The 130,154-nt window shown below is 40.1% G+C and overlaps 2 protein-coding genes, 1 long non-coding RNA gene and 1 pseudogene across 5 annotated transcripts; 2 read left to right on the plus strand and 2 right to left on the minus strand.

Moving 5' to 3' along the window:
* Positions 1-1,734: 1,734 nt before the first annotated feature.
* LOC119820952 (sulfotransferase 2A1-like) lies at positions 1,735-64,189 on the minus strand. 2 transcript variants are annotated; one of them, XM_038339694.1, is made up of 6 exons: positions 60,965-61,229; positions 59,702-59,910; positions 58,201-58,327; positions 34,767-34,861; positions 19,433-19,610; positions 1,735-2,358 (listed from the first exon to the last, which is right to left on the minus strand). In XM_038339694.1, exons 1-6 carry the CDS (start codon positions 61,095-61,097, stop codon positions 2,246-2,248), a joined length of 855 nt encoding a protein of 284 aa, XP_038195622.1. In that variant the 5' UTR covers positions 61,098-61,229; the 3' UTR covers positions 1,735-2,245. The 2 variants fall into 2 exon arrangements, with proteins under 2 accessions (XP_038195622.1, XP_038195623.1); XM_038339695.1 differs by lacking the exons at positions 19,433-19,610; positions 34,767-34,861 and adding an exon at positions 64,175-64,189 and having other exon boundaries at positions 60,965-61,152.
* On the minus strand, positions 63,611-65,527 carry LOC119821822 (annotated as a pseudogene).
* Positions 65,528-78,186: 12,659 nt separating this feature from the next.
* LOC119820500 lies at positions 78,187-89,331 on the plus strand. Of its 2 annotated transcripts, XR_005286511.1 has the most exons (3): positions 78,187-78,239; positions 80,213-80,403; positions 88,916-89,331. It is a non-coding gene; the product is annotated as an uncharacterized LOC119820500 (long non-coding RNA). The 2 variants fall into 2 exon arrangements; XR_005286510.1 differs by lacking the exons at positions 78,187-78,239; positions 80,213-80,403 and adding an exon at positions 81,012-81,068.
* Positions 89,332-108,448: 19,117 nt separating this feature from the next.
* Positions 108,449-112,891, plus strand: LOC119820495. The gene is made up of 3 exons (XM_038338883.1): positions 108,449-108,674; positions 110,359-110,735; positions 111,199-112,891. Exons 1-3 carry the CDS (start codon positions 108,563-108,565, stop codon positions 112,468-112,470), a joined length of 1,761 nt encoding a protein of 586 aa, XP_038194811.1. The 5' UTR covers positions 108,449-108,562; the 3' UTR covers positions 112,471-112,891.
* Positions 112,892-130,154: the final 17,263 nt, after the last annotated feature.

A 130,154-nucleotide genomic window follows, 5' to 3' on the forward strand; every position in this document is an offset into this window, starting at 1 on the left:
GTTTGTCAACTCCATTTCTTTATGGCAGTTTTTTACCTCCTGTTTAAGGTCCTCTATTATTTTCATAAAGTACTGTTTAAGGTCCGATTCTTCTATATCTTCTGGGGTAGGGTGTTCAATTCTTGTTGTTTCAGGATGTCTGGATTGTGGTGATGTCATGTTGCCTTTCATGTTGTTGGAGGAGCTCCTGCATTGGCGCCTGCCCATCTCTTCCTTCAAAAGGAGCCCGGAGGCGTTTGGTGTCCTAGACCAATCTTTGCTGTGACTGAAACTGGTTGGATCTCCCCTGTGTCAGAGGAGGACCTATTCCTTGCGTCACAATCTGAAGAAGCCCGCACTCCCTTGCAGGAATCCCCAGACCTGCCTGGAGGCCAGAGTCTGATTCCTCTGGGTGGATGGCCTTAGAACAGGAGCAGGACACCAGTTCAGGTGGAACTGAACTGGTGGAATACCACACAGCGAACCTGGCAGCACAATCTGAAGGAGCCCGCACCCCTCCGCAGAAATCCTCAGACCTGCCTGGAGGCCAGAGCCTGACCTCTTTGGGTGGATGGCCTTAGAACTGGAGCAGGACACCTGAGAACACTAGGGAAAGCTTGGGAGACACAGGGATGGGAGAAACAGACACAAGCCTGCAGAGGGAAGTGGGGGTAGGGGGTCTGTGCTCTCTTCCAGGGCAGGTTGCCCCAGGGTCCGCATTCACTCACCAGTTCAGATGGAATGTCAGTGCACAGGATCAGGGATTCCAGGCAGCCCAGGGTCGCCGCCCAGACAAAAGGGCCAAGGTGGGGGCAGGGCGGGATGGAATACCACACAGTGAACCTGGCAGCACAATCTGAAGGAGTCCGCACCCCTCCGCAGGAATCCTCAGACCTGCCTGGAGGCCAGAGTCTGACCCCTTTGGGTGGATGGCCTTAGAACTAGAGCAGGACACCTGAGAACAACTAAGAAAATATCACTGGTGCTACTGTGTTGAGAGGTCAGCGAGGTATGAAAGTGCATCTCCAGAAGTCGTCATCAGGACTGCAGTGTCCCAAAGAATGATGGATCCTCTGGCAGACTGTCAGGTCCCCTTGCAGGCCAAGCAGCTCTCAGACAAAGGCCTACCTTGCCCCGGGCAGTCAAATGAAGGAGGGGACCTCCCACGGGCCTGGGTGCACTCAATTCCAGGTCCCCAGAGCCCAAACAGGCTGAGCTATGGGATTTTGTGGCTCCAAAGACGGGAGGATGAGGCAGGGGGAGGGGGGGAGGATTCTGGGTGCAAGCTGGGAAGGGATAGGAAGAGAGAGGCAGTATCCGGGGAGAATAACCCCTGCAGGAAGAGCAGGAAGTGTGCTGGTGGCAGGGGGAGTTTGGGGGTGAAGTGGGACTTTAGATAACAGTTTTGATGAGTGGGGAGGAGAGGCTTGCCTGCAGGAGACTTGCTGCTGATGGGCTAATGAGGCTGAGATGAGTGTGTGTGGGGGGGAGCCCAGGATTTTGCCTTGGGGCCTAGTGCCTAGAGACTGGGCTGTCCAGCTAGGGTGCTGGTCACTCACCCTTTGGTCCAGTCTGTGCAGTCACTGTGTCTCAGGGAGCTGCTTAGGTCGTGGGAATAAGTGGGTTTGGAGGCAGAGTGGGACTTATAGATTAAAGGATCTGATCAGTGGTGGAGGAGTAGCCTTCCTATAGGAGGCTTGCTTCTGACCATCTAGTGTAGCCATTTTTGCCCAAATGTCATATAGTAAAAAAAAATACATTTTCCTATACTTTTATTTATTTTTAAAATTTAACAAAGATTGCTTTTAATCTGGAGTTCCATGACAATGTATTAACAAACAGGTAACTAAAAAAGCACATATTTGATGACTCAAGAGTCTAAGATTTGGAACTAGACGTTAAGAACACTGTACTGCAAATGTAGATGATTTGCATTCACTTCCTAGGACCCAAACCAAGCATATTACAGGAACTGCAGTTCACTGCAGGGAATTGATTCACTTTTTTGGCCTTCGAAGAAACTATACACAAAAATGTGTACACACCACTAACACCGCCACAAACACCTCTACCATCACCGCCACCAATGCTGCCATCACCACCACCATTACTACTATTACTACTACTGTATTTTAAAAAATTATCCACAATTAAATAACAGGTACTTATTCTATGACCACACCCAGTCATTCACATGTATAATGTCAGAAAAATAAACATATCCATATAAAATTCAGTATAGATGTAGGATTCTAGTGTTTAGAGTTTATTTCCATGGGAACAACTCTGGAGGAAATCCAGCCATGTTTTCCTGGAATGCTTTGTCAAAGGTTTCAGCTTGTGCTACTGTAAAGTGATTCTTCCAGTCCCCAGTTGTGCCTGTAAAATGTGAAGCAGACACATAGATGGGTTAATAATGATCTTAATACCACTCACTTCTTCCTTCACAAGCTCTTACCATCTGTATGATGAAGAACATAAATTTAATAAAGTGGAACTACCAGTGACACCCTAGTGAACCATTCAGATAACTTGAAATCATGCACATACATACTTTCTACTTCTGTGGAAATCATGTCCTACCTTCTATTCCCCAAACTATCAGCTATACAATCTAGTATCGGCAACAGACTCTACATTTTTATATTTTATATTTATATTTTATATTTTATATATACATTTTTATATATATACATTTTATACAGATTATTCCTGCCTCCCACCACACCTGTTTTCATCGAACTATTCAACTGAACTGTGTTTTTCAGCTCAATGATCAAGACATATTTTAACTGTTCTTTCTCCTTTTCAGTGCTCAGTTATAGAAGTTTTTCATAATATGCAAACACCTTTAAAAGCATTTAAAAATTTTAATTATGTGTGTGTAGGTACACATGAACACAGGTGAATGCAGAGTTTGGAGGCATCAGATTCCCTGGAGGAGAAAATACATACAGTTGTGAGCTGCATGACAGCCATATTGATACTTCCATCAGTTACAGAAAATCCAGCTACTTGTTGGTGAGAACGTCCCAGAACTTCTCTTTTCATTCAACCATGGTGTTTGTTGATTGATGATCTTTATTATTTTATTCCCTGTGCTCTGTAGCATTTCCTTTTTTATCCATACGCTGGTTCATATTAATCAATTCTAGTAGTTGTTTAGTTTTGGAATTAGAAACATAAGGTTGTTCAAAATTTCCCACTGGATTGTGTGTTCCTTCAATATGGAGAACTGATGTCTTCCACATAATTACATCTTGTCTTTTTGTGTCCCTATTTATGCCACCGTAACTACCTCTTCCTATTTTCCATTCACTTAGAATGCTGGAGACCCTACCTTTGTCTATGTTTTACTTCATAGCTCTGGCACTTTGATATGCTCCATGAATTTCATTTTTGTAGATATGCATGGAATATGTATATAATATATTTGAAAGGTAAAATGCTTCTTTTTATTTGTTTTTGAGACAGAATTTTTCTGTGTAACAGTCCTAGCTATCCTGTAAGTAGTTTTTGTAGACCAGGCGGGCCTTGAACTCACAGAAATCTGCCTGCTTCTACCTCCTGAGTGCTGGGTTTAAAGGCATGCATCACCACCACACATTTTCAAATGTTTCTTAAATTGCTAAAACTTCAAAGCATGTCAGACATATATATCATACTGAGTATGATATTTGAGTGAACTCACAAATGAGTGAGGAAGGTCCTGGTGATGTTTTCACTTTTCTGATGAGAAAAAATTAATCCTTGAGATATTACTCAGCATGACAGTGACAGATGTATATTTGTAGTAAAAAAGATTTACAATTGATTTCATGTTTTTTCTTATCACTACTTTCTTTATATATCACATTAGTTAATTTAAATTATCTAGGGGGAACCCTTCTATCCCCATGTGACCTCAAAGGAACTCTGAAACACAAGCTGCAACTATACAGAGAGGACCAAGAGGTGGGTAACCACCCAAACAGTGAGGCACCCCACTCTTTTGGCCCTCCAAACCAGGGAAAAACCATAGACCTCTTTCCCACCTGCCCAAGCTTCTCTAGTCAGCCAGCTAGCAGAGAAGCTTCCTGCAAGTAGGTTGCTCCAACACCACCACCCCATCTGTTGAACACTGCAAACTACAAGTTCCACTCAACCCCCAAACCCTACTACCCTCCGGGAACTCAGAGGAACTCTGAAACAGAGACTGCAACTACACAGAGAGAACCAAGAGAGAGGACCAAGAAAGGAACTCTGAAGCACAGTCTGTGAGTGCACATAGTGGACCAAGAGAGCAAATGAAGAGAGTAGACCAAGACAGTGGACCAAGAGAGCAGGCCAAAGGAGATCTCAGTGGCTTCCTGAGACACAGACAGTGACAGTATAGAGCAGACCAAGAACAGTTCCCAATGACACAGAGAGCAAGGATTGGACCAAGAGGTAAAAATGTTGCTGGCACCAATTGGAGGAAGAGCTGGGTAGGCACCAATGCAAGAATTCATTCAACAATCTAAAAAGCAACATGTATGACTAGAACCAGTGGTCATACAACAGGAAAACTTGATCATCCCAACCCAGAAGAAGCAGAAAAAAAATTTAAATATAACTTTATGAAGTTGATGGAGAAGTTTAAAGAGGAAACAAATTCCCTTAAAGAAATGGAAGAAAAGACAAACAAAAAATTGACAGATTCTGGCTATTACAAATAGTGCTGCTATGAACTTAGTTGAACAAATACTTTTGTAGTATGATTGGGCATCTCTTGGGTATATTCCCAAGAGTGGGATTGCTGGGTCCTGTGGTAGGTTGACTCCCAGTTTCCTGAGAAACCACTACGCTGATTTCCAAAGTGGTTGCACAAATTTGCATTCCCACCAACAATGGGTGAGTGTTCCCCTTACTCCACATCCTCTCCAGCATAGGCTATCATTGGTGTTTTTGATTTTAGTCATTCTGACAGGTATCTTAGGTAAGATGGTATCTTAGAGTTGTTTTGATTTGCATTTCCCTAATCACTAAGGAGGTTGAGCATGACCTTAAGTGTATTTTGGCCATTCGAACTTCTTCTGTTGAGAATTCTCTGTTCAATTCAATGTCCCATTTTTTTAATTGGGTTAATTAGCATTTTAAAGTCTAGTTTCTTGAGTTCTTTATATATTTTGGAGATCAAACCTTTGTCTGATGTGGGGTTGGTGAAGATCTTCTCCCAGTCAGTAGGTTGCTTTTTTGTCTTAATGATAGTGTCCTTTGCTTTACAGAAGCTTCTCAGTTTCAGGAGGTCCCATTTATTCATTGTTGCTCTTATTGTCTGTGCTATTCAGGTTCTATGTAGGAACTGGTCTCCTGTGCCCATGTGTTGTAGACTACTTCCCACTTTCCCTTCTATCAGATTCAGTGTAGGTGTGGCACATATACACTTTAGAGTACTACTCAGTGGTAAAAAAAACAATGGCATCTTGAATTTTGCATGCAAATGGATGGAAATAGAAAACACCATCCTGAGTGAGGTAACCCAGACCCAAAAAGATGAACATGGGATGTACTGACTCATAATTGGATTCTAGCCATAAATAAAGGACATAGAGCCTATAATTCGTGATCCTAGAGAAGCTAAATAAGAAGGTGAACCCAAAGAAATACATATTGTCATTATCCTGGATATTGGAAATTGACAAAACTGCCAGGCAGGGATTGGGAGCACAGGGGGGGTTAGGTGCGGATAAGGAGAGATGAGGGGAGAGAAGGGAGAAAGAGAGGATGGGGAGAGCTTGAGGGAATGGGATGGTTGGGATGGAAGAGGGGGATATGGGATCAGGGAAGTATATATCTTAATTATGGGAGCCATTGTAGGGTTGGCAAGAAACTTGACTCTAGAGGGTTCCCAGGTGTCCAAGAAGATGTTCTTAGCTTGTTCCTTGGATAGCAGAGGAAAGGGTGCCTGAACTGGCCTTGTCCTATAGCCGTACTGATGATTATCTTGCATATCACCATAGAAACTTCATCTGGTGATGGATGGAGATAGAGAAAGAGACCCACATTGGAGCACTAAACTGAGGTCCCAAGGTCCTTATGAGGAGCAGAAGGAGGGAGAACATGAGCAAGGAAGTCAGTACCATGAGGGGTGCATTCACCCATTGAGATGGTAGGACAGACCTAATGGGAGGTCACCAAGGACAGATGGAATGGGACTGTTGGAACATGTGATAAAACTGGACTCTTTGAATGTGGCTGACGGTGGAGGCTGACTGAGAAGCCAAGGATAATGGCGCTGGACTTTGATTCTACTGTATGGACAGGCTCTGTGGGAGTCTTGTCAGTTTGGATGCTCACCTTCTTGGACATGGGGGAAACTGGGAGGACCTTGGACTTCCCATAGTGTAGGGAACCCTGACTGTTCTTTGGCCTGGAGAGGGAGGGAGTGGGGATATGGGTGGAGGACAGAGGAGGGAAGTGGGAGGAGGGTAGGAGATGGAAATTTTTAATAATAATAATAATAATAATAAATGAACTCAAAAAATTGGAAGAAATCAATAAATCTCTTCAAGAAACTCAAGAAGAGACAAACAGGTAAAGCAAATAGTTAAAACAGCTCAAGACTTGAAGACTAAAATAGGGGCAATAAAAACAAAACAAACTTAGGGAATTCTGGAAATAAGAAAATTTGGGAAAATGAGCAGGAACTACAGAGGCAAGCATAACCAACAGAATACAAGAGATGAAAGAGTGAACCTCAGGTGTTGAAGATATTGTAGAGGAAATAGGATCAACAGTCAAAGAAAACATAAAATCCAACAAATTCTTAACACAAAACATCCAGGAAATCTGGGACACCATGAAAAGACCAAACCTAAAAATAATAGGTTTAGAAGAACTCCAATTCAAAGGTACAGAAAATATATTCAACAAAATCATAGAAGAAAACTTTCCCAACCTTAAGAAGGATATCCCTATGAAGGTACAGAAACTTACAAAACACCAAACAGACTGCACCAAAAATGTTCCCTAGCCATATAATGATCAAAATGCAAAACACACAGAATAAAGAAAAAATATTAAGAACTGCAAAGGATAAAGGCCAAGTAACATAATAAGGCAGACCTATCAGAATTATACCCAACTTTCATGGAAACCATGAAAGCCAGAAGGTCCTAGACAGATTGATGCAGATACTAAGAGACCATGGATGCAAGCCCAGACTACTATACCCAACAAAACTTTCATTCATCATTAATGGAGAAAACAAGATATTTCATGACAAAACAAGATTTAAACAATACCCATCCACAAATCCAGTCCTACAGGAATTATTAGAAGGAAAACTGCAACCCAAGGAAGCTAATTACACCCACAAAAACACAGGCAACAGATAACACTAGCAAACCCAAAAGAAGGGAAACACATAAATACTACCACTGAAAAAAATAACAAGAATTAACAAATACTGTTCATTGATACATAAGGAGATCAAGGGGATTCAAATTAGAAAGAAAGAAGTTAAACTTTGCTATTTGCAGATGATATAATAGTATATGTAAGTGACCCCAAAATCTCTTCCAGGGAACTCCTACAGCTGAAAAATACCTTCAGTAATGTGACAGGATACAGAATCAATGCAAAAAGTTCATATCCCTTCTATACACAAACGATAAAGAAGCTGAAAAAGAAATCAGAGAAACATCACCTTTCACAATAGCCACAAATAACAAAATATCTAGGAATATCACTAACCAAAGAAATGAAAGACCTGTTTGACAAGAACTTTAAGTCTTTGAAGAAAGAAATTGAGGAAGATACCAGAAAATGGAAAAATTTCCCATGCTTTTGGATAGGTAGGATCAAGTAATAAAAATAGTAATCCTACAAATACAATATACAGGTTCAGTGCAATTCCCACCAAAATCCTAACACAATTCTTCATAGTCCTTAAAAGAACAAAATTCAACTTCATATGGAAAAACAAAAAAAAACCCAGGATAGCCAAAACAATCCTGTACAATAAAGGAGCTGCTGGAGGCATCACCATCCCTGACATCATGCTCTACTATAGAGCTTCAGTAATGAAAACAGCTTAGTAGTGGCATAAAAAAGACAGGTTGGCCAATGGAATTAAATCAAAGACCTGGAAATTAATCCACAGACCTATGAACATCTGATTTTTGACACAGAAGCTAAAATTATTCAATGGAAAAATGAGAACATCTTCAACAAATTGTGCTGGCATAACTGGATGTCAACATGCAGAAGAAAGCAAATAGAGCCAGATCTGTCCCAATGCACAAAAAGCAAGTCCAAATGGATTAAAGATAGCAATATAAATCTGACCACACTGAACCTGATAGAAGAGAAAGTGGGAAGTAGCCTTCAATGCATGGTCACAGGAGACCATTTCCTAAATACAACACCAGTAACACAGACATTGAGAGCAAAAATAAATAAGTGAAACCTGAGAAGCTTCTGCAAAGGAAAAGACACAGCCAATAAGACAAAAAGGCAGTCTACTGAATAGGAAAACATCTTCATCAATCCCACATCAGACAAAGGACCGATCTCCAAAATATATAAGAACTCAATAAATTAGAGATCAAATTCCAAATAATTCAATTTAAAATTGGGTACAGATCTAAATGGAGAATTCTTAATAGAAGCATCTCAAATGGCCAAAAGACATTCAAGGAAGTGTTCAACATCCTTAGCCATCAGGGAAATATAAATCAAAACTACTCTGAGATACCATCTTACACCAATCAGAATAGCTTAGATCAAAACCACCAATGATATCTTATGCTGGAGAGGATTCAGAGTAAGGGAAACACTCTTCAATTGCTGGTGGGAATGCAAACTTGTACAATCACTGTGGAAATCAATACGACAGTATCTCAGAAAATTGGGAATCAACCAACCTCAGGACCCAGCAATACCACTCTTGTACATATACCCAAAGGATGCTTAATCATACTACAAGGACATTTGTTCAACTACGTTCAGAGCAGAATTTCTTTGTAATATCAAGAACCTGGAAACAACCTGTATACCCCTCAATGGAAGAATAAATAAAGAAAATGTGGTACATAATGGAGCACTACTCAGTGGTAAAAAAGAATGACATCTTAAAATCTGTGTGCAAATGGATTTAGAAAAAAATCCTGAGTGAGGTAATCCAGACCCAGAAAGCTGAGCATGGTGTGTACTCACTCATAAGTGGATAATAGCTGTAAAGCAAAGGGTAATGAGCCCATAGTCCCTGACGCTAAAGAAGCTAAGTAATAAGGTGAACCATAAGAGAAACATATATAGATCCCCCTGGAAATGGGAAATAGACAAAATCTCCTGACAAAATTGAGTGTGGGGGTGAGGGGAGAAGGGGGATAGGAGGGGAGAAGAAAGGAATAGAAAGGAGAATTTGAGGGTACTGGATAGTCAAGATGGGGGAAGGACAGAGAAGGAGAGCCAGGAATTACATATCTTGTTTGAATGACCCATTATGTTCAGAGCTAGCAAGAAACCTAGCACTAGAGAAATTCCCAGGAATCCAAAGGATGACCCAGCTACCACCCTAAGCAATAGTGGAGACAGTACCTGAACTGGCCTTGCCCTGTAGTCAGATTGATAAATATCTTAAAGGTTATCATAAAGCCTTCATTCAGCAACTGATGGAAGCAGATGCAGAGACCCACAGTGGAGCACTGGGATGAGCTCCCAAAGTCCAGTTGAATAGTGTGAAGAGTGAGAATATGAGCAAAGAAGTCAAGATCATGATGGGGACACCCACTAAAACATCTTACCTGAGATAATGGGAGCTCACCAACTCTAGTTTGACAGGGATGGAACCAACATAACAACAAGCTTTACCCTCTGAATGTGGGTGACCATTGTATGGCTGGGACAGACTGTGGGGCCACTGGCAGTGGCACCAGGATTTGTTTCTGGTGCTTGTGTTGGCCTTTTGGAACCTATTCTCTTTGGATGAATACCTTGCTCTCCTTGGATATTGCAAGTAATGGGCCTTGCCTTTTTTGGGGGAGTGGATGGTGGTAGTGTGAGGGGGAAGGTGGAGGGAATGGGTGGAGGGGAGGGAGTGGGAACTGGAATTGGTATGTAAAATTTAAAAAAAATAGTTTGTTTTCTTTTTAAAAAAATAAAATATTCTCCAATGGGATGTATTAAAGAAAATAAAAAGAATTAAAAAATAAATTTATCTTTCTTATACCATGTTCAAATAATATACCATTTATATTTATGAATAGTATCATCTATTAAAATGGATATCTATCATTATCAATTTCTACTCTCAGCTTTGTTATTATCTTTATTATTTAAATAAGTTTATTTTTTGTTTTCCACAGCATGCCTGGCTCCTGATAAGTCAGATCAGATGCTGCACTGCCCAGCATTCTTAGCAAATTCAATATGGCTGCACGCTGGAAATAGTCCCAATGAGAGAAGCATATCTTTACAGGTATGCATATGAATATCTAATTCCAACTATTTCAAAATCCTATGCTCCTTACAAGCATGCATTTCTTTTCATTTCTTCTTTCTAAAAATCTCCTCAAACTCTGGTGAGTCAGGTGAGAGGCTAACTCTAACAAGTGGTGACTTAACTGCAAAGGAATGCTGTCATAGTTCTGAAGGCTGCAGGTCTTACACCAGGGTGTTGTTCGTGTGTTTCCTGGCTTTTCTTTTCTGGCCTGCAGATGGCAGGCTTCTTCCTTTGTTCTAAGGTCACTTTCTCTGATTAATGTCTACTGAGGACATTAATGAAAATGATAAACAGCCTAAGCACTGTCATGAAAACATTCACTGTGAAGCAATTAGGCCTAGGACTTCTGAACTTTGTCATAATTCATTTCTTCCCACATGTTTTGATTGTGACAGCATCTTTACAAAAGTCCTGTTACCTTAGCTGTGGCTGAATTACGATGAACATTCTAGTCTCCATTTCTTACACTGTCTAAATATGGAATCATAATGACTACAATTATATGTAAACAGTTACTGCTTGGAGATTAAAACCAGATCCTTTTCACCAAGATGTGTGATTGGGTCTTCTAGGCTAAGCTGAAAATTAGCTCTCCAGAGGTAAAAGTTACTTTGTCTTATGAGAAGAAAAACAATTAAATATTAGGGAAAATAGGCCTAGCAAATTACTCCAGGCTAAGGCCTGTCTGACTCTTCACATAGCTTTTCAGTATGTTTTGATTTATGGAATTAAGTATCTAATGATAAGTAATGGAATTTTAGAATTAATCTTTGGTCTGCTTATATCTTCTAGATTTAAAAGGGTACTGATGTGATGTAGGAATTGTGAAGAGACATTATGATTATGGCAACTCTTATAAAGGAAAACATTAAATTGGGGATAGTTTATAGTTCAGAGGTTTGTCTTATTGTTATCATTACTCGAAACATAGCAACAGGATGGAAACGTTGCTGGAGAGGTAGGTGAGAGTTCTACATCCATACTGGTAGAGAGCAGGAAGTGAATGACACTGCCCTGGCTTAAGCATCTGAACTTCAAAATATGCCCATTGTGACACACTTCCTCCAAGAAGACCACACCTCCAACAAGGCCATGACTCATAAGACTATGGGGACTATTTTCATTCAAATCACTACAATACTATCCTTATGCAGTTTTTCAAAAGTGTTCCCAGATATGTCCATTTCATTTCCATTTCAACATCTTCTATACTGACATAGTAAAACAAGTGGATTATGAAGTTTGTCTCCTCTACTCATTGAACTGGTTTTCAATGGTACTTATGGCGTATTCACTGTGTATCATGCTAGTACAAGACAAATAATGCCCAAGAATAAACATATCTTTCAAATGCAAAAATGAATGCCATATATAATCACTAGGATAACCAAGTTACAAAAGACTTATGAAGTCAGTACAAGTTTTTTGACAGAGTACATTATAATTACTATTTCTACCATCACACACATGCATTCACATGTACACACACACACACAGGTATGTATGTATTCAAGTATGTATGTATGTGTGTAAGTATGTATGCATTCATTATGTAATCTATGCTACATGGCAAAAATTATGTATATTTGGGAGATTAAATCCAAGTGTAGTCTCATCCTAGAAGAATAGTCCTGGAATAGAAGAAATGCCAGTTGTCCTTATGAATTTGTCTTAAATTCTATTGCATATGCTCTGGTATGTCTCTGCCTAACTTTTATTTGTCAGTTTCCATAGCCCTTCTGTATTATGAAAGCCACTTCATTCTTCAGGTTCCCTTTTATGTTCATATACTGTTAAACTCTGCCAAATTTTGATTTATTATAGGAAATACAAGAATGGGCAATTTCTCTTAGATGAGACCTTCAGATCCATGACAGACAATTCTATCTCCACATAGTCTGAAGGTCAGTAGTCTGAGATCAGCAGCAGTGGATTCTCTTAGAGGCCTTGATCCTTAGTGTATAGCTAACCATACTCTGTGGTAAGTGGTGATATGCTATTATCCTCAAATATGAGTCCAAACTTCTTGTGATGACACTGGGGGTATTAAAGTACATGAAATCTTGCTACTATTTTAAATTAATTATCTCTTTAAACTTTTGATGTCCTTACATTTTTAGTACCTGAAACTCACACTTGGGACACAGGAGAAATGAAAGCTAGGGCTGAAGCATTTGAAGTATGGTCAAAATTAACTCATAACTCTCTACTTCCTTCATCTATATCCATGATTTTACTGGTCCTCATATACTTGACATCTGGTCCAATCCTTCTTGAACTTAGACCCATCTCAACTATTATTGCCTAAATAGATCTTGGTGAGATTCAAGGTATGATTCATTCTGGAAAAGTAACTCCTCAATTGCACAGCTATAAAACCACACCTACAATTTTCTCCCAGCAAAGAGGTGGCACACACACAGAGAGGATGGAAATACCCAGGAGAGAAAATTCAGAATGAAGAGAGTGACCATGAACCTGTAACAATCCAAATGAAGGTTAGCAAATAACATCAGACTTTAACACTGGAGAATAATTTGCTTAGTCCTCATGGGGTCTATACTTGGCCTGCAATGGAGTTGCAATCTTCTCTTGCTCACCATCTTTTCCAGAACTTAATGGAAGTCATTTTTCTCATTGTCATCTCAGATATACATTGTGGAATATTCATTTAGGATGTGCTACACTCAGTTATGCTGTGAAATATGTTTAATGATGCAAAGATGTGTTACATTCTTTTAATCTTGTAAAACTGTTACTTTGTTGGCCAAAACACTTGTTTGGTCTGATAAAGAACTGGATGGTCATTGACTGGGCATGGGGCTAGAATCCAGAAAGAACAAATAGGAGGAAAAATCTAGGCTCAAAATCAGAGGGAGGAGCAATGAGCAATAAAAGAAGGAGAAGAGGACACCAAAGGACCAGTCACCTAGCCATGGAGTAAGAAGGATAAAAAGATATTTAGAATAAAGAAAGGTAAAAAGTCTAGAGACAAAATACAGTTAAAGAGAAATAGGACAATTTAAGTTAGAAAAGCTGGTATTGAAGAAACTCCATGTAGCATATGCTTTCAATTTGTCAAGGCCAGCCTTTTGGGCAAGAAACTGCTCTTGCTTTGACTGCTGACTGTATGCTATACAGACTGGACTATCAGGACACAGGAAAAATATTGTTGAATGTTATTAAGAAAGGTAGGATAGTCCGTTGAGATTCCTGATTCAGAGAAGAGTCTGCTAGATATTCTGCAGGACACAGAGGGAAGTGACTGATGAACTTTGCCAATACAAGGTGCAACAGTCCTTCAAATTTTCTGTTTAACTGAAAAGTATGCCAAATGTTCTAAGCATGTGAACCAAAGATAGATGCTCCAACACTATAGAGGTACTTTGGGTGACTGTCGAGGGAGCCAGATATGTCTGCTATAAGGTAATATTACATCCTTCTGGGGTTATAGGTGGAGATAAAGATAAAATAGTAATAGTTAAAGTTGTCCTTAGTTATGATAGAAAGTAAATTAGGTATAAAACATTGGAATCACCAAGATAAGTTAGATAGTAAAGTATTTTCTTTAAACTTGCTAAATACAAATAGATTCAACATTGTAAATGCAATTCTTATTTGATAACTGTGGTAATATTTGTTTGTACTATAACAAATAAAGCTTTCCTGAGGATCAGATTGTGAAGCAAGCCATTAGTTAGACATAAATGCCAGGGAGTGGTGGCACACACATTAAATCCTAGCACTTGGGAGGCAGAGACAGACAGAGACTATGTTAGATTGATCCAGTTTCAAAGAATAACAGAGCCACGTGGCTACACACACTTTTTTGGGGGGGGGGGGTGGAGAAATGGCTCAGTAGTTAAGAGCACTGTCTTGGAAGTCATATGCCTTTAATACCAGCACTAGGAAAATGGAAACAGGAAATGATAAAACTGAGCAGAGAGGGGAATATTAAAAGGGAGGAGACAGAAGCTCATGGTCTGAGGACTTGTATAGACAGGATACTCCATTCTGTCTGAGGTTTTTGGTAGAGCTAAAAAAGTCTCTCTAGTGACTGGCTCCTTTACTTCTCTGATCTTTTAGCATTTCCCCTTATAGATTAATTTGGGTTTTAATTATTAAGACCATTTAGAATTCACACTACAGATATCTATCAGAATTACACCTGACTTCTTATTGGAGACAATGAATGCCAGAAGGTCATGGTCAAGCATTATACAGACATTAAGAGACCACAGATGCCAGCCCAGCCTACTATACCCAGAAAAACCTTCAGTCACCATAGATATTCCACGGCAAAACTAGATTTCACCAATACCTAGCCACAAACCCAGCCCTACACAAAATACTAGAAGGAAAACTCCAATCCAAGGAAGTTGGCTACACCAACAAAAAAACCAGATAGTTGTTGATCTCATAGCAGCAAATCCCAAAGAAGGGAAAACGCACAAATTAACATCACCAACAATGAAAACTAAATTAACAGGAGATAGCAATCACTGGTCATTAATATCCCTTAATGTAAATGGACTCAACTCACCTATAAAAGGGCACAGGCTGACAGACTAGTTATGAAAACAGAATTCATCCTTCTTCTGCATATAATAAACACATTTCAACCTCAAGGACAGAAATCATCTGAGAGTAAAGTGTTGGAAAAAATACACCAATCAAATGGACATAAGACACAAGTGGGTGTAGCTATCCTAATATCTAACAAAATAGACCTCAAGCTAAAATCAGTCAAAAAAGACAAAGAAGGTCATTTTATATTAGTTACAGGAAAAATCCACCAAGAGGAAATCTCAATACTAAACATTTATGCCCCCAATACCCTCATCTGTAAAAAAAAATACTTCTAAAGCTTAAATCATATATTAAACACCACACACTAATAGTGGGAGACTTCAACACTCCCCTCTCACTACTGGACAGGTCAGACAGACACAAAATGAACAGAGAAATAAGAGAACTAACATATGTTATGACTCAAATGGACTTAGCAGAATCTATAGAATATTCCATTCAAACGGAAAAGAATATACCTTCTTCTTAGCACCCCATGGAAACTTCTCAAAAATTGGCCACACACTCAGTAACCAAACCTCAACAAATAAAAAAATTGGAATAACACAATGTACCTTATCAGATCAACATGGTTTAAAACTAGAAGTCAACATACTAATTCCAGAAAGTTAACAAACACATAGAAATTAAACAATGCTCACCTCAATCATCAATGGGTCAAGGAAGAAATAAAGGGAGAAATTAAAGACATCCTAAAATTCAATGAAAATGATAACACAACATACCTGAATTTGTGGGACACAATGAAAGCTGTGTTAAGAGGAAAGTTCATAGCACTAAATGCCTACATAAAGAAGCTGGAAAAATCCCACACTAGTGAGTTAACAGAATGTTTGAAAATTCTAGGCCAAAAAGAAGAAAACTCACCTAGGAGAACTAGACAGCAGGAAATGGTAAAATTAAGAGCTGAAATCAACAAAATAGAGACAAAGAAAATAATACAAAGAATCAATGATACAAAGAATTGGTTCTTCGAGAAAATCAACAAAATAGACAAACCTTCATCCAAACTAACCAAAAGGCAGAGAGAGAATATCCAAATTAACAAAATCAGGAATAAAAAAGGGGACATAATAACAGACAAAGAAGAAATCCAGAGAATCATCAGGTCATATTTTGAAAACCTGTACTCCACAAAATTGGAAAACTTAAAGGAAATGGACAACTTTCTGAATAAATATCACTTACCAAAATTAAATCAAGACCAGATAAGCAAATTAAACAGACCTATAACTGCTGAAGAAATAGAAACAGTCATGAAAAGTCTCCCAATCAAAAAAAAAAAAAAAAAAAAAAAAAAAAAAAAAAAAAAAAAAAAAGACCAGGACCAGATGGTTTCAGCTCAGAATTCTACAAGATTTTTAAAGAACTAATACAAATACTCCTCAAATTATTCCACACAATAGAAACAGAAGGAACATTGCCAAACTCTTTTTATGAGGCTACAATCACTCTATACCCAAACCACAGACAGACGTTACTAAGAAAGAGAATTTCAGACCAATCTCACTCTTGATCATTGATGCAAAAATACTAAATAAAACACTGGCATATCAAATCTAAGAACACATCAGAACTATCATCCACCATGATCAAATCAGCTTCATCCCAGAGATGAAGAGATGGTTCAACATACAAAAATCTGTCAACATAATTCACCATATAAACACACTGAAAAATAAAAACCACATGATCATCTCATTAGATGACAAGAAAGCTTTTGACAAAATACAACATCTCTTCATGATAAAGGTCTTGGAGAGAGCAGGGATACAAGGAACATACCTAAACATAATAGAGGCAACACACAGCATGCCAACAGCCAACATCAAACTAAATGGAGAGAAACTCCTAGTGATTATACTGAAATCAGGAATAAGACAAGGTTGTCCACTCTCTCCATAGCTATTCAATATAGTTTTTGAGGTCCTAACTAAAGCAATAAGATACCAAAAGTATATCAAGGGGATACAAATTGGAAAAGAAGAAGTCATACTCTCACTGTTTGCTGATGATATGATAGTTTACATAATTGACCCCAAAAATTCTACCAAGGAACTTCTATGTGTTTATAAACACTTTCAGTCATGTAGCAGGATACAAGATTAGCTAAAAAAAATCAGTAGCCCTTCTGTACACAGATGATAAAAGGGCTGGGGAAGAAATCAGAGAAACAACACCCTTTACAATAGCCACAAATAGCATAAAATATCTTGGAGTAACTATAGCCAAACAAGTGGAAGACTTCTATGAGAAGAACTTTAAATCTTTGAAGAAAGAAATTGAAGAAGACAACAGAAAGTGGAAAGATCTCCCCTGTTCTTGGGTGGAAAGAATTAACATAGTAAAAATGACAATCTTGCCAAAAGCAAGCTACAGATTCAATGCAGTGCCCATCAAAATCCCATCAAAATTCTTCACAGACCTCAAAAGAACATTACTCAATTTCATATGGAAAAGCAAACAACAACAACAACAAACAAACAAAAAACTAAATAACCCAGGATAGCCAAAACAATCCTGTACAATAAACGAACTTCTGGAAGCATCACAATCCCTGACTTCAAACTCGACTACAGAGCTACAGTACTGAAAACATCCTGGTATTGGCATAAGAACAGACAGGAGAACCAATGGAACCAAATAGAAGACCTGGATATTAATCCATATGTAGAAGGAATGGCGGGCTGCATCCCGCCACCCAGCTAGCTTTACCCCAAATAATTACACGGAAACTGTATTCTTTTAAACACTGCCTGGCCCATTATCTGTAGCCTCTTATTGGTTGATTCTCATATCTTGATTTAACCCATATTTTGTAATTTATATAGCACCACGAGGGGTGGCTTACCAGGAGATATTTTAACCTGCGTCCATCTCAGAAAGGAGAAGCATGGTGATTGCATATGGCGACTGCCTGAAGTGTTTCCCCACTACCTGCTACCCAGCATTCTGTTCTGTCTACTCCGCCTACCTAATTTTCTGTTCTCTTAAAGGGCCAAGGCAGTTTTTTTATTAATAAAAGTAACACATAGACACTCCTCCATCGTCCATACACCTTTGAACACCTGATTTTTGACAAAGAAGCAAAAATTATCAAAGGGAAAAAGAAAACATATTTAACAAATGGTGCTGGCATTACTGGATATCAACAAGTAGAAGAATGAAAATAGATCTATATCTATAACCATGCACAAAACTCAAGTCCAAATGGATCCAAAACCTCAACAGAAAGACAGTCACACTGAACCTTATAGAAAAGCAAGTGGGAAGTACATTTGAATACATTGGCACAGGGAACCATTTCCTAAATATAACCCCAGCAGCACAGTCACTGAGAGGGACAATTAATAAATAGGACCTCCTGAAACTGATAAGTTTCTGTAAAGCAAAGAACGTAGTCAAAGAGACAAAATGACACAGCCTACAGAATGATAAAAGATCTTCAATAACCCCACATCAGACAGAGTTTTTATCTCCAAAATATACTAAGAACTCAAGAAATTGGTCATCAAAAGATCACATAATCCAATAAAAAAATGGAGTACAGACCTAAACAGAAAACCCTCAACAGAGGAATCTAAGTTGGTAGAAAGACACTTAAGGAAATGTTCAAAATCTTTAGTTGTTAGAGAAATGCAAATCAAAACAACCGAGATTCCATCTTACACCTGTAAGAATGGCCAAGATCAAAAACACTGATGACAACTTATGCTGGAGAGGTTGTGAGGAAAAGGGAACACTTCTGCACTGCTGGTGGGAATGCAAGCTGGTACAGCCCCTCTGGATGTCAGTGTGGCGATTTCTCAGAAAATTAGGAAACAACCTTCCTCAAGACCCAGTAATACCACTTTTGTGTGTATATGCAAAGGATGCTCAATCATGCCACAAAGACATGTGCCCAACTATGTTAATAGCAGCATTGTTTGTCATAACCAGAACCTGGAAGAAACCTAAATGCCCCTCAACCAAAGAATGGATAAGGAAAATGTGGTATATTTATACCATGGAGTACTATACAGCAGAAAAAAATAACTTCTTGAATTTTGCAGGAAAATGGATGGAGCTAGAAAACATCATTTTGCGTGAGGAAACTCAGACACAGAAAGACAATTATCACATGTACTCACTCGTAGGCAGCTTTTAAACATAGAGCAAAGAAAACTAGTCCACAAACTACAATCCCAGAGAACTTAGATGACAATGAGGACACTAAGAGAGACTTACATAGATCCAGTCTACATAGGAAGTAGAAAAAGACAAGATCTCCTAAGTAAATTGGAAGCATGAGGAACTTGGGAGAGTATTGAAGGGGGAAGGGGAGAGGCAAGGAGGTGAGAAGAGATAAAACATAGAGCTTAATAAAAACCAATTAAAAAAAGAAAATTTCTTCACCTTTTCTCATGAGCACCAAGCTATTCGTAACCAAATCTTTAGTTATGAGACTATAATTGCACATGTTATTTTCTTTCATGGCTTGGAAGGAGCTATTCTTGAGGACCAGATCCAGCTCATCTGGCTCTAATTTCTTTCCTAGGAAGTCACAGATCTTCTCTATGGTTCCCCTTGTGTCCTAAAAGAAGAAGAAACAAAAATGAATATAATAAAATGAGATTTCTGAGAGAAAATATGCAGATAAAGAAACTGTGGAAGGATGATGAGAAAATGGGCACAAAGAAAGAAGTGGCACCATCAAATGAGAAAGTATGAATAGGGTTTAGGAAGGAAACAGTCCTCTGAGAGAGGGCAGGAGTAACACACAGAATTTATAAATTGAGTTGAGTGGGCTTGTCATGTGGCTGATATCTGGTTTCTAAAAGATATTGCTTGTTTTGTTGTGGAATAATATTTTTCTACACTGTGAAGGTTTGCATTTGCCAAGGTACCTTCTGCTTGGCTTAATAAAGAGCTAAATGGTCACTATCTAGGCAGAGGTATAAGTGGGACTTGCAGGCAAAAAGAGAACTCAGAGCAGAAAAGAGAAGCCATTCAGACACAAAATGAGTCAGACGTACAGAATGTGGTAGAGGTAAAATCCACATGGTAAAACATAGATTAATAAAAAATGTGTAAATTTAAGTTATAAGAGCTATTTGAGACAAGCCTAACCTAAATGCCTAGCTTTCATAATTAATAATAAGTCTCCATACAGTTTTGTTTTGGAGCCAACTGGTAGGCCAGAAAATGTCTCATTACATATGGCATTCAATGTGGGGCTCAAATATCTAAGCATTGAGCATTAGAATACTATAGACAAAAGTTTTTGTCCTGTCCAGTCTTGCAGCTGTTCAGTCCCAACAAAACACACAGAAGCTTATAATAATTATAAACTGGTTGGCCTGTTAGCTCAGGCTTAATATTAACTAGCTCTTAAATGTAAATTAACCCATAATTTTTCTCTATGTTAGCCACCTGGATTGATAACTTTTTGTGTTTGTTTGTTTGTTTTTTTATTTTCAGTATGATATGTTTATTCTCAAGAATGGAGTATTAAAGTTTGCTTTTTTAATTTTGATTTTTATTGAGCTCTACATTTTTCTCTGCTCCCCTCCTTGCCTCTCCCCTCCCCTTCAACCTTCCCCCAAGACCCTCATGCTCCCAATTTACTCAGGAGATCTTGTCTTTTTCTATTTCCCATGTAGATTAGATCTACATATGTCTCTCTTAGGGTCCTCATTGTTGTCCATATTCTCTGGGATTGTGATTTATGGGCTGTTTTACTTTGCTTTAAGTTTAAAACTCAATTATGAGTGAGTACATGTGATAATTGTCTTTCTGTGTCTGGATTACCTCACTCAAAATGATGTTTTCTAGCTCCATCCATTTTCCTGCAAAATTCAAGATGTCATTATTTTTTTCTGCTGTGTAGTACTCCATTGTGTAAATGCATCACATTTTCTTTATCCATTCTTCAGTTGAGGGGCATTTAGGTTGTTTCCAGGTTCTGGCTATGATAAACAATGTTGCTATGAACATAGTCAAGCACAGAACCAGGTCAAAGTGGGTGATCTAGGCTAGAGCAGGCCTGAGACAGCAAATTCCAAGGGATTGGGGAAAAGCTCAGGAGTGCTGAGTGACCTCCAGGAACAAGGAGTGACCAAAGGGGTAACTAGAACTGTGGCACTGACTATACCATGAGGAACAGCCATCTGAGCCTTGGATTTACTGGCACCTAGAAGATTAATCAACAGAATCACAGAGTGCCCCAACCATACTATTAGAGGAAAAGATGAGTAGAAAAGGTAAAAACATATGCAACACCACAAAGAGCAACATGATGCCAGTAAAACCTAAAGATCCTACAACATCGGGACTTGAACAACCAAATATAGATGAAGCAGAAGATAATGATCTAAAAATTAACTTCCGGCTTGATACCTTTTATCAGTGAGGCATTTTTATCTTGTTTTCTTTGTATCTGGCTTGCGATTGTAGACTGAGTCTTTTATCTTCCCAGAATTCTCCTAGTCTGGTCACCCTGCCTATACTCCCTGCTGGGCTACTGGTCAATCAGTGTTTTGTTGAATCAATACAATTGACAAATCCTTACAGGGTACAAAAGCATTATCCTACAGCAGTAAGAGAATTTCTGGACAGGGGTCTTATGTTGCTTCCTAGTTATGCAATCTCACAGATGGGCTGGTGTTCATTGGTCTGTAGAGGCCTAACTATCAGGTGCTGTCTGTGGGCTGGAACCAACCACCATCATAATCTGCCAGTTCCAGGTGCCAGTGTCATGAGCTAATCTGAGCCACAAGACTGCTGACATGGTTGTTTAAGATTTGTCTTATGTGGTCAGAGAATGCTTCAGGTGCTCAGTTAAGATAGATCCAGATAAAAATAATGTCTAAATAGGTCACAGTGTGTTTAAAAAATGTGCAGAGGATTAAGAAAGAGAAGAAAATTGGTGCAGACAATCATAGAAAAATAAATAATTTATAAATAATAAAGTCATTAAAGAGAGAATAAAATAATAAAAGAAGGATAAGCCACATAATGATAAAAATGCACAGTCTGGATTATGTATGGTGTTGTGTTAACTTTTAATTTTTTTGAATGCTGATGAGTGAACAACTGCTTTTTAGAGAAATGGAATTGAAAGAGTGACTGTTGAATTAAACCTGTCTAGATACTTTAGAAATGCCTTACCTTTAAAATTAAATTCATAAAATGTATTGCATTAGAATAGAGGTTATGCTTTTGTTTTATAGGAAAGGAAAGGCTATGGATTCATTACAGATTAAAGAGGATCAGGTTTGATCAGAGGAGAACTCCTGAAAAATTTTGAGTATAGATATAAAGAAATCAACTTAGAAAAACTTCAAGACAGGTAACGCATATTTTCCTTTCTCAAACATAAAAAATTATCTTTGATTGGCTCATGTAAAATGCACAGTCCATACTTGTGTGAATGCAGATATTTATGTTGCCTTTGAAAGTTTTGTTGTTTTCAGAGTAAGGAAACCAGATACCAATGAAAGCAGGTAACCCAGGTAATCCAGCCTCTCAGAGTGCCTCTGTTATAGTTTCCTCAGAGTTCTACTTCCTGAACAGCTTCACAGCTTCTGACTGAGATGTTCCAGTCTTACAGACTATTGTGGCCAGGATTGCAGATAAGCATTGCACAGAAACTGGACACCAAATGACCATTATCTTAGTTTTCTCAGGTTTCCTAAAGATTCCATCATCCAAGACAACAGAAAGCAATCTAGAATACAAAATGTTCACATTCCAAGAAGTGGGTGGTTGGTTTTTGGTCATTTGGTGAGTTATAGATGTTTGTCATTTGGGGGGGGGGGTGGCTACAAATTGTTACTGGTTATGGTCATGGAGAATCCTAAACAAAGGAGATTAGATTCAGGAGGATATAGAATAGAAATGATGGGATAAAAGCATGGATTGTTGAGTCTGCTTTTGAACAACCACTAGTCTCAAATATTTTACACTGATGAATTTTTGTACATTGACACAAATTTAAGTTTATTTTTGTTATGCTGTATGTATATTTCTATTCTGTTCAAGGAACTATACCCAAACTTCTCATTTAAAAAGTAATGTAAAGTTCTTGAAAGCTATTTAGAATAATAAAGAAATACAGGCTAGCAATTAGTCATCTATAACAATTGAAATTGAAATCATGTTCGGTATATAATCTAGATTAATCTCAGACATGTTTTAAATAGATGAACTTTAAACACTTCAACAACCTAGAGAATATGGAATTTCAATTGTTTTAATAATATGAGGCTTTTCATGACAATGAGACACGTCTGTTCTTGCAAGCATCAATTTGCTTCAAAAGAGGATGATGGGCATAAAAGAACCTCCATACGGAGTTTGCATTAATTTGTGGCAAGGTTAGCCATTTCAAAAAGAAACTGTTCTTGGCTCAACTGTTGACAGAATGCTTCATAAATTAGACAAGCAGGACACAAAAGAAGACAACTGCCAAACTTTGCCAAGACAAGATGGGAAAGTCCTTCAAAATTCCTGATATACAGAAAAGTCTGTCAGATATTTTAGGCCCATACAACAAAGATGGATGCTTGTATGTTACAGAGAAACTTTTGATAACCATGCAGACAGCCATTTGTTTATGTCATTTCTATAGTTTTGGAAGTTGTTTGCTCTAAACTTTCTGTTTACTCAGGTAATATATCCTTCTTGGGTCTCTGATGGAGTTGAAGATTAGATAGTTATAATTAAAGTTTTCCTTATTAATAAGTTCAGAAAAGAAACTCACAAGAGGGTATAAAGTGTATAAGGTTGAGAGACATAAAAGCTTAAATTGTTTATCTAAAAATATTTTAAGGTCTAAAAAGGTAGTTTGGGTTACTAATACTAGCTAGGACAGAAAGTGAATTAGGTAGAAAACTTTGGACTCACCATAATGGATAGATAATGGAGTATTTTTATATGAATTTGATAAATGCAAATAGACTGCACATTGTGAATGTAATTCCTATCTGATACCTGCTCTTATTGTATATAGATTTATTGTGTTAGAGTTAAACCCCTTCCTTTCTACTTAGACAAAAGGTGGAAATATTGTGGAATAATCTTTGCTTACATGGTGAAGGTGTGTCTTTGCTATGATACCGTCTGATTCATTTAATGAAGACCTAAAGGGTCAATAGCTAGACAGGACATATAGGCAAGACATATAGCACAAAGAGGACTCTAGGAAGGATAGAGGCTGAGAATCCAGCCAGATTCAGAATGAGTTGGATATACAGAATTGGGTAGAGGTAAAAACCAAGTCATAAACATTGATTAACAAAAATATGGGTTAATTTAAGAGCTAATTGAGACAATCTTAAGATAAAGGAAAATGTTTATAATTAGTAATAAGTCTTCACATTATTTTTTGGAAAGCCTGCTCATGGGACAGAACAAGACCCCTTACAAAATTTCTTTTAGGGAGGCAGGATAGAAATTACTTTGGAGACCAGACTGACCTTGAGATAACAGAGAACAGAAATCTATCTATCTGTCTTTACCTCCAAAGTGTTTACATTGACAGTGTGTAAAATCATACTCAACTTGTCCTGAGATGTTTAAAGAAACTTATACAAATACCTCTAGACAATGATCAAGGTCTATAATGGAGGCTTGTGCACAAAGAACTTGACAAAGATTAATGTTGATGGAAATGGAATCAATTCAGAGACCCAAACTGAAGGAACTCTTATGCTAACTGACCATAATACACTTTTACAACAATTCATAGAAATGTTCTCATTAATTATTACCTGGGTATTTCTGAGAGGTTTTGTTTTGTCCTGAGCTAGGATCTCATGCTATAGGTCAGATGGGCATCAAATTCACAATCTTCCTACTTCAGATCCCAAATTGCTGGAATTTCATCTGTGTACTGCCACCATCATGTTAAAGCTAGAATTTAGTCATAACAAGTCAAAATCTTGGAACACCAAAGATTTTGCTTTGAATCTTACACCTTCCCCCGATGCCATGAAGTTTTATGGTACAAAACATTTATTACATATTTTATCACAGCCATGTGAAGGTAATCAACTGTGACATTAAAAATGTATTGAATGATTTGAAAGGAGACTTACAGGTATATGTACTAGTTTACAGCAGAGACAGATATTTAATGAAAATTCCTGGAGAAAATTAGATGAGAAAATAAAAACGTGTGATGTAGTTGATGTTTCTTACATGTAAGCTTTCTGTTTCTTGGAAGATAACGTTAAGAGGACAAACTAATTTGAGTGATCTCATCTTCCTGTTTCTGTTTCATTCCTATTTAACTTTTTTCATTAAATACTACTTTTCTGAATCTCTTCAATCAAATGGTACTCTGACATCAGACCTTCAACTTTCCCTCTGCTACTCCTGATTCCACACCCCAGTTTCTCTTCCAGCCATGCAGGAGTACCCCCCCCCCATCTCTAGTTGATTAAAAGATCTTCCCCTCCTAAAGTTACTCTCTCAACTAGTTGAATCATTCCAGCCTTAGAGTCCATCATATTCTTGGACCCACAAACCATTATTGCCAGAGAAGCAGGGTTGGGTCACTTCAGCTCTTCACCTCTCCCAACATGTCTCAAAGTCTAATCACTTAGTCTTATAGTCAACTGTGCAGAAGAACCCCTACTGCAGACCCGTCCTCCTTGTCCCCATTCAGTGGATCACACAGATCTTACCTCTTCTACTCCTTCACTGTCCCAGTCCCCAGTTCCAGCATACACTCCTTGAGAATTCACAGGCCATTCTGACCAGAGAAGAAAGTAGGCTAAATATTTAGACCTTCACTTCTCACTCTATTCCTCAAAGATCAATTACTTATCCTATGTCCAACTTTTTAGAAAGCCTTCTGCTGTGGCCTCTTCTTACTTTATGGCCCCATACCTACCCAGGAGACTAACTGAGCAATTCCTGGTGGAATACCCTGCTTTTCTCCTTCTTGTGAAATGTCTCTATTGATGCCAGGCTAGTCCTTCCTCATTCCTATGTCTCAGTTACCAAAACCCAGGGAAATATTTCATCTGATATCCCAAGGCAGTTACTATAAGTTCCACAGAGCCAACAAATTCTCCTAAGAACCAGAAAGGCAATATAAGCCAAGTAACAAAACCCCACCTACAAAGACAAGACCAGGTATCAGTACTTAGAATTATAATCTTCCCAAAGCAATATGTCTAAAAGGCATTTCAAAAACACAGTCAATAGACTTTCTAGTCTTCTGGCTGGGGCTAGTCTCACTAGCTACTGCCTCCATCTTCTGACCCCACCCAGCTTGCACCCAGAAAAACCGTCCCTTCTACCTCCCCTCTTCAGGTTCATAACATCTCCAGCTCAGCCCAAGCAGGGTGCTGGGACTGCCTAGGAAGTGCAACCGGCGGGCGGGAGCTTCTTTGTTTCATTAGCCTGCCTGCAGCAAGGTAGGCCCTCTTCGGAACTCCCTGGCCAGCAAAGACACTGGATATTAGGACCAGAAAACACATCTGGGAGGACCAAAAGACATATCTAGGCGGACCAGAAGACACATCTGGGAGCAAAAGACAACCGGATACTAGCGCCAGAAGAAATCATCTGGAGGCAAAGACAACCGGATATTCATACCAGAAGACCATCTGGGAGCAAAGACACCAGATCTTAAAAACAGGAAGACACCCTGGGAGGAGTCCCTCAGCTACAAGGAATCCCTGATTTAGTGCTGTGGAGTCCCATCTGGACGGCCTTCCCTAGTGTATTCAAGTGTCCTGACCCTGTACCAAGGCCACCTAACCAGAGGGGGGAGAGGCTGCCCTCCAGGCAGGTCTGAGGAACCCAGCAAGGGAGTGCGGGCTCCTTCAGATTGTGCTGCAAGGAATAGCTCCTGCCCTGGCACTGAGGAAATCCACCCAGATTCAGTCAGAGCAAGGATTGGAACAAGTCACCAAGTCTCTCTTAGCTCCATTTGAAGGAAGAGATGGGCAGGCGCCAATGCAAGAACTCCTCCAACAACCTGAAAGGCAGCATGACATCACCAGAATCCAGTCATCCTGAAACAACAAGAATTGCACACCCGACTCCAGAAGAAATAGAAGAAATTGACCTTAAACAGTACTTAATGAAAATAATAGAGGACCTTAAACAGGAGGTAAAAGACTGTCATAAAGAAATGAAGATGACAAACAAAAAAGTAGGTGAAATAAATAAATCTCTCAAAGATACCCAAGAAAAACAAGAAAAACAAGAAAAAGCAATCAAATATGTAAGGAAAACAGTACAATACCTGAAAAATGAAATGGAGGTAATGAAGAAAACACAATCCGAGGGAAGACTGGAAATGGAAATTCTGAGTAAACAAACAGAAACTTCAGAGACAAGTATTTCCAACCAAATACAAGAGATGGAAGAAAGAATCTCAGACTCTGAAGATACTATAGAGGAAATAAACTCACAGATTAAAGAACAAAACAAATCCAACAAATTCTTAACACAAAACATCCAGGAAATCTGGGACACCATGAAAAAACCAAACTTAAGAATAATTGGGGTAGAAGAAGGAGAAGAATTACAACTCAAAGGCCCAGAAAATATATTCAACCAAATTATAGAAGAAAATTTCCCCAACCTAAAGAAGGATATTCCTATGAAGGTAGAAGAAGCCTACAGAACACCAAATAGACTGGATCAAAAGAAAGCATCCCCTCGCCATATGATAATCAAAACACAAAACATACAGAATAAAGAACAGATATTAAGAGCTGCAAAAGAAAAAGAGCTACAGTATTGAAAACAGCTTGGTATTGGCATAAAAACAGAGAAGTCGACCAATGGAATCATATAGAAGACCCGGATCTTAAACCACAAACCTATGAACACCTGATTTTTGACAAAGGAGCCAAAAGTACACAATGGAAGAAAGAGGGCATCTTCAACAAATGGTGCAGGCATAACTGGATGCCAACCTGTAGAAGAATGAAAGTAGATCCATACCTATCACCATGCACAAAACTCAAGTCCAAAAGGATTAAAGACCTCAATATTAATCTGAACACACTGAGCTTGATAGAGGAGAAAGTGGGAAGTACTCTACAACAAATGGGCACAGGAGACCGTTTCCTACATATAACCCCAGCAGCACAGATATTAAGGACATCATTGAATAAATGGGACCTCCTGAAGCTGAGCAGCTTCTGTAAAGCAAAGGACACTGTCACTAAGACACAAAGGCAGCCTACAGACTGGGAATAGATCTTCACCAACCTTGCAATTGACAAAGGTCCGATCTCTAAAATATATAAGGAACTCAAGAGACTAGACTTTAAAATGCTAATTAACCCAATTAAAAATGGGGCACTGAACTGAACAGAGAATTCTTAACAGAAAAAGTTCAAATGGACAAAAGACACATAAGGTCATGTGCAACCTCCTTAGCTATCAGGGAAATGCAAATTAAAACAACTTTGAGATACCATTTTACACCTGTCAAATTCGCTAAAATCCAAAACACCAATGATAACCTTTGCTGGTGAGGTTGTGGGGTAAGGGGTACACTCATCCATTGCTGGTGGGAATGCACACTTGTGCAACCACTTTGGAAAGCAGTGTGGCGGTCTCTCAGGAAATTCGTGATCAACCTACTCCAGGATCCAGTAATTCCACTCTTGGGAATTTACCCAAGAGATGCCCAATCATACTACAAAAGCATTTGTTCAACTATATTCATAGCAGCATTATTTGTAATAGCCAGATCCTGGAAAAAACCTAGATGCCCTTCAGTGGAAGAATGGATGAAGAAACTGTGGAATATATACATGTTAGAATACTACTCAGTGTTAAAAAACAATGACATCTTGAATTTTGCATGCAAATAGATGCAGATAGAAAACACTATTTTGAGTGAGGTAACCCAGACCCAAAAAGATGAACATGGGATGTACTCACTCATAATCGGTTTCTAGCCATAATTAAAGGACATCGAGCCTATAATTTGGGATCCTTGAGAAGAAAATAAGAAGGTGAATCCAAAGAAAAACATATAGTAATCCTCCTGGATATTGGAAGTAGACACGATCGCCGGGCAAAAATTGGGAACTTGAGGGTGGGGCGAGATGGGACCAAGGGAAGATGGGGAGAGAAAAGTGTGAAGGGGAGAATGGGGGGAGCTCAGAGGAATGGATGCTTGGGATACAGGAAGGGTGGATATGGGAGCAGGGAAGCATATATCTTAATTAAGGGAGCCATCTGAGGGTTGTCAAGACACTTGACTCTAGAGGGGTTCCCGGGCTTCCAGGGAGATGCCCCCAGCTATTCCTTGACAGCTGAGGAGAGGGAGCCCGAAAAGGCCAGTTCCTATAGCCATACTGATGAATTTCTTGCATATCACCATAGAACCTCCACCTGGTGATATATGAAGAAAATGACTGAGCCCCACATTGGAGCACCGGACTGAGCTCCCAAGTACCTGATGAGGAGCAGAAGAAGGGAGAACATGAGAAAGAAAGTCAGGACCATGAGGGGTGCCTTTACCCATGGAGACGGTGGGACAGAACTAACGGGAGATCACCAACTCCAGTTGGAATGGGACTGATGGAACATGCGACCAAACTGGACTCTCTGAATGTGGCTGACAGTGGAAGCTGACTGAGAAGCCAAAGACAATGGCGCTGGGCTTTGATTCTTCTGCATGGATGGGCTCTGTGGGAACCTTCTCAGCTTGGTTGATCACCTTCCTGGACCTGGGGGGAGTTGGGAGGACCTTGGTCTTAACATAGAGTAGGGAACCCTGATGGCTTCTTGGCCTGGAGAGGGGAGGGAAGGGGGATATGGGTGGAGGGGGGGGGGAGGGAAGGGGGAGGAGGAGGGGAGGAGATGGAAATTTTTAAATATAAAAAAACAAACCATGAAAAAAACACAGTCAATAATACCTCTACTAGAGCCCAGGAATCAATCACAGTAGGCCCTGAATATTTCAATATAGCTGAATCAGAGGAATAAAGTCCTTAAAACAGCTTGTATGTGTATGATAGAGGCCCTTTAAAAGAGAATATATGCCTTAAAGAAATTTATAAAATTTCGGTCAGTCAAAAGAAATGAATAAAACCCATATTCACATAAATGTGGGAATAGAATCAATGCAGAGACCCAAAATTGAAGGAAATCTAGGTATTAAAATTTTCAGAACTCAAACTTCACCAACAATTGCAATAAATGGAAGAGAGACTCTTAGGCATTGAAGACGTGATAGACTAAATACACTGGTCAAAGAAAATTTAAAAATTTAAAAATCCTGATGCAAAATATCCATGAAGTCTGGTCACTATGAAAAGACCAAATCTAAGAATAATTGGAGTAGAGGAAGAAGAAACTCGGGTAAAGCCACAGAAGCAGAAAGGTCACATGGACTGGGGAAAGAGGCAAATATTAGGGGGAGAGGATGAGGAGGAACATGCAGATGTGGATGGCCTGAATACTGATGCTTGGGGATAGTCTGCTGCTGAGGCCCATGTTGTGGTCAATGGCTGTGACACAGTAGCAAGAGTCTGTGTTGAGGTGTCTGGCTCCTAATACCCTAAAGGTCCTTAGGGTGCCTGGAATATGCGTCTGTGTTGGTGTCCATGACTCGTTTTACCACTGAAAGGCAATTAGATGCCCAGGGTCTGGACTTCCACCTGGGGACATGTTGGCATTTGGAGCTTAGCTATCACTGGTGCCATGCTGATCTGGGTGATCTGAGATTCCAGTTAAGGCCACAATGACATCTGGGTTTGGACTGCTGCCAAAGATCTTGTCTGGCTCCATGGTCCTTTTGGATCTGGAGTCTGGGTTGATGTCCACAGCCTGTGTTGCCACCAAAGGTGCTAAGGTTGCCCAGGATCTGGACTGCCACCTCTGGCCATGTAGGTGTTTGAGGATTGTGGCACTGCCTGGCCCTTACACACCTGAGTGACAAGCACTTCCATCTGGGGGCATGGCATCATGCATGACTGAGTTGTGGTTAGGGCCATACAGATGGGAACATGGCCCTGTCCCAGGCAGAATCTGCATGTTGTCCAAGGTACCTGTTGACATACAGGTCTGTGTGGATGCTCAGGATCTGTTTTGTCATTTGGGATCAAGTTGGCATTTGAGGGGCATGGTGCCACTGGGCCCAGGTTGATCTGAGTGACCTGCTCTGCCAACCAGGGCCATGGTAATCCAGGCCCGGTCTGCTGCCAAAGGCTCTGTCTGGGTCTGTAGCTCAACCATAGCCAGGGCCTATGATGACAGTCTTGGCCCATGTTGTCACCAAAGGCAATGTGTACATCCGGGGTCTAGGCTGCCACCTAGGCCATGATAGTGTCTGAGTGCTATTCCTCTGCCAGGGCCATGTAGATCTGGCTGGCCTGCACTGCCACTCGGGGCCATGGTGCCATCCAGACCTGTTGTAAAGGGCGATGTCTGCATCCATTGCCCTTATGTAGCTGTAGTTTGTGTTGAAATCCATGGTTTCTGGTACCACTGAGAGCTGTGAAGATTAGGGCAGACCAGAGTGTTGGCGCTGCCTCTCAGTAGATGTAGCACTTGGGAGAGTGGGTCTTGTACCACACTTGGGCAGCACAATAGAACTGGCCCCATTGACAGGGTTGTAGGTGAGCCATCCCCGAAAGCCAGAGAGTGGGAGAGCTCAGCTTCCTGTTTGTCCCATGGTGGGTGTGGGTGATGGAGAGATAGCCACCTACCCTCTCACCCCATGCCACCTACTGAAGGTGGCAAAAGCTGGTCCATGGGACCTGAGTGTTGGAGGGCTTATCCTCCTCTTCCCAATGCAGGCCGCGAACTTCACCCACCCAAGCAGCATATTAGAGCTAATGCACCTTGATGGGGGTGCAGGGGAGCCCGGGAAAGTGTGTAGGAGGTCTGGTCCCACCTCTCATCTGCCATACGGTAGAGTGAGGGGGGGGTAGGCTTACCACCTCCCCCCATTCCTTGCTACCTGCGCGTGGTGGGGAGAGCTGGTCATGAGGGTCATGAGTGTGGGAGAGCAGGTTATGAACCTCATCCAGGCAGCACAGTAGAGATGACCATGTTGGAGGGGTTTCAAGTGAGTGGCACTGAGGGTTTGAGCACAAAAGCTGATCCCACCCCCCACTGCCATGTGGTGGCATGGTCGACAGGAAGATGCCCTTATCCCCTACCCCCTTGAAACCTGCAGCAGCAGGAGAGAAGGCCCTGGGTTCCTGAGAATTGGAGACTCATCCTGCCCCTAAAAAGACTGCAACACTTGGGAGATTGGTCCCAATAACATTCCTTGGCAGCTCCACTAAAGGCTGACCCTGCTGGCAGTGATGTAGGTGAGCCAGCCCTAAGGGCATAAGAGCAGAAAGCTGGCCCTAACCCCCTATAGCAATCAAGAGAGGCAAGCCCTGCTATGTCACCTGAGCAAAATGGTAGAGTTGATCCTGGTGATATGAATGCAGAGGAGCCAGACTCAAGGATTGATCAAGATCAGAACTGGCCCCTCTCTTTGCTGCCTGCTGCATTGGGTGAGCTATCCAGGGTAGTACTGGAGAGCTTGCTTAGGCTGCTGCTGATAAGCAAAAAATGCTGGGTTCCTGTCCGACTTATTTGGTCCCATCTGTACTTGGAGGAGGATTAAATAAAAAATAGGACAAGAGACAACAGATAGAATTGGGGAAGATGACTAGTGAATACTGTGATCTGCCCTAAGTTTATTACTCAAAGTTCTTATATACTCAAATCCAAAAGAGCAGGGAAGGCAAAAGACTTCTTTACCATAATAAGAATAACAAACAAAATAATTTTCCTCATATTGCCAAACATCAAGTAATCATACCTAGAACAAAATATCCTTTTGTCAAGGAATATCCTGTAACCACACCTTAGGTCAAAACATCCTGTCCTATAACCTTGAAAGATCAAGACTAGGTCTGAACTCTCTGACTTTTAGTCAAAGTGGAATGGATTCATTTCTGTGGGGTCCTACAGGAAAGCTGGCCTGCTGACCATTCCTGCTACCATCCAGTCCCAGAACCAGGGTTATGAGATAGCACATCTACCATGTACCTCATCTATGAACTGTAGAAGCATGTGAAAGGGCCAGACCTACAAAACTACAGGATGTCCATGACACAGGATAGTATAAGGATTTCCAAGAGGAGTCCCGGTGAGGACCCATTATTGATAATGTAGTAGGATCCAGAGGCCTTGAAACAGACCAGTGACTCATAGTAATGAACACTTATAAGTAAAGATATATAGACTAAAGGCACACTACGTCACTCACTGGGCCACACTATAGTTTCCATACAGAGACTTCCAAGTATGTGTTATTTTGGGGGGGAGGTTGCTTGTTCTTTTATTTTGTTTTATTTGGGGAGAGGATATAAGAGTAGAGGACAGATGCCAGTGAATGTAGAGATGAGTGGGATCAGGATGCATTATGTAAAATCCATAAAGAATCAATAAATAGCATAAAAAAGAAATGCAAAAAGGAAAATCTAAATAATACTGCTTTAAAAAGCAAAATAGTGATAAATGACTCATTGATATTCTGGTATATGCATAGAGCAATGCCTTATTTAGCAATCATCAGAGAAGCTTCCCTGTGCAGTAAATGGGGACAAATGTAGAGACCCACAGACAGCTATTATGCAGAGACTGAGACACTTTGGGGCACCCAGTCCTAAATGAGATGTCTTCATCAAACCCCTTCCCCAAGAGCTCAGAGAAACTCTGCAGAAGAGGTTGGAAAGAATTGTAAAGCAAGAGGAAATTGAGAACAGGAAAACAAAGCTGTGTAAAAACAACTGAACAGCATTCATATGAACTCACAGAGACTTAAGCAGGGTATACAGGGCCTGCATGGGCCTGCGCCAGGTACTCTGTGTCTATATTATGGCAACCGGCATAATGTTTTCATGAGATTCATGAGTGAATGAATGATTGGGTCTCTGATTCTTCTGCTTTCAATTGGTCTCTTTTCTTTTGTTGGTTTGTCTTGTCCAACTTCCATGGATAGTTTTTGTTTTATTACATGTCTTAGGATTTCATTTGCAGCTATGAAACATCATGACCAAAGCAACTTTGGGAAGACAGGGTTTGTTTGGCTTACCCTTACACAGCAGTGCTCATCACTGAAGGAAGTCAGGGAAAAAACTCAAACTGCAGGAGCCTGGAGGAAGGAGCTGATGGGAAGGCTATGGAGGGGGACTGCTTACTGGTTTCTTCATCACGGCCTGTTCAGCCTGCTTTCTTGTAGAACCTAGGACTGCCAGGTCAGGGATGGCAACACTCACAAGGGGCTGGCCTCTCCCCCATCGTTTACAGATTAAGAAAGTACCTTACAGGTTCACCCAGAGCCAATCTTATGGAGGCATTTTCTTAATTGAGGTTCCCTCCTCTCAGATGACTCTAGCCTGTGGCAAGTTGACAGAGAACTATTTTGCCTATCATCATTTTATAATGCATTTTATTATATTTTCTTTTCTTGATTCAGGGAATTTTGTTGTTTTTTGAGATGAAACTTACAGTAGGGTGGGTTAGGAGTGTGGAGGACCCTTAAGGCCTTGGGGAGGAGATGAATATGATCAAAATATGTTCAAAATAATAAAATATAATGAAAAGAAAACATCAAAATGAAAACAAACAAAAAAATCACAACTCAGTAACCTTCTTCACCATCAGTGTCTACACCTGTAAGGTAGACAGTGGCTGAAGGACTGTATCTTCTAGTCCTTGCCTGTGTGGTGCCTGTAAGAACGATGCCTACCTTTTTTATGTCTTCATAGCTTAACATCAGAAAATTGCTCCGTTTTCTCATGGACAGCCAGCCACGGGTGTGCTCAAACCATGATCCATATAAGACTTTGTGTGGAAAAGAGGAAAGTGTCAATTACAAAACATGAAAATGTGGTCTGCTTGATACTCCTTACCTTTCTGCAAATAGTAGACAGCTTTATTTAAAAAATTAAGCTAGTTCACATTTACAGCATTCAACATGATGTTTGACACACATACAAATAGTGTGAATTGACAAAATCAAGTTCATTAAGGGAGGGTGAGGGAGGAGGGTGAGTGGGGGAGCTGGAGGAAAATGGGAGGAGGGGAGGAAGTGTAAATTTTTGAATGGAAGGCTGATCCTGTGCACTGACATCCCATCTGAACTGGTGAGTGAATGTGGACCCTGGGGCAACCTGCCCTGGAAGAGAGCACAGACCCCCATCCCCCAGCTCCCTCTGCAGGCTTGTCTCTGTTTCTCCCTGCCCTGTCTCTCCCAAGCTTTCCCTAGTGTTCTCAGGTGTCCTGCTCCTGTTCTAAGGCCATCCACCCAAAGGGGTCAGACTCTGGCCTCCAGGCAGGTCTGAGGATTCCTGCGGAGGGGTGCGGGCTCCTTCAGATTGTGCTGCCAGGTTCGCTGTGTGATATTCCATCCTGCCCTGCCCCCACCTTGGCCCTTTTGTCTGGGCGGTGACCCTGGGCTGCCTGGAATCCCTGATCCTGTGCACTGACATTCCATCTGAACTGGACACCAAGCGCCTCCGGGCTCCTTTTGAACGAACAGATGGGCAGGCGCCAATGCAGGAGCTCCTCCAACACCATGAAAGGCAACATGACATCACCACAATCCAGACATCCTGAAACAACAAGAATTGAACACCCTACCCCAGAAGATATAGAAGAAACCGACCTTAAACAGCACTTTATGAAAATAATAGAGGACCTTAACAGGAGGTAAAGAAAACTGCCATAAAGAAATGGAGGATGACAAACAAAAAGGTAGACGAAATAAATAAATCTCTCAAAGATACCCAAGAAAAACAAGAAAAAGCAATCAAACAGGTAAGGGAAACAGTACAAGACCTGATAAATGAAATGGAGGTATTGAAAGAAAACACAATTTGAGGATGACTGGAAATGGAAACTCTGAGTAAACGAACAGAAACTTCAGAGAACAAGTATTTCCAACCGAATACAAGAGATGGAAGAAAGAATCTCAGACTCTGAAGATACTATAGAGGAATAAATTCACAGATTAAAGAACTAAACAAATCTAACAAATTCTTTACACAAACATTCAGGAAATCTGGGACACCATGAAAAGACCAAACCTAAGAATAATTGGGGTAGAAGAAGGAGAAGAATTACAACTCCAAGGCCCAGAAAACATATTCAACAAAATTATAGAAGAAAACTTCCCCAACCTAAAGAAGGATGTTCCTATGAAGGTACAAGAAGCCTACAGAACACCAAATAGGACTGGATCAAAAGAAAGCATCCCCACGCCATATAATAATCAAAACACAAAACATACAGAATAAAGAACAGATATTAGAGCTGCAAAGGAAAAAGGTCAAGTAACATATAAAGGGAAACCTATCAGAATTACACCTGATTTTCTCAATGGAACCATGAAAGCCAGAAGAGCTGGATAGATGTGCTACAGACACTAAGGGAAACATGGATGCAAGCCTAGAACTACTATACCCAAGCAAAGCTTGCATTCACCATTGATGGAGGAAAAAAGATATTCCAGGACAAAAACAGATTTAAACAATACGTAGCCACAAATCCAGCCTTGCAGAAAGGAATAGAAGGAAAATCACAAACCAAGGAGTCCAACAACGCCCACAATAACTCAGGCATCTAGCGACCCTTCACCAGCACAACTAGAAGAAGGGAAACACACAACTCTACTACAAAAAATGACCGAAGTTAAACAACCACTGGTCAGTTAATATCACTTAATATCAATGGACACAATTCCCCTATAAAAAGGCACAGGCTAAGAGACTGGATAAGAAAACAGGATCCAACATTTTGCTGTTTACAAGAAACACACCTCAACCACAAAGACAGACACCTACTCAGAGTAAAGGTTGGGAAAAGGTTTATCAAGCAAATGGACCTAAGAAACAAGCGGGTGTGGCCATACTAATTTCTAACAAAGTTGACTTCAAACTAAAATCAATCAGAAGAGATGGAAAGGGACACTTTATACTCATAACAGGAACAATCCATCAGAATGAAGTCTCAATCCTGAATATCTATGCCCCTAATATAAAAGCTCCACTTATGTAAAAGAAAACACTTCTAGAACTCAAGGCAGCCATCAAACACACACACTAATAGCTGGAGACTTCAAACACTCCTCTCTCACCAATGAAAGGTCAATCAGACAGAAACCTAACAGAGAATTGAAAGACCCTTAATGGAGGTAATGAACCAAATGGACTTAACAGACATCTATAGAACATTCCACCCAAATAGGAAAGAATATACCTTCTTCTCTGAGGCTCATGGAACCTTTTCGAAAATTGACCATATACTTGGTAACAAAGCAAACTTCCACAGTTACAAAAAAATATTAGTAACCACCTGTGTCTTATCGGATCACCATGGATTAAAATTAGAATTCAAGAACAATTGCTACCCCCAGAAAGCCCACAAACTCATGGAAACTGAACATTCAACTACTGACCCACACCTGGTCAAGGAAGAAATAAAGAAGAAATTAAAGTCTTTCTTGAATTTAATGAAAAACAAAGACACAACATACTCAAACCTATTGGGACAATGAAAGCAGTGCTAAGGAGGAAAGTTCATAGCACTAAGTGCCCACTTAAGAAACGGAGAAAGCGCTCATTGGTGACTTAACAGAACACCTGAAAGCTCTGGAAAAAAAAGAAGCAGACTCACTTGGAGAAGTAGAAGACTGGAAATAATCAAATTGAGGGCAGAAATCAACAAATAGAAACACAGAAAACAATCCAAGAATCAATGAAACAAAAAGCTGGTTCTTGGAGAAAATCACAAGATTGACAAACCCTTAGCCAAACTAATCAAACGGCAGAGGAGAGAACACACAAATTAATAAGATCAGAAATGAAAAGGGGGACATAACCACAGACACAGAGGAATCAGGAGATCATTAGATCTTACACAAAAGCATGTATGCCACAAAAATTGGAAAGTTGTAAAAGAAATGGACACTTTTAGATAAATACCATATACCAAAGTTAAACCAGGACCAGGTCAATGCTACTAAATCGTCCTGTTTAGTCGTGAAGAATTAGAACTGTTATCAGAAACCTCCCTACCAAAAAGAGCCCAGGACCAGATGGTTTCAATGCGGAATTCTACCAGAACTTCCAAGAAACTAATACCTATACTCCTTATGGTATTTCATAATATAGAAACACAAGAGTCACTGCCAAATTCCTTCTATGAAACTACAGTTACCCTGATACCTAAACCACACAAAGACTTAACCAAGAAAGAGAATTACAGGCCAATCTCACTCATGAACATTGACGCAAAAATTCTCAATAAAATACTGGCAATACCGAATCCAAGAACACATTAGAGAACTTATCCACTATGATCAAGTAGGCTTCATCCCAGAGATGCAGGGCTGGTTCAACCATACGAAAATCTATCAAGTAATCCATCATATAAATAAACTGAAGGAAAAAAACCATATGGTCATCTCATTAGATGCTGATGAAAGCATTTGACAAAATTCAGCACTCTTTTATGATAAAGGTCTGAGAGATTAGGGATCAAGGTCATTCCTAAAGATAATAAAAGCTATTTACAGCAAGCCACAAGCTCACATCAAATTAAATGGAGAGAAACTCAAGGCTATCCCACTAAATCAGAGAACACGACAAGGCTGTCCACTCTTCCTTATCTCTTCAATATAGTGCTTTAAGTTCTAGCAATAGCAATAAGACAACATAAGGGAATCAAGGGATTCGATTTGGAAAGGAAGAAGTAAACTTTCATTATTGCAGATGATATGATAGTATACATAAGTGACCCCCAAAACTCCACCAAAGAACTCCTACAGCTTATAACTCCTTCAGTAACGTGGCAGGTTACAAGATCAACTCCAAAAAATCAGTCGCCCTCCTTACCACAAAGGATAAGAAGCAGAGAGGGAAATCAGAGAAGTATCACCTTTCACAATAGCCACAAATAGCATAAGATATCTGGGAGTATCTCTAACCAAGGAAGTGAAGGATTTATTTGACAAGACTTTATCTTGAAGAAGGAAATTGAAGAAGGGATACCAGAAAATGGAAGGACTCCCCTGCTCGTGGATTGGGAGGAGTCAACATAGTAAAAATGGCAATTCTACCAAAAGCAATCTATAGATTCAATGCAATCCCAATCAGCGGTCCCATTTAAATTCTTCACAGAGATGAGAGGACAATAATCAACTTTATATGGAAAACAAGAAACCCAGGATAGCCAAAAAAATCTTATTCAATAAAGGTACATCTGGAGGCATTACCATCCCTGACTTCAAACTCTATTACAGAGCTACAGTATTGAAAACAGCTTGGTATTGGCATAAAAACAGAGAAGTTGACCAATGGAATCGTATAGAAGACCCGGATCTTAAACCACAAACCTACGAACACCTGATTTTTGATAAAGGAGCCAAAAGTACACAATGGAAGAAAGAGGGCATCTTCAACAAATGGTGCTGACATAACTGGATTTCAACCTGTAGAAGAATGAAAGTAGATCCATATCTATCACCATGCACAAAACTCAAGTCCAAATGGATTAAAGACCTCAATATTAATCTGAACACACTGAGCTTGATAGAGGAGAAAGTGGGAAGTACTCTACAACAAATGGGCACAGGGAACCGTTTCCTACGCATAACCCCAGCTGCACAGACATTAAGGGCAACATTGAATAAATGGGACCTCCTGAAGTTGAGCAGCTTCTGTAAAGCAAAGGACATTGTCACTAAGACACAAAGGCAGCCTACTGACTGGGAAAAGATCTTCACCAACCCTGCAACTGACAAAGGTCTGATCTCTAAAATATATAAGGAACTCAAGAGACTAGACGGTAAAATGCCAATTAACCCAATTAAAAAATGGGGCGCTGAACTGAACAGAGAATTCTCAACAGAAGAAGTTCAAATGGCCAAAAGACACTTAATGTCATGCTCAACCTCCCTAGCTATCAGGGAAATGCAAATCAAAACAACTTTGAGATATCATCTTACACCTGTCAGATTGGCTAAAATCCAAAACACCAATAATAACCTTTGCTGGAGAGGTTGTGGGGTAAGGGGTACACTCATCCATTGCTGGTGGGAATGCACACTTGTGCAACCACTTTGGAAAGCAGTGGTGGCGGTTTCTCAGGGAAATTCGGGCATCAACCTACCCCAGGACCCAGCAATTCCACTATTGGGAATCTACCCAAGAGATGCCCAATCATACTACAAAAGTATATGCTCATCTATGTTCATAGCAGCATTATTTGTAATAGCCAGATCCTGGAAACAACCTAGATGCCCTTCAGTGGAAGAATGGATGAAGAAACTGTGGAATATATACATGCTAGAATACTACTCAGTGGTAAAAAACAATGACATCTTGAATTTTGCAGGCAAATGGATGGAAATAGAAAACACTATTCTGAGTGAGGTAACCCAGACTCAAAAAGATGAACATGGGATGTACTCACTCATAATCGGTTTCTAGCCATAATTAAAGGACATTGAACCTATATATTTGGGATCCTTGAGAAGATAATAAGAAGGTTTGCCAGTATTTTATTGAGAATTTTTGCATTGATGTTCATGAGTGAGACTGGTCTGTTATTCTCTTTCTTGGTTGAGTCTTTGTGTGGTTTTGGTATCAAGGTGACTGTAGTTTCATAAAAGGAGTTTGGCAATGATTAATCGATTTCTATTTTGTGAAACACATTAAGGAGTATAGGTATTAGCTCCCCTTGGACGTTCTGGTAGAATTCTGCATTGAAAGCATCTGGTCCAGGGCTTTTTTTGGTAGGGAGGTTTCTGATAACAGTTTCTAATTCTTCACGACTAACAGGACTATTTAGAGCATTTACCTAGTCCTGGTTTAACTTTGGTATATGGTACTTATCCAAAAAAGTGTCCATTTCTTTCACATTTTCCAATTTTGTGGCATACAGGATTTTGTAGTAAGATCTAATGATTCTCTGAATTTCCTCTGTGTCTATGGTTATGTCCCCTTTTCATTTCTGATCTTATTAATTTGTGTGTTCTCTCTCTGCCGTTTGATTAGTTTGGCTAAGGGTTTGTCAGTCTTGTTGATTTTCTCCAGGAACCAGCTATTTGTTTTATTTATTCTTTGGATTGTTACCTGTGTTTCTATTTTGTTGATTTCAGCCCTCATTTTGATTATTTCCAATCTTCTATTCCTCCTGGGTGAATCTGCTTCTTTTTTTCTAGAGCTTTCAGCTGTGCTGTTAAGTCTCCAATGTGTGCTTTCTTCATTTTCTTTATGTGGGCACTTAGTACTATGAACTTTCCTCTTAGCACTGCTTTCATGGTGTCCCATAGGTGTGGGCATGATGTGTCTTTGTTTTCATTGAATTCAAGGAAAACTTTAATTTCTTTCTTTATTTCTTCCTTGACTCAAGGGTGGTTCAATAGTTGACTGTTCAGTTTCCATGAGTTTGTAGGCTTTCTGGGGTTAGAATTGTTGTTGAATTCTAGCTTTATTCCATGGTGATCCGATAGTACACAGGTGGTTACTACAATTTCTTTGTATCTATGGATGTTTGTTTTGTTACCAATTATGTGATCAATTTTTGAGAAGGTTCCATGCGATGCTGAGAAGAAGGTATATTCTTTTCTGTTTGGGTGAAATGTTCTATAGATGTCTGTTAGGTCCATTTGGTTCATTACATCTGAGAGTTCTCTTATTTCTCTGCTGAGTTTCAGTCTGGTTGACCTATCCATTGGTGAGAGTGGAGTGTTGAAATCTCCTACTATTAGAGTGTGGGGTTTAATTTATGCTTTGAGTTCTAGTAATGTTTCTTTTACATAAGTGGGTGGTTTTATATTAGGGGCATAGATATTCAGGATAGAGACTTCCTCCTGATGAATTGTTCCTGTTATGAGTATAAAGTGTCCATCTCCATCTCTTCTGATTGATTTTAGTTTGAAATCAGTTTTGTTAGATATTAGTATCACCACACCCGCTTGTTTCTTTGGTCCATTTGATTGGAAAACCTTTTCCCAACCCTTTACTCTGAGGTAGTGTCTGTCTTTAAGTTTGAGGTGTGTTTCTTGTAAACAGCAGAATGTTGGGTCCTGATTTCATATCCATTCTCTTAGCCTGTGCATTTTTTGTAGGTAAATTGAGCCCATTGATATTAAGTGATATCAAAGACAAGTGGTTGTTAACTCTGGTTATTTTTTCTGGTGGTCGAGTTTGTGTGTTTCCCTTTTTAGACCTGTGCTAGTGGAGGATTGCCAGATGTTTGTGTTATTATGGGTGTTGTTGGTTTCCTTGGTTAGTGATTTTCCTTCTAGTATTTTCTGTAAGGCTGGGTTTGTGGCAACATATTTTTTAAATATGTTTTTGTCCTGGAATATCTTGTTTTCTCCATTGATGGTGAATGCAAGCTTTGTTGGATATAGTAGTCTGGGCTTGCATCCATTGTCTCTTAGTGTCTGCAATACATCTATCCAAGACCTTCTGGATTTCATGGTTTCCATTGAGAAGTCAGGTATGATTCTGATAGGTTTCCCTTTATATATTACTTGACCCTTTGCCCTTGCAGCTCTTAATATTTGTTCTTTATTCTGTATGTTTTGTGTTTTGATTATTATATGGCATGGGGATGCTTTCTTTTGATCCAGTCTATTTGGTGTTCTGTAGGCTTCTTCTACCTTCATAGGAATATCCTTCTTTAGGTTGGGGAAGTTATCTTCTATAATTTTGTTGAATATATTTCTGGGCCTTTGAGTTGTAATTCTTCTCCTTCTTCTACCCCAATTATTCTTAGGTTTGGTCTCCTCATAGTGTCCCAGATTTCCTGGATGTTTTGTGTTAAGAATTTGTTGGATTTGTTTTGTTCTTTAATCTGTGAGTTTATTTCCTCTATAATATCTTCAGAGTCCGAGATTCTTTCTTCCATCTCTTGTATTCGGTTGGAAATACTTGTCTCCGTAGTTTCTGTTCGTTTACTCAGAATTTCCATTTCCAGTCTTCCCTTGGATTATGTTTTCTTCATTACCTCCATTTTATTTTTCAGGTCTTGTACTGTTTCCCTTACCTGTTTGATTGCTTTTTCTTGTTTTTCTTGGGTATCTTTGAGAGATTTAATTATTTCATCTACCTTTTTGTTTTTCATTTCCATTTCTTTATGACAGTTTTTTACCTCCTGTTTAAGGTCCTCTATTATTTTCATTAAGTACAGTTTAAGGTCGATTTCTTCTATTTCTTCTGGATTCGGGTGTTCAATTCTTGTTGTTTCAGGATGTCTGGATTCTGGTGATGTCATGTTGCCTTTCAGGTTGTTGGAGGAGTTCTTGCATTGGTGTCTGCCCATCTCTTCATTCAAATAGAGCCAGGAGGGACTTGGTGTCTTAGATTAATCTTTGCTGTGATTGAATCTGGTTGGATCTCCTCAGTGCCAGAGCAGGAGCTATTCCTTGCAGCACAATCTGAAGGAGCCTGCACTCCCTTGCAGGAATCCTCAGACCTGCCTGGAGGGCAGCCTCTCACCCCTTTGTGTGGATGGCCTTAGTGCAGGAGCAGGACACTTGAATACACTAGGGAAGGCCACCCAGATGGAACTCCACTGCACTGAATCAGGGATTCCTCGTAGCCCAGTGACACTGCAGAGACAAAAGGGCCAAGGTGGGGGCAGGGCAGGATGGAGTATCACATAGCAAACCCCCTGGCAGCACAATCTGAAGGAGTCTGCACTCCTTTGCAGTAATCCTCAGACCTGCCTGGAGGGCAGCCTCTCACTCCTTTGGGTGGATGGCCTTAGTCCAGGGGCAGGACACTTGAATACACTAGGGAAAGCTTGGGAGAGGCAGGGACGTGAGTACCAAAGACACCCCTGCACCAGGAGCTTGGAAAGGGGGTTGTGCTCTCTTCCAGGGCAGGTTGCTCCAGGATCACACACACTCACTCGTACAGATGGAACTCCACTCCACCGGATCCTGATTGCTTTTTTTTTAGTTTTCTTTGAGGGATTTGTTGATTTCTTCCAATTTTTTTTGCTTGTGTTTTCCTCCATTTCTTTGAATTTTTCTTTTCATCTTTAAGGTCCTCAAACATTCTCCTACAGTCATTTTAGGTCATTTTCTTCTGCTTCATTTGTATTGGGGTTGTTCAAGTTTTCCTTTTGTAAAGCCAGTTGTTTTTTGTGGTGTTGTGTTGTTGTTTGTGGTGTTGAGTGTATTTCCATACCCATCTTTTCTTTTGATTAGTGTAGTTGGGGTTTTGTCTCTAGTGATCAATCTTCCAGGTGCCAGTAGATCCAAGACTCAGAGAGCTGTTCTTTGTGGTGCAGCTGGGTCATGATTCCAGTCACCAAAAAGGTTACTCAGCATTTCTGGAGGTTACTCAGAACTCCTGGGAGTCACTCTGTAATTCTAGATTCCATTCAGCCATGCTTCTATGGAGGTTCTTTGCTTAGGCCTGCTCCCACTGAAGTTGCTGGCTCACTCCTGGCTCTGTGGAGGTGGCTTGCTTAGACCTGCTCTCACTGAAGGCACTGGCTCAGTCCTGGTTCTGTGGAAGTGGCTGGCTCTGGCTTGCTCCTGTTGAGGTTGCTGGCTGGGGACTGTTCTGGCAGAGGTAGCTGATTCAGGCCTGTTCTGCTGGAGGTCACTGGCTAGAGCCTGTTCCTGTGGAGGTCCCTTGATGGGCCCAGTCCCATGGTGTTCTCTAGCTTGGGCCTGTTCCCTTGGCAGTTGCTCCCTTGTATCTGCTCCTGTGGAGGTTGCTTGCTTGGGTCTGCTCTGGCAGAGGTCACTGATACAGGCCTGCTCTGGCAGAGGTTACTGGCTCAGGCCCATTCCCAAAGAGGTCACTGGCTTGGTCCTGTTCCTGAAGATATCCCTAGCTCAGGCCTGCTACTTTGATGATCACTCCTTTATATCTGCTCCTGCACAGGTTGCCTGCTTGAAAGGATTACTATACTTAAAAGGACTATAATTGAAATTATCAGGTGACTCTGATTTTGGATTTTACTTTAACAAGTAAGCTTGGGTTTAGAGAAGGAGGGAGCCATACTCCAACTCCAAAGCCTGATTTAATTTTTAGTTGGAATGGGGCTAAAAGGAGATCATTTGCATTATACATCATAGAGAACATCAGAAACAAACATTTGGGAAGATTTATGAAATTTTATCCTGTTGGAAATGTGATATAGGTCAATAGGCCAATTTACTCCTTTTCTTGGGACATATTTTTTTTTTCTGGATGATTTGTCCTTTTTCTTCAGATGTCTCATTTGTCCAGTGGTCTTCAGATTCCTTAGGTGGATGCCTTTATTCTTCTGGAAAGGTCACAAGAAAATTCTGCCCCAACCCTAACTTTGGGAAGGTTCCCTTTAGTCAAGTTATATTTGATCAAATGAGAAGCATTTGTTGGTCATATAAGTTAGTTTAGACTGAATGACCATATTGATTGATGGACTATTACCTTTTCTAATCAAGAGGTGTCTCTCATTTAAATCAAAACTATATCAATTTTGATGGTATTCACAGCTTTTCTTCTCCTTTGGAAACAAAAGCAAAACCTCTTCCCCAATATAACATGTATCTTGCTTTCAATTCTGAAGTTAACACATCTTTAAAGTATATCAGCTGATTTAATTCTGTACTTTTTATTATCCAACATCTCTCTGAAGCTGTTGTTCCTTTCTCACAAGCATTAGAAAATTCAATGTTAATAATTATGCAGTCTATTTCTGAGTGTCTTTATTACCCCTTTCTGTTTATTTAGCATTTCCTTTAGGATTCAATTTGATCTTTCTATAACTGCTTGCCATGTAGGATTATGTGGTATACCTGTAATATGATTTGCATTATAATAAGTGAAAAAACATCTTCATTTTCTTAGAGACATATGCTGGAGCATTGCCAGTCTTAATATGTATAGGTATATCCATGATGGCCATAACTTCTAGCAAATGTATGATTAATGAATGAGCCTTTTCAGGACTCAAAAATAGTTGCCCATTGAAATCTTGAATAGGTATCAATGGTGTAGTGTACATATTTAAAAATTTCAAATTCTACAAATGGAACACATTCATCTGCCAACTTTCATTTCTTTGAGTATCTTTTGGGTTGTTACTTCCTGCAGGTAGTGGAGTTTGGTTATATAAAGAACAAGTAGGACTTTTTAAAATAATTTCCTTGGCTTGTTATCAAGTGATGGAAAAATCTTTTCAAACCTTTGCTATTGACATAAAATCTTTAATGAAATTTTGAGACCTCCAGCACATTTCCTATCAACAGTTGATCAATTTCTTCATTACTTTGTGCTAAAGGGCTTGGAAATCCTATATGGGATTGGATGTAGCATATATATATATATATATATATATATATATATATATATACACACATATATGGGATGATTCCTATTCCTGATTTTTTTGTAACTGAATAAATAATAAAGTTGATCCTGTACCATCTGGTATAAATTCATCAGTTTTGTGTGTGTTTTAGCAAATAAAGCTTGCCTGGAGATCAGAATTCAGAGTTAGCCACTAGTTAACCAGAGGCCAGGCAATGATGTCACACACCTTTAATCCCAGCATGTAGGAGGAGAAAAATGAAGTGATATGGCTAGGCAGAGAGAGGAAGTGATAAGTCAGGGTGGAGACAGAAGCTTGACCCGTTGGGCTGAAAAGTTGGTGAGATATGAGGTGGCTATGACTTACTCCTTTGTCTCTCTGACATTTCAGCATTTATCCCATATATGAATCTGGGTTTTTATTATTAAGACCAATTAGAATTCAGGCTATAAATAGATTTAAACCAAGTCTAGTGAGAAATGATAAACATTATTTTCTACTAATTAAGAATACAATTCATGGAGAGAACTATATAATTCCACACACAGGTACAACCAGTTCTATACAGAACATACTACTAGATGTAAAGTTAGCATTAGGTATCATAGTAGTCTCGCTGTGAACTGTTAACAGGTCATACAAATAGAAAATCATGATATTACAGATAAAATGGATTGACAGATACCTGTAGTATATTATATACAAACGCTGCACACACAATACACGTTGTTCTCAGTAGTAGATGCAACTTTCTCTAAAAATGATCATATATTAGGACAAAACCAAAATATTAACACATATGAGGAAATGGAAATAATTATCTATCTTCTACCTGAGAACAATGAAGTGACTGCAGATAAACAGCAAGAGAAACTTTAAAATATAAATAAACCCACGGAGACTAGACAACACACAACTTAATGATGAATGAGCCCTTGAAGAAGTCAGGAACATGAAGACTTTCACCACCAAATCAAAATGAAAGCACAACAGTTTTTAACCTTTGGGATACAATAAAAACAGTCATAAGAGAAACATTTAAGGTTCAAAGTAATACATTATGAAATCATGAGGTTTCTAATAAGTTAGTTAATGATCTACCTTAAGCCTTGGTAAAAAGAACAAGTCAAACACCCAAATCAGTAGTTGGAAAATAAATCACTGACGTCAATGTAGAAATCAATGAAATGAAAACAACAGCAACAAGAAAACCAATATAGTTAATGAAACAGAGTTGATTCCTTCAACCATAAACAACACTGACAAAATTTTAGCTAACCTAACCAAAAGAGAGTGAATGTCAAAACCAATAGAGTAAGACATGAAAAGTCAGTCATTGTGACATGCACCAGTGAAAATCAGAAAAGTTATTAGCTTACTTCAAAAAAATTCCACTAAATTGAAAAATCTAAACAATATGGATGAATTCGTGCTTATATAGAAAGTACTAAAATTAAACTAAGATGATATTTAATTGTTTAAACAATTAAACAGGTATGAATATAAAAGGCTCAGCAGGCTTTTAAATTTCCTATTCTTAGGATACTGCTCAGTGTTTTAGTTGAATTCTTGATATCTGCAAGATGTAGGACTCTAAGCTACTTCTCCAGAAAAACTTCATTCTGCAAGCCTCCATGCTCCCCACCATAATGTTAATGGGCTGAACCTCTGAAACTGTAAGCCACCACCTCAATCAAATGCTTTCCTTTGTCATACTTGTCATGGTCATGGTGTCTTTTCACAGCAGTAGAAACCCTAACTAAGACAAAGTTGGTACCAGGGCTGGAGTATTGCTGCGATAGGCCTGATCATATTTTTGTTTGGAGTGATATGTACTTTGAGAGTTTTGGTTAGGAAATCAGTGGGATGCTTTAAATGCTGCTGCTTAATGGGACATACTAGTAGGAACATGGAAGATAGTGGTGCTGAAAGGTATTTAACAAATGTGACATCTAGAGATTTCTGAGGAGAAGAATATTAGTATGTAGCCTAGAGATTGATTTTGTGATATTTTGGTGAAGCAAGTGACCGCTTTTTTGGCTTTGTCTGAAGAGTATGCCTGAGGCTAAAGTGAACAGTTTTTGATTAATTCTGTTGGTAGAAGAAATATAAAAACAGTATAGACTCTGCCATGTGGCTGTTAGTCGTAACTTTAATTAAGATTTATAATAAAAAGGAGAAAGTTGGGCAGGGTAAATTACAAAATGTAAATTTTGAGGAGAAAAATAGCATTAGGAATTGGAATGGAGGTAAGTCCTGTACTGAAGGAGTTAAATTGATTAAGAAATGTAATAAAGGGAGTAGTGACATCAGGACAAGATTCTACCAAGATAATTTCCAACCTGTAGAAAGAAACTATAGAAAAACATAGAGTTTGGTGTGGTGGGGCTATACCTTTAATCACAGCATGGAAAGGCAGAGGCTGGCATGTTTCTGAGCTTAAATCCAGCCTGGTCTAGAGATCCAGTTTCAGGATGGCCAAGCTTAGTACTGAAAGATAGAAAGCTTTTTAAGGTGTAATTGAATGAGGGGGTCATGTTCCAGTCCCAGTAAGCAGCATAACTTGGCATCTTTGGCCACATGATTATGGTTTTAGAGTTATGGATAGAAGAAATGGGTTATGGAATTTGTCTCTACACTTAAAGAAACTGCTGAGGCCAGGCATGTGTCAGGGGTGTCTCTGAATGGAGGCCTGCAGAGGCCACTGTGAGATGCTATAAAGTTGAAGCCTGGATTGCCTTTGAGAACCAAAGATGTTAGAGATACCAGAGTCTTGGGAATACATGCTGAACAGAGCTGCTACCAGGGATGGAAGCCATATAAGAGAGAAAGAACTGTGTTGCAGTCAACAAAGCTAAATGGAGTTGGAGATCTGAAGAGTGTTTTGACATCAGACATAGAAATGCCGAGATTAAAGGTTGCATGGCTGGTTTTTAGTCTTGCTTTGGTCCTCACTATCCTCCTTTCCTTGTGTTTTGGAACAGTAACTAGTATCCCATGCATTGTGCTTCTTTATTTCTATTTTTATGCCTAGAGGCATAGACACCATCTGCATCAATTGGAGTAATAGTGGCCCCCAGAGCCACAGGAACTTCCTGCAACAGTTGAAGGAAGAGATGGGTAGATGCCAGTGCAAGAATATATCCAAAAACATAAAGATCAATATGGCATCACCAAAACCAAGTGATTCTATCACAGCAAGACCTGAACATACCAATGCAGATAAAGTAGAAGAAAATGACTTTAAAATAACTTTATGAAGATGATAGAGGAAATGGAAAATTTCCTTAAGGAAATCTAGGAAAAAAACAGACAAAAATTAGAAGAAATCAATAAATCCATTAAGGACAGTTAAGAAAGCCAAGAAAAAAATAATCAAAGAGGTGAAGGAGACAATTAAGACTTGAAAATTGGAATAGAGGCAATAAAGATAACACAAACCAAGGGAATTCTGGAAATGGAAAATATTGGTAAATGAACAGGAACCACAAATGCAAGCATAATCATGGAAGAAGAAATCTCTGGCATTGAAAATATGATAGAGGAAATAGATTCTTCAGTCAAAGAAAGCATTAAATTCAACAAAATCATAACACAAAGTGTACAAGAAATCTGGGACATCATGAAAAGACCAAATCTAAGAATAATAGGGATAGAAGGAGGAAAAGAATACCAACTCAAAGGCACAGAAAGCAAATTCAACAAAACATAGAAGAGAACTTTTCCAACCTAAAGAAGACTATGCCTATGACTATTAGAAGCTTGCAGAAAACCAAATAGACTGAACCAAAAATATTCCCCATCACTGTATAATAACCAAAACACTAAACATACAGAGTAAGGAAGAATATTAAGAACTAAAAAGAAAAAAGGCCAAGTAAATATACAGGCAGACCCTTCAGAATAACAGCCAACTTTTCAATGGAGACTCTGAAAGCCAGAAGGTCCTGAACAGACATTTTTCAGACACCAACAGACCATGTATGCTAGTCCAGACTACTATACCCAGCAAAACTTTTAATCACCGTGGATGGAGAAAACAAGATATTCTATGACAAAACCAGATTTAAACAATACCTAGCCACAGATCCAGTCCTACAGAAAATTCTAGAAGAAAACTCCAACCCATGGAAGTTAGCTGCACTAACAAAAACATGAGAAATAGATAATCCCACATCATCAAATCCCAAACAACAACACACACACTACCACCAAAAAAATAACAGGAATTAATGATCACTGGTCATAAACATCCTTAATATCAATGGACTCAATTCACCTATAAAAAGACATAAGTTAACAGAATGTAAACAGGAGCTGACCTTCTTTTTGCATACAAGAAATAAATTCAACTTCAAAGACAGACATTATCTCAGAGAAAATGGTTGGCAAAAGAATTTCCAATCAAATTGACCTAAGAAGCAAACTGGTATAGCTATCCTAGTATCTAACAAAATAGACTTCAAAATAAAATTAATCAAATGAAATAGAGAAGGATATTTCATATTCCTCAGAGGAAAAATTTATCAAGATAAAGTCTCTATTCTGAGCATTTATGCCCCCAATACAAGGGTACCTACATATTTAAAGGAAACATTACTAAAGCTTAAATCACAGATCAAACCCTAAACACTAATATTAGGAGACTTTAGCACCCCATTCTCATCAATGAACAGGTCTGCCAGACAGAAAATTAACAGAGAAATAAGGAAACTAACAGATGTAGTTACTCAAATGGACTTAACAGACATCTATAAAACATTCCATCCAAACACAAAAGATTATACCTTCTTCTCAGGACCTCATGGAACCTTCTCAAAAACTGACCACATACTTGGTCACAAAGCAAATCTCAACAGATACAAAAACTTGGAAAAAAACTTTTATCTTATCAAATCACCATTGTTTAAAGTTATAATTCAAGAACACAAACTACAGAAAGCCTACAAAGTCTTGGAAATGGAATAATACTCAATACAATAACCAGTGAGTGAAGGAAGAAATAAAGAAAATAAGACTTTTTAGAATTCATTGGAAATAAATATACTACATATCCAAACTTATGGGACACTTTGAAAGCAGTGTTAAGAAGAAAGTTCTTAGCACTAAATACCTACATATAGAATTAGGAGAAATCTCACACTAGTGACTTAACCTCACACCTGAAATCTTGAGAACAAAAAGAAGCAAACTCACCCAGAAGGAACAGAGGGCTGAAATCAATAAAAATAAATATAAAGAGAAAAATGTGAAGAATCAACAAAACAAACAGTTGGTTTCTTGAAAAATCAACTAAAGCATGATTAATAAAAACTCATAGACAGATATTGGGGTTCAACCTGAAGAACAGAAAATTCAAAAGAGGCCCAGTGTCAGATGGTTTCAGTGTAGAATTCTATCAGAATTTTAAAAAAGAGCTAATATCAATGCTCTTCAGTTGTTCCACACAATAGTATCAGAAGGAACATTGTCAAGCTCCTTTTACATGGCTACAGTTTTTCTGTTACCCAATCCACACAAAGATGCAACAAAGAAAGAGAACTACAGACCAATTTCCCTCATGAACATTGATGAAAAAATACTTAATAAAACACAGACAAACTGAAATCAAGAATACATAAAAAAAAAACATGCACCATGATCAATTAGGTTTAATCCCAGCAAAGCAGAAATGTTTCAACATATGAAAATCTGTCAACGTATTCCATCATATAAACAAACTGAAAGAAAAAAATCCACATGATAATCTCATTAGATTTTAGAAAAAGTCTTTGACAAAATTTAACACCCACTCATGATAAAGTTTCTGGAGAGATCAGGGATATAAGGAATATACCTAAACATAATAAAGGAAATACACAACAGTCTGAGAGACAATATCAAATTAAACAGAGAAAAACTCAAAGTAATTCCACTAAATCAGGGATAAGACAAGGTTGTCTACTCTTTCAATATCTTTGCAATATAATACTTGAGGTTCCAGATAGAGTAAAAAGGCAAGAAAGGAGATCAAGGGCATACAAATTGGAATGAAAGAAGCCAAACTTTTCGTATTTGCAAATGATATGATGGTAAAGATACATGATCGCAAAAATTCTATCAGGAATTTCCTTGAGCTTATAAACACCTTCAGTAATGTGTCAGAATACAGGATTAACTAAAATATCAGTAGTCCCCCCATAGACAAATGATAAATGGACTGAGAAAGAAATTAGAGATACATCACCCTTTATATTAGCTATAAATAACATAAAATATCTTGTGAGAACTCTAATAATACAAATTCAAGGCCTGTATGACAATAGTTTTAAGACTTTGAAGAAAGAAATTGATGAAGATAACAGAAAATGGAAAGATCTCTTTTTTCTTGGATAGATTGTATCTACATATTAAAAATGGTGATCCTACCAAAAACAATCCACCAATTCAATACAGTCCCCATCAAAATCTCAGAACAACTCTTCACAGACCTAAGAAAAAACAATACTCAACTTCATATGGAACAAAAATACCCAAGGTACTTAAAACAATCCTGCACAATAAAGGAACTTCTGGAGGTATCACCATGTCTGACTTCAAGCTCTATTATTGAGTTATAGTAATAAAAACAGCTTGGTATTGGCATAAAAGCAGACAGGTAGACGAATGGAATTGAGTTGAAGATCCTGACATAAATACACACACCTTTGAACACTTGATTTTTGACCCAGAATCCAAAAGTGTACAATGGAAAATAATAGTATCTTCAACAAATGTTGCTGGCAAAACTAGATGTCAACATGTAGAAGAATGAAAGTAGATCCATATCTATCACCATGCACAAAACTCAAGTCCAAATGGATTAAAGACCTCAATATTAATCTGAACACATTGAGCTTGATAGGGGAGAAAGTGGGAAGTACTCTACAACAAATGGGCACAGGGAACCGTTTCCTACGCATAACCCCAGCTGCACAGACATTAAGGGCAACATTGAATAAATGGGACCTCCTGAAGTTGAGCAGCTTCTGTAAAGCAAAGGACATTGTCACTAAGACACAAAGGCAGCCTACTGACTGGGAAAAGATCTTCACCAACCCTGCAACTGACAAAGATCTGATCTCTAAAATATATAAGGAAGTCGGACAGTGGTGGCGCACGCCTTTAATCCCAGCACTCGGGAGGGAGAGGCAGGCGGATCTCTGTGAGTTCAAGGCCAGCCTGGTCTACAAGAGCTAGTTCCAGGACAGGCTCTAAAAAAGCTGCAGAGAAACCCTGTCTCGAAAAACCAAAAAAAAAAAAAAAAGAAAAAAAAGAAAATATATAAGGAACTCAAGAGACTAGACGGTAAAATGCCAATTAACCCAATTAAAAAATGGGGCGCTGAACTGAACAGAGAATTCTCAACAGAAGAAGTTCAAATGGCCAAAAGACACTTAAGGTCATGCTCAACCTCCCTAGCTATCAGGGAAATGCAAATCAAAACAACTTTGAGATATCATCTTACACCTGTCAGATTGGCTAAAATCCAAAACACCAATAATAACCTTTGCTGGAGAGGTTGTGGGGTAAGGGGTACACTCATCCATTGCTGGTGGGAATGCACACTTGTGCAACCACTTTGGAAAGCAGTGTGGCGGTTTCTCAGGAAATTCGGGATCAACCTACCCCAGGACCCAGCAATTCCACTCTTGGGAATTTACCCAAGAGATGCCCAATCATACTACAAAAGCATTTGCTCATCTATGTTTATAGCAGCATTATTTGTAATAGACAGAACCTGGAAACAACCTAGATGCCCTTCAGTGGAAGAATGGATGAAGAAACTGTGGAATATATACATGCTAGAATACTACTCAGCGGTAAAAAACAATGACATCTTGAATTTTGCAGGTAAATGGATGGAAATAGAAAACACTATTCTGAGTGAGGTAACCCAGACCCAAAAAGATGAACATGGGATGTACTCACTCATAATCAGTTTCTAGCCATAATTAAAGGACATCGAGCCTATAAATTTGGGATCCTTGAGAAGATAATAAGAAGGTGAACTCCCAAAAAAGGATATAGTAATCCTCCTGGATATTGGAAGTAGACACGATCGCCAGGCAAAATTGGGAACTTGAGGGTTGGGCGAGACTGGGCCAAGGGAAGATGGGGAGAGAAAAGTGTGAAGGGGAGAATGGGGGGAGCTCGGAGGAATGGGGTGCTTGGGATACAGGAAGGGTGGATATGGGAGCAGGGAAGCATATATCTTAATTTAAGGAGCCACCTGAGGGTTGTCAAGAGACTTGACCCTAGAGGGGTTCCCAGGTTTCCAGGGAGACGTCCCCAGTTAGTTCCTTGGGCAGCTGAGGAGAGGGAGCCTGAAAAGGCCAGTTCCTATAGCCATACTGATGAATTTCTTGCATATCACCATAGAACCTCCACCTGACGATAGATGAAGAAAATGACAGAGCCCCACATTGGAGCACCGGACTGAGCTCCCAAGGTCCTGATGAGGAGCAGAAGGAGAGAGAACATGAGAAAGAAAGTCAGGACCGTGAGGGAACCTCCATCTGGCAATAGATGAAGAAAATGACTGAGCCCCACATTGGAGCACTGGACTGAGCTCCCAAGGTCCTGATGAGGAGCAGAAGGAGAGAGAACATGAGAAAGAAAGTCAGGACCGTGAGGGAACCTCCATCTGGCAATAGATGAAGAAAATGACTGAGCCCCACATTGGAGCACTGGACTGAGCTCCCAAGGTCCTGATGAGGAGCAGAAGGAGAGAGAACATGAGAAAGGAAGTCAGGAACGTGAGGGGTGCGTTCACTCATGGAGACGGTGGGACAGAACTAATGGGAGATCACCAACTCCAGTTGGAATGGAACTGATGGATCATGCGACCAAACCCGTCTCTCTGAATGTGGCCAACAGCGGGGGCTGACTGAGAAGCAAAGGACAATGGCACTGGGCTCTGATTCTTCTGCATGGACGGGCTCTGTGGGAGCCTTCTCAGCTTGGTTGATCACCTTCCTGGACCTGGGGGGAGTTGGGAGGACCTTGGTCTTAGCATAGAGTAGGGAACCCTGATGGCTCCTTGGCCTTGAGAGGGAGGGAGGGGAGGGGAGGGAAGGGGGAGAAGGAGAGGAGGGAAGGGGGAGAAGGAGAGGAGGGAAGGGGGAGGAGGAAGGGAGGAGATGGAAATTTTTAAATATAAAAAAATAAACCATGAGGGAAAAAAAAGAAAAAAGAAAAAAATTTGCAGGCGAATGAATGGAACTAGGAAAAAACTCATCCTGAGTGAGGTAACCCAGACCAAGAAAGACAAACACAGCATGTGCTCACTCATAAGTGGATATTAAATGCAAAGCAAAGGATAACCATACTACAATCTACAACTCTAGAGAAGGTAGGTAGCAAGCAGGATCCTAAGAGGGATACATGGATTGTCTTGGGAAGGTAAAATACATGGGATATCCTGGGTTAAATCTAAGGTGGAGTATTGTAGAGGGAAGGGGTTTGGGGGATGAGTACATGAAGGAATGGAATGACCAAGTTGAGGGGGGGGACAGAGTAGTAGATCAATGAAAGAGATATCTTGATAGAGGAAGCCATTATGGGATTACAGTGAAACCTGGTGCTAGGGAAATTCCCAGGAAACCATAAGGATAACTCCAACTAAGACTCCTAGCAAAAGTATAGAGTGTGCCTGAACTGGCCTTCCCCTGTAATCAGATTGGTAAATACCCTAACTTTAACCAAAGCACCTTCACCCAGTAACTGATGGAAGCAGATGAAGAGATTCACAGTCAAGCACCAGGCAGAGCTCCAGGAGTCAAGTCGAAGAGAGGAAGGAGGAATTATATGAGCTGACTGTGGGGTCAAGATCGGGATGGGGACATCCACAGAGACAGCTTAACTGAGCTCATTGGAATTTATGGACTCTAGACCGATAGCTGGGGAGCCTACATGAGACTGAACTAGGCCCTCTGCATGTGGTTGACAGCTGTATAGCTTGGTCTGTTGGATGGGCCCCTGGCGGTGGGACCAGGATCTATCACTGGTACATGAACTGACTTTTGGAGCCCATTCCCTGTAGTGGGATGCCTTACTCAGCCTTGATGCAAGAGGGAGGGGCTTGGTCCTGCCTCATCTTAATGTACCAGGCTTTGTTGACTCCCTATGGGAGGCCTTTTTGAGGATTAGATAGGGGTTGGTTGGAGGGGGAAGGGGAAGTGGGAGGAGAAAAAGGAGGAAGAACTGTGGTTGCTATGTAAAATGAATAAAAAATAATTTCCATGAGAGGGAAAAGTGAGTGAACTTTTGGTAAGATAAATCACAATTGACCCTAAGGTTTCCATTAATAAATCAAGGTGATGGGTACATATGTCAATATTCCAATCTGTCTGTTCACATGTCTTCTAAGATAAGAACTTGGTGTCAACAAGATGGCTCAGTGGTTAAAGGCCAAGTGCTGTTAAGCCTAACTACCTGCGTTTAATACCCAGAAGTGACATGTTGGAGAGAGAAAAGTTACTCCCAAAAGTAGTTGTCATCTGACCTTCGTATTCATGTGTGCACGTATTCATCCATCCATCCATCCATACATACATACACACACATACATACATACATACTTATATACACACATACATAATGTTGCAGAGATAGATTACTCAAAATGTAAAAATAAATAAATAAAAAGTTGAAAAATAAAAAAAAGGAGAGCTAGTTAAGAAGAAGAAAGGGATCAGCAAGGCTGGAAACAGGACAAGAGAGGATAGTGGTAATAAGATCAAAATACTTCCACACATGTATAGAAATGTCATAATAAAACAACCCCTTTACTATAGATAATTTATATAGACCAATAAAAGTTAAAAATGAAATCAAAGCATAAATAATCCCTTTTTATGAAAATAAATTTTGTCAAAAAAGAAAATATTTACAATATTTGGAAAAATATGTCTTTGCAAGATGGTGGATTATCAGGCTAATGTATGGGAAGGCAATGAGAAAAAGACTAAAAAATTCACAAGTGAGAAATATGGTAAGATGAAAACTGCATTTGTTATTTTTCTATTGCTGTGATTAAATGTTGTGGACACAGACAACTTAAGGGAGAGCTTACTTTTGGCTCATGATTATAGGAGGATAAGAATAAATAATGGGAAGAAAAGAGAAAAAGGCTAGAGATGTCAGCCAGAACTGTAGGAACAAGGAGCTGAGAGTTAATAACCTCAAACCCAAGTAGGAAACAGAAGGAGGAAACTGAAAGTGGCTTAAGGATTTAACTTCTCAAAGCTCACCCTCTATGATATATTTCTTCTAGCAAAGCTGTGCCTCACAAACGTTCAGAAACAGTGTCACCTACTGGTAAAAAAGTGTTCAAATACCAGCATCTATGTGTGGCCATCTCTTATTCAAGGCACCACAAATGTTAATACCTGCATTGTAATGAAAAGGCTAGAAACTCCAAATAGTGCCATAATGATGTGTCATGGGGGAAGCTCTGGCTGTGCCCTGTTCTTCGGTGGTTCATGAGATAATGAAGATTTGACAATCAGGTTTGAAATGATGATAAGCTTTTGACTCATATACTAGTTGAATGTCAATGAATAAAATGGAGCCAAGTGATGACTACACAAAGTACTAAAGGGCTCCAGATATTGCCAAGTTAGATAACACAGGTTTGAGACATAGCACCAAATACACAGAGCATGGTGTTATTAGTACTAGTACTAGAACTCAGGAGATTGATTCAGGGGGAGCCAAGTTCCAAGGTCATTGCTGGATATATAGTTTAAGGTCAGCCTAAGCAATCTCTCACCTTGTTTTTAAAAAGTTTTCAAATATCCCCAAATTTCTATATTTCACAGGACACTCACCACATCCTTTGAGGAACCATTCAAAATAAGTTGCCAGTGACTCTGGATTCTTAATAAGATTTGTCTTACCCCAGAAAAAATAGCTAGACACAAGAACATCTCTGGGATTTCTTATGAGATAGAGAATCTAAAATGGAAAAACATGAAAATAAAGGTCAATACAATCATTTCTCACCTTTTACCAGTCACAATATGCATGAAATGTCAACCAAATATCTATGGGGTTTCTAGCAACATTATTTTAATTTAGACAAAATATATGCATAAGAGCAAAATTCCTATAGTCAGAATCCTCTTTTATAATCTTATTTGATTTAGAAAAATGGAACAGCAAAATGGCTAAGATTGGTAATAGTGTAAAGCAAAACAAAAACAAACAAAATGGAAAATAAGACTCCTTCAATAGCTGTAAAATCAGTACAATTATTGGCTATCCAATACCTAATACCTAGCCCTGAAAACATATATACAACTAACATTGTACTGGCTGAACAGGTTGCAATTATGTATTGAATAAATACAGATTCATATACATATATGTATGTAATAATGATTAATAGAAAAAGAAACTGCAAATTTGAAAGAGAGAAAAGAGTATATGAGTGGGCCTATTGGGAGGAAGGGAAAGGGTATAATGCCATATGTAATTATAGTATAAAATGAAAAATTAATCATTTTAATAAAAGGAACTTTATATTTTCCATCAATTATTCTAGAGCTCATCTCTTTAGGCATCAATTTCCTTAGCCAAGAGTTTACCAAATCTAGATAAGACGCATACATATAGGTGAGTGATCACAACTTCATTGTACCATTTTTAAGACAGATTATTTTTCTAAGTTTGTATTTGCAGTTTAAGAATAAAATATTTTTAGACTGCCCAGTGAAGGCACTTTGTAAAAACTTTCTTAGTGACAAGAATCTATGATTGGATATCTCTGATCCCTTGTGGAGATCCTCTGTCAGTGACATTGGAGATTACTGTGACTACTGATCTTAATAGATAGCCAAACAACAAAATACAGTGGGTATAAATGATACATGACTGTTGAAAAATCTCCATGACTAGAGTATTGATGCTTTGTCAGCCTGTTTCCCCTGTGAACAATTCTGCCTTGGGTAATTCACCCACAGAACGTGGGACTTTTATAGAATTAATATTAGCTAATTGACTTTGGTGACAGCAAAAGAGTACTATCGACTGTATACTAATGTTTGAACTCTGCTTGACCTGTATATGTAGTTCCAGAAGGGTCCAGTATGATATTTCATTTTCTATTTCAAAATCTGCCCAGAATCACTGTGTGGTGGTCAACATCCTGGTACTCTGATGTAGTCTGGTGAGAGGACAAATCAGCATCACCTAGTGCATGATAATCGCAGCTTCCTTCCTACAATGTACACAGTCAGAGTGCATTTCAGCAAGAACTACAGTGTCTTTCAGTGTAGCATAAGTTCAAAGGGCATTTGGTCAAAGACTTATCAACCACTGGGCACTGACCTTGGCCTTGGAACTGAAGAAAGACTTGGGGAAAAGATGCAAGGGAAGGTGGGAGCTGATGAGGCGTGGTCCTTCCTTACTGATTACTATCAGATATCCTAATTGAGTTTCTATCCAGGGTGAGCGTTCCCAGATGGGCACAGATTGGATCCACTTAGGATTTCCTTTGGTCTGAATCAAGCAGACAATCTCAATCAGCCAGTGCGTTCCTGAAGAAGGAAAAGTGATGGTCATTTCAACTGTAATTATGAGCAAGCCTCTAGTAGAATATACAAGCATGCAATTTACAATGTAGCTCTTTCCAGGTAAACAGACCTGTGGCATTCACAATGTCCACATGGTGTAATTACAAAACATATTCATCCAGCACATTTCCACTGCATCATCTTCCAAAACTGGCAGTATACTCTATAAACACCCCCTGCCTACTGAACATCCCCTCCAGTCTTTGGCTGTCATCATTCTATATTCTGGTTCAGTGAAGTAGATTATCCAAGATATTTCCCAGAGGTGTAGTCATATCAACTATCCTTTGAAATTGGCTCCTTTCATTTAATACAATCCCACTGAGATGCATCCATGCTACAGTGTGTTCCTTAGCACTACTTTTGAAGGTGAATAAATCTCTTTGTTTCTTTTTACCACACACACTTGTATTTATATGTATCTGCTCATTTTTCAATGGATGTTTCTAAGATTCATTTTTCTGGACTCTTGTCTGAATCCTTTTCCTGCTTTCCCCCTGTCCTTGGATTTTCCATGTTATTGCTCTTTCAGTGTCAGCAGTTGAATATTTACCTCATGTTCAGTGCTTCCATCATCTGGCAAAAATTCCTCCTCCAAACACCCATGTTGGCACTTTTTAGCCCTTTGAATTTCCAGCCTCTTTCCACTATCTGGAAAAGGTATCTGCTAATTTTGCCCAACACTGTACTCTGTTCCACATATCCTTACATCCATGCTGTTATCTCTTGATGCTAATTCTTCTTTCATCTCATTGCTCTCCATTTCCCCTCTCCTACAGAGACAGACCAATTCTAGCATCTTCCTTAGGAACTACTGCCTTTGCTCTAGTGCCTTAGGTGATCCTCTGAAGACACAGAGCAAGCTAGATGTATTATTCTGAGTAGAAATGTTCTCACACACAGTTCTCTGTGCCAGCCACAAGATTTATATGGCATTCTGCTCATCATCCAAATGAATGAGGATCAAAGTCCTAATCTTCCTCAGACAGTCATGACCATTTTCACTAATGCTCCTTACCTGACTTGGGGTAAGTCACTATGACTGTGTCTTCATCTCTCATCACAAAGTTATTACGAATCTCTTCAATAATTTCTTTTTTAAACCTGATGGCACGGAAAGGTATTCCTTCAAACCAATTATAGTCTGTCATGGTAAAGAGCTTCTTGTGGTGCTGTGAGGAATTCAGCCTTGGCCACCTGTGAAGCCTATAGCAAATGCTGTTATATAAGATTTTTAGTGCAGGCAAAAAGTCATGAACACCACACAGTTTGTTATGAAAGTAGCTATTGATAGGAAAAAACTGATACTTTGACCTACACTCAAAGGTTGCATTGCAAAATTGTGAACTTGTTCAGAGATCATTCTGCAACATTTGTGAGCCTGAGTTCATGGCCTCAAAGTAGAAACTCAGTAAGAAGTACAAATCATAGAAATGGGGCTTAATTTAAAATGTTTTATAATTCAATTTAGATTTCCATATGGTATTAAAGGTCCAGAAAATGAAAGAGTTCATGGAAAGTATTGCCATGTGTAATTCTTAAAAGTTGTATGTGTTTTTAAGAATTTTATAGCACCTTAGCTTCCCTATATGACTCCAAATCTCTTTGTCTCCCTTCAACTCCTCCCTCCTCTTCCCATATTTATAATTGTTGCTGGAGGCTGCTTCTTTGTTTTCCGGCAACCCAGACCTGAAATAGTCACACAGAAAGTGTATTAATTAAAACACTGCTTAACATATTAGCTCAGGGTTCTTATTAACTCTTACCTCTTAAAATAACTCATTTCTATAATATCTGTGTATCACCACACGTTGTGATCTTCCAGGTAAAGTTTGGCATTTTTCTGTTGAGAGTTCTCTGTGTACTATGTACCCCATTTTTTATTAGGTTATTCATTCTTTTGATGTCAAGTTTCTTGAGTTCTTTGTATATTATGGAGATTAGTCCTCTGTCTGATGTGGGGTTGGTGAAGATCTTTTCCCAATCTGTAGGCTTCCACTTTGTCTTGTTGACCATGTCCTCTGCTTTAAAGAAATTTCTCAGTTTCAGAAGGCCCTATTTATTAGTTTTTTTCTCTCAGTGTCTGTTCTACTGGGGTTATATTTAGGAAGTAGTTTCCTGTGCCAATGTGTTCAAGTATACTTCCCACCTTCTTTTCTATGAGGTTCAGTGTGCCTGGCTTTATGTTGATGTTTTTGATCCCTTTGGACTTGAGTTCTGTGCATGGTGATAGATATGGATGTATTTGTATTCTCCTATATGTTGATATCCAGTTATGCCAGAAACATTTGTTGAATATGTTTTCTTTTCTCCATTTTATATTTTTAGCTTCTTTTTCAAAAGACAGGTGTTTGTAGTTATGTGGATTGATATCCAGGTCTTTGATTCAATTCCATTGGTTCCTCTGTCTGTTTTTAGCCATATTAGGCTGTTTTCATTACTGTAGCTCTATACTAGAGCTTGATGTCATGGATTGTGATGCCTCCAGAAGTTCCTTTGTTGTACAGGATTTTTTTGGGTATTCTGGGTTTTTGTTTTTCCATATGAAGTTGAGTATTGTTCTTTTGAGGTCTGTAAAGAATTTTGCAGGGATTTTGATGGGCATTGCATTGAATATGTAGACTGCTTTTGGTAAGATTGCCATTTTTACTATGTTAATTCTATCTACCTAAGAGCATGGGAGACCTTTCCATTTTCTGGTGACTTCTTCAATATCTTTCTTCCAAGTTTTAAAGTTATTGTCATACTTGTCTTTCACTTGTTTGGTCAGAGTTACCCCAAGATATTTTATGTTATTTGTGGCTATTATGAAGGGTGATGTTTCTTTGATTTCTTTTTCAGTTCATTTATCATCTGTATAAAGGAGGGCTACTGATTTTTTTTCAGTTAATCTCATTTTGTGCTACATTACTTAAGATGTTTATGAGTTGTAGGAGTTCCCTAGTAGAATTTTTGGGGTCACTTATGGATACTATTGTATCATCAGGAAATAGGGAGAGTTTGACTTCTTTTCTGATTTGTATCCCCTTCATGTCCTTTTCTTGCCTATTGCTCTAGCTATGACTTCAACTATTGAATAGCTATGGAGAGAGTAAGCAACCCTGTCTTATTCCTGATTTTAGTGGAATCACTTTGAGTTCCTCTCCATTTTATTTGGTGTTTGCTGTTGGAAACAAAAGAAGAGCCTCTTTTCTAAAGCAACATATCCTTAGACTCAAATTTTGAAGTCAATATGCCTTTATAATATACATGCTGGTTTAGTTTAGCAGCCCATACAATTAAATGTCTCTCTGTACTTAGCTCATATAGTCAAAAATCCAAAGATAACACAATAATATAAATAATCCAGACTCTGTGAATTTTCCATTTTTACGTGGCTTATTTTTCTTTACTCCTTTTAATCTATGACTATCTGTACTCTGTCTCTTTCAAGACTTTACCCCTTTTTAAATGCATTAACTTTATTTTATGACTCTCTATACTCTTTTTGTTCTCTTCTAAGCCTACGTACATTTATCCTACATTTGTCTCATCTGGATTTGTCTTTTTTGCATATCTGTAACTCTTTACTGTCCAGGAACACTTTTTTTAAATGCTAAGTGCTTTTTTAAAACGGAAGCTCTGCCATTACTAAGGAATATACTGTTTCTGCCCAGTTTAAAACTTAAGCTGTGCTATTACTTCCTGCTTGCAGTGCCATTCCAACATTGCGGAGCTTCTCCTTGCTTCCGAGAGCCACACACACCTCCCCACTTCCAGGCACACAGTCAGTACACATTGCCATTAAGCAAGCTACAGCAGTCTGCTCACAAACCCCATCCAAATGCTCTGTAGCTGGACCTTCTGCCTGAAAGAGTTTGTGCTGGCAGCATGACTCAGAAAACCAGCATTTCAAAACAGCATGGCTTTTTTTCTTTTGCTACCAATGAGCCAGGATAATTTCTTTTAAAGGAGCTGCTGCACACCACCAGCAAACAACAAGAAGCTGTGTTAAACTCTGTATTTTTGTGTCTAGAATTCCTTTACAAACTCTCCCAGATTTTAAGTGAATCTAGTTGGCCACATGGCTGGGAGGCCACTTGTTTGTTCTGGCCACTTATACTCCAAATAATCACACAGAAGTTGTATTAATTAAATCACTGCTTAGCCCTAGCTTCTTATTAATTAACTCTTACATTAATTTAACCCATTTTTAAAATCTATATATTGCCACATGGCAGTGACTTACTGGCAAAGTTTCAGCATGTCTGACTCTGGCAACGACTCCATAGCTTCTCCTGACTCCAGCCTTCCTCCTCTCATGCTACAGGCCAAGCCAGTTCTTTATTCATTAACCAATAAAAGCAACACATAGACAGAAGAATCCACATTCAGAGGACATACTTAAGTCCTATGTTGGTTCCCTAGCTCTCAGGCTGGAGTTGGGAGGCTCCCATTAGTCCAGGTAAGCTGTTTCAATGAGTATCCCCATCATGGTATTGACCTTTTTTGCTCATATTCTTATGCCTTCCACTCTTTGACTGGACTTTAGGATCTCAGCCCAGTGTTCCACTGTAGATCTCTGCATCTGCTTCCATCAGTTGCTAAATGAAGGTTCTATGATGACCTCTCTGGGTCAGATGTGATGGAGCCAGCCGCCAGGTCAGACATGCTGAATCTTTCCCGGTAAGATACCACTTGTGGTGCTACACACATTACTAAATATGGGTTAAAGCAAGATGTGAAAATTAGACAATAAGAGGCTGGAACTAATGGGCCAGGCACTGTTTAAATGAATACAGTTTGTGTGTTCTTATTTTGCATGTAAAGCTAGCCATGTGGGATCCGGGCAGGATGAAAAACAGACCTGCTCATCTCCTCACTACAGAATGGCACCCAATGTGGGGCTCAAACCCACTACCCTGAGATTAAGAGTCTCATGCTCTAGTGACTGAGCTAGCCAGGCAGCTGGGAGCTGGGCGGGATGAAAAGCAGGCCTGCCTGCAGCTCATCACTACAATCATTTAGCAGTGAAACATGTAGTTCATTGGCTAATGGTTGAGCTTCCAGAACATAGATCCTGACCAACTAGCCTTTAGGAGCATCCAGGAAATGCAGGTGAGGACACAGTGTGTTCATCTCTAAGAGCAAAGTGATCATGAGTAGAGAGTGGCCAACTCTGATATTGATCATTGAACCAAGAAACTCAATAAAGGCACAGAGGTGGTGGACAACAAAACCAAGTCAAATGTCTGAAAGAACAGTTTGGACAGGTGGACAGTTACATTCTCAAAGAAGAATCTATTGACTGCTGCCCAAGAGCTTTGTCAACATGGAGTACTGGGTCCCCCAGCAGAGCCCACAGGCTCTAGTCATTCTCTAGAAACCAAAGACAGCACAGGTAGATCCCATATTCCAGAAAATCTCTTTGGCTAGCAGAGAACAATAGGTCCATCCAAAGGGGATAATAGCTGGTGGCAGAACACAAAGATGCCCAGTTGAAAGATAAATTCAGCTACTGCTAGAATCCAGGGAATTTTCCTGGAGGCATAGTCCAGGTCAAAATTCTATCAACCATACCATGGCTACTCACAGGAGACATGATCCTAATGTGGATGCTAGGGTTATCCAAGGCCAGCACCACTTTTCAATCTTAGTGAAGCTCTGTCAAACATCGTTGGGCATCCATTGTTGCTCTGTATTCAGGTGAACAGGAGCCAGATGCCACCTCTTGGCCTATCAGTTGCTCAGACTCTGCTCTCAGGAGCTCCTGAGCCCTGGACACACACCCAGTAACATGAACTTGACAGGATACTGGCCAGTAAGTGGCACTTGAGACTAGAACCCTAAGTACACCTATGTACCTGCCTCACCTGGAACCCAGCGTTTGGTCTGTCTAGCCCTTAGCACCATAGAATCACCCATGATGCTCCTGCAAAGTTCAAAGTCTCTTCTGAGATGCAAGGAATCTCTTAATTGTAATCTCCTGAATAAAGACTTAGTAGAGAGGCCACTGAGTGAAACTTAGAAATTAAAGCCTCTATTGCCTTGGAGAACCAAAGATGCAAGAGATGCCAGAGTTGTGAGATACCCTGCTGAAAAAAGCTGATAACATGGAGTGCAAAAATTGTGTCACAGTTAAAGAAACTGAGCAAAGTTGGCAATCTGAAGAACATGTTGACATCAGACAAAAAGATGCAGAGTTTGAAGTTTTTCCAGCTGGTTTTTGGTCTTTGGTTCAGTATTTCCTCACTGTGATTCCCTACCTTATGTTTTTTTCAAATTTATTTATTTATTTTTATTACTTAAAACCATACCAATCCAAATTCTTACTCCCTCCCCTCCTCACACTCCCTCCATCTCCCTTCACAGACCCTCCCCCACATCTCCAACCCTAAGGGAGTGCCATGCATCCCACACTGTGGAAAGTACAAGGCCCTCCTGACTATGTCTAGGTTGAGCAAGGTTTACATCCAAAGAGAATAGGATCCCATGAAGCCAGTATATGCAAGAAGAGACACATCCCAGTGTCACTATCAGTGGCCCCTCAATCTACCCCAGCTGTCAACCCCCTTTAGGGGGGCTTGGTTGTTCCCATGCTCATTCCCTCACAGAGGAAGGGCAGTTAAACTACTCTTTCCACTATTCCTTAGATTCTTAGCTGAAGTCATCCTTGTGGATTCCTGAGAATTTCCATAGTGCCAGGTTACTTGCTAACCCCATAATGGCTCCCTCTTTCAGGATATCTCTTTCATTGCACTACCTCTCTGTCCTTCACCCAACATGACCTTCCCAACCCCTCATATTCTCTGACCCACTCCCCTTCTTCCCTCCTCATTACCCTACCACCATCACCTCCTCCCACACTGCCAATTTTTAGGAGAGTTTGTCTACTCCTCCTTCCCAGGGGGATCCATGTGTGTCCTTCTTTGGGTTATCCTTGTCGTTTGTTCACTCTAGATTTGTGGATGGTAGGCTGGTTATTGTTTGATTAATGTCTAATTACCACTTGTGAGTGAGGACATACCTTTTCTGTATTTCTAGGTCTGGGTTATCTCACTCAGAAGGTTTATTCTAGTTTCATCCATTTACCTGCAAATTTCAAGATGTCATTGTTTTTAACCACTGAGTAGTACTTCATTGTGCAAATGTACCACATTTTCTTTATCCATTTTAGTTGAGGGCTATCTATATTGTTTCCATGTTCTGGTTATTATGCATATTGCTGCTATGGGCATAGTTGAACAAATGTCCTTAGAGTCTGAGTGTGCATCCTTTGGTTATATGCTCAAGAGTAGTTTTGCTTGATCTTAAAATAGATTGATTCCCTATTTTCTGAGAAACCACAATACTGGTTTCTGAAGTGGCTGTACCAGTTTATACTCTTACTAGCAATGGAGGAGTGATCCCCTGACTCAACATCTTCTCCAGCATAAACTTTTATTAGTGTCTTTGATCTTAGCCATTATGACATGTGTTAGAAGGTATATCAGAGTTGTTTTGATTTGCATTTCCCTGATGGCTAAGGATGTTTAGAAGTTCTTTAAGTGTCTTTTGGACATTTGAGATTACTCTGTTGAGAATTCTGTTTAGATCTGTACCTCTTTTTAAAATTGGATTATTTGATATTTTTGTATCTAGTTTCTGAAGCTTTTTGTATATATTGGAGATCAGGTCTCTGTTAGATGTGGGGTTGGTGAAGATTTTTTTCCCAATCCGTGATTGCCATTTTGTCTTATATACTGTATTCTTTGCCTTACAGAAACTTCTTAATTTCAGGAAGTCCCAATTATTAATTGTTGGTCTTAGTGTCTATGCTACTAGGGTTATATTCAAGAAGTGGTCTCCTGTGCCAATGTGTTCAAGGCTATTTCCCACTTCCTCTTCTACTGTGGAAGAGGAGAGAAACTCAAAACTATCCCACTGAAATCAAACTGTTATGAATAATTTTTTAAATTTGTTTATAATCAGACAAGAACCTGAAATAGAAGTAACATTGCCAAACTCTTTTTATGAGGCTACAATTGCCCTGATAGCCAAACCACATAAAGACATTACTAAGAAAGAGAATTACATATCAATCTCACTCATAAACATTGAGGCAAACCACTCAATAAAATACTGGCAAATGGAATCCAAGAACACATCAGAAACACCATTCACAATGATAAAGTCAGCTTTATCCCAGAGATTCAGGGATGGCTCAACATATGAAAATCTGTCAATGTAATCCACCATATAAACAAACTGAAAAATAAAAACCACATGATCATCTCATTAGCTGCTGAATAAGCTTTTAACAAAATACAACATCCCTTCATGATAAAGGTCTTGGAGAGAGTAGGGATACAAGTACTATACATCACCATAATCAACACAAAATACAGCAATCCAACAGTCAACATCAAACTAAATGGAGAGAAACTAACAATGATCCCACTGAAATCATGAATAAGACAAGGTTCTATACTCTCTCCACATCTATTCAATATAGTTCTCGAGGTCCTAGCTAGATCAATAAGACAATCAAAGTAGATCAAGGGGATACAAATCAGAAAAGAAGTCATACTCTCACTGCTGATGATATGATAGTTTACATAAGCGGCCACAAAAATTCTACCAAGGAACTTCTACAACTCATGAACACTTTCAGTAATGTAGTAGAAATATCAGTAATAATCAGAAATATCAGTAGCCCTCCTTTAAACAGATGATAAGTGGGCTGAGAAAGTAAACAGAGAAACATCACCCATCACAACAGCCACAAATAGCATACAATCTTTCAGCGTAACTCTAACCAAACAAGTGGAAGTATTTTTTCATTGCACCAACATAGATATTTTATTTTATTTTTTTATTATCGTTATTATTATTACAAAATTTCACCTTCTCTCCACCTTCCCTTTCCCTTCCCCTCCCACCTCCTATGCAGTCCAAAAAGCAGTCAGGGTTCCCTGCCCTGTGGGAAGTTCAAGGTCCTCTACCTACCATCCAGGTCTAGGAAGGTGAAGATCCAAACAGATTAAGTTCCCACAAAGCCAGTACATGCAGTAGAATCAAAACCAAGTGCCATTGGCCTTGGCTTCTCAGTCAGCACTCCTTGTCAGCCACGTTCAGAGAGTCTGGTTTGATCACATCCTCCATCAGTCCCAGTCCAGCTGGCCTTGGTGAGTTCCCATTAGATCAGTCCCATTGTCTCAGTGAATGGACACACCCCTCATGGTCCTGACTTCCTCGCTCATGTTCTCTCTCCTTCTGTTCCTCATTTGGACCTTGGGAGCTCAGTCCAGTGCTCCAATGTGGGTCTCTGTCTCTTTCTCCATCCAATGCCAGATGAAGGTTCTATGGTGATATACAAGATATTCATCAGTGTGGCTATAACATAGGGGCAGTTCATGCACCCTCTCCTCAGCTGCTCAAGGAGCAAGCTGGAGACATCTCCTTGAACACCTGGGAAACCCTCTAGAGTCCAGTCTCTTGCCAACCCTCAAATGGCTCCCTTAATTAAGATATATACTTCCCTGCTCCCATATTCATTCTTCCTCCATCCCAACTGTCCCATTCCCCCAAACTATCCCCATTCTCCCTTTCTCACTTCTCTCTCCCCATCTCCCCTTATCCCATCCTACCCCTACCCCCAAACTCTCAATTTTTGTGTGGCAATCTTGTCTACTTCCAAATTCCAGGAAGATAACTACATGTTTTTCTTTGGGTTCACCTTCTTATTTAGCTTCTCAAGGATCATGAATTATTGGCTCAATGTCCTTTATTTATGGCTAGAATCCACTAATGAGTGAGTACATACCATATTCATCTTTTTGGGACTGGGTTACCTCACTCAGAATAGTGTTTTCTATTCCATCCATTTACATGCAAAATTAAAGATGTCATTGTTTCTTACTGCTGAGTAGTACTCTAATGCATATATATTCCACACTTTCTTTATCCATTCTTCCACTGAGGGGCATCTAGGTTGTTTCCAGATTCTGGCTATTACAAATAATGCTGCTATGAACAGAGTTGAACAAATGCTTTTGTAGTATGATTGGACCTCTCTTGGGTATATTCTGAAGAGTGGTACTGCTGGATCCTGGGGTAGGTTGATCCCAAATTTCCTGAGAAACCACCACACTGATGGTAACAAAGAAAACTTCCACAGTTACAAAAAATATTAGTAACCACCTGTGTCTTATTGGATCACCATGAATTAAAATTAGAATTCAACAACAATGCTACTCCCAGAAAGCCCACAAACTCATGGAAACGGAACAGTCAACTACTAAACCACACCTGAGTCAAGGAAGAAACAAAGAAAGAAATTAAAGTCCCATGGGACACGTAGCTCCCGTCTGGCATAATGACATATGTCATCTCATACAGATGACACTGGAGTTGGTGTGGCACAGGGAGATGCCCCCAGCTAGTTCCATGAGCAGCTGAGGAGAGGGAGTTGGAAAAGGCCTGATCCTATAGCCATACTGATGATTATCTTGCATATCACCATAGAAACTTCATCTGGCGATAGATAGAGATAGTGACAGAGCCCCACATTGGAGCACCAGACTGAGCTCCCAAGGTCCTGATGAGGAGCAGAAGGAGGGAGAACATGAGAAAGAAAGTCAGGACCATGAGGGAACCTTCATCTGGTGATGGATGGAGATAGAGACAGAGCCACACATTGGTGCACCGGACTGAGCTCCTAAGGTCCAAATCAGGAGCAGAAGGAGGGAAAACATGAGCAAGGAAGTCTGGACTGCGAGGAGTGTTCCCATCCACTAAGATGGTGAGGCTGATTTAATCGGAGCTTACCAAAGCCAGCTGGAGTGGGACTGAAAAAGCATAGGATAAAGCCGTGCTCCCTGAATATGGAGGACAATGAGGGCTGCTGAGAAGCCAAGGACAATGACACTGGATTTGAATCCTACTAAGCATACTGGCTTTGGAGTGGGCTAGCCTGTTTGGATGCTCACCTTCCTGGACCTGGATAGAGGGGGGAGGAGCTTGGACTTCCCACAGGGCAGGGAAACCTTACTGCTCTTTGGACAGGAGAGGGAGGGAGAATGGGGGGAAGGGGGGTAATTGAGAGGCGGGGAGGAGGCAGGAATTTTTAATAAATAAATAAATAAATAGATAGATAAATAAATAATAAAAGAAAAGCTAATACCAATTCCCCTTAATGTGTTCCACATAATAGAAAGAGAAGGGTCCTTGCTAAAGATGTTTTATCAAGCTACAGTCACCCCGATACAAAAACTGCACAAAGACTCAACCAAGAAAGAGAATTACAGACCAATCTCACTCATGAATATCGATGCAAAAGTTCTTAATAAATTACTGGCAAACCAATTCCAAATATACATCAAAAAATCATCCATTATGATCAAGTAGGCTTCATCCCAGAGATGCAGAGCTGGTATAATATATGAAAATCTATCAATGTAATCCATAATATAAATAAACTGAAAGAAAAAAACAGTCAGTTCATTAGATGCCAAAAAGCATTTGACAAAATTCAACACCCCTTCATGATAAAGGTATTGGAGAGACTAGGGATACAAGGATCATATCTAAATATAATAAAAGCAATATACAGCAAACCGACAGCTAACATCGAATTAAATAGAGAGAAACTTAAAGAAATTCCATTAAAATCAGGAACAAGACAAGGCTGTTCACTCTCTCTATATCTCTTCAACATAGTTCTTGAAGTTCTAGCAAGAGCAATAAGACAACATAAGGAGATCAAGAGATTCAAATTGGAAAGTAAGAAGTCAAACTCTCATTCTTTGCAGATGATATGATAGTGATCCCAAAAACTCTATCAGAGAACTTCTACAGCTGATAAATATGTTCTGTGCTAAGGCAGGATACAAGATCAACTCAAAAACATCAGTAGCTCTCCTATACGCAAAGCATAAAGAAGCTGAGAGGCAAATCAGAGAAGCTTCACTTTTCACAATACCTACAAATAGCATAAAATATCTTGGGGGAACTTTAACCAAGGAATTAAAAGATCTATTTGACAAGAATTTTATGTCTTTGAAGAAAGATCAACATAGTAAAAATGGCAATTCTACCAAAGGCAATCTATAAATTCAATGCTATCCCCATGAAAATCCCAATAAAATTCTTCACAGACCTTGCAAGAATAATAGTCAACTTTATATGGAAAAACAAAAACCCAGGATAGCCAAAACAATCCTATATAATTAAAAAAAAAACTTCCGGAGGCATTACCATCCCTTACATCAAGCTCTATTCCAGAGCTACAGTAATGAAAACAGCTTGGTATGGGCATAAAAACAGAGACATTAACCAATGGGATAGAATTGAAGACCTGAATATTAATCCACACACCTATGAACACCAGATTTTTGACAAAGAAGCTAAAATTATACAATGGAAGAAAGAAAGCATCTTCAACAAATGGTGCTGTCCTAACTGAATATCAACCTGTAGAAGAATGAAAATAGATCCATATTTATCACCATGCATAAAACTCAAGTGAAATAGACTAAAGACCTCAATATTATTCTAACCACACTGAACCTGATAGAAGAGAAAGTGGGAAATAGTCTACAACACATGGGCACAGGAGACCACTTCCTAAGTATAACCCTAGTAGTACAGACAATAAGAGCAATGATGAATAAATGGGCCCTCCTGAAACTGAGAAGATTCTGTACAGCAAGGAACACAGTCTACTTCCAATATCCAGGATGACAACTGTATGTTTTTCTTTGGGTTCACCTTCTTATTTAGCTTCTCAAGGATCAGGAATTATAGGCTCACTGACCTTTATTTATGTCTAGAATCCACTTACGAGTAAGTACATACCAAACTCATCTTTTTGGGTCTGGGTTACCTCACTCAGTATAGTGTTTTCTAATTCCATCCATTTGCATACAAAGTTCAAGATGTCATTGTTTTTTGCCGCTGAGTAGTACTCTAATGTGTATATATTCCACACTTTCTTTATCCATTGAAGGGCATCTAGGTTGTTTCCAGGATCTGTGTATTACAAATAATCCTGCTATGAACATAGTTGAACAAATGCTTTTGTAGTATGATAGGGCATCTCTTGGGTATATTCCCAAGAGTGGTATTGCTGGATCCTGGGGTAGGTTGATTCCAAATTTCTTGAGAAACTGCCACACTGATTTCCAATGTGGTTGCAAAAGTTTTCATTCCCACCAGCAATGCATGAGTGTTCCCCTTACTCCACATCCTCTCCAGCAATGGCTATCAATTAGGATGTTGGGGGTGGGGGTGGGGTGGCAGTAAGGGGTGATGGGGAGATGTGGAGAGAAAAGTGAGGAGGGGAGGATGGGAAGACCCTGGGGGAATGGGATGGTTGGGATGGAGGAATGGTGGCTAGGGGAGCAGGGAAGAAGATATCTTAATTAAGGGAGCCATTTTAGGTTTAGCAAGAGACTTCACTCTAGTGGGATTCCCAGGTATCCATGGAAATGTCCCCAGCTAGTTCCTTGGGCAGCTGAGGAGAGGGAGCCTGAAATGGCCCTTTCCTATAGCCATACTGATGAATATCTTACATATCACCATAGAAGCTTCATCTGGCATTGGATGGAGATAGAGACAGAGTCCCACATTGGAGCGCAGGACTGAGCTCCCAAGGCCCAAATGAGGAACTGAAGGAGGGAAAACATGAACAAGGAAGTCTGTACCACGAGGACTGTGCCCACCCACTGAGATGGTGGGGCTGGTCTAATAGGAGTTCTCCAATGCCAGCTGGACTGAGACTGAAAAAGCATGGGATCAAACCGGACTCTCTGAACATGGCGGACAATGAGGGCTGACTGAGAAACCAAGGACAATGGCACTGGGTTTTGGTCATACTGCATGTACTGGCTTTGGGAAAGCCTAGTCTGTTTAGATGCGTACCTTCCTGGACCTGGATGGAGTGGGGAGGACCTTGGACTTCCAGCAGGGCAGAGAACCCTGACTGCTCCTTGGACTGGAGAGGGAGGAGGAGGGGAGGGGAGGGAGAGGGAGGAAAATGGGACATGGGGAGGAGGCAGAAATTTTTAATAATAAATAAATAAATAGGACACAGTCAATAAGACAAAAAGACAACCTACTGAATGGGAGAAGATCTTCACCAACCCCACATCAGACAAAGGACTGAGCTCCAAAATATATAAATAACTCAAGAAATTAGATATTAAAATTTTAAATAAACCAATTAAAATTGGGGTACTGAACCAAACAGAGAATTCTCAACAGAAGAATTTCAAATGGTCCAATAATACTTAAGGACATGTTCAACTTCCTTAGTAATCAGGGAAATGCAAATCAAAACCACTCTGAGATACCATCTTACACCTGCCAGAATGGCTAAAATAAAAAAAAATCATAACTTATGTTGGAGAGGATGTGGAGTAAGGGGGGCACTCATTCTTTGCTGGTGGGAATGCAAACTTGTAAAACCACTTTGAATACAAGTGTGGTTGTTTCTCAGAAAATTGGGAGTCAACCTACCACATGATTTTGCAATACCACTCTTGGGAATATACCAAAATGTTGCTCAGTCGTACTACAAAATTATTTGTTCAGCTGTGTTCTTAGCAGCACTATTTGTAATAGCCAGAACCTGGAAACAACCTAGATGCCCCTCAATGGATGGAAAGATAAAGAAAATGTGGCAATATACACAGTAAAGTACTACTCAGGGGTAAAAAATGTGACATCTTGAATTTTGTATACAAATGGATGGAATTAGAAAACACTATTCTGAGTGAGATAACACAGACCCCAAAATGTGAATATGGTATGAACTCACTCATTAGTGGATACTAGCCAAAAACAAAGGACATTGAGCCTATAATTCATGATCCTAGAGAAGCTAAGTAATAAGGTGAACCTAAAGAAAAACATACATAGATCCACCTGGAAATTGGAAGCAGACAAGATTGCCTGACAAAATTTGGGAGCACGAGGGCAGGGAGTAGACTGAAGGGAAGAAGGGGAAGAAAGGGGAAGAAATGGAGTTTGGGGGAGAGCTTGAGGGAATGGGAGAGTTGATAAGGAGGAAGGACAGATATAAGAGCAAGAAAAGAGATATGTTGATTGAGAGAGTCATTTTGGGGTTAGCAAGAAACCTGGCTCTAGGAAAAATTCCCAGGAATCCACAAGGATGATCTCAGCTAAGACCCTAAGCAATAGAGCGGGTGTCTCAACTGGCCTTGCCCTGTGGTCAGACTGATGATTATTTTAAACATCATCATAGAACCTTCGTCCAACAACAGATAGAAACAGAGACAGAGACCCGCATCAGAGCACTGGACTGAGAACCCAAGGTCCAGTTGAAGAGTGGAAGGAGGGAGAATATGAGCAAGGAAGTCAAGACCATGAGGGGTTCACCCACCAAGAGAATGTGCCTAAGCTAATGGGAGCTCACCAACTCCAACTGAACTGGCCATGAATGATCATGGGATCAACCTAGTTCCTCTGAATGTGGTTGACAGTTGTGGCAGACTGAGGGGTCAATGACAGTGGCACTGGGATTTGTCTCTACTACATGTACTGGCATTTTGGGATCCTTTTCTCTTTGGATGTATACCGCACTCAACCTGGATGTAGTGGGGAGGGCCTTGGACCTTCCACAGGTCAGGGTGCCTTGCCCTCTCTTAATATTTGAGGAGGATGGGAGGAGGATGTGTGGAGGACTGGAAGAGAAATGGGAGGAGGAGAGGAAGTGGAAATTTGGATTGATATTTTTTAAAGTAATGAAATAAATGACTAGCAACTCCTATATTTAATAGGACACTCACCATTTCCTTTGAGGAACCATTCAAAATAATTTATCAGAGACTCTGGATTCTTAACAAGGTTTGTCTTATGGAAGAAAAAATAACCAGACACAAGAACATCTCTGGGATTTCTGATGACATAGATCATCTAAAATGGAAAAACATGTACATGATGGTCAATATAGTCATTCTCCACTTTTATCTGGAACAATTTATATGAAATGTCAATCAAATATCATGAAACTTCTAAAAGCATTTATTAATTTTGTTTGTAAAAACCATACTTAAGTACAATATAGTCAAGATCCTCTTTCAGATTTTAATTTGATTTACAAATACATAACAGCAAAATGACTGAGGTCATTATTATTGTAAAAAACAAAAACAATAATAAAAATCCAACACTGATTCAATAGTTGTAAAAAACAATATCTCACAGTGTGAAAGATTAACCATCTGATGTGAAAGAGCATCTTATCTACACAGAATATTGTGTACTGTGCTCAATCAATCTTTGATATGACAAACTTTGTTTTTTTTAACTATAACTACCAAATATAACCCTCAAAACAATCATGGTGCAGAGCTTAAAGCCAATGTGCCATTATACAATGGTGAAAACAAAGACCTACAGGAAACTAAGAAATGAAGAGAGTCAGAGAAAACAATTTCCTTTGGGAAAAGCATAACTATTGGTCACATAATGCTGAATCCTCATCCCAGAAAATATACAGACAAGGAACACTGTACAGTCAGAGCTGATTGTACTTAAGGATTTATAAATATGTCTATATGTATAAATATACATATATACTAACAAACAATGAAAAAGAGACCATAAATCTGGAAAAGGAGGGCTATAAAAATGAGTTTGGAGGAAGGGGGTGGAGGAGTCTTATATATAATTAAATTGTAATCTCAAAAATAAAGTAAATAAGTTAAAAGTAAATAAATTTAATAAAAGGATACTTATATTTTGAACCAATGCATATGTGACATTATTCTAGAATTTATCTCTTTTTTTCATGGTTTTTTTTTTATATTTAAAAATTTCCATCTCCTTCCCTCCTTTTCCCCCTTCCCTCCCCTCCCCTCCAACCATACCCCCCCTCCCTCCCTCTCCAGGCCAAGGAGCCATCAGGGTTCCCTACTCTATGTTAAGACCAAGGTCCTCCCAACTCCCCCCAGGTCCAGGAAGGTGATCAACCAAGCTGAGAAGGCTCCCACAGAGCCTGTCCATGCAGAAGAACCAAAGCCCAGTGCCATTGTCCTTGGCTTCTCAGTCAGCCCCCACCGTCGGCCACATTCAGAGAGTCTGGTTTGGTTTCATGTTCCATCAGTCCTATTCCAACTGGAGTTGGTGATCTCCCTTTAGTTCTGTCCCACCGTCTCCATGGGTGAACGCACCCCTCACGGTCCTGACTTTCTTTCTCATGTTCTCCCTCCTTCAGCTCCTCATTAGGACCTTGGGAGCTCAGTCCAGTGCTCTAATGTGGGGCTCAGTCATTTTCTTCATCTATTGCCAGTAGGAGATTCTGTGGTGATATGCAAGAAATTCATCAGTATGGCTATAGGAACTGGCCTTTTTGGGCTCCCTCTCCTTAGCTGCCCAAGGAACTAGCTGGGGGCATCTCTCTGGAAGCCCGGGAACCCCTCTAGAGTCAAGTGTCTTGACAACCCTCAGATGGCTCCCTTAATTAAGATATATGCTTCCCTGCTCACATATCCACCCTTCCTGTATCCCAAGCATCCCATTCCTCCGAGCTCCCCCTATTCTCACCTTCAAGCTTTTCTCTCCCCATCTACCCTTGGCCCCATCTCGCCTCCAGTTCCCAATTTTTGCCCGGTAATCTTGTCTACTTCCAATATCTAGGAGGATTACTATATGTTTTTCTTTGGGTTCACCTTCTTATTCTCAAGGATCCCGAATTATAGGTTCGATGTCCTTTAATTATGGCTAGAAACCGATTATGAGTGAGTATGTCCCATGTTCATCTTTTTGGGTCTGGGTAACCTCACTCAAAATAGTGTTTTCTATCTCCATCCATTTGCATGCAAAATTCAAGATGTCATTGATTTTTAACACTGAGTAGTATTCTAACATGTATATATTCCACAGTTTCCTCATCCATTCTTCCACTGAAGGGCATCTAGGTTGTTTCCAGGATCTGGCTATTACAAATAATGCTGCTATGAACACAGTTGAGCAAATGCTTTTGTAGTATGATTGGGCATCTCTTGGGTAAATTCACAACAGTGGGATTGCTGGATCCTGGGGTAGCTTGATCCCGAATTTCCTGAGAGACCGCCACACTGCTTTTCAAAGTGGTTGCACAAGTGTGCATTCCCATCAGCAATGGATGAGTGTACCCCTTACCCCACAATCTCTCCAGCAAAGGCTATCATTGGTGTTTTTGATTTCAGCCAATCTGACAGGTGTAAGATGGTATCTCAAAGTTGTTTTAATTTGCATTTCCCATGCCTCTCCTCAGAGAGAGATGTGATGAAGCCAGCCGCCAGGTCAGACATGCTGAATCTTTCCAGGTAAGACACCATTCTTGGTGTTACACAGATTATTAGATATGGGTTAATCAAGATGTGTGTAAAAGGCTGAAAGTAAGGGTCAGGCTTTGTTTAAAAGAATACAGTTTCCGTGTAATTATTTTGGATAAAGCTAGCTGGTGGCTGGGAGCCAGGTGGTGGGAAGCCAGCCCACAGCTAATCACTACAGAATGGCACCTACACATGGATAACTGAATCCACAGAAAGCTTGAGAAAGTTTGGGAAAGAATAGAGTAAAACATGGTTTCTTAGTAGCAGCAATTTCACTGGTCTGGCTCTGCTTGCTAGAAATAAGCAAGTGCTCTCATCTAAGAGAGGCTTCCTGACTCAGCTTTAGCTGTAAAACTGTGCAGCTCTTTTTAAAATGAGCCATGAAACACTTAAATGGTATTGAAAACCTGAACGTGTGTTTTTCAGTTTTCAGCTGTAGCTGGAAAAAAGTTGTGCTGTTTTAAAATGCCGGCTTTCTGGGCTGTCCTGCCACTGCAAACTCTGACTCTTTGAGGCAGGAGGGCCGGCTCCAGAGAGAGGACTTGAGTGTTGTCTGTGGACATACTTTTGCAGCTCGCTTGCTGGCAGGGACCTCAAAACACAATAGAGTTGTGGTAATAAAAATGGCTACAGCCGTTACCTCTGCCATGTGGTTGGAAAGCTAAGGATCTAGCCGCCAAAGTCGCGGCTTGAATCCTACCCATATTGCTTAGTAATTGAAAGGCTCATGTGGTCAGAAAAAGAGAGAGATATACCGTAAAGAGAGATTCAAAGATGAAGAAAACTTCTAAATGTTTTACAGTGTGTTAAAAATATATGCAAGCTAAAGGTAAAAGTTCTTAAAAGATAAAAGATAGAAAGAGTAGTTGGGTGTGGTAGTACACACCTTTAATCCCAACACTTGTGAGGCAGAGGTAGATTGACCTCTGTGACTTCAAAGTGTGGCAGTCCACACCTTTAATCCCAATGCCTGGGAGGCAGAGACAGACAGATCTCTGTGAGCTCAAGGTGTGGTAGCAAACACCTTTAATCGCAGTACTTGGGAAGCAAAGGCAAGTGGATCACTGAGAGTTCAAGGACAGCCTGGTCTGCAGAGTTATTCCAGGTCAAAGATATACAGAGAACTTGTCAAAATATAAAAAATAAAAGTAAAAATAAATGAAATAGAGGTTTAAATAAAGTCATATAAAGATGGAAAATACACAGAGACTCTTGATACTGTATACTATTATGCTCTCTTTGAATTGTTTGAATGCTAAGGAAGAAGCAACAGCTGCTAAAAGATATTTGTTTATAAATGCTGCTGAACTAATCCAACATAGATATTTTGAAAATACCTTGACTTCAGAATTTGGATCTAAGGATATGATACTTTGGAAAGAGATTCTTTTGTTTTTACAGAAAATGAGACCCTGTGGATTGCTTCTATCCCAATATGGTATGATAGACCACGGCCTCCTGAAAGGTTGCTGTGAACACCTTCAGAAAATTATTTCACCCAACTGATGACTGAGATGTACCTAGCACACAGGTTACACCATAAAAGATCTGATTAACAGCGCCCCCATTCAGCCTGAAGCAGTTTGGAGAGAAATAATTATGTCCATATTCCCAAATATTGTTTATAAATGTTCTTTTACATTTAAAGGGGGATATGATATAGATATGAATAATTTGCATTGGTATAAATTTTGCTTTATTGATAGAGATTTAAGGTCAATTTTCTTATATGTATATGTATTTTTGATACTGATTAAGGTATTGTGATTGTGTAGTTCATTTTAAAAATGTAATGTATAATTAGGAAATATAGGTTGTTAATGAATAATCATTGATAATCGTCAAGCTGTAGTCATGTTAGTTAGATTTTCTAGATATATAGAGATATATTTCAGTTAGATAGGCATACTTCATATCTTCCAAAGACTACAGAATATGTCATTTTAAATGTTTTAATAAATTAGGGCTTTTCAAGACAATGAGACATGTCTGCTCCTGGCAGCACCAATCTACTTAAGAAGATGATGGGTGGGCATCGAAAAGGATCCTTATGGAGTTTGATAGCCATTTGGGTAAGAAACTGCTCTTGCCTGGACTGTTGCAGAAACTGGACACAAAGAACCCACAGAGAGAGGACTGCTGAACTTGCCTAAAGGTGAGATGATCTTTTGGGGTTCCTGATTTATGAAAGAGTCTGCAAGACATTCTGCAGGACACAGCAGATACTGACTGAAATGCCTTTGAAATTTTCTGCTTCATGGAAATGTCTGCTGGAAACTATGGGCCTGTAGGCTGAAGATGGATGTCCCAATGGTACAAAAGAACTTTGGGTGACTGTCCAGGTAGCAAGATGTCCTGTCATTTCTAGAGTTTTGAAAATAGCTTACTTCTTGTTCACCTAGGTAATATTGTATCCTTCTGGAGTCTTTGATGGAGTTGAAGAAGATAGATAGTTATAGTTTTCCTTAGTTATGATAAAAGATAAAGTAGATATAAATACTGTAACTGTAATTCTTACTTGATAACTGTTTTGTTATATGTAATTTTGCTATGTTAAAGTTAAAGCATTCTTTTTTTTGTTTAAACAGAAAAAGGGGAAATAATGTGGGAAAGTCTTCTGTTTGTGTTGATTTCATTCATTAATAAACAACCTGTCTTGGCCAGCCCTTAGGTGGGTGGAGTAGACAGAACAGGAAGAAGGAAGGGAGGTAAATGGCTCAGTCAGATGCCATGCCTCTCCTAAGTGAGAGACTGCCGTGCATCCTCAGAGAGAGATGCAATGAAGCCAGCCTCCAGATCAGATATGCTGAAACTTTCCGGGTAAGACATCATTCATGGTGTTACACAGATTATTAGATATGGGTTAGTCAAGATGTAAGAGGCTGAAACTAAGGGCAAGGCTGTGTTTAAAAGAATACAATTTGTGTGTTGTTATTTCAGGGCATAAGCTAGCCTGCAGATGAGAACGCGGCCCATAGCTTCTCACTACAAATTGCCATTTTTACTATGTTGATCCTCCCAATCCAAGAGCAAGGGAGATCCTTCCATTTTCTGGTATCCTCTTCAGTTTCTTTCTTCAAAGTCTTAAAGTTCTTGTCAAATAGGTCCTTCACTTCCTTGGTTAGAGTTACCCCAAGATATTTTATGCTATTTGTGGCTATTGTGAAAGGTGATACTTCTCTGATTTCCCTCTCTGCTTCCTTATCCTTTGTGTATAGGAGGGCAACTGATTTTTTGGAATTGATCTTATATCCTGCCACGTTACTGAAGGAGTTTATCAGCTGTAGGAGTTCTTTGGTAGAGTTTTTGGGGTCGCTTATGTACACCATCATATGATCTGCAAATAACCAAAGTTTAACTTCTTCCTTTCCAATTCGAATCCCCTTGATCCCCTTATTTTATCTTATTGCTATTGCTAGAACTTCAAACACTATATTAAAGAGATAAGGAGAGAGAGTGGACAGCCTAGTCGTGTTCCTGAATTTAGTGGGATTGCCTTGAGTTTCTCTCCATTTAATTTGATGTTAGCTGTCGGCTTGCTGTAAATAGCCTTTATTATATTTAGGAATGACCCTTGTATCCCTAATCTCTCCAAGACCTTTATCATAAAGGGGTGTTGAATTTTGTCAAGTGCTTTTTCAACATCTAATGGATGATCATATGGTTTTTTTCCTTCAGTTTATTTATTTGATGGATTACATTGATAGATTTTCATATGTTGAACCAGCCCTGCATCTCTGGGATGAAGCCTACTTGATCATAGTGGATAATAATTCTAATGTGTTCTTGGATTCGGTTTGCCAGTACTTTATTGAGAATTTTTGCGTCAATGTTCATGAGTGAGATTGGCCTGTAATTCTCCTTCTTGGTTGAGTCTTTGTGTGGTTTAGGTATCAGGGTAACTGTAGCTTCATAAAAGGAATTTGGCAGTGACTCTTCTGTTTCTATATTTTGAAATACCTTAAGGAGTATAGGTATTAGGTCTTCTTGGAAGTTCTGGTAGAATTCTGCATTGAAACCATCTGGTCCTGGGCTCTTTTTGGTAGGGAGGTTTTTGACAAGAGTTTCTAATTCTTTGAGACTAACAGGACTATTTAGATTGTTCACCTGGTCCTGGTTTATCTTTGGTATATGGTACTTATCTACAAAAATGTCCATTTCTTTTACATTTTCCAATTTTGTGGCATACAGGCTTTTGTAGTAAGATCTAATGATTCTCTGAATTTGCTCTATGTCTGTGGTATGTCCCCCTTTTCATTTCTGATCTTATCAATTTGCTTGATCTCTCTCTGCTGTTTGATTAGTTTGGAGAGGGGTTTGTCAATCTTGTTGATTTTCTCCAAGAATCAGTTTTTTTGTTTCATTGATTCTTTGGATTATTTTCTGTGTTTCTATTTTGTTGATTTCTGCCCTCAGTTTGATTATTTCCAGTCTTCTACTCCTCCTGGATGAGTTTGCTTCTTTTTTTTTCTAGAGCTTTCAGGTATGCTGTTAAGTCTCCAATGTGTGCTTCCTCCGTTTTCTTTATGTGGGCATTTAGTGCTATGAACTTTCCTCTTAGCACTGCTTTCATTGTGTCCCATGGTTTGAGTATGTTGTGTTTTTATTTTCATTAAATTCAAGGAAGACTTTAATTTCTTTCTTTATTCCTTCCTTGGCCCAGGTGTGGTTCAGTAGTTGACTGTTCAGTTTCCATGAGTTTGTAGGCTTTCTGGGGGTAGCATTGTTGTTGAATTCTAATTTTAATCCATGGTGATCTGATAAGACACAGGTGGTTACTAATATTATTTTGTAACTGTGAAAGTTTGCTTTGTTACTGAGTATGTGGTCAAATGTTGATAAGGTTCCATGAGCCGCAGAGAAGAAGGTATATTCTTTCCTATTTGTTTGGAATGTTCTACAGATGTCTGTTAATTCCATTTGGTTCATTACCTCCATTAAGTCTTTTAATTCTCTGTTAGGTTTCTGTCTGATTGTTCTGTTCATTGGTGAGAGAGGAGCATTGAAGTCTCCTACTATTAGTGTGTGTTGTTTGATGGCTGCCTTGAGTTCTAGTAATGTTTCTGTTACATAAGTGGGTACTTTTATAGTAGGGGCATAGATATTTGGGATTGAGACTTCATTCTGATGGATTTTCCCATTATGAGTATAAAGTGTCCCTTTCCATCTCTTCTCATTGATTTTAGTTTGAAGTCAACTTTGTTAGAAATTAGTATGGCCACACCGGCTTGTTTCTTCAGTTCATTTGCTTGATAAACCCTTTCCCAACCCTTTACTCTGAGTAGATGTCTGTCTTTCTGGTTGAGGTGTGTTTCCTGTAAACAGCAGAATGTTGGATCCTGTTTTGGTATCCAATCTCTTAGCCTGTGCCTTTTTATAGGTGAATTGAGTCCATTGATATTAAGTGATATTAATGACCAGTGGTTGTTAACTCCGGTCATTTTTTTTTTTGTAGTAGAGTTTGTGTGTTTCCCTTCTTCTAGTTGTGCTGGTGAAGGGTTGGTAGATGCCTGAGTTATTGTAGACATTGTTGGACTCCTTGGTTTGTGATTTTTTTCTATTACTTTCTCAAAGCTAGATTTGTGGCTACGTGTTGTTTGAATCTGTTTTTGTCCTGGAATATCTTCTTTTTCTCCATCAATGGTGAATGTAACCTTTGCTGGGTATAGTAGTCTAGGCTTGCATCCATGTTCCCTTAGTGTCTGTAGCACATCTATCCAAGACCTTCTGGCTTTCATGGTTTCCATTGAGAAGTCAGGTGTAAGTATGATAGGTTTCCCTTTATATGTTACTTGACCTTTTTCCTTTGCAGCTCTTAATATCTGTTCTTTATTCTGTATGTTTTGTGTTTTGATTATTATATGGCATGGGGATGCTTTCTTTTGATCCAGTCTATTTGGTGTTCTGCAGTCTTCTTGTAGCTTCATAGGAACATCCATTTTTAGGTTGGGGAAATTTTCTTCTACAATTTTGTTGTATATATTTTCTGGGCCTTTGAGTTGTAATTCTTCTTCTTCTTCCCCAATTATTCTTAGGTTTGGTCTTTTCATGGTGTCCCAGATTCCCTGGATGTTTTGTGTTAAGAATTTGTTGTATGTGTTTTGTTCTTTAATCTGTGAATTTATTTCTTCTTTAGTATCTTCAGAGTTTGACATGCTTTCTTCCATCTCTTTTATTCTGTTGATAATACTTGTCTCTGTAGTTTCTGTTCATTTACTCAGAACTTCCATTTCCAGTCTTCCCTCAGATTGTGTTTTCTTCATTACCTCCATTTCATTTTTCAGGTCTTGAGCTGTTTCCCTTACCTGTTTGATTGCTTTTTCTTGTTTTTCTTGGGTATCTTTGAGAGATTTATTTATTTCGTCTACCTTTTTATTTGTCATCTCCATTTCTTTATGGCAGTTTTTTACCTCCTGTTTTAAGGTCCTCTATTATTTTCATAAAGTACTGTTTAGGGTCGATTTCTTCTACTTCTTCTGGAGTAGGGTGTTCATTTTTTGTTGTTTCGGGATACCTGGATTCTGGTGATGTCATCTTGCCTTCAGGTTGTTGGAGGAGTTCTTTCATTGGCACCTGTCCATCTCTTCCTTCAAATGGAGCCAGGAGAGCCTTGGTGTCTTGTTCTAATGTTTGCTCTGACTGAGTCTGGGTGGATCTCCTCAGTGCAGGAGCAGGAGCTATTCCTGACTGGATGGAACTTTTCAGCACTGAATCAGTGATGCTGGTAGCCCCAGGACACTGCAGACAAGAGGACAAACTTGGTGGCAGGGTGGGCTCGAGTATCACACAGCGAACCTTGCAGCACAAGCTGAATGTACCCGCACTCCCTTGCTGGAATTTTCAGACCTGCCTGGAGGGCAGCCTCTCACTCCTCTGGGTGGATAGCCTTGGTGCAGGAACAGAGAGCTGGTACTGTTTCAAGTACCTTGAATACACTAGGGAAGTCTTGGGAGAGGCAGGGACATGTGTAACAAAGACATCCCTACACCAGGAGCTTGGAGAGGGGGGCTGTGCTCTCTTCCAGGGCAGGTCGTCCCAGGATAGCACACACTCACCCGTCCAGATGGAATTCCACAGCACTCAATCAGGGATTCCTCGTGGCCCAAGGATGTTGCAGGGACAAAAGGGCAAAGGTGGGGTTAGGGGGTATCACACAGCAAACCTTGCAGCACAATCTGAAGGTGCCCGCACTCCCTTGCGGGAATCCTCAGACCTGCCTGGAGGGCAGCTTCTCACTCCTCTGGGTGGATGGCCTTGGTGTAGGAGCAGCACACTGCTCCTGAGGCAAGGACCTTGAATAAACTAGAGAAGGATTGGGAGAGGCAGGGATGTATGTAGCAAAGACACCCCTGCACCAGGAGCTGGTGCATATAAGCTATTTTCTAACTTTGTGGCATATAAGTTATTGTTGTAAGACCTAATGATTCTCTGAATTTCCTCAGTGTCTGTTGTTATGTCCCCCTTTTCATTTCTGATCTAGTTAATTTGCATGCTTTTTCTCTCTTCCTTTTGATTAACTTGGATAAAGGTTTGCCAATCTTGTTGACTTTCTCAAAGAACCAGCTCTTTGTTTCATTGATTCTTTGGATTGTTTTCTATGTTTCTATTTTGTTTATTTCAGCCCTCAGTTTGATTATTTCCAATCTTCTACTCCTCCCGGGTGAGTCTGCTTCTTTTTTTTCTAGAACTTTCAGCTGTGATGTTGCCTCTAATGTGAGCTTTCTCCATATTTTTAATGTGGTCACTTAGAGCTATGAACTTTCCTCTTTGCACTGCTTTTATAGTGTCCTATAGGTTTTGGTATGTTGTGTCTCTATTTTTATTGAATTCAAGGAAGACTTTGATTTTTTTCTTTATTTCTTCCCTGACCCAGGGGTGGTTCAGTAGTTGATTCTTCAATTTCCTAGAATTTTTAGGCTTTCTGGGGGTAGAATTATTGTTAAATTCTAACTGTATTCCATGGTCATGCGATAAAACACAGGTGGTTACTAATATTTTTTTGTATCTGTGAAAGTTTGCTTTGTTACCGAGTATGTGGTCAGTTTTTGAGAAGGTTTCATGAGCTGCAGAAAAGAAGGTATATTGTTTCCTATTTGGGTGGAATATTCTATAGATGTCTGATAAGTCCATTTGATTCATAACCTCCATTAATTCTCTTATTTCTCTGTTAGGTTTTTGTCTGATTGACCTGTCCATTGGTGAGAGAGGAGTGTTGAAGTCTCCTGCTATTAGTGTATGTGGTTTGATATGTGCCTTGAGTTCTAGTAATGTTTCTTTTACATAAGTGGGTACTTTTATATTAGGGGCATAGATATTCAGGATTGAGACTTCATCCTGATGAATTTTTCCTGTTATTAGTATAAAACATCCCTTTCCATCTCTTCTGATTGATTTTAGTTTGAAGTCAACTTTGTTAGAAATTAGTATGGCCACACCTGTTTGTTTCTTAGGTCCATTTGCTTGGTAAACCTTTTCCCAACCCTTTATTCTGAGTAGATGTCTGTCTTTCTGGTTGAGGTGTGTTTCCTGTAAACAGCAGAATGTTGGATCCTGTTTTCGTATCCAATCTCTTAGCCTGTGCCTTTTTATAGGTGAATTGAGGCCATTGATATTAAGTGATATTAATGACCAGTGGATGTTAACTCCAGTCATCATTTTTGTTGTAGTAGAGTTTGTGTGATTCCCCTCTTTGAGTTGTGCTGGTGAATGGGTCACTAGATGTCTAAATTATTGTGGACATTGTTGGACTCCTTGGTTTGTGATTTTCCTCCATTACTTTCTGTAAGGCTTGATTTGTGGCTATGTATTGTTTAAATTTGTTTTTATCCTGGAATATTTTGTTTTCTCCATTCATAGTGAATGAAAGCTTGGCTGGGTATAGTAGTCGGGCTTGCATCCATGGTCTCTTAGTTTCTGCAGTACATCTATCCAGGACCTTCTGGCTTTCATGGTTTCCATAGAGAAGTCAGGTGTAAGTATGATAGGTTTACCTTTATAAGTTACTTGACCTTTTTCCTTTGTGGCTTTTAATATTCTTTTTTTATTCTGTATGTTTTGTGTTTTGATTATTATATGGCAGGGGTATGTTCTTTTTTTGATCCAGTCTATTCAGTGTTCTATATGCTTCTTGACCCTTCATAGGAATATCTTTCTTTAGGTTGGGGAAATTTTCTTCTATAATTTTATTAAATATATTTTCTAGACTGTTTAGCTGTAATTCTTTTCCTTTTTCTACCTCTATTATTTTCAGGTTTGGTCTTTTTATTGTGTCCCAATCCTGAATGTATTGTGATGAGAATTTGTTGGATTTGCTGTTTTCTTTGATCAGTGCATTTATTTTCTCTATGGTATCTTCAGAATCGGAGATTCTTTCTTCTATGTCTTGTATCATGCTTGTTTCTGTAGTCTCTATTTGTTTACCTATATTCTCCATATCTAGCCGGTCCTCGGTTTGTGTTTTCTTTCTTGCCTCCATTTCAGTTTTCAAGTCTTGAACTGTTTCCATTATCTGTTTGATTGTTTTTCCTTGGTTTCCTAGGATATCATTTACGCATTTACTCATTTCTTCAAACTTTTTGTTATTCTTCTCATCTATTTCTTTAAGGGAGTTTTTCACCTCCTGTTTAAGGGACTCTATCATTTTCATAAAGCCAATTTTTTTCTACTTCTTCTTGATTAAGGTGTCCAAGTCCTCCTGTTGTAACTTCACTGGGTTCTGGTGCTTTCATGTTGTTTTTCAAATTGTTGGAGGAATTCTTGCATTGGTGCCTGTCCATCTCTTCCTCCAACGACTTCCCTATGGATCTTCTTTTACAGGTTCAGTTTTCCTTGCTGGCCAGGGAGCTTGCAGACTAAAGGCCTAACTTGCTACAGGGCAGGCAATTGAAACAAAGGAACTCCCGACTGGCTGGTTGGGCTCACTACCTAGTCCCAGTGCCCAATCAGGCTGAGCTGGGGGATATTATGACCCCGAAGAGGGGAGCAAGAAGGGAGGGCTTCTTTGGGTGCAAGCTGGGATGGTCTAGGAAGAGAGAGGCAGTAGTAGGGGAGAGTAGCCCCTGCAGGAAGACCAGCAAGTATAGGCGGTTGAGGAATGTCTGTGCTCTCCGGGCTGCTGCCGCTGGTCAGGCAATCACTCACCCCACTGATGGATCTTCTGGTAGAGACTCAGGTCTCCTTGCTGGCCATGGAGTTTGCTGACAAGGGGCATGCCTTGGTGCAGGCTGGCTATTGAAACAAAGGAACTCTCGCCCACCTGGTTGCACTCAATACCCAGTCGTGATGTCCAAACAGGCTGAGCTGGGGAATGTATGGCCTCGAAGAGGGGAGGATGAAGGGGGGTTTCTGGGTGCAAGCTGTGATGGGATAGGAAGAGAGAGGCAATAGCCAGGGAGAGTAGCCCCTGCAGGAAGACTAGGAAGTCTAGGGGGTTGAGGAATGTCTGTGCTCTGTCGCCAGGCTGCTGTCGCTGGTCTTTAAAAAACATTTTTAAATGTTGATTAAGTACTGTTGTATTACATGTAGTTAAATAAAAGTAGAAAATAATTTCTGGCAACATTTTTTAACATTTGTTCCTGGCCAAAATGGATGTTTGTATGACTTTTGATTTTTGTTTTTTTCAAATATTTGTACATGTAAATGCCTGCATGCATGTGCTCTCTTTCTAGGGACTGGTAGCCCAAAAGATGATTGAGGAAATCCTGGGAGTACAACAGACTGAGATGAGAACCCACGGGTGGGTTCTTGGAACTGAACTCAAGTCCTGTGCAGGAGCAGTAGGTGCTCTGAACCACTGAGCTCTCTCTCCAGTTCCTTAGAGCAATAATGATTTTATTCATATTTGGGAATCCTTGTCACAACCAAAGGTACACAGAGTCCACTGAAATCACACATTCCCTTTGTTAAATACATATTTGAAGTGACTGTGGATTCAGACCACACGGGGGCTTACTTTACGGGTTAATTTTTGCTCTAGGGTCACTGTGTATACCTGCTGTACTTATGACAGCACAACTTGCAATCACATAGTATAAAGTCATATATGTACTCAATAAATGCTGTGAAGCAGCCCAGCAGAGAAGTATATCATAGCTTTCTTCTTTAAAATAGGTTTGTGTGTCTGTTGGTACTCATAGCTCACTATAGGTGGATAGATGTCAGAGTAAAGCTTGTAGAAGTTGTGTTTTTTTTCTACCACAGGTCACTAAAGTTTGTGCCACCTCCTTTATAAGAAGAGCCACCTGCTGTGGCCACTTGTCCTCTTCTATTTTTTATTTTGGCACACGGTCTACTAACTTTCCTAGAGAGCACTGTGTCCCAGTCGGGCTGCCTCATGCCTGTGTTCCTGTCATTCCAGACCTGTAACCCAAGCTCTGTTTTTGCAGCTTTTGATGAATGTTCTCACTGTTTCCATAGTGGCTGCGGCAGCTTGTACTCCCTACAGCAAGAAATAAGTGTTCATCATTGTCCCAATCTTTACCAGCATAAGATGTCTTTTGTTTAGATATTTTGGCCAGCCTGACTAGGTAAGATAAAATCTCAAAGTGGTATTAATTTACATTGGCCTTATTGTTATATATGGTGTAGATCTACTTTCTGAGATGGACTTTCTGTGTGTAGCCTTGTCTCTCTCATAAATCAGGTAGACCAAGCTGGACTTGAACTTTGAGATCTGCATGCTGAGTGCTGGGATTAAAGGTGATAGCCACCACTGCCAAGCTTGTTGTTCATGTATATGTTTTGGGGTGAGGTCTCTACAAATAGACCTGACTGTCATGGAGATCTTTGTATAAATCAGTTGGGATTGAAATTCATAGAGACCTTCCTGCCTCAGCTTTCTGAGTGGTGAGATTAAAGGAGTAAACCACCCCACTCTCATTATTTAACTGAGTCCATTATAGTTGTTTAGGTGTTTGTGTTCTATATTTTGAGAATTTTTTTAGTTCTGTACTCCTTTTTTTTTTAAAAAAACTGACTTCCAGTATTTATTTATTTATTTATTTATTTATTTATTTATTTATTTATTTTGAGACAGGGTTTCTTTGTGTAAGAGCGCTAGCTCTCTCAGAACTAGCTCTTGTAAACCAGACTGGCTTCAAACTCACAGAGATTTGTCTTCCTCTGCCTCCCGAGTGCTGGGATTAAAGACCTGTGCCACCACTCCCTAGCCCCTAGCCATTTATTCATTTTAAACCTGTTTCTTTTTGTGTCCTTGACTTTCTTGGAACTCTTGTGTAGACCAGGCTGGCCTAAAATTCACAGAAATCTACCTTCTTCTTCTTTCTTGGTGCTAAGATTAAAGCAGTATGTGTCACCACACACTTTTAGGGATGCTTGTTCCTGTAGGGCATTTAAATTTTTTTGTTGTATATTCTAAATTTACCCCAGTGTCAGATCTTTCTCTGTGACAGAAGTTTTCCTGTAAAGACACAACTCATAAATGTCTATTCACTCATAGTTGGAACTAGTAACCAAAAAAAAAAAAAAAAAGCACAGATACCACCAAAATCCACTTGGTGAATCGTGAGTTTATTGGGGTTCCTTACAGGGATTTTAACACTTTTTCTTAATAATTTAATGTTTTCCATTGATGTTTTGCTTGTGTTTTTGTCTGGGCAGGGTGTCTGATGTCCAGGAATTAGAATTACAGTTGTGAGGTACATTGTGGGTGGAAAAATTGAACCCAGGTCCTCTGGAAGAGACGTGCTACACTAAACATCCCATATAATGTTTGTCTCCCCTGAGACAGCATTTCTCTGTGTAGATATGGCTGTCCTGGAACTCACTCTGTAGAACAGGCTGGCCTTGATTTCAGAGATCTGCCTGCCTCTGCCTCTGCAGTGCTGGGATTAAAGGTGTGTGCCACCACCACCTAGGCCTAGAGCCTGTTAGATCCTGGGAAAAACAATCACAGACTAGTGCAGTCCCCATGTTCCCGTCATAAATATTTGGCTTGAATGGACTCCATATTATTTGGTGAATGTATGTGTGTACGTTATTTATATGTTTACATAATTATCTATTTTTATACTAGAGGAAAACAAACCAAGGTTACATGGTCACAACATGGCAAAGACCTGGGGGAGCGGATAGAATATAAAATTACATAGATACACGTCCATGAATGGCCATTTGAGTTTTTAAAGACTTTTTTTCTTTGTAGCTCCAGCTACCCTGGAAAGTATAATGTAGACGATGATATCCAGAATGTCAAAGAGATCCTACTGCTCCTGTCTTTTGAGTCTTAGGATTAAAAGTAGATCCTATGGCAAGGTGATTAAAATATATTGCATAAAATATTTTTCTCAGAATCCAGTAATTCCTTTTCTGTGTAACCCAAAAGGGCTGACCAGGTGGCAGCATTTGTGGAAAAAAAATTCTGCAACTGTCCCTTGTTATCCACTTGTAACTTCATACCACTTACACAAAATAAAGTTTAATTTAAAAAGTTTTAATTTATCTTTTTATACTAGGTGTGTCTATAAGACTAATGGTGCACTCATTAAAGGAAAGTTGAGATCTGAAGATTCATTTCCAAATTTGTCCCCATCTATCTCAAGCCATAACTTCCTTACATAATTTCATCCTTTGAGGTTTCCTTGTCTCTTCATGACTGGAGATTGAATCAGAGACCTGTTTATACTAAAAATGGAAAGAGATGTCCAACTCATATAAATTTCTTATCTCAGTTGCCTCTTTTTCCCAATGAAAAGTTCTGATCACTTTGATATTTTTGGTTGACCTCAAAGTCACTCTGTAACCAAGGCTGTCCTTGAACTTGCATTTCTCCTAGTGCAGCCTCCCAAGTAGCTGTGATTACAGGTCTATGCCCCTAGGTCTGGCTCTTATGTAGCTTGAATAACATGAAGAGTGCATGATTATTCTTCTCATTTGAACACTTAGATCCTTACATAGGATTGTCTGTTTTTTCTTGATTTTTTTTCCTTTTGAGGCAGATTCTCCTGTAACCCAGGCAGTTTTTGGAGGTGCCGTGTAGTCAGGGCTGACCTACAAGCCCCAAGTCTTTCCTCTACTTCCAAGGCAATAAGGGCCTGTTGAATAAACCTGGTGTGTAGAGGCATTAAATGGGTCAAACTAATGAAATGTTTCAACATCTGGATATTAATTTTAAAGATCATTTAGTTGGTGATGCCTACAGGTCATAAATGTTGTAATTTGTAGTTCAAAAAACCCTGGTCTCAGCCTCTATTCTCCCTGGTGATGTAACCCTTCAAGATCTCTGAAGCTTCAGAGATGCTATTTCCAAACCCCTTGTCCCCACGACTGAGTACAAGGGTTGATAGATTTCACTGGTTCACAAGGTGGAAGGGGAAAATGAGTTCCCACATTTTTTTGTACCTCAACATGTGAGCCCTGGCAGACTCATGAACAAATACACACACAACAAGACAGGTAGTAAGATTTTTTTCAGTCTATTTCATTATTTTTTTGACTTCATCATCCAGTGTTGGGGTTGATGTCAGGATTTTTTAAAAATGTAGTAAATGCTCTGTTAATGAGCCTCACTTGGCCCTGCTTGGTTAAATTTACATTGGATTTAGTAGTTAATTTAAATTCTCTAGAGAGGTGAAGAAAATTTCCTGGAACATGGCCCAGTAAACAGAGGTCTTCCCTGACACTGTGTTCGTATAAAAGAGAAAAGTCAAGTTCTGTATTTCTACAGATGGGAGTGGCTGGACCCTGGGAAGCAAACTGAGTTTTCCTTGGTACTGATTAAATGCAGTTCAGGTCCTCACACCAGGAGACCAACCTTGTATGATGACTACTTATTTAGCCTAGGACCAATCTGTGAACAGAAACTAAGCCACCATCATGTCTATGTTTTAATATTTGCATGAGATTGGGGGCAACTCTGAGTAGTTCAGAATCCACTGACTTGTGTGACCAGAGTGAGGACTAGATGTCCCAGGTTAATGGACTGGTTGGTGTCACCATTCCTGAAAGAGTAACAGACAGGATGGTCTAAGGCTAAGCAGGCCCTTCCATATCTAATGGAGAGACCTATCTCAGCCCAAAAGAGACAGAGGCAGTAGAATCTCTGTGTTGGAATCCAGCCTAATCTATACAGTGAGGTATAGAAAAAGTGGGCTATATAGAGAATCCATGTCTGAATTAAGCAAGGAAAGGATAAAAAAAACAAGGAATGAAACCAAGAAGGCAATAAGCAAGCAAGCAAAAAGAAAAGGAATAAAGAAAGCGAGGAAACTAATAAGATAGAAAGAAAAAAGGGGTGACAGCATTAGGAAGGAAATTGGAGCATCGATTGGCAACAGGCCAAGAAAAGCCACGTTTTTGAAAAGGACAACAGCAAATCAAGGCCAACTTACTTCTATGCTGGAGCCCCAAGAAGGATGGAGTAACACTGATGGGCCAGGGCCCTAGTAGTTTGCCAGCTCCCCAGGAAATCAATGTTTAACATGTCTTCCCTATAATGAAAGATGTCCTCAATATATGTACAGGGTTGGGCACACAAGGTGAGTGGATCTGCTCAATGTGCGGGAATAAATTTTGGAGAGTATGGGAGGGTCCTGTAAGTGGCAGATATTTAAGGTAGCGTTTTGGAGTGGAGCTTCAAAGACCAGAAATGTTTTATTCAAGATTGGAGAATCTGCAGATATCCAGAGTGAGTTGTCCTCAAAGGCTCTTCTGCTCATTGTTAGGGTTAGGTGGGACCACCTGGGATTTCCTGTTCCAGGTTCCCTTCATTCGTTGTTTGGACAACTGGAAACCAGGGCAAGGACAATGGACCTGGAACTTGTGAACTCTGGGAGAACTTTCTCCCCATGGCCAGCCTCCATGGACTGACAGTGTTGTATTAACACAGGAGCTATTTGATTGTTTTTTCCAATGTTTAGAAAACTTAAAGCAACGGAAATGCAATGACAGGTAAAGAGAAATGGTGAGGCTCCAGAGTCATCCCTGCTTCATAGGAAGTCTGGGAAATATTTGCAAATGCTTGGAAGACTTAAGTCACCATGGAGAGAGCAGACCGACTCTATCCTCTTCCCTCCTCCTAGAGGACACTACAGCAGTAGGATCCCATCCCAGTATGCTTCCACATCGCCAGTGTCTGAGGTCCCTCCAGTAGACCTATGCTACCCATGAAACTTTTATTCTTCAAATGCCCCAAGGTCCCTCATTGCAAGCATGTTATCAAATGACCTCCTGTGCACCCATGGGACAAGAATTCTAAATGCCTCCACAGCCTGCATGGAATTCATATCTCCAAATGTTCTAAATCCCCAGGTGCCTCAATTATCCCAATGTAGTCAAGTTCTTACCTCATCCAGACCCTCAGTGTTACCCAGGTCAAGAGTGTCCCCAGGGAAATCAGTAAAACAACCATATCCCCAATGTACCCAAATCTCCAAACACTGGGAAGCCACCCAGTGACCCCAGATTCCAAATGCTGTCATGTGACATTTTGTTTGGCAGTGTTCCATAGGTTATCTAATTGCCACAGATAAATGCTGCTCCTTGCAAGTTTGTTTCAAGGCTCTTTGGAAAGAGTGGAAGTAAAATAACTGGTACTCCAAGGAACAAAAGCACTTTCCCCAAGAATAATTGGATAAGTGTAGTAACATGTGGAACTGTGTGAAAGTTTCAAGCAATGGAGTACCAGATCCTGGTCTCACTGTATTCCCTACCTCCTGCTGCTGGAATAGCCATTTCCCTATCAACAACCTGTATACTTATTATATTCGCCCACCCTGGACACTTCTTCATTGCCTGACACAGTGTGGGACACTGGGAGTGGTGGACAAATGTGCATCTGGAGTAAGGCCTGGATTTCTGCTTCAGTGGGTACCACAATGGATTCACATTATTGTATCAACAGAGTGTTAAGGACCTAGATATCAGGGGTCCAAGCTAAAGCTTCCCTAGTTCTTTAGTGTCAAATCATACTCATTCTCCTTTCATACCTCCTCGGCATGTATGTGTATGCATATGTGTATGTGTGTTTGTGTCATGGGGTGTTCCTCTATCCATGCTTTTGCTCCAGGATCTTCACCTTGTGGCCAAGTCTGCGGCACCCATGTCTTCCTCTGAATGCTTTTTTTGTATTCCTACATCTAGTTCAGGAACCATTGTCTACGTACAAATGGAAGAACCCACACAGTGTTCAAGAAGAACCCCCAGAGTCACATGGACACCCTGAAGATGTTTCTGGGTCCACCTATTCCCATGGTCACTTCTCTGTCCTTGCTTCTGCAAATCTAGAGTCCATGTCTCCAGTCTCCATTCCTAAACTTAACTCCAGCCTGCAAACTTCTTCCCATGATGATCAGGCCATAGCGAAGTCCAGGTATAGTTACCCAAAAAAGCTGCTTGATAGTCAAGCCCATGCTGTAGCTCCCTACCCTGATCAACCCACAGTAGCTGAAGCCCAGACTGAATCAGCAGTGGCTGAGGATCCAGCCTCATTGCAAGCTCCAGTTCTCACCACAGCTATACCTGAGGTCCAGATGTTGCTCAATGCCTACATCCAACTTCTGATCAGTTCTGGCAATGGATACAAGAGGGCTTGGACACGTGGCAGGACTCATAGACTTGGAGTTGGGAGAATGACATAGTCTAATTTGTGTTAGTTTCAGGCCAATGTGGTTCATATATTGAGACTGTTCCAAAACAAATTAAAACTGATTAAATGTTGTTGTCTTACATGTCAAATACAAGTAGAAAATAGTTTCTGCAAGCACTTTTTAACAGTTTTCTTGCTAGAATGGCTTTTTGTATGACTTTCTTCCTTTGCAAATATTTATACATGTGAATGCCTGCATGCATACTTGCACTGTCTAGGGACAAGAAGGCCAGAATAGGGAGGGTGGAGGATCTCCTGGGAGAAAAACTGCATACAGTTGAGAACCCACCTGTGAGTACTTGTAACTGAATTCAGTTTCTGCAAGAGCAGCAAGTGCTCTTCACCACTGACCTCTGTCTCTAGTTCCGTATAGCTGGAGACATTTTAAAATGATGTGTGAGATCACTGTCATAGCCCAAAATACACAGTACATTAGAAAATAAAAGGTTCCCTTTTATTACTATGTATTTCAGGTGACAGTGGATTCAGACCACATGGGAGCTCACTCTCAGGGGTACCTCTAATTCTAGAGACACTGCATACACCTGGTGCACTTATATGCCAGCACAACATCTGATCACATAGCATAAAGTCATGTATCTACTCAATAAATGCTATGAAGCAGCCCACTACTGAAGTAGGTCCTAGCTTTCATCTTTAATTGGGTTTGTGTGTGTCTGTCAAGAGTCATATAGCTCACTACAGACATCTAGATGGCAGAGGAAATGATGTAGTTGCTTTTGTATTTTCAACTCCCACCCTCTTAGTCCCTGTGATGGATCACAGGATACCTGCCTTTGTGGGAAATTCCTTTATTATAAGAGCCACTTGCTGTGGTCAACTCTGCCCTTCTACTTATTATTTTAACAGAGTGTCTCACTAACATACTCAGACAGGTTTGAATTGCAGTCCAGCTGCCTCAGACCAGAGTCGCCAGCATTCCAGGTCTGTAAACCAAGCCCTGTTTTGTCAACTTTTGTGTGATAGCCACATTGTTTCTATAGTGGCAGTACCATTTTTCAGTCCCATCAGCAACAAATAAGTGTTGTTCTTTGTCCATATTGTCACCAGTATAACTTGTCCTTGTTTTATTGATCTTGATCACTCTGACTTGGTAACACAATTTATGTATATCGAAATAGAATTTCTGTGTGTATCCTTGTCTAGCTTGTAAACCAGACCAACCCAGGCTGGACATGAAATCCTGTTGAGTGCTAAGATTATTGTGGTTAAAGTTGTATGCCACAACTCCTCAACCTGTTGTTTGTTTGTTGTTTGAGATAAGGTCTCTGTATAAATAGACCTGGCTGTCCTGGAGATCTCTGTGTAGATCAGACTGGGTTAACCTTCACAAATACCCTCCTGTCTCTACCTCCTGACTCCTGAGCATTAGGATTAAAGTAGTAAACCACCACAACCAGCTTTTTTAACAGGGTCCAAAATAGTTGCATAGTCATTAGTGTTCTATTTTTTTGAGAATTACTCTTTAGTATTATACTCTTTTAAATTTTAAAAAGAAAATCTATTTATGGTCTTTCTTTTATTTGTAGGTTTCTTTTTGTATCTCTTAGATTCCTGGAACTCCTAGGGAGACCAGGCTACCTACCTGAAGTCATTTATATGTAAAGTATCTTCTCAGCCTTGGGAACCCAATCTTTATCAGGCCTGAGGATGGGTTGAGGTGTGACTCAGGTGTATTGCTGAGGAAGGCTGGCCATACCCAAAGTTCTATGAGCTGCAGCTGACACAGGCACAGTCTACATGGAAGCTTCAGCCTCAGTGAAAAACACAGATGCAGTCCATGACCCCATCATAACTCCATCTGCAGCTTCAGGCACATTCTGGGCTCAAAGAGACTCTAAGTCTGTAACATATCTACAGACACTGCCATATATCCTGACTCCACAGAGCTCTTGTGCCCCTGTAGCACTTCCAGGAGCTCTTGATCTTGGAAAGGCTTAAAGGGAACAAAGAAGAAATGGCTTTGCAGACCAAGAATGATGAACCTTGGACACTTCTGAAAGTAGGAAGGGGGTCTGTGCCTGCTATATCCTGATATCCTGAAGGTATCCAGACTATGTCCTTGGGTTAGTCCCTGCCCCCTTTTTCAATGTACCAGATCCCACCATTCTGAATGTGGGTACTGAAATAGCATCTTGACCTTTGGTGACAAGGGAAGCAGGTACCTAAGACCAGCCGTGGAGTGACTGGGCATGGGGAATTTCCTGAGGCAATGTTGCTCAGAGTTCCACCTGGTTGTACCCTGGGGTTCCTCAGGTGTGTGGTGTTGTGCCCACTCAGAACTTGGAGTTCTCTTATTTGTCCTATTAGCTTTACATTTGTTATTTTATATCTATTAGAGTCTAGGTCATATATATGTCATAAAAGATCATTGGATCCCCTGCATTGGTGCAACAGTTTTTTATGAGCTACCATGTGGGTGCTGGTAATCAAACCTGGGTCCTCTGCAAGAACAAGTTGTCTTAACTGTTGGCTGTTTTCCCAATCCTAATTGTTGACTTTACCCCTTCTTTCGCTTGATTTTTGTTTTCTGTTTAAAAAAAAAGGTACAGACCTAAAAGGAGAACTCTCAACAGAGGAATCTAAAATGGCTGAAAGACATTTAAGGAAATGCTCAACATCCTTAGCCAACAGTGAAATGCAAATCTAAACAACTCTGAGATTCCATCTTACACCTGTAAGAATGGCCAAGGAAAAACACTGATGAGAGCTCATGCTGGAGAGTATATGGGGTAAAGGGAACACTCCTCCATTGCTGGCGGGACTGAAGACTGGAACATCCCCTTTGCATATCATCATGGTGATTTCTAAGATAATGAGTTAAAAACTTAGATAGAGACCCAAAATTACCAAGAAAAGGATGCTCAATCATGCCAAAAAAAAAAAAACATGTGCTCAACTATGTTCATAGTAAAAGACCCTAATTTCTAGGGTTCAGGGAAGGATCCCTCAGACTCAATAAGCCACGCCAATGGATGTAAACAGCAAGAGGATTCTTTAATATCGAAGGTGCAAATGGGGAACTCAATACTCCAGTGAGACTGAGTCCCCTTGGTATTTTTCCAGCAAGCATTTATAGGGTCTCAGGGTTAAATAACAGGGAACTATAGCAACAGCTACATAATTGGTCAACTCAAATTGACATATGGGGGGGATCCACATCAGGATGAAAACATGTCTAACAAGATAAAAACAAGTCTAACAGGATGAAAACAAGTCTAACAGGATAAAAACAAGTCTAACAAGACAAAAACAAGTCTAACAGGATAAAAACAAGTGCATTTCCTTTTGGTAGAAATGGTCCACAGCACTAACTGATAAGGCTCTTGTACAGCAAACTGTCCGTATTCTCTGGTTCAGCATATCTTATAACCTATATTAACTGTATAGATTGTGCACTTAAAGCTGTTCCCAAGTTGTCAGAATCTTAAGAACAAAAACAAGTCTAAATTAAGCCAGTTTTCTGCCAGTTTCTGCCTCTTGAGCTTTGATACACAAAGCACTCACTGCGTGTTTGTCTCAAGACTGCTCATGCCGCCCACAGATATCCTGTTTTGCCCCCTTGGCAGGTGCAGCTGGTCTCATGGCTGCTTCTGCTACTCATAGGTACCCTGTTTTTCCTTAGTTGATCACAAAAACATCTTAATATGGAGATTAGGGTTGGGGTCTTTTAATAGCAGATTTGTTTGTCATAGCCAGAACCTGAAAATAACCTAAATGCCACTCAGTGGAAGAATTGACAAGGAAAAATGCGGTATATTTACACAATGGAGTACTACCCAGCAGAAAAAATAAAGACATCTTGAAATTTGCAGGCAAATTTATGGATCTAGAAAACATCATATTGAGTGAGGCAATCCAGACCCAGAAAGAAAAATATCATATGTACTTACTCATAAGTGGCATTTAGATATAAAGCAAAAAAAGGTAATCTTAAAACTCACAATCTCAGAGAACCTAGATAACAATGAGGGCACTAAGAGACACATACACAGATCTAAACTATATGGGAAGTAGAAAAAGACATGACATCCTAAGTAAATTGGGAGCATGGGGACCATGGGGAATGATAGAAAAGGAAAGTGAAAGGAAGGGAGGAGGCATAAAAAATATATAGATCAATTAAAAACAAAATAAGTTGGCAGAAAATGTATTTTATTTTATTTAACTAAAACATAACATAACAATACTTAATATTTAGATTGTTTTTGAAAGACTTTCAACATTCTGCCAAAAGAAAAATGTTGAGTATACGGACCACACTGGCCTGAAACTAATACAGATTAGTCTAATTATTCTAACAAATCCTGAGATCAATGACATTACCACCACACCTCTTCCTTGCTATGAAGGCTTTTGGCTTGGGGTCCAGGGTGTGGAGGCAGTATGTGATTCCAAGTCTATGAGTCCTCTCATGTGACTAGATTCTCATGCATCCATCATCAGGGCTGCTCAAAGGTTGAACAAAAGTACTGAACATTGTTTGGTCCATGGACTCCCTCTGTGAAGGAAACTGGAGCTTGCATTGACGCTGCCCATTGAGCCACTGCTGGGTAAAGTTGAGATTCAACCACTGTGGGTTGATCAGGGTTGCGAGCTACAACAGGAGCTTGACCTTCAAGCAGGTCCTCTTGGGGACTATATCCGGTATCCTCTATGGCCTGATCATCATGAAGAGAAGCTTGCAGGCTGAGGGTGGTTGGGAGAATAAAGTCCATAGTGGATGTGTCTAGAGACATGGACTCTCTATTTGCAAGGGCAGGAACAGATAAGTGCCAGGTGGGATGGGTAGGCACAGAAACATCTTTTGAGCTTCCATTTGATTCTGGCAGGACTTCATGAGTTTTACACAGATTCTTCTTTTTGTTCTTAGCACGCTGGTTCTTGAACCAGATCTGGAAAGACAAACAAACAAACCAAAAGATGTCAGAGGAACAACTGTGTGTCCAGGTAAACATGCTGCATGGACAACTTGGCTCCAGCAACTACTCACATAAACTCAGAGGTCTGGGGCTCTAAAGGAGGGAAGCACTTAGGAAGTTTTCTAAACAGACACCAAATGAGTAGGGAAGCTTCAACTACATTTTCTGGGAGTTTAAAAGGGTCCCTTATTTCTAGGTCACTGAGACACTGCCAAAGCGATAGCATGGCTCCATGGCAGTCCTTACAATTGATAAACAGCATAATAAACAGTTCTAGCCATGGATGCACAAAGGTCCACCTTACACAACTGTCCCATGCTGCCCTAAGCATTGAGGAATCACTGAATGAGTGGGATTTTGATAAGTGCACAGCTACCAAAGCTATTCTGACTGCAGGAGACAAGAACAAGAGCGATACAGACCTTAATCTCATACTCGGTCACACCAATCATCAGTGCCAGCTCCATGCGTTCCTGCAGGCTTGGGTGCATGTCCTGATTGAAATGTCTTTGGAGGAGAACCTTTTGTTCCTCAGAGTATACGGTGCGTTCCTTCCGTTGCTTCCTTGGAGCTTCAGGGTGAACTTGCTGGTCACCACATTTATCTGAAGATGCAATAGTGACTTGGGAACCCTTCCAACCTGAACTCAGTGAGGAACTTAAGGGAATCTGGTGTCTAGGGTGCCCTGTTCCAGTTCTCAGGAATTGGAGAGTCTGTTTCATTGATAGGTCTGGGGACACATGGGGACGTGGAATTCTTTCATGATCTGAGTGCCTCTGGAGACTTGATTGCATTAGCACTCCTGGTGGAATTAGGGAACTTTGAGACATTTGCAGACTCGGTTCGCTTACAGTGGATGGGTGGTTTTGGAGCTCAGGGCTCTGGCACAAGGAATCTGCACTGGCAGAGGTGGCAAGAGGGCCAGAACCTTGAGGGCAGGCAGGCCTATCATGAGATCCAGAGCAAGGCTCCCCAGGAAGTTCTTGAGACTTCTTCCGATTCTGCCTAGCCCGTCTGTTCTTGAACCACATCTGGAGAGACAAAGGAAAGAAAAGATCAGGATAGGCCAGGTGCCCCATTTAGGTCTCAAATCTGAAGTTGCTGGGTGAAAAGCCTTGATCTTGGTCTCTACCCTGCACCTATTATAGATCTTGAAGGGTCCTAGACCCAAGAAGGAAGACAGGAGATGCTGGACCAGAAACACACAGACTAAAGGAGCTTCTACTAGAAACTGGGAGTTTAGAGGGGAGGCTAAATGTCTAGGTAGATAACACATTTATGGATATATGGATAGCATTATCCTTATGCAGCACACCAGGGTTCTGCATATATAGATTAGGGGCAATTTGAATCCAACCTTGAATGCACCATTGTTACCCTTCTACAACCTGACACTGGGCTAAGGACCTCCAATCATGGAGGGCACTAAAAGTCCAGGAGTCAGGAAAAGTGTACAGGTGTGTTCTGGGGGAGAGGCTGTCTGACTAGAGGAAGGGAGGCATGAAAAGGGACATACCTTGATATGGGACTCCTTCAAGCCAAATCTTTGAGCCAGTGCCATGCATTGCTCTTGGCTTGGGTGCATGCATTCATCAAAATGTTCTTGCAGGACAAGCTTCTGTTCCTGGGTGAATACCGTGCGTTTTCTCAGTTGCTTCCTCAGATCACTGATAGAAACTTGTGATCCTGGAGGGCGTTGAAAAGTCAGGAGACCTTGTGGGCATGGTGGACCTGAGGTACGTGAAGAACCTTGAAAGTCGGGGTTCACTGGAGAACTAGAGCACTCGTTACTTGGAAGGACACTGCAGTCTCCCATCATTTACATACCGGGGACCAATGGTAATCACTGGGGATCTTGAGATTCTGGAGTCAACAGAGGGATTTGGTCCAATTGTTAGCTCTTTCTCCACTGGAGAACCTGGGACTAAAAACAGACATAGATCAGAGAATCCCCACAGTCCCTAGCTCCATAACTCCTTCCTTGCCATCACCCACTACATGCTTGTTATCCATCACTGTGCTCTGGCCTGTACCTTTGCTGGAGAACACTGCTAAAAACCTAGTAGCTGGCCCACCCAGCACCCTGGGATCTCACCAGCACTCTTCTCCTGGCTTCCCCAATCTCTGCACTCACCTGGTTCTCAGTGGTCACATCTATGAGGTAAACTTGCCAGCAGCTCCTGAATTTTCAAAGAAGCCTCTCTCTACCCATTAAGCTGTAAATGTGAGGATCTTCAAACTCCAAGCCTATATATGAGCTCTTGAGTGTTACCAAGGCTCTTCCATCTTCCCTCATCAAGGCAGCCCACCAACCTACATATCATATACACACTTCCTTGCGTACTCAACTCACCAGGAAATCCGTAGGTTGTTGCACCTTGCTCAGACTCCCGTCTCTGTGTGATCTCTGCTTCAGGCTCTGGTGCTTAAATACCTTCTCCAAGGTCAAAGCTCAATACGCTCCACCCACTTCTTGCTTCTTCCCACCCTGTAGGCCCTCTAATCCATACCCACACCCAACGTTTTACATTCCTTGATATTAGCGCCACCGCAGTGGGCCTCATCCTACTAATTCAATCAAAACTGTTGTATTTGCTTTTTTTTGTCTTATGTCAGTGTCTTTCTATTAGCCCAGGTTATTCTAAAATTCATGATGTTGATCAGGATGTACTCAAACTCACAGACATTACCTTACTTCATTCTCCGGAGTATTAGCATTAAGGAGTGGGCCAAAAGGTCATTGGTTGGTTTGATGATTGCTTTCCAATTTATTATGGCATGGTAGGGTTCTGTGAAAATTGGAAACTATGAGGACCTTGCCCTCTTGGTGCTGAAGGCCAGAAAGAATTCAGACTCCACATGTTACCCAGTTTCACAGCATTTGCAATTAATTACCAATAGTGATGTTCTGTTTTTGTTTTAATACATATGGCTTGTCTGAATATCAGAAGGGAAACGATAAGCCAAACGACATCAGGGATAGACACACACCTTTAATCCCAGGAATTCGGGGACAGAGGCAGAAGGATCTCTGTGAGTTCAAGGCCATGCTGGGCTGCACAAGATCAAGGCACAAACAATTCCAGGTGGTGGTGGCTCAAATCTTTAATCCCCATTCTAGGGAGTCACACACCTTTATTCCTAGTACTAGTGGGAATATAAAATGGGAAGAGAGAGAGGCTATGTAGCCTTTGTTAACTCAGTATGTTTAGTCTTCTTAGACTGCAGTTGCCCAACGTGGTAGAGATAAGACTTCTTAATTTTTACTTTTAATTTTTTTAATACTTAAACAATACCAATCATGATTCTCACTCCTTTCCTTCCTCCCACGTCCCCACCACTCTCCTGCCCCACCCCCTCCAATCCCAAAAAAAGGGCAAATCACCCCAACCCGTGGAATGCCAAGGCCCTCCCCACCACACCTAGGTTGAGCAAGGTACACATCCAGGGATAACAGGATACCAATGAGCCAACACATGCAGCAGAGACAAATCCCAGTGACACTGTCAGTGTCCCCTCAGTCTGCCCCAACTGTCAACCACGTTCAGAGAGACTAGTCTGATCCTATGCTCATTCATTCCCAGTCCAGTTAGAGTTGGTGAGCTCCCATTAGTTCAGGCAAACTGTTGGTGGAAGAACCCCCTCATGGGTTCTTCTTGAACTCTTTGATCATATTCTGGACATCGGGAGCTCAGTCCAGTGCTCCGAGTGGGTCTCTGCCTCTGTTTCCACCTGTTGTTGGATGAAGGTTCTATGGTGATATTTAAGATAATCATCAGTCTGACTAAGGGCAAGGCCAGTTCAGGCACCCTCTCCTCTATTGCTTAGGGTCATCCTTGTGGATTCCTAAGACTTTTTCTCGAGCCTTTTTCTTGCTAAGCTCATAATGGCTCTCTCAATCAAGATATCTCTTTCCTTGCTCTCATATCTGTCCTTCCTCCATCTTGACTTTCCCATTCCCTCAAGTTCTCCTCATCTCTCCCCTTCTTCTGTCCTCTTCCTCTTCTCTTCTTCCTTCTATCCCCGGCCCTCCTGCTCTCAATTTTGTCAGGCAATCTTGCCTGTTTCCAATTTCCAGGTGGGTCTTTATATGTTTTTCTTTGTGTTCACCTTATTACCTAGCTTCTCTAGGATCTCAAACTATAGGCTCAATGTTTTTTTTTTGTTTATGGCTAGTTTCCCCTTATTAGCGAGTACATACCATATTAATTTTTGGAGGTTTGTGTTACCTCACTTTGGATAGTGTTTTCTGGTTCAATTCATTTGCATGCAAAATTCAAGATGTCATTTTTTTTTACTGCTGAGTAGTACTCTAATGTACAAATGTGCCACATTTTCTTTGTCCATTCTTCAGCTGAGGAGAATCTAGGTTGTTTCCATGTTCTGGCTATTTCAAATAATGCTGCTATGAACATAGCTGAACAAATACTTTTGTAGTATGATTGAGCCTCTTTTGGGTATATTCCCAAGAGTAGGATTGCTGGATCCTGAGGTAGGTTGATTCCCAATTTCCTGAGAACTCACCTTACAGATTTCAAAAATAGTTGGACAATTTTTCATTCCCACCAGCAATAGATGAGAGTTACCTTTACACCACATACTCTCCAGCATAAGCTATCATTAATGTTTTTTATCTTAGTCATTTTAAAAGGTATAAGAGTGGTTTTGATTTGCATTTCCCTGATAGCTAAGGATGTTGAACATGTCCTTAAGTACCTTTTGACTACTTGAGACTCTTCTGTTGAGAATTCTCTGTGTAGTTCAGTACCCCATTTTTAAAATTTGGTTATTTAGAATTTTACTGTTTAATTTCTTGAGTTCTTTAGATACATTGGAGATCAGGCCTTTGTCTGATGAGGGCTTGGTGAAGATCTTTTCCCATTCAGTAGGCTGACGTTTTATCTTATTGACTCTATCCTTTGCTTACAGAAGCTTTTCAGTTTCAGGAGGTCCCATTTATTTATTGTTGGTTTTAGTGTAGGTGCTACTGGGGTTATATTTAGGAAGTGGTCTCTTGTGCCCAACATTTAAGGCTTCTTTCCACTTTCGTTTTTATTATTTTATTTTATTACTTCAAAAAATATCAATCCAAATTCCCACTTCCCTCCCTCCTCCTACTCCCTCCACACACCTTCCCCTTCCTCAGTCTTAAGAGAGGCTAAGGCAACCCACCCCGTGGAAAGTCCAAGGCCCTCCCCCACCATATCCAGGTTGAACAAGGTATACATCCAACGAGTTTAGGATACCAAAATGCCAGCACATACAGCAGAGACAAATCCCAGTGACACTGTCAGTGGCCCCTCAGTCTGCCCCAACTGTCAACCACATTCAGAGGGACTAGTTTGATCACATGCTCATTCACTCCCTGTCCAGTTGGAGTTGGTGAGCTCCCATTAACTCGGGCAAATTGTTTCAGTCGATGAACCCCTCATGGTCTTGACTTCCTTGCTCATAGTCTCCCTGTTTCCACTCTTCTACTGGATCTTTGGAGCTCAGTCCAGTGCTCCGATGTGGGTCTCTGCCTCTGTTTCCATCTCTTGCTGGACAGAGGTACTATGGTGATATTTAAGATAATCATCAGTCTGACTAAGAGCAAGGTCAGTTCAGTCACCTTCTCCTCTATTGCTTAGGGTCTTAGCTGGAATCATCCTTGTGGATTCCTAAGAATTTTTCTAGAGCCAGGTTTCTTGCTAATCCCATAATTGCTCTCTCAATCAAAATATCTCTTTCCTTGCTCTCATATCCGTCCTTTCTCCATCTCTACTATCCCATTCTCTCAAGTTCTCTCCAACCCTCCCCTTATGCCCTCCTCTTCCTCTTATCCCCTTCTTTCTACACATTCACAAATGCACATTTGAATAATATTTAAAGTTTTTTTTTCTGTGTAGCTCGAGCTGTCTTAGAAAGTGTCATGTAGACAGGGGTAGCCCAGAAATCACAGAGATCCTACTGCTTCTGCCTTTTGAGTCTTATGATTAAAAGTAGACCCTATGGCAAAGTGATTAAAATATATTGTATGAAATATTTCTACCAAAAGGAAATGCACTTGTGTTTATCATGTTAGACTTATTTTCATCCTGTTAGACTTGTTTTAATTCTGTTTGTTTAGATTTGCATTTCACTGTTGGCTAAGGATATCGAGCATTTCCTTAAATGTCTTTCAGCCATTTTAGATTCCTCTGTTGAGAGTTCTTTTTTATTTAGGTCTGTACCCTTTATTTTTAAACAGAAAACAAAAATCAAGCAAAAGAAGGGGGAAAGTCAGCAATTAGGATTGGGAAAACAGCCAACAGTTAAGACAGGTTGTTCTTGCAGAGGACCCAGGTTTGATTACCAGCACCCACATGGTAGCTCATAAAAAAAACTGTTGCACCAATCCAGGGAATCCAATGATCTATTATGACATATATACGACCTAGACTCTAATAGATATAAAATATCAAATGTAAAGCTAATAGGACAAATAAGAAAACTCCAAGTTCTGAGTGATCACAACACCACACACCTGAGGAATCCCACGGTACCGCCCAGGTGGGACTCTGAGCAACATTGCCTCAGGAAATTCCCCATGCCCAGTCACTCCATGGCTGGTCTTAGTCACCTGATGTCTTTTGGCTTTTTGTTTCCCTTCTGATATTTAGACAAGCCATATGTATTAAAACAAAAACAGAACATCACTATTGGCAATTAATTGCAAATGCTGTGAAACTGGGCAACATGTGGAGTCTGAATTCTTTCTGGCCTTTAGCACCAAGAGGGCAAGGTCCTCATAGTTTCCAATTTTCACAGAACCCTACCATGCCATAATAAATTGGAAAGCAATCATCAAACCAACCAATGACCTTTTGGCCCACTCCTTAATGCTAATACTCAGGACAATGAAGTAAGGTAATGTCTGTGAGTTTGAGTACATCCTGATCAACATTGTGAATTTTAGAATAACCTGGGCTAATAAAAAGACACTGACTTAAGACAAAAAAAAAAAAAGCAAATACCACAGTTTTGATTGAATTAGTAGGATGAGGCCCACTGGGGTGGTGCTAATTTCAAAGAATGTAAAACGTTGGGTGTGGGTATGGATTAGAGGGCCTACAGGGTGGGAGGAGCCAAGAAGTGGGTGGAGCTTATTGAGTTTTGACCTTGGAGAAGGTATTTAAGCACCAGAGCCTGAAGCAGAGATCACACAGAGACAGGAGTCTGAGCAAGGTCCAACAACCTACGGATTTCCTGGTGAGTTGAGGCTGCAAGGAAGTGTGTATATGATATATAGGTTGGGGGAGGGCTGCATTGATTAGGGAGAGGAGGGGTGAAAGTTTTGTCTTACGAATTTGTTGAATTCAATGTTTTCTTTGACCAATGAGTCTATTTCCTTTGTAGAATCCTCAACACCTGAGATTGTTTCTTCTTCTATCTTTGTATTCTGCTGGTTATACTTGTCTCTGTAGGTTTTGTCTGTTTACCCAGATTTTCCATATCCAGAATTCCCTCATTATATGTTTTCTTTTTTACCTCTATTTCAGTCTTCAAGTCTTGAACTGTTTGCTTCACCTGTTTGATTGTTTTCTCTTGATTTTCTTGGGGTTTTTTTTTTGAGGGATTTATTAATTTCTTCTAATTTTTTGTTTGTCTTTTCCTCCAATTTTTAAGGGAGTTTTTCATTTCCTCTCCATAATTTGTACAAATTTACCTTTAAAGTTGTTTCCTCTACTTCTTCTGGGTTAGCATGATCAGGTCTTCCTGTCATGTGACCCCTGGGTTCTGATGTTACCATGTTGCATTTTAGGTTGTTGGAGGAAGCATTGGCACCAACCCATCTCTTCCTTCAAATGATGCCTGCAGTGTCTTGCATCTTGGTCCAATCCTCGCAGTGGCTGTCTTCATGTTTGGGAAGTTTTCTTGGTCTGCTCTGTACTGTTAATGTCTGTCTCAAAAAACCTCTGAGGTCTCTAATAGCCTGCTCTCTTGGTCATCTCTCCTGGTTTGCTATCTTTGTGTTCTCCCTTGTCCCCTCAGTGTTGTAGCAAGCCCTTGGTCCCCTCAGTGTTGTAGCAAACTCTGAGCTCTTAGGCACACTGTTGATAACAGCTTGTGATGTTAGTGGATGGGGTTGAGTTATGGGGGAGCCTACCCATAGGAAACCCCCTGGTGGCTGGCTAGAAAAACCAAAGGAGTTGGGGGAGGGGCCTGGGGTTTTGCCCCAATGTGGAGGTCCTAGAGAGTGGTGTGTCCTGCTGTGTGGTTTTTCACTCACCTCTTAAGTCCCTTCAGTATTGGAGCAAGCTGTGTTTCAGAGTACCACCAAGGTTACAGAAAAATAGGCTGGTTGGGGATGGGATGGAGCTAGCCTCTTATGTAATCTTGACAGCATTAAGTATTAGTGATTATTCTTGCTTTTAATCCCTAGAAACTCTTGGAGAAAATTTGCTGTTGCTTGGTGTTTTTTTTTTTTCTTTCTGAGACAGAATCTCCAGTAGTGTAAGCAGGATTTGGAGATTCTGTGTAATTTCTCTTGGCTAGTCCTGAACTCCTGATCTGCCTTTGTGCTCCTCCAAGATCAAATAGCCCTGTTATCCCAACCTGGCATGTAGAAATAATAAATGCTCTTAAAATAGATAACCTTTCAAGGAATCAGCATTTAATTGCAATGGCAAACAAGCTGGGCAACATGTCAAGACCCAATTTCTTCTGTTTTAGCACCAAGAGGGCATGGCCTTAGTATTAGGTTTCATTTTCTACACAAACCTGTCACTCCATAAGCTTTCAGAAAACAATGATTAAACACTTTGTGGTCCAGAGGTTATCCACATTTTTAATGGTACCACTCAGGAGGGTAAGGCAGACAATCTCTGAGACTGAGGACAGACAGCCTTGTAACATAATGGATTCCAGATTAGCCTGGGTTAATAGAATAATCCTGAAACAACAACAAACAGGACAATTATGATTGAATCAGTAGTGTTCTCAGGTGTGTGGCTGAAATATGAGTGGCACCAAAGCATCAGTAGTGGAAGAGGAGTCAAAGAGTGGGTTTGGAGAAGATATTGAAGCCCTGGTCCCTGGAATAGTTAGTGTTTAAACAAAGAGGGATCTGAACAAGGTGGGATAACATATAGATTTCCTGGTGAGTTGGGACCTCAAGAAAATGGGTGTATGATAGGTCAGTTGGGGGCTGCCTTGATGGGGTGAGAGGGAGCTAAAAAGCAAGATCATTGGTAACATTCTGGAGACTGTATGCGTGTTTGGAGTTTGAAATTCACCACATTCCCAGTTTGATGGCTTGAAGGACCTGTGAAAATTCGGGAGATGTTTGCTTGTTTACCTTGTAGATGTGAACACTGAGAGCCAAATGAGTGAGTGCAAAGATTGGTGCAGTCAGGGTTGGCGCAGTTGAGACCCTGTGTGCTGTCCCAGCCACAGTGCTTTAGTTCAGTGTTCTCCAGTCAAGGCACGGGCCTGTGCACGGTGCAGTATCACAAGCCTGGAACATTAGATGGTGAGACTTGAGTGTGGAAGCTGGGGACTGTATGGCTTCTCTGATTTCTGATTTTTGTCCCAAATTCTCCAGTCTACAAAGATCTCACAATGGAAACAAATTTTCATATGATCCCAGGAACTCGAGTTCCCCAGGATTTTCCACTGGCACCTGGTCTAAAAATGATTGGAAGCCCCAATGTGCATCAGAGTTACAAATCCTCTAGCATGCCATTGAACCCAGTCACCCAAGGTTCTTCAAGTACCTCAGGTCCACCATATGCACAAGATTCTCAAGAAACAAGGACACACGTTTCTCCCAATGATCCAAGGAGGCAACAGAAGCGCACAGTGTTCACCAAGGAGCAAAAGCTGGTCTTAAAAGTACACTTTGATAAGGGGATGTACCTGACCCAAAAGGAATGCAAGGAACTCTCTGAAACGTTAAGCTTGAAGGAGTCGAATATCAAGGTATGACTTCTCCCCTGTCTCTCTTTCCTCTAGTCAGATGTGCTCTCCCTTAGAAGCTGTCTGCACAATTCCCCGGACTCCTGCATGTCTTGTGCCCCTCCATTATTGTGACTACTTGGCAGAGTAAAATGTTGTCGAAAGCTGATGAAACTGTTTCCGAGGTTGGATTCTCATTCCCTTTAAACCCCTAGTATAGAAACATGATGTGATGCAGAAGGATAATTGTACCCCATAGTGGCTTAGTTGCCTCAACCTCAGGTATCCCCTTTAAAAATCCACTTCTATTAGAAGCTTCCTTAGTCTCTGGGTTTCAGGTCCAGCTCATCCTGCCTTCATTTTTCTGTCTTTGTGACTATTAGAGTTCTCTGATGGAGGTCCAGCCTTTTCTTCCAGCATCTTCAGATTTATGACTTAAATGGGACACCTGGTCTCTCCTGATCTCCTTTTAATTTTGTCTCTCCAGATCTGGTTTAAGAACAGGCGAGCTAAAGAGAATCGCAGAAAGGCTCGAGAACTACCTGGTAATCCTGGCTATGGATCTCATGAAAGAACAGATTCCCCCACAGGCCATGTTCCTCTTGGTACATATGCCAGTGCTGATTCCCAGTCTCAGAGCCCTTGCATAATAAGCTCTACTCCTCACCTTAGCTCCTCAAGTAACTCCTCAGACCATGAACCCAACTTATCTACTGCTGATCAGATGTTTGAGGAGGAATGCTTCAAGAAGAGCCCAGTTAGGGAGAGGCAGCAGAGGCAGAAGGATATAGAACTGGCTGAGAAGGGAGGCCACCAATCACATGGTAGGTATGAACTTCTCGAATATTGTGTCCTCCCTGATGCATCAGCCACCTCAGATTCTAGGCGTGAGACACAATCGGGTGTCAGTGCTCCTCCTGTACTCAGCCATTTGAATATTGCCCCACACTTGGAACCTATCTTCTCCATGTGTCAGAGACCTTCACTTGTGACCCCTCCTCCTCAGTTCAGTTCCTTGAACAATTCACTAGACCAGGTATCCATTTTCTGCAAGATCGACAGGGCCTGTGAGGAGATCTTGAAAAAGAATAAGAGATCCAGGGAGCAGAGGCAGCAGAGAAAGAAAAATAGAGAACTCCCACAGATGGGAGGCCAGGATTCCCATGCTAAATATGCCAGCCCCGATGGTACTGTCCTCATGGCCTCTGCTTTTGAGGATTCCTCACCCCAGCAACAACTGGGTGTCCATGCTCCTCCTCAAGTCAGCCCCTCCATTATTTCTCCCGACTCAGAATCCATGTTCTCAATGTGGGGGAGCCCATTCCATGACAGCTTTCCTCCTCCCCTTAGCCCAAGTTGTTTCCCAGAGCCAGATTCCACCCTTTCCATCAATCAGACCAATAAATGTCTCTTACATGAAACATTGAAGTGCGCACAAGCTGGCCAGTTCGCGGCAGCTGAAGATAGAATCCCTGGTCAGTCTGCCAATTGTGCGACATCTGCCCACCCGGCACCCGCCCAAGGTCCAGACCCAGTCTGTCCCCCAGTTTCCAGCACAGCTTCAACAGCAGCTGCAGAGGCTGGAACAGAAAGTGAGACAGAATCAGCTGACCCCACTCCAGTCTCTGAGAATGACCAAGGCTACAAGGACAACGCAGATCAGCTCTTTATTGAAAATCTCTGTAAACTGGATGCCCTCCTAGGCCATGTGTCACCACCTGACTTAGGTGACGACTTTCCACTGCTTGACTTATTTTAACAACTCCTGATCCTGATGGTGCTTACACCCATGCCTTCAACTACCACAGAATGGAGATCACACACAGCTTCCAACACACCGTTCAGTTCTTTTTGCTGAGACAAAATTCTAACTCTATGCATCCCAGGTTGACCTTTAATATTCAGAAAACTGCCTGATTTCATTCCCACAATTTTGTTACTACAATTTGAGGCTGAGACTTTGGACACAGAGTATTAATTGTTTAGTGTTTTTGTTTCTGTTTGGGGTTAACTGTTGATTATGTATATACACTATGTAAAATTTGTGCAAATATTGTGAGAGAGCATTTCTTCACATTGTTCAGGATGCCTATACATTCTGGCTATCCACTTTCTGCACACAGAATTGTGAGTTTCTCGGTGTGAGCTAATACACCTGGCCTATTAGCATCTCTCCTGAATTAGCGAGTTGTATTAATCTATTGTGTTATTCATACCTTATCTTTAAATCAATAAATTGATTTTAGTAAAATTTTATGTCTCTCTTACTATTTGATAATGTGTTACCACAAGCAGAAAATTAAAATCTTGAGCACTTGATATGGCTTAGATATAAAGGACTCTGGACCCACTTCATTTCCCAACATCTCTGTTCTGTGGCCCTGTGCTTACAGGACAGGGCTATGACACACATACCTCCAGTGCCATGTGCACATACTGCATTCATCCCCACAGTGAAAAAGGTGGAATACTGAGCAGGCCCTTGGCTTTATCAAAGAGTTGACTGATCTAAGCAGGGTGGCCTAAACTTTTAATTCCAGCAGAAAGAATGCAGATACAGGAAGCTCTGAGTTTGAGGCTAGCTTAGTCTATATAGTGAGTCCACGGCAGCCAGAACTATGGAGAGTGACACACTCTCATTTAAACAAAAGAAAGAAAGAGTCCACAGTAATATGAAGGAATGAGCATGACCCATGGGGCGCTTGCTGTATAGACAACAGTTATCTGAGATGGTCTCCGACCATAATTCTCAAATTTATTTCATGCTGTATCACAAATAGGCCAGTTCCAAGGACCTGCTAATTTCTCAGCTTCCAAACTAATCAGCACTTTCTACTCATGAAAGAAAAAATGGACTCAGTGTGCCAGGCTTTCATTGAATGGTTCTGCAGACTGATTAGGGTCACCAGGTGGGAAGGTTGGTGGAAATTGGGAGAGAAATGTTGGAGAGTCTGGGAGTGTCCTGGATGCAGTAGACATCTAAGGCCAGGTCCTTATATAGACTTTCAACTACCAGTAGGGATCTGGTCCAGATAGGATATTCTGCTGAAGTCTAGGTTGAATGGGAGCAGGGAAGTATATATCTTAATTAAGGGAGCCATTTTAGGGTTGGCAAGAGACTTGACTCTAGAGGAGTTCCCAGGTGTTTAAGGAGATGTCCCCAGCTAGGTCCTTGGGCAGCAGAGGAGAGGGTGCCTGAACTGGTTTTATCTCATAGCCACACTGATGAATATCTTGCATATCACCATAGACCCTTCATCTGACAATGGATGTAGATAGAGACTGAGACCCACATTCAAGCACTGGACTGAGCTCCCAAGGTCCAGATGAAGAGCAGAAGGAGGGAGAACATGAGCAAGGAAGTCAGGACCGTGAAGGGTGTGTCCTCTCATGGAGACAGTGTGACTGATCTAATGGGAGTTCACCAAGGCCAGCTGGACTGGGACTGAATGAGCATGTGATCAAACCAGACTCTCTGAATGTTGCTGACAATGAGGGCTGACTGAGAAGCCAATGATAATGCACTGGGTTTTGATTCTACTGCATGTACTAACTTTTTGGGAGCCTAGTTTGTTTGGATGCATACCTTCCTTGACCTGGATGGAGGGGGGAAGGCCTTGGACTTCCCACAGGGCAGGGTACCCTGACTTCTCTTAGGACTGGAGAGGGAGGGGGAGGGAAAGTGGGGGAGTGGGAGGGAAATGGGAGAAGGTGGATATTTTTAATAAATAAATAAATTTTAAAAAGAGTTACAACCAGGAAGATCTAAGACTAAGAAGACTCTTCCCTTTAAGATGAAGGGACCAGTCTCAGTGCAAAGGAGGAGTGGCACAGGGTGGGACTATTTAATGTTTTGTGTGGGAGAATTTTCTATTGGTATATTTTAGCAGGCTGAGAATTATTGTAAGTAGGCACTGTGAATGCAAGGTTTTCTCTGTCCTTTTCTTGTAAAGGTATAGTGAAGAAGCAAATTTTATGTCAATAACTATCAGAGCCATCCTTTAAGCAATAGGGAAGGCAAAGAAATCCAGACTGTGGAGGGCCCATTGACTGAATCACCTCATTAACACCTCTTAGACCTGTTAACATTCTCCATTTTCCAGATTTATTGATTGATTTATTGATTGATTGATTGATTGATTTTATTGAGCTATACAGTTTTTCTGCTCTCCTCCCTTCCTCTCTCCTCTCTTTCAACTCTCTCCCACGGTACAAATGCTCCCAATTTACTCAGGAGATCTTGTGTTTTTCTACTTCCATGTAGATTAGATCCATGTATGTCTCTCTTAGGGTCCTTATTGTGGTCTAGGTTCTCTGGGATTGTGAATTGTAGGCTGCTTTTCTTTGCTTTATGTCTAAAAGCTACTTATGAGTTAGTACATATGGCATTTGTATTTCTGGATCTGGGTTACCTCCCTCAAAATGGTGTTTTCTAGATTCATCCATTTGCCTGCAAATTTCAAGATTTTTTTTCTTTTTTTTGTTTTTTTTCTGCTGTGTAGTATTCCATTATGTAAATGTACCACATTTTTCCTTATCCATTCTTTCATTGAGGGGCATTTAGGTTGTTTCCAGGTTCAGGCTATGACTAACAATGCAACATGAATATAGTTGAGCACATGTCCTTGTGGTATGATTGAACAGCCCTTGGATATATACAGAAAAGGGGTATTGCTCGGTCTTGAGGAAGGTTGTTTCCCAATTTTCTGAAAATTTGGAAATTTTTGCACTCCCACTAACAATGCAGGATTGTTCCCTTTACCCTACAACCTCTCCAGCATAAGTTGTCTTCAGTGTTTTTGATATGGCCATCCTTACAGGTGTAAGATGGAATCTCAGAGTTGTTTTGATTTGCATTTTTCTGATGACTAAGGATGTTGAGCATTTACTTAAGTGACTTTCAACCATTTTAGATTCCTCTGTTGAGAGTCCTCTGTTTAGGTCTGTACCCCATTTTCTATTGGAGTCTTTGTTCTTTTGATGTCAAATTTCTTGAGTTCTTTGTATATTTTGGAGATTAGTCTTCTGTCTGATGTGGGGTTAGTGAAGATCTTTTTGTATTTTGTAAGCTTCTGTTTTCTCTTGTTGACCATGTCCTTTCCTTTACAGAAGTTTATCAGTTTCAGGGGGTCCCATTGATTAATTGTTTCTTTCAGTGTCTGTGCTACTGTTGGTATATTTAGGAAGTGTTCTCCTGTGCTAATGTGTTCAAATATACTTCCCACTTTCTCTTCTATTAGGTTCAGTGTGGTTGGTTTTATGTTGAGGTCTTTGATCCATTTGGATCCATTTGGACTTGAGTTTTGTGCCTGGTGATAGATATGGATCTATTTTCATTCTTCTACATGTTGATATCCAGTTATGCTAGAACCCTTTGTTGAATATGCTTTCTTTTTTTCATTTTATGTTTTTGTTTCTTCGTCAAAAATCAGGTGTTTATAGGTGTGTGGATTGATATCTAGGTCTTCAATTCTGTTCCATTGGTCTTCCTGTCTGTTTTTATGTTTTGTTACATGTTTAAACCTTTCTTTTTATTTTAACAGAAAAGGGGAAATGGTGCGGGAAGACCTCTGTATATATGTTGCTTTCATTGTCTAATGAATAAAGAAACTGTCTTGGGCCTGTGCAGGACAGAATAGAGGTAGACAGGAAAAACTCAACTGAATTCTAGGAAAAAGGAGGCAGAGTCAATGAGATGCCACGGAGCTGCCAGAGGGGAAAAATGTGAACTGCTAGTTGGAACTTTGCCAGTAGGCCACAAGCCTTGTGGTAAATTATAAAATAATAGAAATGGGTTAATTCTAGATTTAAGATCTAGCTAGCAATATGCTCTAGCTATAGGCCAAAGAGTATTGTAAATCATATAGTTTCTGTGTGATTATTTTGGGTCTCAGCGGCCAGAAAATAAACAAGCATGAGTGGATTTGAAGTACATGATGTAAAATTCACAAGTAATCGATAAAGATATTATTTTTTTAAAAAAAGTTTAAACACAAATGCCCGCAAAACACTTTTTTAAAATGTTAAAAAGCCTGGCTGTGGCAATGCATACCTTTAGTCACAGCTGTTATAGGGCCAAGGCAAGAGGACATCTGTGAGTTCTGGCTGGGCCTGGTATACATAGAGGAATTGAAGATAATCAGGACTCTACACAGACTTTGTCTCACAGAATTAACAAGTATACAAAGAAATAATCAAAGAAGAAAAGAAAACTTCTTTGGCCATCAGAAAAATGGGGGTGGGGGGAAACTACTATAATATTTTATCTTATCTAGCCTGAAAGGACAAGATCAATAAAATGAATGACAGCTTATACTGGTGAATCTTTTGGTAAAGAGGAATACTTATTTATTGCTAGTTGGAGTACAATCTGATACAGTCACTATGGGAACAAATTGGATATCCTCCAAAAGCTGATAAAACAAGTCTTGGGTTACAGGTCTTTAATGCCAACCACTCAGGTCGGAGGCAATCAGACTGACAATTAGAGCTATCCTGGAAACTTAATGAGAGCATGTGTCAAAATAAAAGGTAGACGGGACAGGAGGACAGAGGAAGTAGGACTTCAATCAAGGGAGTTTACCATAAGGCTGACCTGTGATCTATCCTTGTGATGAACAAGATGGGATCAAAAAATACCAAGTCCAAAGCAGGGAGGGAATGATGCAGAGGCATAAGTTTGCATCCAATTGGTCTACAGAGCAAGATTCAAAATGCCCAGGGATAGACAGGTTTTGAGAAACTCTTTCTCAAATAAATAATAAAAAATCATGCAGTTTTATCTTTCTCATCAACACCCATGTAGTGAGCTATGAAAGCGGATGGAGACACTGAACTATTTTAAATGAGAAAACTTAGGTATAGAACAGGAACGTATATTTCAAATAAACATTTGAAAAGGAATATGTTGCCTGGTGCCTGGATGTATAACTTTAATCCCAGTACTCAAGGGGAAGATGCAGGGGTATCTCTGTGAATGTGAGGCCAAAATGGTCTATAAAGAGTGGTCCAGGACAGCTAAGGCTGTGCCACAGAGGAATTATGTCTCAAAAAAAGATAGAAAGAGAGAGAAAAACAGAGAGAGACAGAGAGAAAAGGAAGGAAGGAAGGATGGAAGGAAGGAAGGAAGGAAGGAAGGAAGGAAGGAAGGAAGGAAGGAAGGAAAGAAGGAAAGAAGGAAGGATAAAAGGAATAATAGAGATTCTGCCCAGAACAAAATTTTAAAAATATTTGGAGAATGGATGGAACCAGAAAAAAAAATTATACTGAGAGCATAACCCAGACCCAGAAAGACAAACATGGCATGTACTCACTCCTATGGAATAATAGATGTAAAGGATAGTCAGGCTACAATCTAAAGGCTCAGAGATGCTGCATAACAAAAAGGTACCAAAGAGGGATACACGAACGTCCCTTGAAAGGGGAATCCAAGTGATTGCACTGAGGGTGCGAGTTGTGGGCACAGAGGATAGGAACATGAAGGATCAGGTTGGGTATATTGGGAGCAATAAAGAGGGAAAGTAATGAAGCAGATATCTTGATGTGGGGAACAATTCAGGGTTAGGGTGAAACCAGGTGCCATGGAAACTCCCAGGAATCCACAAGGATATCTTTCTGGTTGAGGTGTGTTTCCTGTAAACAGCAGAATGTTGGATCCTGTTTTCGTATCCAATCTCTTAGCCTGTGCCTTTTTATAGGTGAATTGAGTCCATTGATATTAAGTGATATTAATGACCAGTGGTTGTTAACTCTGGTCATTTTTTTTGTAGTAGAGTTTGTGTGTTTCCCTTCTTTGAGATGTGCTGGTGAAAGATCGCTAGATATCTGAGTTATTGTGGGCATTGTTGGACTCCTTGGTTTGTGATTTTTCTTCTATTACTTTCTGTAAGGCTAGATTTGTGGCTACATATTGTTTAAATTTGTTTTTATCTTGGTAAATTTTGTTTTCTCCATTAATCGTGAACAAAAGCTTGGCTCGGTATAGTAGTCTGGGTTTGCATCCATGGTCACTTCGTTTCTGCAGTACATCTATCCAGGACCTTCTGGCTTTCATGGTTTCCATAGAGAAGTCAGGAGTAAGTCTGATAGGTTTACCTTTATAAGTAACTTGACCTTTTTCCTTTGCAGCTCTTAATTTCTTTCTTTATTCGGTATGTTTTTTGTTTTGATTATTATATGGCAAGGGGATTTTTTTTTGATCCAGTCTATTCAGTGTTCTGTATGCTTTTTGAACCTTCATAGTAATATCTTTCTTTAGATTGTGTAGTGATGAGCTGCGGGCCAGTTTCCTGCCACCCAGCTCCTCACCACTGGCTAGCTTATGCCCCAAAATAACAACACACAAACTGTATTCATTTAAACACTGCCTGGCCCATTAGTTCCAGCCTCTTATTAGCTAATTCTCACATCTCTTGCTTTAACCCATATCTAATAATCTGTGTAACAACATGAGTGGTGTCTTACCGGGAAAGATCCAGCATATCTGACCTGGTGGCTGGCTTCATGGCATCTGTCTCCATGAGAAGAGGCATGGCAGTCTGGCTCAGAGAGCAGAGGCATGGCGATTTATTAACTTCCCTTCCCAGCATTTTGTTCTGTATACTCTGCCCACCTAAGGGCTGGCCAATCAAATGAGCCAGGCAGTTTTCTTCATTAACCAATGAAATCAACTCAAACAGAAGACTCTCCCACCTCATTTCCCCCTTTTCTGTTTAAACAAAAAAAGAAGGCTTTAACTTTAACATAGCAAAATTACATATAACAAAACAGTTATCAAGTAAGAATTACAGTTACAATATTTATATCTACTTTATCTTTTATCATAACAAAGAAAAACATCTATAACTATCTATCTATTCTTCAACCCCATCAAAGACTCCAGAAAGACACAATATTACCTAGGTGAACAAGAAGTAAGCTACTTCCAAAATTTTAGAGATGATAGAGACATCTTGCTGCCTGGACAGTCACCCAAAGTTCTGTTGTACTGTTGGGGCATCCACCTTCGGCCTACAGACCCATAGTTTCCAGCAGACATTTCCATGATACAGGAAATTTCAAAGGCAGTTCAGTCAGTATCTGCTGTGTCCTGCAGAATGTCTCAAAGACTCTTTCATGAATCAGGAACCTCGAAAGACCATCTCACCTTTAGGCAAGTTCAGCAGTCCTCTTTCTGCAGGTTCTTTGTGCCTAGTCTATGCATAAGTCCAGGCAAGAGAAGTTTCTTGCCCAAATGGCTATCAAACTCAATATGGAGCCTCTTCGATGCCCATCTTCCTTTTGAAGTAGATTGGTGCTGCCAGGAGCCGACGTGTCTTATTGTCATGAAAAGCCTTAAGTTATTAAAACACTAAATGCCATATTTTGCAGTCTTTGAAAGATATGAAGAATGTCTATCTAACTGAAATATATCTCTATATATCTAGAAAATCTAACTAACATGACTATAAGCTTGACTATTATCGATGATTATTCATTAACAACCTATATTTCTTAATTATACATAACATTTTTAAATGAACTACAAAATCACAATACCTTAATCAGTATCATAAATACATATACATTTAACAAAATTGACCTTAAATTTAAATCACTAAAGCAAAATCCATATCAATGCAAATTATTCATACCTATATCATATCCCCCTTTAAATGTAAAAAAAACATTTATAAACAATATTTGGGAATATGGGTGCAGTTATTTCTCTCCAAACTGTTTCCTGCTGAATGGGGGCGCTGTTATTTAGGTCTTTCATGGTATAATCTGTGTGCCAGGGTCATCTCAGTCAGCAGTTGAGCGAAGTAATTTTTTGAGGTTATTCAGAGCAACCTTTCAGGAGGGCGTGTTCTATCATACCATATTGGGATAAAAGCAATCCATAGGGTCTCATTTTCTGTGAGAATAAAAGAAGAATCTCTTTTCCAAAGCATCATGTCTTTAGATCCAAATTTTAAAGTCAAGGTATTTTCAAAATATCTATTCTGGATTAGTTCAGCAGCATTTATAAACAAATATCTTTTAGCAGCTGTTGCTCCTTCCTCAGCATTCAAACAATTCAAAGAGAGCATAATAGTGTACAGGATCAAGATTCTTTGTGCATTTTCCATCTTTATGTGGCTTTATCTTAACCTTTATTTCATTTATTTTTACTTTTATTTTTTGAGAGAGGTTCTCTGTATATCTTCGTCCTGGATAACTATGTAGACCAGGCTGTCCTTGAACTCACAGAGATCCACTGTCTCAGCCTGGGATTAAAGGTGTGTGCTATAACACTTTGAACTCACAGAGATCTGTCTGTCTCTGCCTCCCAGGCATTGGGATTAAAGGTGTGTGCTGCCACACCTTGAAGTCACAGAGGTCAATCTACCTCTGCCTCCCACGTGTTGGGATTAAAGGTGTGTACTACCACACCCAACTACTTTCTTTCTTCCTTTTTTACCCTAAGAACTTTAACCTTTAGCATGCATATATTTTTAACACATAGTAAACCATTTAGACATTTTCTTCTACTTTGAATCTTTCTTTTACTGTATATCTCTCATTTTGTGACCACATGAGCCTTTAATTTATGAAACAATATCAGTAGGAGTAAAGCCGTGGCTTTGTCGGCTGAATCCAGCCCATTCCTTAGCTTTCCAGCCTCATGGCGGAGGTACCAGCTGTAGCCATTTTTATTGCCACAACTCTGTGGCATTTCAAGGTACTTGCCAGCAAGCAAGCTGCAGCATTCTGCTCACAGACTACAGTCAGTCAGACTGCCTGCCTGTGTCAGAGTTTGCCCTGGCAGGACGGCCCAGAAAACCAGCAATTTAAAACAGCAAAACTTTTTTTTCCTGCTACAGCTGAAAACAAACAAGCATGCAGTAAACTTTTATCAACACCATTTAAATGTTTCGTGGCAGGACCTCTTAAAAGAGCTGCAGGGTTTTGCAGCTAAAGCTGAGTCAGGAAGCCTCTCTTAGATGAGAGCGCTTGCTAGCCTCTAGCAAGCAGAGCCAGACCCGAGAAATTGCTGCTAACAAGAAAACATGCTTTAATCTATTCTTTCCCAAGCTTTCTCAGGCTTTCTGTGGATCCAGTTATCCACGTGGGCACCATTCTGTAGTGATGAGCTGCGGGCCGGCTTCCTGCTGCCTGGCTCCCAGCCACCGGCTAGCTTACGCCCCAAAATAACAACACACAAACTGTATTCATTTAAACACTGCCTGGCCCATTAGTTCCAGCCTCTTATTAGCTAATTCTCACATCTTTTGCTTTAACCCATATCTAATAATCTGTGTAACACCATGAGCGGTGTCTTACCGGGAAAGATTCAGCACATCTGACCTGGTGGCTGGCTTCATGGCATCTGTCTCCATGAGAAGAGGCATGGCAGTCTGGCTCAGAGAGCAGAGGCATGGCGATTTATTAACTTCCCTTCCCAGCATTCTGTTCTGTCTACTCTGCCCACCTAAGGGCTGGCCAATCAAATGAGCCAGGCAGTTTTCTTCATTAACCAATGAAATCAACTCAAACAGAAGACTCTCCCACCTCAAGATTGGGAAAGTTTTCTTCTATAATTTTATTAAATATATTTTCTGGAATGTTCAGCTGTACATCTTTTCCTTCTTCTACCCCTATTATTCTTAGGTTTGGTCTTTTTATTGTGTCCCAGATTTCCTGAATGTTTTGTGATGAGAATTTGTTGGATTTGCTGTTTTCTTTGATCAGTGTTTTTATTTTCTCTATGGTATCTTCAGAATCTGAGATTCTTCTATCTTTTGTATTCTCTTGGTTATGCTTGTTACTGTAGTCTCTATTCATTTACCTAGATTTTCCATATTGCTGGCCCTCGATTTGTGTTTTCTTTCTTGCCACCATTTCAGTTTTCAATTCTTGCACTGTTTCCATTATCTGTTTGATTATTTTTCCTTGGTTTCCTAGGATATCATTTACCGATTTACTCAATTCTTCAAACTTTTTGTTATTCTTCTCATCCATTTCTTTAAGGGAGTTTTTCACCTCCTGTTTAAGGGCCTCTATCACTTTCATAAGGTCAATTTTTTCTACTTCTTCTTGATTGAGATGTTCAAATCCTCCTGAGGTAAGATTGCTGGGTTCTGGAGATTTCATGGTTTTTTTTTTCATATTGTTGGAGGAATTCTTGCATTGGCACCTGCTCATCTCTTCTTCCAAATGCTCCTCTATGAATCTTCTTATACAGGATCAGGTGTCCTTGCTTGCCGAGGAGCTCACAGACAAAGGGCCTACCTTGCTGCAGGAAGGCTATTGAAACAAAGAAACTCCTGCCCGCCTATTGCACTCCCTGCAGGATCCCAGTGCCCTGATCGGGCTGAGCTGGAGATGTTACGAACCCAAAGAGGGGAGGAATAAGGGATGGTTTTTCTGGGTGCAAGCTGGGTGGGGTAGGAAGAGAGAGGCTGTAGCCAGGGAGACTAGCCCCAGCTGCCATCCATGGTCTTTTAATGTCTGCATAACACTTGATGAGGACCTTCTGACTTTCAAAGTTTACATTGAAAAGACAGGTGTAATTCTGATAGGTCTGTATTTATAAGTTACTTGGCTTTTTCCATTGCAGCTTTTAATATTCTTTCTTTATTCAGTATGTTTATTATTTTGATTATTATTTGATGAGGGGACTTCTTTTTTGATTATATCTATTTGGTGGTGTGTATGCTTCTTGTTTCTTCACATGCATATCTTTCTTTAGGTTAATAAAGTTTACTTCTATGATTTTGTCAAATATTTTTTCAGCACTTTTGAGTTGCACTTCTTTTTCTCTCCATGTTATTCTTAGGTTTGATCTTTTTCTTGATGTCTCATATTTCCTGGATATTTTGTATGAAGTTTTTGTTAGATTTAATGTTTTCTTTGACTGATTAGTCTGTTTCCTCTATTGTATTTTCATCAACTGAGATTTTTCTCTTCCATTTCTTGTATGCTGTTGTTTATGTTTGCATTTGCATTTGTGGTTCCAGACCATTTTCACATAATTTCCATTTTCATAATTTCCTCAGTTTGTGTTTTATTTATTATCTCTATTTTGGTTTTCAAGTTTTGAATCATTTCTTTCATCTGTTTGATTGCTTTTTTTCTTGGCTTTTGTGGATTTGTTGATTTCTTTCAATTTTATCTTTGTCTTTTCCTTTCTTTGAGAGAATTATTCATTTCCACTTTAAGGATCTCAAAGTTTCTCCTAATGTTTTTAGGTCATTTTCTTCTCCATTTATACTTTGGAGTTCAGGTCTTGCTATTGTAGGTTTTGATAGTGTTGTGTTGTGCTTTGTAATGTTGAATGTGTTCTTACCTTTTCTACCTGTATTTTCCTCTGATTTCCGTAGTTGGGGTTGTGTCTCTGGTGATCAATCTTCCATGTTCCAGTAGACCCAAGGCTCATATATTTGTTTCTCATGTTGCCGTCAGTGCCACAGTTTCAGTCACCCTGGAGGTCATTCAGTGTTCTTAGAGGTTGCTCAGCACTCTTGGGGATCACTCTGCAACTCTGGAGGTCTTTGGGCCCTCTCCCAAGAAGGTTGCTTGTTTGGAGCTTTGCACACTATAGTCGCTGCCTTGGGCTTTTTCCAGCAGAGGCTGGTGGCTCAGGCTTGCTCTGGGGGAGGTTGCTGGCTCAGGCCTCCTCTGCCAGAGGTCACTGGCTCAGGTCTGCTCCCTCAGAGGTCCCTGACTTGTACCAGGTCCAGCAGAAGTCTCTGGCTCAGGCATATATAAATATTCTCTTTATATCTAATATCTGTAGCAAAATTTTATGATAACAATGTTTTACTTAGGGTTTGGATGTTTACACACAATGCTATCCCACACTTGATGAATAAGGAAAACATGGCTTGTACATGCTTCAGGAAACAGGAATGTTTTGTAAACCCCTTTGGTACAGCATTGGCTTTACTGTAATATTATATTCACTTACCAACATGTTGTATTTTGACAGCTGCCCTGATTTCAGAGTATTGTTCTCCCCCCCTCACTCTCTCTTAACCTTCCAGTCAAAATAAAACGTTTTAAATGTAATTTTACTATGTTAAACCCTTCTTTTATTTAAACAGAAATGGGGAAGTGATGTGACAGTCCCCTCCCCTCTGTGTGCTGTGATTACCATTAATGAATAAAAAACTGCCTTGTGTGTTTCATTAGCCTGCCTGCAGCAAGGTAGGCCCTTTTTCAGCAAGCTGCTTGGCCAGCAAGGAGACCTGACTGTCTGCCAGAAGATCTATTACTCATTGGGGTGAGTCAGTGCCTGAACAGCAGCAGCTGCCTGTAGAGGGGCCACCTACATTCCCCAACCCCCTCACACACACTTCCTGCTCTTCCTCCTGCAGGGGTTATTCTCCCCGGATACTGCCTCTCTCTTCCTATCCCTTCCCAGCATGCACCCAGAAACTCCCCCTTCATCCTCCCATTTTTGGGGCCAAAAATCCCACAGCCCAGCCTGTTTGGGCCCCGGGACCGGGAATTGAGTGCAACCAGGTCAGTGGGAGGTCCCCTGCTTCAATAGCCTGCCTGCAACAAGGTAGGCCCTTTGTCACTGCTTGGCCAGCAAGGAAACCTGACTGTCTACCAGAAGATCCATCATTCATTGGGGGCTTATTCTCCCCGGATACTGCCTCTCTCTTCCTCTCCCTTCCCAGCTCGCACCCAGAAAACCCCCCCTCCCCCGCCGCTTCATCCTCCCATCTTTGGGGCCACGAAATCCCACAGCTCAGCCTGTTTGGGCGCCAGGACCTGGAATTGAGTGCACCCAGGCCAGTGGAAGATCCCCTGTTTCAATAGCCTGCCTGCAGCAAGGTAGGCCCTTTGTCAGTGAGCCACTTGGCCAGCAAGGAGACCTGACTGTGTACCAGAAGATCCATCATTCATTGGGGTGAGTGAATTGAATTCATTGGGGTGAACTGAACTTCTAAAAGAACATCCAAAGAGGTTTATTCAGAGGAAGAAACGGGCAGGCACCAATGCAAGAATTCCTCCAACAATTTGAAAAACAACATGAAAGCACCAGACCCCAGCGAACTTACAACAGGAGGACTTGAACACACTAATCAAGAAGAAGTAGAAAAAAAATTGACTTTATGAAAGTAATAGAGTCCCTTAAACAGGAGGTGAAAAACTCCCTTAGGGAAATGGACAAGAAGAATACCAAAAAGTTTGAAGAATTGAGTAAATCCATAAACGATATCCTAGGAAACCAAGAAAAAACAATCAAACAGATAATGGAAACAGTGCAAGACTTGAAAACTGAAATGGAGGCAAGGAAGGAAACACAAACCGAGGGCCAGCTGGATATGGAAAATCTATGTAAACGAACAGAGACTACAGAAACAAGCATAACCAACAGAATACAAGAGATAGAAGAAAGAATCTCAGATTCTGAAGATACCATAGAGAAAATAAATGCACTGATCAAAGAAAACAGCAAATCCAACAAATTCTCATCACAAAACATTCAGGAAATCTGGAACACAATATAAAGACCAAACCTAAGAATAATAGGCATGGAAGAAGGAGAAGAATTACAGCTCAATGGTCCAGAAAATATATTTAAGGAAATTATAGAAGAAAACTTCCCAAAGCTAAAGAAAGATATTCCTATTAAGGTTCAAGAAGCTTACAGAACACCAAATAGACTGGATCACAAAAAATCATCCCCTCACCATATTATAATCAAAACACATAACATACAGAATGAAGAAAGAAATTAAGAGCTGCAAAGGAAAAAGGTCAAGTAACATATAAAGATAAACCTATCAGACTAACACCTGACTTCTCTATGGAAACCATGAAAGCCAGAAGGTCCTGTATAGATGTTTTGCAGAAACTAAGAGATCATGGATGCAAGCCCTGATTACTATACCCAGCCAAGCTTTCATTCACTATAAATGGAGAAAACAAAATATTCCAAGATAAAAACAAATTTAAACAATACGTAACAACAAATCCAGCCTTACAGAAAGTAATAGAAGGAAAATCACAAACAAAGGAGTCCAGCATTGCCCAAAATAACTCAGACATCTAGTGACCCTTCACCAGCACATCTCAAAGACAGGAAACACACAATCTCTACTACCAAATAAAAAATGAAAACCGGAGTTAACATCCACTGGTCATTAATATCACTTAATATTAAAGGACTCAATTCACCTATAAAAGGGCACAGGCTAAGAGATTGGATACGAAAACAGGATCCAACATTCTGCTGTTTACAAGAAACACACCTCAACCACAAAGACAGACATCTACTCAGAGTAAAGGGTTGGGGAAAGGTTTTTCAAGCAAATGGACCTAAGAAACAAGCTGGTGTGGCCATACTAAATTCTAACAAAGTTGACTTCAAACTAAAATCAATCAGAAGAGATGGAAAGGGACACTTTATACTCATTACAGAAAAAAAATCCATCAGAATTAAGTCTCAATCCTGAATATCTATGCCCCTAAAAAAAAGCACCCACTTATGTAAAAGAAACATTACTAGAACTCAAGGTAGCAATCAAAGCAAACACACTGATAGTGGGAGACTTCAACACTCCTCTCTCACCAATGGACAGGTCAATCCAGCAGAAACCTAACAGAGAATTAAGAGACTTAATAGAGGTAATGAACCAAATGGACATAACAGACATCTATAGAACATTCCACCCAAACAGGAAAGAATATACATTCTTCTCTGCGGCTCATGGAACCTTTTCGAAAATTGACCACATACTCGGTAACAAAGCAAACTTCCACAGTTACAAAAACATATAAGTAACCACCTGCATCTTATCGGATCACCATGGATTAAAATTGGAATTCAACAACAATGCTACCCCCAGAAAGCCCACAAACTCATGGAAACTGAACAGTCAACTACTGATCCACACCTGGGTCAAGGAAGAAATAAAGAAAGAAATTAAAGTCTTTCTTGAATTTAATGAAAACAAAGACACAACATACTCAAACCTATGGGACACAATGAAAGCAGTGCTGAGGAAAGTTCATAGCACTAAGTGCCCACTTAAAGAAAATGGAGAAAGCACTCATTGATGACTTAACAGCACACCTGAAAACTCTGGAAAAAAAAGAAGCAGACTCACCTAGGAGAAGTAGAAGACTGGATATAATCAAACTGAGGGCAGAAATCAACAAAATAGAAACACAGAAAACAATCCAAAGAATCAATGAAACAAGAAGCTGGTTCTTGGAGAAAATCAACAAGATTGACAAACCCTTAGCCAAACTAATCAAACGGCAGAGGGAGAACACACAAATTAATAAGATCAGAATTGAAAAGGGGGACATAACCACAGACACAGAGGAAATTCAGAGAATCATTAGATCTTACTACAAAAGCCTGTATGCCACAAAATTGGAAAATGTAAAAGAAATGGACAGTTTTTTAGATAAATACCATATACCAAAGTTAAACCAGGACCAGGTGAACAATCTAAATAGTCCTGTTAATCGCAAAGAATTAGAAACTGTTATCAGAAACCTCCCCACCAAAAAAAGCCCAGGACCAGATGGTTTCAATGCAGAATTCTACCAGAACTTCCAAGAAGACCTAATACCTATACTCCTTAAGGTATTTCATAATATAGAAACAGAAGAGGCACTGCCAAATTCCTTTTATGAAGCTACAATTACCCTGATACCTAAACCACACAAAGACTCAACCAAGAAAGAGAATTACAGGCCAATCTCACTCATGAACATCGATGCAAAAATTCTCAATAAAATACTGGCAAACAGAATCCAAGAACACATTAGAAAAATTATCCACTATGATCAAGTAGGCTTCATCCCAGTGATGCAGGGCTGGTTCAACATACGAAAATCTATCAATGTAATCCATCATATAAATAAACTGAAGGATAAAAACCATATGATCATCTCATTAGATGCAGAAAAAGCACTTGACAAAATTCAACACCCCTTTATGATAAAGGTCTTGGAGATATTAGGGATAAAAGGGTCATTCCTAAATATAATAAAGGCTATTTACAACAAGCCGACAGCTAACATCAAATTAAACGGAGAGAAACTCAAGACCATCCCACTAAATTCACAAACACAACAAGGCTGTCCACTATCTCCTTATCTCTTCAATATAGTGCTTGAAGTTCTAGCAATAGCAATAAGACAACACAAGGGGATCAAGGGGATTTGAATTGGAAAAGAAGTTAAACTTTCGTTATTTGAAGATGATATGATAGTGTAAATAAGCGACCCCAAAACTCCACCAAAGAACTCCTACAGCTCATAAACTCCTTTAGTATCGTGGCCAGATACAAGATCAACTCCAAAAAATCAGTTGCTCTCCTATATACAAAGGATAATGAAGCAGAGAAAGAAATCAGAGAACCGTCACCTTTCAAGATAGCCACAAATAGCATAAAATATCTTGGGGTAACTCTAACCAAGGAAGTGAAAGACCTATTTGACAAGAACTTTAAGTCTTTGAAGAAAGAAATTGAAGAAGATACCAGAAAATGGAAGGATCTCCCTTGCTCGTGGATTGGGAGGATCAACATAGTAAAAATGTCAATACTACCAAGGGCAATCTATAGATTTAATGTAATCCCCTTAAAATCCCATCAAAATTCTTCACAGATCTTGAGAGGATAATAATCAACTTTATATGTAAGAATGAGAAACCCAGGATAGCCAAAACAATCTTATACAATAAAGGAACTTCTGGAGGCATTACCATCCGTGACTTCAAACTCTATTATAGAGCTACAGTATTGAAAACAGCTTGGTATTGGCATAAAAACAAAGAAGTCGACCAATGGAATTGAATAGAAGACCCGGATCTTAACACACAAACCTATGAACACCTGATTTTCGATAAAGGAGGTAAAAGTACACAATGGAAGAAAGAAAGCATCTTCAACAAATGGTGCTGGCATAACTGGATGTCAACCTGTAGAAGAATGAAAGTAGATCTGTATCTATCATCATGCACAAAACTCAAGTCCAAATGGATTAAAGACCTCAATATCAATCTGAACACACTGAAACTGTTAGAGGAGAAAGTGGGAAGTACTCTACAACATTTGGGCACAGGAGACTGCTTCCTACGTATAGCCCCAGCAGCACGGACAATAAGGGCAACATTGAATAAATGGGACCTCCTGAAGCTGAGCAGCTTCTGTAAAGCAAAGGACACTGTCACTAAGACAAAAAGGCAGCCTACTGACTGGGAAAAGATCTTCACCAACCCCGCAACAGACAAAGGTCTGATCTCCAAAATATATAAGGAACTCAAGAGACTAGACTTTAAAATGCTAATTAACCCAATTAAAAAATGGGGCACTGAACTGAACAGAGAATTCTCAACAGAAGAAGTTCAAATGGCCAAAAGACACTTAAGGTCATGCTCAACCTCCTTAGCAATCAGGGAAATACAAATCAAAACAACACTGAGATAACATCTTACACCTGTCAGAT

The sequence above is a fragment of the Arvicola amphibius genome, chromosome 8 (assembly GCF_903992535.2).
Source record: "Arvicola amphibius chromosome 8, mArvAmp1.2, whole genome shotgun sequence".
In the NCBI taxonomy this organism is placed as follows: domain Eukaryota; kingdom Metazoa; phylum Chordata; class Mammalia; order Rodentia; family Cricetidae; genus Arvicola; species Arvicola amphibius.

Bases quoted from the DNA above. Each gene is read 5' to 3' on its own strand.
- LOC119820952 (XM_038339694.1), bottom strand. From the start codon at position 61,097: ATGACAGACTATAATTGGTTTGAAGGAATACCTTTCCGTGCCATCAGG. The intron at 59,911-60,964 runs GTAAGGAGCATT...TTCCTTCTTCAG, and splicing joins AGTGACTTACCCCAAGTCAG to GAACGCACTGGCTGATTGAG. The intron at 19,611-34,766 runs GTAGGCATCGTT...TTCTTCTTTTAG, and splicing joins GCTATGAAGACATAAAAAAG to GACACAAGGGGAACCATAGA.
- LOC119820495 (XM_038338883.1), top strand. From the start codon at position 108,563: ATGTTGCATTTTAGGTTGTTGGAGGAAGCATTGGCACCAACCCATCTC. The intron at 108,675-110,358 runs GTTTGGGAAGTT...CAAATTCTCCAG, and splicing joins CTCGCAGTGGCTGTCTTCAT to TCTACAAAGATCTCACAATG. The intron at 110,736-111,198 runs GTATGACTTCTC...TTGTCTCTCCAG, and splicing joins TGAAGGAGTCGAATATCAAG to ATCTGGTTTAAGAACAGGCG.